General features: G+C 42.1%; 2 protein-coding genes across 4 annotated transcripts; one reads left to right on the top strand and one right to left on the bottom strand.

Annotated features, from left to right (window-relative positions):
- Positions 1-866: 866 nt before the first annotated feature.
- On the bottom strand, positions 867-84,603 carry ALS2 (alsin Rho guanine nucleotide exchange factor ALS2). Of its 3 annotated transcripts, XM_033010897.2 has the most exons (35): positions 84,449-84,603; positions 60,951-61,076; positions 37,316-37,405; positions 34,671-34,825; positions 32,387-33,306; positions 30,557-30,917; positions 29,516-29,684; positions 28,943-29,039; positions 28,458-28,535; positions 27,326-27,499; positions 25,416-25,587; positions 24,849-25,029; positions 22,992-23,057; positions 20,292-20,454; positions 19,392-19,523; positions 19,031-19,159; positions 18,592-18,662; positions 18,162-18,228; positions 17,677-17,879; positions 17,469-17,534; positions 15,720-15,818; positions 14,980-15,144; positions 12,511-12,622; positions 12,145-12,222; positions 11,898-12,031; positions 9,604-9,771; positions 9,216-9,333; positions 8,500-8,657; positions 7,671-7,793; positions 6,454-6,630; positions 6,020-6,065; positions 4,761-4,822; positions 3,944-4,093; positions 3,545-3,641; positions 867-2,158 (listed from the first exon to the last, which is right to left on the bottom strand). In XM_033010897.2, exons 3-35 carry the CDS (start codon positions 37,333-37,335, stop codon positions 2,120-2,122), a joined length of 4,950 nt encoding a protein of 1,649 aa, XP_032866788.2. In that variant the 5' UTR covers positions 37,336-37,405; positions 60,951-61,076; positions 84,449-84,603; the 3' UTR covers positions 867-2,119. The 3 variants fall into 3 exon arrangements, with proteins under 3 accessions (XP_032866788.2, XP_042639948.1, XP_032866787.2); XM_042784014.1 differs by lacking the exons at positions 60,951-61,076; positions 84,449-84,603 and adding an exon at positions 42,097-42,200; XM_033010896.2 differs by lacking the exons at positions 60,951-61,076; positions 84,449-84,603 and adding an exon at positions 41,750-41,876.
- Positions 44,721-81,315, top strand: CDK15 (cyclin dependent kinase 15). Its single transcript, XM_009964892.3, is given in 13 exon segments — positions 44,721-44,831; positions 45,771-45,920; positions 46,071-46,168; positions 46,805-46,884; positions 51,343-51,437; positions 52,233-52,295; positions 54,253-54,376; positions 54,921-55,041; positions 60,967-61,060; positions 65,927-65,990; positions 73,118-73,166; positions 75,717-75,856; positions 81,206-81,315. Coding segments are annotated over 13 exon segments (1,299 nt in total).
- Positions 84,604-122,331: the final 37,728 nt, after the last annotated feature.

Genomic DNA, 122,331 nt, shown 5'->3' with positions numbered 1-122,331 from the left:
ATATTTTATATATATGTGTATATATATGTAAAGGCAGATGTATTCTTCAGTTTTTTAGTTCTCAACTTTGCTTCACTCACAGCGAATGAAGTTAAACATTTGAAGTTGCTAAGTACTTGTAAGTATACCTCCTTCTTGAAAGTCAGATAGATGATGGAAAAAACTTCCCCTCTCCAGTTACATTCTCAGTTTAAGGCACTGAATCAGTGCAGGAGTATGGTCATATGAAGCAAAGTTTTTCACAGGTCAAAACTGAAGATTAAAATCCTTCCTTTCTTCTGAAACATCTGAAGACAAACACTAACAATGAAGAGTTAGAGAGGAAAAAAAAACACTACCAAGCCTGTCTTAATGATTATACTCCTACAAAAGGTGAAATAAATCATGAATTTCAGATCTTTGCAGAAGAAAAATTATTGCCTTTTATTTACTCAGCTGTTCAGCATAGCTCCTTTTCAAAGAGCAGTTCTGCTCCTACAGGTTTCAGTTAAATATTTTTGGTACATGGAGTTCTAGATGATTGCGTGGAAATACTGAATCAGGCACAAAAGAGCAAGCGTTCAAATTCCTGCCGTATACTTCATTATACTCTCCACCCTTTGGTGTGTATCTCTCCCCACCTCCCTTCTCAAATTAACTTATTTTTATAGCTTTCCTTTTATTTGTATTATTGCTTATCTCTCAGCAAATCATTCATTATAATTTAAAAATAGATTAAGCTAACAAAAAAATTGTTTGCAAAGATGAAGTCTTTTAACTCCATATTCTCATTGTAGTCTTTTGCAAGTATAACAAATATAACCATACTTTTAAACATCATCTCACCAGAATTACTCTTTCCCCTTCTCTGATAAAACTAAAAATAATTTCAGAAAGACCAATTATTGTTACTTTATTATTAAAATTGCTACGTTACAGTCACTGTTCAAAACAGTATTATGACATTCTTTCCATTTAGGTGCCATACACAAGCCATGATTATTGTTTCAAAAATATGATTAGCATTGTCTATGGTAGTTTAACATAACTTAAACCATCATAACATTCTTTTAATCTCTTCCTCCCTCCTCCTTTTTTGAATGAGCCATGGTAAAGAACAGCACCTACAATACCCAAGTTATCCACTAGTGTTGTTGGTTATAAATAAAGTTAACCATAAACCACAGAAGCACACACACACACACACAAATCCCCCAAGGAAATTACTTGTTCTCTACATCTTCAAAAATGCAACAAGATTAGCTTTTTTCACTCTGACACATAAGTTACCCGGCAGAAGTCTCACACCTAACCCACTGTCAGCTTGTTCAAGAGCACAATCCCATTCTCCTATCACATCGGCTTCCAGAGAAAGCATTTGTCCTCTGACCTCAGGGTGATGAAACTGAACACTACCAATCTCAAGTATTTAATTCAGTGCCAAAATCTGAAGTGGTCAGTGCCTTTTATTTATTTCAAAACCAAAAAGAATGGTGAATACCTGTATATGTATAATTCTAGTAAACAAGGAAGTCCATAACAGTGTGATATTTCCACAACAGCACATTAATACTGCATTCAGCAATGCTGTTCAACACAGATGCCTCGACACCTTTACAGCCAAACACACCATAGGTTACCCATTATAAATACTAACATATTTCTATTTTTTAAATGAACAAACATTATAGCTTAATTCGGGAAGACTGAATGGTTCTGTGGTGCAATTTATTCTCTTTAAATGTCTCTGTTGTCAAACCAGGAATAATAAAAACAAACCCACTGCTTTAGAAGCCATGCAGTCGAGACTTTTCACATGTACTCTATGTAGATGCCATGCCTTTTTGCAGCATTGTTAATTAAAAAGGAGTAAATAATCTTTCTGTTAGAATAGGAAATTATTTCTTCTTGGCAATACTCAACAAACCAAGTCTCTGGCTTCATCACCACTTCCTAGGTAGTCTCTGGCTGCAGTTTTCCAATCTTAAAACTGAAAGTTCAGAAGAAACAACTGAGTATTTTCATCTGTAACAACAGGACTGTAAGAGTAGTTCCTAAGTGCCATTTCAGGGAAGAAAGTAGGTACCAGTGAAGTTCCACTGAGTAGCTTATCCCACAGAGCCAGGTCGTAAATGATGGTCTAGGTAAGCTTTTCATGTTGAATCTGGTAGTAACATGCCTGAATTAAAACAAAGTTCAGTTTAGCATAGATACCAGTTCTCAGCAAGCTGATAAAGCATCATACACAAAAAGGCTGATTTTTTACTTTTCTATCCAAGAAAACAGAGGACTGGGCTTTCTACAAGCGGTGATGATACAGTGACACTCAACACATTAAAATCTTTTGGTATGTAAACCAACAGAAAGAACAACAGGAGATTTAAGTTGCAAATTATGTCCAACTCCAAATGAAGCAAGATAGCATGCTTTGGGACTCTAAATACTTTCACAGCTCCCAGCTTTGCCAAGATGGACATTTTTTTTGCTCACAAGTCTGTCTTTGCCCTTTGACAGAAGGGCCCAAAAAAGAAAGTATTTTCTTACAGGACAACGATGCAGGGATCAAGTGTTTCAAAAGCACTCAGACCGAAAAGCATAGGTTTCTAGCACATGGATAAATATTCTGACCTGCTCCTGATAGCGATTCACTCCTTAATGCTTGTTTGAATATGTATTGAGTCAGCCATGACCAGCAACTTAACTGAAATATCTCAGGCAACACTTGCATTAATGGAAAATAAGATTCTGCTTCTACTACATAGATTCTCTGATAAATTTTAACCAACTCAGACCTTCCCTTTTTGCAGCACTATAAAAACAACAGGTATGGAAAAACCTCTGCACCCAACTATTTCCAGTTTGCACAGACAGAAAATACAATCACATTCACTTAGCACCTCAGTTTAAAATTTTTATTTAAATTTCAGATTAACAGCTTCCCTCCAAAACAAGCCCACAAAAAAGCTCCACACGACTGAATTGTCAGTAGACCCACTTGTTTGAACAATTCTGAGGTACCAAACTAACCTATTTCCATTATGGAGGTCCTAGTGTACAATAGGATATTAATCAAAACAGATTCTCTTCCTTTTTCATACTTAAAAAGAGAATAATATGAATACAATGTGGAGAGTAACACAGTAATTTTATTTTTTTCCTAAAATTAAGTTCTTGAACCATCTTGATAGAATGTTAGATTTAAACATTATTGGAATGACTAATCTCCAAAGCAGCATTTCGTTTCAATTTTTATAAAGGGAATAAGGTTTGTTAAGTTGAAGGGGAACAAGCTCCAGGTGAGCATTCAGAACAGTCAACAGCAACCAATATCACATTTGAATAAAGTACATTTGCACATTGCACCATTTTATTAGCAGTACCTGCAATTGTTAGATTATCCTCAGCTTTAAATTAAGTTTCCTTGCTCATCCTAACTAAAAAATTAAAAAAAATGTCAAAGAAGTTACAACCTAATGTTCATACAGTTGTCATAAGCTGATCATCATTGCTCAAAGCAGATTAATTTTCAAATAAAGCTTTTAACAACCCTAAATAATTTTCATACCTTCAAGGTAGTGAACATGATGCCTTGCTCCCCGTGCTGCAGATAAGGATCCATTAGGTCTTCAATTAAGTGCACCTCAGACCCCAAATTCCTTATCCTGTCACATAGGGGAGAGGGAAGGAAAATAAGTGAAAGATATCATTATAACATTTTTACTTTTTGTACATAGTGCTGTGCAAAAAACATGCTTTTCCCTAACCTCATTCTGAAGTCACGCCATTTCACAGTTAACTCTTCAAAATCTTTTCAGGCCAAAGCAAACGGCCAAAATGGAAAATACACTAACTTACAAAATGCTAGCAATCAGTCCTATAACAAGAAGCAGGAGTGTTTAATATGGATGAGAATACTCACACTGCCTATGCTCAGCTTATGGCTGATGCCACTCTTGGTGCCTACCTGGCCCGTAGCACCACATAGAGAAAAACAGGAAATAAGTCATCCATGGACCATAGAAAATCTTCCTGAAGAGTCTCAAGTACATTCTGAGAGATCTCTTCAAAAGTCTGCTGGATCACCTTCAACTTGTCAGCTGGGGTAAATGTAGTACTATTTGGAGAACAAAAGCAAAAACAGGATAACAATAAGAAGTTACCTATCTGCATCTAAATTACAAAGATACATATCTAGATTAGGAAGACAATTTTCTAGCTACCATGCCCCTGTGCCCAAGAAGATAAGCCAGATCATTCACACCACAACAGCCACAGCTGCCAAGGCTGTGTAGTACTCCAGGCTATAATTACTGGATCAAGGCACACTACTGCAAGTGAGACTGTCTTCGAAGTTTTAAGATGTTTTAACACAGTGGTAAAAGGGAAAAACAGAAATCCTTTCTAAAACCCTTTTAATTTCTACTCAAATTCTTACAGCAGAATTCCTTATGTGAACTAACAGACACAGAAAAGCTGCCCATGCACAGGTCATTCTGCTGTAACTGTTTAAGAATTCACATGCATATTTCATTAGATATCCTCACACTTTTGAATGTAAATGGTGTCCTACGGACACATCTCAGCCACATTTATGAAGCTATACTTCATTCCCCTTTGGAAGAATTTGCTAAAATTTTATTAAGAACTCTGAAACCTCTTGATGACCTCTCTTACGAAGGTGAACAAAGAAAAGGTGACAAATAAAGGATCACAATCAAGTAAACTAGATACTACTATAGCAGGAACAGTAAAAAACTAGAAGACATGTTTCAGAGAGTTACCTGATTTGCTGTAAACATTCAACTGCAGAGGCAAAGCAGGCATCTTTTGTATTTGATGACACCTGTGTAATCACGACAAGATTAATCATGCAGGTTTAACTGCCCCACTATTCAGCAGCAGCAGAAAAGCAGAGTATCATGCAAACACTGGCATAAAAGACATTTTTTTCAGTTTTCCAGTGCAAAGAAAGGGGAGTATGCCTGGATGCTGAAGTCATCCAGGAAATCTGCCCACATATAATTTGTGAATTTCATTTAAAATTCAGAAAGGCCTGCATTGAATTCCTTGGTACGAGAATCAGGTTTCAGCTATCTTCCGGGACAAGCAAGACTGAGAATTACTAAATCTTAATGGTTAACAATCAAGAGGGAACCATAAGACTGGAATGGATGGAATCTAGAAGAGTCAATAACTGGAGACTCGGGTTTGAAGCAGAAAAGAACAAATAGAAACGTTAGCTCTTAATATGCAACTGAACCTAAGTCTTGCTGAATGGAGCAGGTAGATAATGGATGGATACAAAAAGTGGTTCAGCAGCAGCTTTGGTTATTATTACAAACTTGCAACAATCTCTATCAACGAATATCAACTCATCCATGTGCAGGAACTACTATGATGAAAGCCATGCTTGATTGTTACACACTTTGTACAAGCCACAGTTCTAAATAGGGAAGAGGTGGTCTGAAGGCAGGAGTATCTAAATGACTATAAGAAATTGAAAATTTCAAAATAAAAGTATACTGATTCATGAGCAGACATGATTTAAGGTATACTGTAAACATTGAAATTGTTCAGAGTTATGATTATTAAACCACTTTTACTGGAGCACAGAGATTGAGTACTACACTATCACCATCTAAGACCACTGTTCAGCCACTTTCAGCAAGAATAAAAGCTATACATTTCTTTTCCTAATCAGAAAGTAAACAGTGGTATAACTCTCCTAATCGAGCAGCTTGAAAATTTTCTTGCTAGACTTTTATTATCACACTTTCATAATTGGAGACCAAGTAAATGTCTTTCTGAATTAGAATTCATTACAGAGTAAGACAAAGTGACAAAGCTGGACTGACAGCTATTGTAAGAAGTCACTAATATATCTTTTAAGTAGCAGACAAATTTTAAGGAAACAAGATAGCAGAGCATCTCTTAAGCAAACAGCCTGGCCAAAAATTCTTTGACTGCGTTTTCATGATCTCAGCTTCTTGAAAGAAGCAGTGGCCAAAGCATAATGTTAGTCAAGGGCCAGTGAACATACCTTTCTACTCTCTCCAAGGATGGATACAGTTCCTGGCCAAAATTTCCTGTAAGAAACCCAACACAGTCTATTGAGGCAACATAGTCGTAAAGTATTTTTCACCTTACAAAAGTGAAATCATCATGTTCTTCGGTGAGATACAACAGCTCTTTCTACAGGATCAAGCACACCTAGGACAAAGAGCTGGAAAATCGCCTAATTTGAAATGCCTCACTCTGGTTTTGTAGCAATGCCAATGATTCCACCCGCCGCCCTTTTTGGAAAAGGGAAGTTTGATTCGCTCTCTCAACCATACTAATTAGCTTGAAGATATGTTTAGATGCACTTTCATCAAAGAAAACACCTTAGACAATAGGGGTTTTTTTCCGTTGCTTTCTCTAATTATATGCCATAATCTTTCTCTAAGTTTTGGTTCATTGCTGAGGCATACTCACGCTTGCACTCCAAGAAAACTTAGAAGAGCCATATCAGTTTGTTTGTTTAGACGTAAAACACATTCCCAGTAAATATCTTCCTCACGCTCATTGTCCAAGGCATACAACATAAATAGAGGAGGATAGAGTCGTGGCAGTAACACAGGGAGCAGCAAGCCAAAACTGGTTACCACATAGCTATAAAACAAAGAGGGGCATGGTTTCAAGATGAAGACATTTTAAAAACCTAATTATCTATAAGAATTCAATGAAAAATAATTGGAACAAATATTTCATTTAGCATGAGCCTATTCTATGAGGGATAAGAATAATAAGTACAAATCCATCAAATAGTATCTGTGCTAAGAAATACTTAGGAGTAATTTTTCTTTACATTCCACATACAGATGGGTTTGGGGCAGCAGGGAGGGGTTGTGCTGCACGTTTTTTGTGGTTCAGGTGTTTTAAACAGAACAGTGGCTTTCTTCTTTGTATAATGTATAAGCTGAATACTGCCCTATTCAAGTCTTACCAGTATCTCGTTGCTAATCACTTAGCCCCCATTCTGAGCCACTTTACTGACAGCTGAACTTTCCCTTTGAAGCACAAGCTAGAAAATAGGCTAAAACCCACTCAGTTACCCGACCTAGCTCCACACACTCACACTCCAGGCTTCATAAAGTCAGCAGCTGCTTGGCATCAAGCTGTAATCCTAATTGGGAAAGCTGAACTCAAGGTGTCTACTAATACCATCTGCACAGGTCACTGGAGCCTCTCAGGCAGCTACCTCCACCAATCCCTCTTCCTTATTCTGACCCTGTTCTGTGGTTGCTGTGGACAGGACAATGATGGACTCAAGGGTGTGCTCCAAGGGACTGGCTATCTGTGACGCTGTGTATGTGCACTGGACCTGTGTTATCCCCAGTGCTCAGAGCTCAAACCATTTTCTGAAGCCCAGGCTTAAGCCTGAACTGGGTTACCCACAACAGCCAAAAGCAAGTGTAGGCTTAAGTAAAGCACCATTGCATGGAACAAGGATGAAATGCTTACTACAACCATCACATGGAAGTTCACTTTACAGAATCTGTCATAAGAAAAAGGAAAAAAATTATCTGTTTATACCCCTAAGTCAGACATGGGCTTATCTTTCTTCCCCCACCGAGAAAAAAAAAAAAAAACTGAGAACAGAAATCAAATGAAGTCTTCATTAGTTAATTTTTTTTTATCCCTTTATGTACCCGGGCTCAGGAGATTCTGATCTGGAGTCAGATTTCCCACTGCAAAATGATCGCCTTCCTTTTGGCTCTGTTGCGAGAAAAGGAATTGTGCTGCCCTCTTCCGGAAGATCAGGAAACAAGAACCTAAATGGCAATGCACATAACACGCGATTTCATTGCAAGAAGTTTCCACATTAGAAGGCAAGATTGGAGAGAAAAAAAAAAAAAGTCAGCTGAAATAATACATGGTGGACTAAGGCAGCACAGCTAAGAAACATGCAGTACCATCTACCTTGAAGAAAACTTAGGAAGGCCAACCCTTCCAATGCCAAACATACCTTTCCTACCTTGAAATCTCTTCCCTCCAGACAGGGCTTCTAATAGTTAATAATTTGGAGTATTTATGCTTTCAGATTGTCAGGACCCAATTAAAGCTGTAATTGCTCTCGAGAATCTATGTAAACACTTCATAGGAACATCACTCATCCATGTTGGTAAGAACTTTCATAGAACACACTGCAAGTCCCCATCCTCACTACTCGATACGCTTTAAACCCTGTCTTTTCATAGCATCGGTATCCAGACACACTAAATTGGAAATCCACATTCATGACAAGCTTCTGACAGCATGTTTTGAAGTACAGTGCAGGATGTAATATACCATGGTGAAGATTTTAATTCTTCTATTTTGACAGAATATTCAAGACTCCTTAAAAAGATTAATATAAACGACCCCCAAAACACAGTAAAGATAATGGCACACTTGGAATGCACAAACACTAGACAGCTTCAGTACACAAGATGTCTTTAATTCAGCAGTGGCTTGACTTGAAAATTAGAGCCTCATTACCTAACCAGTTGGAAGATGCGTTTGAGGTAGGACTTGATCTCTCTTACAGCCTCCTGCAGTAATCGTCGATTAGCTCCTACTCCAACATATGTCATTCTGTAGACAGCTACTAGTGTTTCCACCAGCTTGCCCAATGGATGGAGGGGAGTATCACAAGCCTGAGGTGGAAGATATTAATTGGCTAGTCAGATAGGTCCATGCCAGACAAGTTAAGGAAGAAATAATGGAATAGTCAGAGATCCAGCAACAAGATTTGAAAAAAAATACTACAAATAAATCAACAGATGAGCTATATTTAACAAATTGCCATTTGGATTATAAAATTACTGTATTAGCCGAATACAGCACATAGAGGAGACAAGACAGTGCACTAACTTGTGCTGCTACTTGGACTAGTCATCTGTCCAGTACTATTAAAATTAACATGCAATAATTAGCTAGTATTTCAAGATTCTTTCCTGGGATTCAGTGTCTAAGAATTAAAACAGTAACTGAGCAGAAACTGACTTTAAGGCAGTATCTGTTAGGTATACAACGATTCTAGTCTTAGTTGTGGATTTTAAGTCAACAAATTTGGAAGTTATGAGCAAACATGAGTGAATACAACAGGGATTACAAGAGTGCAAATATGGAAGGAATTAAGGAAACCCATTACAAAGTGAGCTTGACGTCATGCCTTACCAACAAGCTGTGTGAACATCTGAGAGTCACAATACCTTTATCAAATATTTTTTTATATTTTCATATTTTTCCAAGGTGAAGGCACCAATGTGTTGTGGAATGAACTCCAAACTTTCCAGTGTCTGAGTATGTGAGCGGCTCAATAATTCTGGGCTACAGTTATAAAAAGGACAAAGACATTGTACAGATTATTTATGAGACATACAGTAGGAAAAAACCTGAAGCTAACAACAGAACTAATTCTAAACATCAGTGTGTTCCTGAAAAGGTTTATAGTGCAGAGCATTGAGAGTTCTGATTTTGTTTAGGATTTGTTTTAACTGAACTTTTACAGTCAGAGTTTCTAGTCTGGAGTAGAGTGTGATTCCAGTTTCTTTCTCAATACTTACTTTGTCTTGCTGACTATGTTCTCTATGAACCAACCTGTCTTTGTGTTGCCGTCTGTTGGTGGTCAGGGCCACTGCAATGTTGTCCCAAGCCTTCCATCTGTCTCCCTGGCCCGGGCTCTCACAACCAAGCTGGTTCCAGCATTCTTCAAACACTGCCTTCCATTTCTCATCAGGAGGCACTGCCAGGATCCCGAGTTTCCGCCTAAGAAAATGACCAGTTAGCTCATTAAAATCAGTCATGAAATAACACATTTAGATGTGAAAACCATCTATGGCTAATGTCAATCTAATACTCATACTATTTTACCAAAAGCTGATATACTTAACAGTCTCTACCTTGAACCGAGTTTATCACTAAGAATAAACCTAGAACCTACTATCTAATTAACGTGTTGACTTGCAACACCTTTTATTAAAAAGAATTCACAAAAAGTTATACTTATCCTTAATTTTTCTTCCTTGCTAACTAACATACATGAGTCCATGTAACATATTACAATGTTACAAGATTAAAATGTTTTTATTACCTACATGCAAGAACAACTATGAACCTTATTAGACAGTTCAGTCTTACTCTTTCTTGCAGTTTTTCAGGAAACCGTTTAAACGCAAAAAAAGACTGATTTGATTGTCAAGAAAACAGGACATACTGCACTTGACTGGGCTTATCGTCACCACTGGTATTCATTCAGAGGCTCAGGACACATTCACGTAGCAAGGACACAGTATAAATATGTCCCAAATATCTCACTAACCTGGAATGGACAAATAGCATAGCTACACAGATAAATACCAAGTATGGATATATGGCTTCTGCCTCTAAAGTAGTACCTACACATGATGTTGCATGACATCTTAGGGATGTGCTGATAGTGAGTAAAACCAGCTCAGGCCTCTTTTCACTGACAGCCAATGATCAGGGATCCTCTACAGCCAAAAGAAAACCAAGAACTGTTGTTCTCCCTATATATATAGATACCTCAAACATATAATGAGGTCTAGGGCTTTAAAAAGCTTTCATAAAGCAAATAAATGCTGTCAGGTTTAAGAGTTCTATCTTGATTTAAATCAAGTGTCAGAAATAGTCAGGCCTGTCATTAATATTTTTTCCACCAACGTTTGAGGTGAACTAGCAACACTGGTATTTCCTCGTGCTTCCAGTTTCAGAAAGCAGAATAAACAGGCTCTAAGCCTCTTCACAGATTATACCAGAGGATTTTCAACTTCAAGAGAGCCTGAATAGGGTAGATGAAACCCTTATTTCACAAGCAATCTTCACAAATACATACATACATTTATTCACAGACTCCCTACTGGGGTAAAAAGCAGACAGCTGCTAAGGTTGTAAGTGTTCAGTTCAGCAGGGAGGCCTGCTTAACTTTGCATCCTGTTGTAGGTGTCAGTGCTGTCAAAAGAAATTACTACTATGGAATGCTTCAGGAAACATACTGAGAAGTAATCTTTGTAAAAACATTAGAGTTGTGTTTCCCATTTTAATCTGAAATTTGAGAGTATGCTTCAAAGATACTGAATCCTGTACAACAATTACTACTACTGTAAACCAGTATATAGCACTACCAAATACTGAGTTTTCACCAACAACGCTTTAAATTTAACTAAATTTCTTTTACTCAGAGATATCTCAGTTATGACTGACTTAAACACGTGGGGTTTTTTTCCCCCCCAGAGATAACCAAGCAAATTGACCTAATGCATCTGCTGCTAATAGGGTTATATAGATACTTTTCAAAGTTATCTTTTCCAAGGTGTTAAAATTTTCTCTTTTGCAATTCAGCAGATTTTTCTACTATTTTCTTACACATGGTTTAGAAGAGGTGTAGTAACTAATTCTGCCAAAATGTATTCACACTGGCATTATTAAGTGACATACTACATTAATTAATTTACCAACAGAATAATTGGCAGAAGGCAGGTCTGTGATAGACTAAGTTACACTGGAGTGATTAAGTCATTCTCAGTACCTCAGAAGTCATCAGCAGCTGTGAACAAGTTTTAACAGTCAGTTCAGGTACAAATAAAAAAAAAATTCAGGGACTGCTACACAACAGTAGCAGCATGTCAGCTATCCTGTAATTTCATGCTGTTAGTTGCATATTCAAGTAATAATTAAAGCAAGAACAGCTATATTAAGGTTTTTATTTTATTTCTTAAGCAGGAGGGAAGAGGAATGAAAAAGGAAAGTGTTTTCAAAATCTCTGGAAATCTTTGGAAAAAAAATATTTTTAACTGGCCTTTGAAAAAAGACAATAGCTATATTCTGAAGTATTACTGAACCACATGAGCAATTATTTCTTATTCAACACTCACAGTGCTTTAGGCTTGTCTTTCTCGTTCTCATACAAGCTGGGTTTGAAGTACGTTCCTGTGATTTTTATCCCAGATCCCCATTCTCCACTGAAGAGACCTTCAATATAATCTCCATTTGGCAAGGTCAGTGTTCCCTTGAGAGAAGATGATAAAAAAAATTTAGCTGAAAGGCATTGTGAACCAAATTACAAGGAAAGACTTTTTTTTTAGATGGTAACAGTTTTCAAGTGACAACTGTAATGCAAACCTTTCCACTCAGAGTCCAGTTATCTGAAAATTCCCCCTCATAGACTGTGTCATCCTCAGAAAGCAGAATTCCAGTCCCCTAGAAGGGAATCAAAAAACAAAGTAGTAATTACAACAGAAGGCCAGACTGCACACCAAAAGATACACTGAAAAAAACAGTTACTAATTCCTAGCAAATAATGATAATCTTTTTAAAAGCAGTTTCTGAAGCAGTCCTAAGTAAAACAGAGCAGGGATTATAAAGACAGGACAATTGAAGGTTAGAAGAACAGAAGGTTTACACAGCCTAACCTACACGCATCTACTCTTACGCTAGAAAGCTACCCTCAAGAAGTCACTACAGCACAGAGTCCGCTGTTCAACTCACCATCATTTTGTTGGTGCTGAAGGCTCCTTCGTAATACAGTCCAAACTGAGTAACCACAACACCATTGCCTTGGCAAAGATCATCTTGCCACATTCCCATATACTTTTCTCCTCTGAAGAAAAATGAAAGTAGGAAGAATATAGTCTGAAGTGGTACATTTATATCTTTTCTTTTGCTTTACCGCGGTATTTGACCATTAGAGAAACAATTAGAAAAGAATCGTACAGCACTTGCTTCAGGTCTACCCATCTAGTCTCACTAGCTTCACGGAAACAAAGACTCTTTCTGATAGAAAGAGACTATAATGAACTTACTTTCACAATTCACATTACAAATTGGCCACAACCAAGCAAACTGTTCCTGATGATCTCAAACAATGCTGAAGCCCTGTTAAGCCCAATTCCTACCCAAAGGAACATGAGCAGAAGCTACAGCACATAAGAAACAGGGAAACTTGTTAGCTGATCTGGATCTGCTTTATCTAAGATACAAGTTGCACATGAATGGGGATCTTTGGCTTCACCAGGCATCTACCTGATGTATTTAACAGTTATTCAGAAAACATGCAAGAAGCTTATTTTAGGCATTTTTTTTTGCCAAAGCTTTTGATTTCTCTACCTAAATTCAGATGACTCAAATTGTGAGGATAATAAATGAAAGAAACCAATCTGTTCTACTTCAGGGATAGGAGGGAGACCTACAAAGTCATACATGACATTTTGAATACATTAGAGTGCAAAAATTGTAAGGAAACAGATCACATTGTAGAAAGTTTCTGGATAATAGCTTAATGAAGGTGATGCCATAAAAAATAATTAGATGATTCAAGATTGCTCACAAGTCAACATCAGCCTCTTTCAGACTACTATTTAAATTTTTTTTTTTTGAGTTCAAGTCCACAGAGGTCAGGCTAGAGTGTCTGAAACTAAGTGCAAATCCAAAATATTTTCAAACAAGCTGTTTTTCCAGTTGTTCTGAAGAACATGACGTTTTCACCACATAAGCAATAAAAAAAACCCCAAACTTGTCAAGTGCTTTTCTGTTTGCTTTTAGAGGTAATCTGGAGACTGATTTAATAGCAATCTGCTTATTACAGAGCAATTTCCTTCTAGTACCCAGGAAAACTCGTGGTCATAGTAAAAAGAGCAAGCCCAGTCATTAATCTAAATTCAGGGGTATCTTCCAGCTGACTGGACCCACAGCCTAGCAAGATGCTGGTCTGATTCATCATGCCAGCTACAGGGGTCTCTGCTGGGTGAAGGCTTCTTCTTGAGGAGATGGATGCATCATACTCAGTTACCAGGATGGAAACATAACAGAGTGGAAGTCCCCCTTGCTCAAATGACTGGTTTGCAATAATGACAGCAAGTTATAAAGACTTTCTGCAGCTATTCCTTATTTGTCTGGGCTGAAGAAAAAGAAGTAGGTAAAAATGAATCCGCAGGCCACAAACATATCCTTCCCTGAGACCAGAATCCTTCCTTAGGCACATATCCTTCCTTGAGACCAGAAAGAAAACTACCATCACGGCAGTTCACTCATATTTGAGTAACTCCTGAATAGAAAGCACATGCTACACTCCATCCCACTGTGAACTGCCACTGCATTTACAAATTCTGGAGGCAGGAAAGCTGCCATCTCTTTAGTTTTTCCTAGGTAAATAAATGACTAAAAGTATGGGGAGACATCTTGACACTAGAGCGTAAGAATAACCACCACCACTGAGCAAGACTAGATGCAAAACTGACAACAGGAAATACCCAGAGATGCTACAATAGTGGTTTCAAAAAATACCCACATACACTCCCACACACCCCTTTCACCTCCAGACTTTTTACTATTCTGCTTTTTAAGTGGGCTTTCAGTTCACTTAAACCATAACCAATTTTCTTGGGTTCTCATCAGAAGTTCTTTTTCCAGGAAAAAACAGCGTTAAATTGGTGACTGAAAAAAACAGACTATATGGATCTGTGTTCAGACAGTATTCATTTAATGTGCATATTTAGCTCATATTCTTTTTCTGAGACCACCACTTCACTAATCTGCCCTGAGAAAGCATCTTCCCTCCACTGCTTTGACAGAATAAGTCAACAGAAAACCTGAGCATAAACTAAAATTTACCCCAGTCCTGTCTATCCAATCACTGAACCACCCAGTCTTACAGGCCTAAGATGAAATACTCCTCACATGTTAGTCATAAATATGCAGCACTGACACAAGATAACATATTCAGTGCTAGTTTTCAGGCAGGAATATGTTAGGAAAGCGAGGCAGAAAAAAAAAAAAGGCAAAACAGAAACCCCACATTTACTCCAGAAGCAGCACCACAAAGCAATCTCTACACCAAATTCTTTAGATCAACCCAGAAAGCCTAGTATAAAGAAAGAAAAAAAAAGAAAAATAGCAGTAGTAGTGCATGTCTCAACAGGTAAATCCTCTCCTACTCTTTTTGTGGAACTGAAGCATTACCTTGTGATATCATCAAAGACTCCATAACCACTCTTCTTATCCATTGTCCACTGTCCAATAAACATACTGGGAGAGGAAGAGGTCAGCTTCCCACTGCGTAGCAGACCATGCCCATGACGCATGTTATCCTGAAAACACCCTTCATACACCTCACCAGTAGCATAGCTATAATGAAAAAGAAAGTAAGATTCCTATAATGTACATTTCTGTTGTGGGTTTTCTTGGGGGCTTTTTTTGGTCAGTTTTGAGGTGTTTTTTGGGATGTGTGAGGGGTGTGTGTTAAGCGTGTTTTGTTTTGCTTTTTCCCCCAGAACAGATCAACCTTCTTTTTTCCCTTCTAGGAATTACATTACAGCCACACTAACCAGAATCTATAGTAAAAGTATGTTTGGGATAAAAGTGGGCCTTTAATACAAGTCTTTTGATGCGTTGTTGTTTTAAAGCTGCTCTCTCTCCAACAAGCAAGGCCATTAGAGGCTGTATTTATCCTTCAGAAGAAAGAATCCTCTCTTACTGAAAGATGGTAGCAACATTAGAGTAGATATTAATAACGGAACACTGCACAAGTACACATTGTGAGCAATCCACCAAAACCAAAGCAGAACATAAGCCAAGCTCACTATAATCGTAAGTCTGAAATGTAGCAAAAACTTACACACCGAGGCTTGGTAAGCCGTGTGCCAGAGCATCAGCCCTGCTCTCCCTTCCACAATGACAGCAACGCGAGTGCTACACGTTACCTGTAGACTCCGTGCCCGCACATTTTGCCTTCCTTCCAGTACCCCACGTAATGGTCATCCTTATTCAGTGCTTTGTTTGGCACTCTGTATTCACCATACCTGTCAATGCACAGAAATGGAACACAAGCAGCTATAATGCTTACACATTTTATTAGAAACAGAAGCAGATACATGTCACAGACCCTTCTGAAATGAGAATGCTCTGTATCGTTTTTAGTGCATCTCCAACTACTGCTGTTCCAGATTTTATTTTTTTTTCAAAAGAGAAAGCAGGAATTCCAGCATCACTAGGTCAATTTAGCCCATACGGCTTTTCTCCTGCTTGATTGTGGCATGCTGTAAGTATTCCCCTCTCTACCACACTGCAGCATTTTTCTCAGCTTTCTAAAGGCCACAAGTCTTCTCACATCCTAAGACTGCTTCTACCTTTGTTGTGTTCTTCAGGTCTTGACAATTCAAGCATAGCCTTACTCCAGGGAAAGATGAGAACATACATTGCTATAGAGGGTATTTTAAAAAAAGATGCTAGCTTCCAATTACACTCAAACAGTGGCATCAATTTGTTCACAATTTCAGTATGCCTGAAAAGAATGAGACACGCAACTTCCATTTATTGATTTTAATCTTCTGAGGAGATTAAAATCCAGTTATGAAGGTTCACCTGAGAGCATGTCTACCCCAATAAGACATGTATTAAGTGTTGAGACTATAGCAGGCATGCTGAAATGCAAATATGTCCATTACCAATCAATTATTTCTGGTGAGGATTTGTCTGCAGTATTTCCTTCTCTAACAACTCTAAAATCACCAGGGTTAGTTACAGTTACTATTAGTTACAAATGACCAATGCTCCAATCTGGTTTTATAGTTTGACATTATACTAATAGCTGAGGTGCATATTAAAAAGCTGTCTGCAGCCAGACCGCATTTCAATTTCCCCTCCAACTCAATACTTTGAAAAAACATCTCAAAGCCAACAGGACTCCTCAAATATTTTTATCCTGCCCAGTATAGACATGTCTGCTCACATGATTAACAAAAATGCCTTTGCAAAGAATTTAACCTCTTAGCCTCAGTACTGCCCTGATCAGATTTTTAGCAATGAAATCCACAAATTCAAAACTGTGTAATAAATTAAGTTACTTTCAAGGGGTCTTACTTGTTTCACCAAATAATTTGATAACGTCTAGAACTTCCATTCATCCTATTTTCAAACTCCTCTGTACTAGTTATTTTAATCATCAGGATCACATACTGTCATTAGTTTTGTTTTCATCACTTAAACCCTGAAGTCTCGATTCCAGATTGTCCTCTCCTTCCTGAATTATTAAACCCTTAATCTACCAGAAACACAGCAAGGAGAACATTAGACAAGATACACCACTATATTGTTATGAAAGGCACTGCATTTTCTAGGCAGCTTCCCCTGCTTTGGAGTTGACACCCATTCTTTCTCCTTGGCTGTTTTACCATTTCCCTCCTCCATGGTACAGCCGATTACCCCAATTAGATGCGTTTTTTATCAAAAGGCAACTTTTTAATCACACAGTTGCAGTCTGTTGTGAAGACAACTAGCATACTGCTGGAAAAATGAGAGATTATTTATATATTAACATATATCTCTATCTTGTTAATATACATAACCCCAAGTCAGTGAGATTCACTGCAAAACTTTTAATTAAAAGGTTTTTGTTATCATCTCCTACAACAAAAGGTATTTCACACCCACAAGTAGTGAGAGGATCTTACCCATCCTCCAGCCCAGTCCTGAAAGTCCCAGAGTACATTCTTCCATCTGCCCACTTTAGGATCCCTCTGGAAAAAATGCAAAGCCATACACGTGTATAAGACAATCAGTTCACTTAGCACTTCCCAAGTAACTTCTGTGAGTGAGCCTACTTATCGATACAGCAACCACCTCTTTCTGTTTTCAACCGTGATGTTCAAATGCTTTTACCTGCCATGAGGCTTCCCCGAAAGCCATCTCCCATCATAAACAGCATCCTTAAATCGAGGGTCCTTATAGAAGGTGTATTTGGCACTGCGAGAAATAGGAGGTTCCTGTCTTGGCAGGTTCCCACCAGCTCCATATAGCATCAAATCAGACGTGCCTTTAAGAGCCTGATCCACTGCTTGGCTTATTGCCCTCAGCCATTTGGTCTGAAACAGAAAAGTATTTAATTACGGAATTTAGTTAACATCTGTCTTTGCACTGGATCTCACCTTTGCAGCAACTACAACCATCTCCTTTGCGCTCCTCAGCACAGGGCTGTAAATTGGAGCAGTGCTACAGGCAAGCACAGTGTACAGTCAACCTGGGTACCAAGTTGTAGGAAGACTTCATTCTTGGTGGATACTTAAGCAATACTTCTCCCTATTTGGTTTCACAGAAGAAACTCATTCATATCACTGAGGCCATGAAAATTTTGTAGATATGCCTACCTTTTCCTGGGGTGTTGAAGAAACAAGAACAAGCTGTTCTTCTGGTGTTGTAATCTTCAATCCATTCCTACATGGGGAGGTGGGGGAAAAGAAGTATTTTAATCTAGTGAAATTTCATCCTGAAAAAGGCAAGGTTTCTTAGAGCATTAATATTTTATCTTCCCTCCCCTACCCCAGCTAACATCCACCTTAATATTGTTAGCAGTGAGAAGAAGCAGCAGGAAAGACTACTCGCTTCCTTCTTACTCTTTCTGATGTTTATACAAACTTTTTTTATGACCTAGAAATACAATGTTTTCTGAAACAAGAGGGGTAAGACATGATTGCATCCAGCTTATTCCTCTCCTAGTTTACAATAATTGGTTACAAAATGCTCATCCTCCCTCCCAAGATATCTGACTGTTTCAGCATCACAAACAAGAATACTCACACATTACCCGTTTCTTCTGAAAGAGCTTCTACCCACAGCGTGGACAAGGGAAAAATATGATGCGTTGAAAACTGCAGGTAAGAAGGGAAACTTCATTGGGTACTGATCCTTTACCCTTGCCTCGTGCTTCTTCTGAACATATTTTTTTTCTTTCTTTGAGGACTAGGGAAAACTGAGCATTACAGGCTCCTTATATGCACACTGATCCAAGAAATAGCCAACAGAAAGCATGCCTGCCACAGGGCAACAGCAATCAAACATTAGAAAAAGTATGTAATTTCAAATTTATTTGTAAATGGGAAAAAAAAAATATAACACTTTTAAGTGTTCAAGCAACATTACAGTGAGTGGTGCAAAAACTTACCTTCACTATATGAAAAATTAGTCACATTGTTTGAAGCAGAGAAGTGGTTTTGTTCCTGGATATAAGCTGGCTTACCTGAGCATGTACTAGAGCATCATTGAAGAGGATGAACCAGTTTACAGAAAATCTTCCAGCATGCTGTAGGGACAATCCCCGATTGCTGCTTTCACAGATTAAACGACGCTCTGGCTTCCGTAAGGAATCCTATCGGTAGAGTTAAAAACAACATTACAGAAGCTTCTCACTGCTTGTGACTTAAGGTCAGTGCTGTTTGTCTCATAGTAAAGGCCCAACCTTTCTAAAGTTAAGGGTACTACAGCAACACAAATTAGAGAAATGAGCAGTGCAACTGGGACAGTAGCATCAGTAATACACAGAGTGTAATGCTAATAGCAAAATATTCAAGCTGCTAATGGACTAACAACTGTCATTATACCGTCATTTTCCCAGGAAAGGTCTTCCAGAAGCCAAGTGTGTATTCTGCTTCTTTCCTTTTTCTGCTAAGATGAACAGCAAGGCTCTCATAACAAGAACTAGAATCCTGTAGCTTCTGGTATTCTGGAGATGCCTATAGGGCACACAAGACAGACCTGAGAGTGTTTCTGAACACCTGTACCAGCAACACTAACCAAACTGCAATGCAACTGTTCATTTTATTAAATCAGCACCAAATGCATGGCAGTTGGTCTGGTTAAAGTAACAGGGGAGGCTACGTTATTTTCTCAGTCACATTTTCTGTTGGCATGCTGGGAGTTTTTAGAATCACAAAGGTTCCACGAACCTTAAGAGGAGAATGATTAATATGCAATTACATGATCTACCTTCTTGTAGAAGGTTGTACAAGCTGTAGCAGAAGGAGTGCTAATAATTGCAAGAGTAATACTTTAAATGACTATATTAGCATAAATGCACAAGCAGTTATTGTTCCTGTTTAGTCATCTTTTATTTCAAAAGAATGCAGTTCTATACCTCTAGATGGGTGGTAAAAGTCTACCTAATACATATGCAGTATTTTTAGTAGAGTATTACAGCCAAGGATAGCTACAGTAATGGTGCCAGATGGAACTGAAAAGCAACAAGCAAACAGAATAATATATTTGCAATTAAGCACTCAAGCACACAAACAAGTTCTGGCAGGGTAACAAGCTTCTACCTGTCATGTTGTCTTTGCAGGCATGGTATAAGACTGCACAAATAAATGTGCATGATACACCCTGCAGCAAATGCAAGTGCGAGGTAGATTCTAATTAGCTGGTATTTGCTTCACACAGTTACTTCCAAGCCATAAGTTTCATGTGTATATTTTATTCAGATATAGATAACAAAGCCAGCTTACCACTTCAAAACATGTGGCAAGCTTTAGCAAAGTTCTAGCATAATTGTGGAGTCGTCCAAATGGCATGAAAAACAGAGCATTCAGAACTTCCACTAGCTGGAGATTTTCCTCATTTTTCTCAGACAATTTCTGTAACAGCTCCTGATGTTTACTCAAGAAATCTCTAAATGATGCGGGACCGTTGGGGAACAGAGGAAGGAGAGAAATAAAAAGACGGCAAGACATCAGTGATGTTTTGTATAAATGAACTCAGAATGCCCCTTTTTGGATTATCATAAACCAATAAAAATTAAAGGCAAATGCATGCTGGTTATTAATCTATTCCCAATTTAGTTTAAGGAAGTACAGCAATATAGACATGTAGTGCTCTAACAACTGCAACACAGGACTTTTTTACTTCTAGTCTCACATGCTCAGTCATCAAACTGGTTGAAGAAAATTGATTAAGCTGCCCCACGTGGAGAGTAACTAATTGCCTCTTTCCCCTTCAAGACTTGATTAGTAAAAGAGCTAACAGGTGGAATGACTTCCCCATTACTGTTAGAATAGTAAGTCTCTAACACTGTTGATTCATACAAGAAGGCCTGAAAGAATCTTAACTTTGTTCCAGTGCACTTCCCTGAAATAAATTCAAATAAACTCTTCCCCACCCCTGCTGTTCAAGGCAACTGACCAGTTTTTCCCCTAACTAGAAAAATTACATCCTACCTCAAAGAAAGGCAGGAAATCTGTTCAATCCTCAGTCTGATTTCCAAGAAGGAGAACTAATCTAGTTCAGAGAAGAAGAGGGAAATGATTCTGAAGACAATGCATTAGCACACAAAACCAGGAGTTCTTCATTAAAAGGAAAACAAACCTACTTTTCCCTCTCCTTCACCATATCTATGTGCACACGTGTGCTGGCACATATGACACATCTGCATTAAAACACATCCAGCTGGGAAGCATTTAAACCACAAGCTGCAAGAATCAGGTGGGGCTGAGAAAGCAAGTCCCAGCGACAGCAAAACAGATCAGAGAATTGCACAGCAGGGTCCCTAGGAATACTGCATGATTAGTAAGATGTCATTTCACACATCAAAATAGCATACGTTGTCTAGGTCTAATGTTATTTAAGAACTCTTGTTCAACAAGCCTTAGGAATAAAGTAATCTTTAGAGAAAAGACCGTATTTCTTAATTTTAAATTTAACCATCTGGATGGCTTGCATTGTTAAAGTGCTTTGAGATCCTCACATGGAGGTGTCGCTAAAAAAAAAGTGTCAAATAATAAAAGATTCATAACACTGAATATAGCTTGGCTACTCTTTCAGAGGACATGCTCGCAAACCTGCCAGCAACAGAGACTTTGATTGAACCTAGCACTTTTTACAAGTCAGGACTACTTCTAATGCATTCATATTGCGGAATATCCATGAAAGACAGGCTGACATTGTTAACTGCTGACTTAAGACAGTATCCCTCAGGGAGGGGGCAGGGGAAATTCATCATTATCAGCAAAGATATTCTTCACTTCCCTTTGCAAGTAACAGGACAAAACTTCTGAGACATCTCCTCCCTGAAGTTACAGAACCTGAAAGAGGGTTTTCACTTAACAGAGACCCAGGTTGCAGTAGGAGCTGTGACACCTGACAGTGACAACTGATGTGATTAATTCAGTACAAGTGATTTCAGCATACAGAACTTTTCAGTACTAACTATAAATAATCTTATGCTTGAACTAAGATTTCCTGTAAATGACCCTAAAAATCTTGACCAATGCAGAAAGATTCTCAGTGCCTCTCTGCAGTGGGATTTTGTATTTAGTCTTTGGCACTGGTCCTTAGGTGCAGAAGACTCTTTCCATTAGGTACCCTGGTGTTTCAAGTAACTTGTGATATCGTCATTTACACTACATTCAGAGTGCTTCATAGACAGCTGTTAACAACTACTCCCAGATTACAGCATTTGGGAAGGAAAGCTGGCAATTCCTCTGACAAGTTCAAATACCCTCATTGCAACAACTTCACAGCACCAGAGTGAAAGATGCAGTGTCACTACTTTATTTCCTAGACAAAAATACTATTGAACTGAGAAAAAAAGCTTTAGTTCATGATCTATAAACTTCAAATATACTGTCTCAGGCCTTAAGGTATAATTCTTTCCTCAAGTTTAAGAGCACCTACGCATGAAATAAAGCAACCTTGAAAGGCAGAAGATGCATGTGCAGAAATGTTATTTTTGTGTCATTTTAAAGCACCTCCATAAACTCAAAGAAATCAAATGAAAGTGAATTCACATTATCCACTCTAATTCTTAAAGAAGAGTTTACTGCTCTGTATTATCTTGACAGCAACATTTGAGAGAATAAAATACTAACACTGAATAGATGAAGATTTAACCTCAAGACTAAGATTTCAAAAGAATCATTACCTGAAATCTGTTTACATTTCTTTCAAGGAATTTACAATAATTTATGGGGTTTTTTCCTCCTTTCTCCACCTTCAGGATAAAGTAACTGAACTCATTCAGCAGCATTTTAACCTAAATTTTTATCACAGTTGAGAGGAACTTCTTCATCTGATGGGAAAGAAATTAGCGTACCCAAATAAGCTGAGATCAAGTTTCTGCATGCTCATTACTACACACATACACAATTCTTTAAAGTACAGTTCTTTGCCAGTTGATCAAAAACTCTGGAAAATGGTAAAGGTTTGCTTACATTGCTGGTTTTGCAAGGAGCATAAATCCTCCCATTACGAGGAAATTTGTTACTGAAGTACAATACCTAAAATAATGAAGAAAAAGCTTCAGTTATAAAATATGAATATCACTGGAAATAGCAGCTGTTGTAATTTCCAATGGTTTACCAATGGGATCTGTAATATGTTGTACTATACAAGTAATCTAATTACTTGAGAACGTATTAAACAGTGGCACACTCAATCTTACTGGAACACTTAGTATTCACTTTCCACATGGAGGCTAGAACATGCATTACTATTCCATCCTTCTGCTGACATGAGCACAATGCAGAAGGCTTACTTTGCAAGCGAAATTTAAATTTTTTTGTTTCTCCCAAATTTGGGCATGTAGAATAGGCCATCTGTTGTTTCAAAAGTTTAATATTGCAACCTTCTAATTACATTCAAGATGGAAATTTCAAGATGAGAATTTCTCTTTTCCCACTATTCAACATTCTACCTTTCCCTTCTCCCCTACCAAAAAGAAAACCATTAAAAAAAAAATCAACACTTTTATCCAAGAGAAGAGGTCTCATCTTAGCCCAATTAACAGATAACACTTATGTTGCGCCTGATGGATCCTTGGAAGATGCTCAAGGCACTATACTGAGGAGCATGCATAGGTTCTGATGCCATACACAGAAAAACGTGTAAAGCATTAGAAAGCAAAGGGGAAGAACAGCAGACAGGTAGTTAACAAATGAGAACAAAAATTAGGTATTTCAGCCTTTGACATGGAGGAAGAAAAAATTAAGAAACTCTTGTAATCTGAGTAATGAGAACTAATTCTGGAAATCCAGGTTACAAGAAAAACTGAAATCAAGGACTAAATAAGAAAGGGAGAAAATACATATTCAGTTATGAACAACCCATCTGATAAACAGAGAAGAAAGCTTCTTTTAGGGTGATATGGCATAGGTTTATCACTGACCCAGTAGAATTGGTAACTGTTGTGCTTGTGTTAGGAAAAAAGTGCACCTAGCTACACATTCAAAATGCTACTGCTTAACAACTGAAGTTGATGATCTAGAAATTTTGTTCCCTTAAGAGATTTTCAGATGTCTGGTAACCAAGACTACATTCAGAGAGGACATTTTTTAGACTCTTGCCTCTGTCAAGCCAGTATTTTTCACAAAAACCTGTAGGTATTAAGTATGATGAGACTTCTGCTACATTTGGATGAAGTTATCCAGCAGCTACAAGAGCTACTGAGGAGAAGGACAGCAAACAGTGTGACTTCACAGACTTCCTCTCCCAGAAGCATTAAGATAATAAAAATAATACCCAGGATAATTCAGACTTAATTCTGAGCACCAAAGCAGCTCTGTCTTTTGGGTGAAAGGTGCAATGCTAGCTATTTAGCTGGTCTCAGAACAAAATAATTGTTCTTCTGGGAGACGATTTTTAGTTAATGGCTATTGAAAAGACATTTTGTAACCACAATAAACCCCCAAAGGTAGCTTTATTTAGTAGCCTACCCATGGTAACTATTACATTATATTACATTACAAGATCCCTACTATTAAGTAACAAACATGTCATGTTTTACAGGTATATATGCAGCAACCAAAGAGGTTTGTATGGAGAGTTTTACATTAGGGAAGCTGAAGCTGTCCAGTGTGCTCCACTGGCAAAGACTTTGAAATATATAACTCACTACAAAATTAATTAGTTTGTGTAAAACTCTCCATACATTTTAAATTTTAAGTATACAATTTGCACAACAGTTACTTATGTAGCTTTCCTTATGATCTACTTTCCCCTAACTCAGGGCTCCTTGTAGTCAGTAGATTAGGCCTGCAGAGACTCAAGATGAGAGGGAATTGGATACTTGCTCAGTGTAACTATCCAAAAAGAGACTGGAATGCTTCAGGATGGCCAAGCTCCTGGCTTCTTTTACTCCATGAAGAAAGCTACTTAAAGAAGCTCCATGTTGACCAATGAGATAGCATAGCTTGCTGAACCTGCTTGCCATTTCCTGCAACAACTGGATTGTATTTGCATTGCCCAAATTATCTGTAACAGACCAGAAAGCAATTTAGCTTACCTTACGAAAAAGCAGCACCTATTAATAAAGAGAATTACCACAAGGTGCTGTTTAGATGTTTTATTGGCAATTTCACCTCATGGCTACATTATCCAGAATTGGGAAATTAACAGTATTAGACTAAGTACAGCTCAAATAATTAAGTTACTTCAGGTGAAACAGTCAGAAAAGTACAAATAGTAATAACAATGCAGATGTCAAAATGCAGCTGTATTTCACCAGTTCATCCAAACGGGAAAAGAGTAAGACCTTAGCTTTACCTTAATAACCTGTAATTACTTTTAAATTTTGCATAAATAAATTTTTTGTGGAACATAGGGAAAATAATGTAAAATTAGTTAAAAGAAGTTCTTACCTAAACCTAAAAGAGGTCTAAGAACTTGAGACTTGATCTCACTCAGTCTGAAATAAAACCTTCTCTCAGTAGAAGCCAACTCATGCAAACTGGCAATATATCCCATTATGTTTTTGTCTACTAAGACCAAACAGTTGTCACCACCAGCTATCACATTGCTTATGTACCCTATCTGAAAGATGAAAAAGAGAAAAGAAAAAGAAAAAACAGCAGCTTTAATATTTTTCTTTTTACACTCCTATTTAAAAGTAGGATGATGCAAAATAAAGCATATCTTAAGGAGCACTAAGTGATAATAAGCATTAATTACCTACAGTGACAAACAATCCATTCAATACTGGCTTAATACATGAATGATAAAAGTACAAGAAACATTTACAGTCAATGCTGTTCATTTTTCTGGTACTGACAGAGCCCAAAAAAGCAATAAATATACCATCTTTTAAGGTGACTTATACAACCATACCATGTTTAAGAGCTAGTGACATTAATTTCAGTCACTTTTAGAATTGCAATATACTTCATGCTTGTATCAACAATGTTGATATTAAATAGTATAACTAAATCCAGTTAATTAGGAAGTGAGAATAACAAGGCTTTAATATTATGACTGTGCTCTGAACTACAGTCCTTTCTGTCCCTGAAAAACGTCAATTTGATAAAACTAGTATTATAGCATCAATAAACTGGACTAATACTAATAACTACATCGACACCCCAAGTGGTATTAGTGTAGGTATTAGTCGGTATTTGCTTTTCACAGTAGTTGGAAGCAAGCTTCTTCTCTTAGGTCAGCACAAGTGCCACTGGTGCATTGTGGCTCCTCACTAATTCTAGTTCACATGCAATACCATATAGTAATTCAGTGCTTGAGCTCTACTTTTATTTCCCTTGTTAAATAGGGACTTCCTGAGAAACACTGAGCCAGAGTTGTTCAACAAGCAATCCACAGGCCAATTCTGATATGCAAGAGCCTACAAATCACCCTACAAGAGAAAGGATGGGAATGGCTAGCACCAATCTTACAGCAGGAATATGGAGTGTATGTGTGTATGCATGTGCACACACACGTGTGCACAGACACACACACACACGCATATGCGTGGACCCAGCATCTAAATCCCTGTCCCTCCTCAAAACCCCTTGCAACTGCTGTTCTGCTCCATCTAGGGAAGTAGCAATGAGACCCAGAAGAGCTGACACAAAGAGCTGGTTTTGACCCTCACTGCCTCGTTTTTGTTACCTTAAATTCAGGTTGGTCTGAAATAAAAAAATTGGAAGAGGACATGCAATCAGAGTACACACTCCCCTACCTCATGCCAACTTTAAGGCAAATATGAGACTCAGCTTGATGAAGACAATTGCATAGGGACACCTCCTTTCTCCCATAAACATGCAAATGCACACTTTGGTGCCTTTGCTCAGTTCCCCCTTTACACCCATGAGAAAGGGAAGAGAAGGGGAGGAGATGGTGCAGAACTCAAGGGGACCTACTCTCCACTCACAAACAAGATGCATAGGAGGCAGAATGGAATAGAGCAGGCAATGCCCCTAACCACTTGAGAAACAACAGGAAAGCGAAGAGCAATAGCAGGAAAGAATAAACACATGAAGACTGTGGTGAAAATACAGCACAATATAAAGGTGCAGTTCTGCAGCACATACACATGGAAGGAAATAGATTAGACACTGGAAACACATCTTTGCCCTTCGAACATAAGGAAAGGCCAAGAAACAGGCAGGGAAGAGCATACTACTAAATTAGACCTCCTCTCTGCCCTCCATAAGCCATGCTCCTGACTAGGAACCAGTTACTTGACACCTTTAAAAGCTAGTTGAACAACCACAGCCGTGTTATTTCAAAAAAGCGTCAGTATGATTTGCAATAACTTAAAGAAAGTACCACTTACCTTACTACAGGTTAGTAATAAAACTGGACTCTTAGTACAGCTATTTTCATACAAATTATTTTCTGTTGTCTCCTGGCCACTGTAATATATTCCAGGTTGGAAGTCTTCCTCATCTGCTAAGAAGAGGGAATAATCTAGTCCTGCTGCTATACTCCAAATGCCATCACCACACACCTGAAAGTAGTGACGAAGGAAAAGACATTAGACATCACCACCCAAAGCTGGAAGGAGAGGAGCTACCTAACTCTTCTAGCTACACATGCATGTAATAGACCTGCCAAGAAAAAGTATTGCAATAACTGGTAATTTTTCAACTTCAGCATCTCACAACAAGTAAGTTTCTCACATGAATATATAAAATCATCTTTCTTTCCAGTCTTCTTTCTAATGGCTGATTTTTTGCCTTTAAACTATAAATCAGGTAGGTTTTTCTAAATGGGCAGCAGGTGAGCTTGATTGGAGTTGAGCCACTATTCTCCCCCCTACATTTAACTGGTTAATCTATAAATGTGGGAGACAGTTAACATGCTGAACATTAATCTGTGTAAGACCTAAGCAGGAGAACTCTGCAGCTAGTTTTCCATTAAGACAAGCACCAGGAAACATACGAAAGCGTCTAGTCCAACCCAATCATCATCATTTGGCTAATCACTCAAGGTAATGAAAGTTCAAAACAAACAGAAACCCCACTGTCAAACAGCTCTGGAAATACAGAAACAAACAAAAAATATGGTCATGGTCTAGAAAAGCTGAAAATACTAGAAGCAATTGTTTACAATAAAAACAGTGTTCCAAAGTATTTAAAAGGAGTTTCAGCACTGCAACATCAATAAAAAAAAAGCAACAACAAATACAAGGTAGAAGTGAAATTTGGTAAGACACAACCAGTCACATTTCTCAGTTTTAAAACACCAATGGTCAAAAAAAGTCAATGGAAGTCTGTGTAAAGGATTTCTTGGGTAGATTTTCACAAGCTCATCCAAGGATCACATTCACAATGTAAGCCAAAGAAATCAAGGGCTCTTTTACTATGTAGCACACAGATCCATAAACAAGGTCAGTTTTTAGAAATTACTTGGTACTCACTTGTATAAGAAGAGACCCTAAAATGAAAATACAGAAAACAATGTACCTTTGCAAGACGAGGGACTGTTGTTGGGGAGTTCAAGTGACCCAGCTGGCCAGAGATATTACTGCCCCATGAATACACCTGAAAGAAACATAGCTAAACATCAGAATGTAAATTTATATACATGAACACATACAGAACTGTAGGAGTATAACACATCAAGTATGCAAACACACACAAGTCAAAGGTATAACATTCATGTACCAAGAAGCACTTCTCTAATTTCCACTGTCTTCCTATATCCTTAAAGGGTCTTCTCATGTTCAGAAATGCAATTCACCAAATCAACTCATGGCAATCTTTAAAGACAATGTTGATGACACATACAGAACTCTGACAGAAATAAAATTAAAATTTCCATACTGCTTTCAAGTTGCCTCCCACAAACAGGAACAAAAGTTTAGAAGCAAAAGAAACAAAAACCTAGAAAACCCCAAACATGACAATTATGTAATACATAAGCAATAAATGATAACAATCACTTGTACCTGGGATTTGGCAGTGAGTGCTAAGGAATGATGGCCACCAGCAGAGAGATGAATCACTTCTTTACCATCCAGGCTTTTCACACATAGTGGCTGAAGCCTGTCAATCCCCAGAACCCCATAAAGGGGGATGGGGGAATGAGGCAGGGAAGAAGAAAAAAGTAGATTATCAGAGGTATTCTTCACACAAAAATAAATACGAACTTTTCTTTTTTTCTGCAAAACAAATATACACAGAGTCTTTTGGCCATAAACCAGCTTAGTCAAAAAGGTCATGAAGGGTAGGAGTTAATGATAAACCTCACCACAATTTAGACAAAGTCAAAGTATGACCAAAACTCCTAGTGATTACAAGGGGAAAAGTCATGGCTGATTGACCTTCAGTAACAATACAGCCTAATACATGTTACTTGGAGGAACTCAGGTCACAACACTTGAAAGAACAAGATGACAATGCAATGCAGTTGACCAAATCTGAGAATTTGGGGAGGCTGAATACTGAAAATTTCCTAGTGAACTACTGAATAATAATAAAAAAAACCAAACACATTTATCCATTTATCAAAAAAATCTCACCTTGGTAGAACGTCGCCATGCCCTAGCTGTCCTTCCTTCCCCTTTCCCCAGCTCCATACCTCCGTTCTTAGCGAGGGTAAAAGAGCATCAGCCTCACCACTGTAGGTTGGAGTCAGAGCTACAGTCCTCATTTTTGCCCGCCCTACCTTCCGTAAGAGCCTAGGAGAAACTGAAAACAGGCAAAGAGACAGAAAAAACGCTCATCATTTGAGGTAAATATATCACTCAGACTGTGTGTTACACAGTAACAGTACCATTTGAGATAACTGATCAAGACTTCTTAAAGAGGTCTTAATTGAGAGCAAAGGCTGACACGCAAGAGGAAGGGTTACTGATACACAGAGATAACATATGTGCTAAAGTAGGTTGATCCGAGCTAATTTTTACCAGCTATTAAATGATAATAGGCATATGAGAACTATGTAGTTATAACTGAGGCAAATGAACCAAAACAAACTATGCATTAAAAAAAGTATGTTTTGAAAGAAAATACATCCTCATAGTGAACAAAAGATTTCAATACTTCCTAGAAGTCCCCCTCAGATCCAAAATCAATATAAAACTAAACCATGTACCCATTTAGAGCAATTAACAACACTATAAATGTATGAAGGAAAAAGGTCATTAACTTTGAAGTTTGGCAGTGGGAACTGGAGGATTTCTAGGTCCCTGGCTCAAAACCACCTCAGTACAGTAGGGATTACAGGCCACACACATTTTTAACTGCTATGAAACTTACATGAAAAGTGGTTTGTTGTTGTTTTGCAGTAAGATGCCCGGACTACTACAATATGCCTGTTTTACCATACTTTGCCAATAAAGAACATTCATAAGCTCACTATGCTTTTGGTTTTCTTAGCAGGCAGTATCTGCTAGTCTTCACTCTCTCCACTGTCTTCTAGTCCTAAGATACAGTTTATAATTCACAAAAACATCTGGTAATTGATTAGATTGGTGTTCAATAAATATGTTTTATTTTCTGTTATAAACCTCCACATTATTATAACTTTTCCGGCTGTTTTTTACAACATGCTTTTTTACCTTGTGACAACAAGCCAGGCAGGGAAAGTCTTCGACTCCCTCCTTCAGATTCTTCCTCTCTAATATCTACTAAACTGGAACTCTTCTTCCCCTGCATGGATTCCAGTCTGACCTGCTCTTCTCGACTGTCTTTCAGAGCTTCAGGCCCTGGGGAACCACCGCCAGACTGAGATCCTGGTTCACTTGAAGGTGTGCCATAGAAGTTCATTACTTTCTTCAGAGACAATGCTCCAGCTTCATATGTAGCAGCTACTCTCACACCAACCGCTGACGCACAAGAAGCCACCAAGCTGTTCAAAGCAGATGTGCCAGTACCTGGAGGGCCAGGGATACAAGCACTGAGTTGTTCTTCTTGAGAAGGCTAAAACCAAAGAAAAATTGAAGACTGTCATACCAGACAGCACGTAACAGTAGGATGATGATATACACATTCATTATTCAAACTATGTGCTATACTGAACAAGACATATGAGGAAGATTTGTATACTTGGATGTATATCTATTCCTCAGAATCATATTTTTTAAGGTAAGACCAAGCACCATCTCTACATGGACTAGGCTTTGTCCATTGTACTTGTCTTGTAGCTCATCCATAAAAGTGTGAAGTGTGTGGATCTTTTTTTTTTTTTTTTTTTAAATACCCTCCTTCCACTCCCAAAAAAAAGGTTATTTGTAAAGAAATATAAAAGGGATTTAATTTTAGGCTTATTACCAACTTCTCTGCCACCAATTAAAGTGCATCAATGAGCATGCTCTACTTACAGAGAGAAGTTCCCTCTTTGATATGTTAAAAGGAAAACAGTGATTCATGGATTCATTTTGCAAGGTCTATCTTAAGACCAGTCAGGGCTATATGTCCCCTTATACTATTGTTGTATCCATACAGAGCTTAATAATCATCAAGTCACACTAGGGACACACTGACTGAAGGCAATTATTAGTACCAGGACATGATTACCTATAATAGCAATCAATATACCCACCAAATAAGAAACAATGCACAAGGTGGTATTTGCCAAATAGTTTGAATGTTAAAACAAGGACAGCAAGATACCATTTCCCCACTTAATACATGGTGAGAAATAATATAAGTATTATAGCTCACTTTATTCTGCCAGAAGGAAATCAATCTTTGGCTTCTCTTTTTTTGTGAAAAGTTAGGCTAAAGGATTGGGATTGGTCCTATTTACTTGTACTTCATTCCTATTTATAAAAGGCTTCCTTAGCAATACAGAAGAGCAAACTCAATTTGTGTAAGAAAGCAACGAGGAACAAAGGATTTTACTAATACTGAAACATTATCTTAGTCCTCATCTCCGAAATTCATGTGTATGCTTAATTGTGTTAAGAGTGAGCAAATCAATTCCAGGCTTGTTTATTCCTGGAACTGCGCAGGGAAACAGTACTCTGGAAGTATTCCAGGAACAAGGAGTTGAGAAAGGGAGCATGAAACTAGGTGTTTCGGTCATTTCCTAACAGGAGGAGTTCTCACATGAGTCTGAGGTGCCCACAATTGGTAGAATGCATTTATATTAGCAAAAAAGAAGAACAACTGTGTTCACACAATATTTATTTCTCTGAAATAAGCTCCCCTCAGAATAGGAAAACATAACTTGCTGAACCACCAAGTTACTGGACAGTTTGTTTTGGTTTTAATACTACTACTTTTTTTTTTTTGAGGTGGTAACAAAAATCAACTATTTACTAGGCACTGTGAAATTTAACTAACAGCTACATCAAACTAACAATTTTTCATTTGTGAAAAGATTAACATTGTCACGTATATAAGAGGAGTTGTAGCAAATTAAGAGCTAGCTACTGGGTACCAACCTGCTCAGGTTCAGTGCAGATGTTCTTCTCCAGGCTCTCATTTAACAACTGATCCGATAAACTGATTAAGTACTCTTTCACTTCTTTCTTGTCTGGGAACAGAATATTTCCAGGACTAGAAATTCCACTGTCTTCCTGTCCATTATTGCTGGAAAGCACACTTGCTCCATCAGATTCTAAAGCAACAACCGTATGTTCTTCCACGTGTGGTTTCTGACAATCTTCACTTTGGCTACCTGTTATACTTTTTCCTTCTAGGGTCTCCAATGAGGGACCGAAGATGTGGTTTTCTGGTTGGTTATCGGACAGTGCTACACCCAGTGGACAACAATGACTATCTGAAATGATTACATGATCTTCCTTGTCTGTCATGGTAATGAGGAGCTGACTGCAATGATTGCACCTCTCTGGGATAGGCTTCATCTCCTGCACAGGGAGACACTGTACCAGAGCCAGGCTGTGGTAAGCTCCACAAGCAATCTGGAGCACAACACGTCCTGCCAGGTGCTCTACCTTCTGTGGCTTTGTCACTGGGAAAGTTGTTGTTATGAGACCAAGCTGGCAGCCGCTCCCCCAAGCCCATATCTCTCTGCTGAGTGATAGTGCCAGCGTGTGTTCCTCTCCACATGCTAGCTGCAAAATCCTTACTGATAACAGAGGACTGGTTTCAGAATCGGAAATACTGATGGGTTGTGGCTCTGGTACACACGGCTGATTAGCAACTGCACACTGGCCAGCAGAATTGTTCCCCCACATGTACACCACACCACTTTCTGTCACAGCTCCATTATGGAAGCTACCAGCTGCTACTGTAATAACATGATGTCCAAGCAAAGTATTTTCTAAGATAGGACTACTAGCACATGATTCCTCCGGTCCTGATCTCCAGGGCAGTTTTCCAAAACTGTAGACCTCTCCACCTGGGAGAAAAAAAAACAACATAGCATGAGTCTAATGAAGTTAAAACAACACAAAAATTCAAAGCTAGATTCAGATAAACAGATACCAAATTTTAGCTTACTCCAGGCTCAGCAAAACTATGGCTATTGATATATGAAGACTACTGGTTGCTCTCTGCTATTGTTGCTGTTAAGTTCTATATCTCATGTTAACATTACCCTGTGCTTGAATGTGCTGTTGAACTAAGTAATGCTTTTCTGGTAAAAATTCTACTATACTCAAGTTAAGTGTATTTATTGGTCCTTTGTATTTTAAGAACACATAACATATAAAGGACATACAACCGTGCCTGAAGAGCATGGCTAAGAACAGAGCTCATCTTTCCATACAGAGATCTAGCATCACCGAACTGTATTGTTTGCCACCCTACAGTAAAATGGGATTGTCCTATCAGGTGGGAAGAGGATTAATATATCTTGCCACTGGTTTGATGCTGTACTGCAGCCTTTCCAAAACTTCATTACATTTACTTGAAAAGATCGCAGCAATGCCAGTTCAAGTTACTTTGCTAATTCTGAAGAAGCAACCTATTTTTTAAATGAACAGTTGTTTTCACAGTGATAGAAAAATGGTAAATCATATCCACAAGCATCCTTCATGAGGCAAGAACACGCATGCAAAAAGCACTTTTAATTATGAAACACATTCTTAAAAAAAAAAAAAATCCACTGGAGCTCAGCTCCATAAGAACTCCAGTAGAGGAGAGGTGCTTACAGCAGGCTCACCAATAACCTGGAACCCTTCCTTCAAAAACACCAGAGAAAAAACAGAGAAGTAACTTCCATTTTAGCCTTTACAACTGTATGCCCACTGATCAGTCAGTACAAGTAAGGACCAAGCTATGCAAACACTTAAAGGGACTGACTTTTAGAAACACTTTGATTCACAATGCCAAAATGCTCATGAATCAAAACTCACTCTAATGCACCTACTAGCTACACATTCTTCCAGAAGCACACAGAAACCAAAGCTCTTACACATCAAGAGAACCACTTGCTGTATTGTCTTTTTTGAATGAAAGACATCACAAGAAATGTCATTTTGAGTTAACAGGGCTCAGATTTCATTACCATCTTTAAACTGGAAATGCAGGGCCATGGTTAAAAAAAAAAATTATGAAAGAAGACATTATGCACATAACTTCTATTCCAGCACAGTTTTAAGTAACTTACAACTAAGGAAATACTGGCAAAGTTAAAAATCTAACTTTTAAAAGTTGTGTAAGACACACAGAATAAAAAAAAAAAAAATCCAGAAGAAGAAAACTTGACAATAACTAAAGTTCGTTACCACCTCCAGTCTTTGCAATTAAGATATTGATTACCTTCTGTTAGAAGTAGCCCATGATGTACTCCAAGGGCTGCCTGTAACACAGTCTTTCCACTGAGGCCTGGAAGCCTTTCTGGAGTTACAGAGCAGGAACCAGCCTTCCAGACATATACCAGGCCTCTCTCTTTGGCTCCTTCTGCCTCTTCTGAGCTACAAAAAGATCAGAGGAAATACAGAGTCAGCTTGAAGTTTTCTGTGGTTCAGTGAGGCATAGTTTGTTTTTCATGTTTGTAGTTCAGAATTAGTTTTATTTTCAGTAAGTCAACATATTTCATTTAACATTTAAAATAAGATTACCAAATTGTATTTAAATGAAAAACAACTATTTTCTGCTTGAAATCATTAGCTTACTTTTTCATTTGTACCTGAAAAGCATCTGATCTTGTCACTGGTAAACTTAAAGATACATTTATTCACAACTGACATAACCTTCATGTTATATATTGTATTTGTTGATCACAGCAAGGAGATGAAATTAATACACAATTCTGCCATTGTATGGTGGGGGAGATCACTGAATCAGTTCAGCCCACACATAAGCAACTGTTCCTATTTAAACAGTGAGATTTATAATGTTAATTCTTCCTGTGTTAGAAAGCAGAAGGAACATTTCTGGTTTATCAGGTTTTATTCATGTTTTCTATTATTCAGCTTTTTGAAATCAAAATGCAGGAACAACAGCCTTATGATCATGTTTTTCAGTTATATAGAACATCAGGTATGCTGGAAACACTCATAAGCATCTCAAATAACATTCACTGCAAAAGTAATTAAGCAAAGGATGTACTATGTGCTGATTTTGTTGTGAATTGATTGCTCCTATTGTCTTCAAAACATTACAACTATAAGAGGTCATCCTTTATATACTTTCATTTCTACCTTTATAGAGAAAAATTAGGTTCCGGTTGTTTGGGGTTTTTTGTGTTTGTTTTACTGTTTTGGTTTTTTGTTGTTTTGGGATTTTTCTCCTTTTAATTCTTAATGAGTTCCTCAGATTCAAGTGAGCCAGTCATTTGAATCAAATGAACCGAGGGGAAAAAAAAAAAAACAAACACACACAACAAAAAACACACAACAAAAAACCAAAGAGATCCCAAAACACAATGGAAGTATCTGCGCTCCTAGGAGTGATTGGAACTATCCAGATCTGGTTTAACACTTCAACACACACTGGTTTGAATGCTCAGTGAGCAACTTCTCCCATTTAGTAGAAAGAAATTCTTCAGAACTTTGACAACAAGCACACAGTTTTAATCAGCTGTGGAATCACTTAATTTAAACAAACACAAAAATTCATTTTAAACATCAATGTAGACTGATAGCTTTACAAGTGAAGAGTTTTCTTTAAATTTATTTAAAACATGATATAGGATAGATTGTTATCCACCCTGCAGGAAAATGTAGGTTTAGCTCCTTATTTGCCAACAGTCAAATCAGTTCTTACAGCTTTGCATGAACTTGTTAAGTTAAATATATAAGGTGGCGAGAAAAGCTTTCACAGAATGGCAATCTTTGTCTAAAAGAAAGGGTGGGCACACACACAAAAAAAATCAAATGTAGTCCAAGACTGAAGCAAACCCAGAAAAGGCTAGTCTGATAGGCCGCATTGTGGACAACTTACACATTCAAAAGCCAAAAGGCTCTATTCATGCATATGACTGATTTTTTTGAACTAAAAATTTTGCTAACTGTGGTGCATAGGATGAACAATACCCTTCTACAATCTGCCTCAAACATTCAGGCTGAGAATAACTAAGAGATGGAATTATCTCTCTTAGCTCCTGTGCCCATCCCCTATTTCTCTTCTTTTTTGACATAACAGAAAAAACAAAAAAAAAATGAGAAAAAGGTGACAGTCAAGAACTCTTCTAAAATTCAGGTACATAATTTAATCCAAACAATTTACATAATATTAAAATGCAGAGTACACCTTGCATTTTAAATACATAGGGCTTGTGTTTACAATAGAATTAAATTAAGAAGGAACCAATTGAGTAATATATAGGCCAGGAAAAAAAAGTTAGAAAAATCCAACATCATAGCTAGGACATTTATCTAAAATCAAAACACAAATTTTATTCAGACAGGAAAAGGACACCAAAGAACACAACACGATAGTATAGATAGTTTTCTTCAACATACTGTGCATTAAATTCAGTACAAAGCCCGGTATTTGGGCTTTTATCCCTTTAATAAATGTTCAGAGAAGACTGTAAAACAAATTTCTACATTCACATACCAGGATTTATTACAAGACACTAATTTTCCAATCCCAAAACATCTGAGCTCTGTCAGGTTTCTTAGTGGAAGAAATAAGCAGCAAAACAACAGTTTTGATCCAGAATCAAAATTCCCAGGTGCAGGTAATAGATATGATTTACTGGTCACCAGAGACTGTTACATTCAAGTTTCCAGCCTATGGCTATTCCTCTACAAGTTACAACAATCAACTTAAAGGCTGTTGTAGTAAATTGAGTGTTCCAGACATAACTGAAACTAAAGCTAAGTTACTCCTTTTCTTCCCTTTAGTGAAAGAAAGTTACATAAAGAGTATGCTGACATCACTTAATTTTACAGGATGATCATGAGCTGGCATATTTCAGGGAGCCTCTGTGGCTTCACCTAGCTGCTCATTCTCACCTTCTTTCCTGTGAGTCCATCTGTCAGTGGCAGCACTCCATCACCACCAAATCATTCCTCTTTCACAAGGAACAATCTAATTTCCAGAAACTGTAAAGTATAAAAAACTGTTTAATTGCAAATAATGTTTAACCTAATAAATACAAAAAAACCCTCAAACAAACAAACAAACAAGAAATACAATAAATAAGCACTTCCACAACACTAAGATAGTTGGAATATTTAGTTCACTCACACTGAGTTGGCAGACGACAGCAAAACAGCCAGACTTGTCCTACCTACTCGTCTCACAATAGGTCTGTTGTAAGGACAGACTGAACAAAACCTAGTTCAAAGGCAGAAATTAGCATCAACCTCTCTCTGTAATTCTCAGTATGACACTCAAGAAACACCAAATTGATTCCTTTTCAGTCTAACATAAGATAGAATTCTATGCTCAACCTAAATTTATAAGGTAAACATATTTGTATGAGCAGAAAATGGTTAAGAGTTGAATCATAACTGTATCCCTGATCCAAAGCAGATATTGCCATTAAAAGGTACAGTTCTATTGAAGCATATGCAGAAATGCATAAAGCCAGTTAGAGTTCAAAACATGTCTTCATGCAAACTGGTAGCAGAGTATCTATGAAGATATAAGACCATGGAAGCCAATGAGAAAAAGTGGTTGCTCTATTTACACTTTCATCCTTTCAGATTTTGAATTTTGCAAGTTCACCCTCACACCTTTCCATCTTCATCCACCTTTGCATTATTTTTTTTTTTGTAATAAATCAAGGCTACAGTTAATCTTTGTTTTTTATCATCTGTTTGGCTTTTTAGTATTGAAAGAATTGTAAATTTCCTTGATCTGCTGCCTTACTAGGTAGAGTATTAAAAATTTTAGTTACATTAATGCATGTGTATAATCATATTTATTCAAATAAAAATAAGCTTCATACATAAATTCTTTAGACCTCTTCTTACAATTGCTCTCTGATATCTGCTGTAACAAAACCAGAAAATGAATTATTTAATATAATGGCCTTTTAAGACAATACCTCTCCAAAAAAAAAGATCCAGAATGAGTAGTCTGAAGCTCTTACATACAGAAAATATAAATAAAATATAGCTAGTCTTGATTACAAGAGACAATATATGCAAACCTGGAACTTGCATACAGAACTTTCAATCCACACTTCAAAACAGTAACCATCAAGTTGATAAATAACTGAAATAACACAAATTCCAACACTTTCACTAGATTCCTCGCAGACCTTTACAGACAGAAACAGCAACACATCCCACCAAACGTTTCATTTTCCAAATACAAGACATTAAAAATAGTCATTTAGGCTTCAGGGTTGGCAAAGAACATATCACAAGAGCCACGAAAATATGAAATCAAATTATTATGATAGAGTAGCATTGTGATAAGTCATATGCACCTTGCTCTAAAAAAAAAAAATAATAAAATCAGAGCATATTTTCTAGGAACAGAAAGTCACACTTGTCATCAAAAAGATACTGCTCTCAATACACTTCTGTCTCTCCTTCCTCAACTAAAAAAGAAAAAAAAAACCACCCCACCTGTAAAAGGTAACATTTAAAATAGTAACAGGGAAAACCTCCATGCAATACTTCAGAAACAGAAGTGTTGATAAAACAAAGAAAAATGGAAGCACATTTTTGGAACTTCTAACTTCATGATGTGTTCTTGCTCAAAGTACACTTGAGGTTTTCTTTAGCCTACTCAAAACCACTTAACCCTACAACTAATCTTCTTGAAAATGCTTGCATGTCTCTGTGAAGAATTCTAGCTTCACATATAAATATCCAAGAGATCAGTGAATCAGATGAAGAGATGAGAGCTTTGATAGAGTCAAAGTACCAATAATTGTATTGTTTACATCGTATATACTTATTCAAGATCAGGGAATTGAAGCTTAATATTCTTGGCTTCTATAATTTAGGGATCTTTAAAATATTTTTTTTTTTAAGGGCTCAAAGAATTTCTTTAATTTTTATGAGTTTCAACTGCATACAAACTCACTGCAGTTCTCATGAAAACTTCTGATTATAACAAAAACTTAAAGCCAGGCATCTGATTAAGCTGTTTTGCACGATCTCCCTTCAAGGCCCAACTGAAAAATTATTTATGTAATTTAGAAAATTGCAATACCGGTGAACTAGAAATGAAGAGAGTGATATTAATGCAGTGATACATTTTGTTTTCTTTATAAAAGCTCACACTTAAGGTTGCATTACTAAGCATTTGTGCGTATTAGGGAAACATAGTCAAACTGTTTTCTTTCCACAAATGAAAAGATATTTTTAAATGTCTTAAAGATGTCTCAAGTTCAGTGCAAGTTTTCATTCACCCCTAGGACAGTACATTATTCCCATTTCACAGCTAATACAAAACACAAGACATTTGGTCACAGCTACAAACTAATTAATGCTAGTTTCTTCCTTCCAATAGGAACATGCACTTTTCTTCACTGATTCTCACATTTATATATTACACTGTAACATTACATATACATTATTTCTTTTCCACTAATACTACCTGAATTATTATTAGGTTTAACGTCAATAGAAGTGAACAGCCAGGCACAATACATCAATCTCATGGTATGGAAGAGCAGTACAATACCAGCACCTGCACTGCTCTGTCCATACATTTACTTTCTACATTTTAGCTTCAGTACTGCAAGAGGAAAAAAGCAAAGAGTGCCAAACAGTGCCAAACTATGAAATGGATCTGTGTTACAGACAGATGGTCACTAGCATGACACTGATCTCATACTTTCCACTTACAGAGTAAAATGCTACCTACCACACCATAACAACTGCTATGGCTGGGAATGACATGGAATAAATATTACTCTCATTACTATGGGACTGCATCTTTCACTGGACAGTGACCATTCTTTAATAAGCATCACAGGTATAAAAGTAATCTTCTATTCAGTGCTGAACAGGAACAACTGCTGCACCCCTGACTTTCAAAAATACCAGAGCTCCCATCAGCCTCATGTACTTATTTACCTGCTACAGATCATAAATACTACAAGTGCTTCTACAACTTTCAGACATGCTTACTTACATATTTACAAACACGTTTTTAATAAATTTGTTGCACTGTACGTAGAGGTAACCTATACTGCCAAGACTGCAAATTTGTTATTCAAAATTATCTGCTCAGGTTCTGAAGGTTACCTCTAAGCTTTCTAATTCAAAACAGAGTTGTCACCATTAGTCTTGTCTACATATATATAATTTATCATTGCTAACTGTAGTTCGTATATCATGCATTCTCAGTTCAAGAGCCCTTGTGTTTTGGTCAGCACTGACTAGGTACAACCACTATTTTTAACACTGTCTGATTAAGATCTACTCCAAGCAAAACAAAACAACTTGCTATGAAAAGACATTAGTGATCCCTTCAGATGAGGGCTCAAAGCTTTCAACGCCAATTCCAGTGAATGAGGGATGGTAGCAAACAAGTTGTAACAGTAAAGGAGTCAGGAAAAATCAAAAACAAAATCACAACAAAGAAAGGACTTGGTATCAGATAAAAGAACACAGCTGAAAACTATCTGCTGTAACACACAATAATTTAAATTTTACCAAACTCATAAGGGACTCAAAAAACTCTGAATATCCCTTCCTCCTCCTCTTCTTTTGAAATTACATCTTCTTAGTTTAGCACATGTTCACGTGCTTCCCCTTCTGAAAACAGTTATCTCTACAAAAGCTGAAAGACAGTAAACATAGCTAGTTTTTGTAAGTTGCTACACTGTAACAGGAGTGATCAACTACCAATCATCTATGACTAGTCTAGTTGCTCCCCAGTGTCTCACCAAAATATTTCTGTGTTGGAAAAGTTCTGTGAGAGTGACAACATGCGACATCATGTGTACAAAATACTGCAGCCACGCTAAGACCATCACTCAATAGACTCTGACAGTTATAACAGCGTTTACTGCTGAGCAACCAAGTCATGCAAAGAGAAAGAACTTCGAAACGAAAGTGGAAGGAGATAAAGGGCACACTATTTAAACTTTAAATGGTCTCTTCTCATTAAAAGGGATGAGTTCTTTAGGAACCTACAGAAAGAGATCTCAACATCTCTGCTCTAGCAGCCCCTCAGCGAGCATCAAGAGCTGGATATCCTGCATCTTCAGAGCTGCTCTTTAGCCTCTCCCCCAGCTTCCCAAGTCCAGCCCCTGACTGAGAAGGGGCCTGTGCCCCGATCACCGGTGCAGAACAGCAGCACACCACCCCCTGTCCTACACCCGAGGCGTGGGAGGCTCAGGGAGCGCGGCGGGACGGCCCACGGCGCTTCGCGCAAGCAGGTTCCGGCCACACCGCTGCGCACCTCGCTTCTCCCCAACCGACGGCAGCCATTTCCCTCGCCGCTCTTCATAACCCCCCCTAAACTTTCCCCACCTGTAGCCCCGCAGCCGGGGCAGCACCTGCCCTGCCAGAGCAGCTCCCGGGGGGAGGCGAGGCCCCACGCAGCGGCCGTCACCCTGAGGGAGCGCGCGGGCGACTAACGGCCGGGCGGAGCCGCTGGGGGACGCCCTCCCCCCGCCCCGCGCGCACACACCTCCGCACCGGTCGGCGCCCCACGTGACTCGGGCTCCACTCCTCCCCACAATGCGGCACGCGCTGCCCCCGCACCTCCCACAACGACCACCACCACCACCTCCACCTCCCCCTCCTCACCACCGCCGCCACCGCCGCCACCGCCACCGCCGCCGCCGCCGCCGCCGCCCGCTCGCTCTCCGCCTCACCCCCTGGCGCCGCGCTGGCTCTGTCCGCCGGCCTCGCCGCCGGCTCCCGGGTCGCAGATCAGCTGATTCACGCGGGGGCGCGAGGCGGGGCCTCTGCGCCGCGCGAGGGGTGGAGCCCGGCGCACAGCCGCATGCGCGCAGGGGCCTTGGGGAAAGGGGCGGCAGCCCGGCGCGGGGCGGGGCTCGGCGCTCGCGCCGACGGGTCCCTCCCCGGGACACACCGGGCCGGGACCCGCCCGAATGGGGCGCAGTGTCACGGCACAGCACGGCACGGCCTCCCCCGGGCCTCCCCCCGCCTCCAGCACTGACCGGGGAACACGCTCCGCTGACTCTGCTGCTCCCAGCGCCCTTAGACCAGTACCGGGCAGAGCGGCGGAGTTGGGTGTCCCAGTGCCACCATCGCGGTGTTTGGCACCAAGAGCACGGGAAAGGCACCCCAGCGTGCCTTATAAAATACTAGAGGCACGAGTAAGGGACAAAGCTGTAACCTACACGGGAAACCTGATCAATAGCTAGCAATAATAACCCGGCCGTGCTTCCCTGCTCCGTAAGCTCTCCGAGTCTAGCTACTGGTGTAAATGGGAGCAGGCTTGCACCGGTTCGCTGACGCGCTGATCTGGAGCCTGGCTGCTGGACAAGCCGCCCGCAAATAGCTGTGTGCGTGTCCATGTAGACGTGCACGTGTGTATGCACAAGTTGTGCACGAACATTTTATGTATGTTTTTATACACGCATAAATTCTACAGAATATGTTTAAAATACATAGATACACCTGTATATGTATATGCATAGTATATATATGTCCTTCTACTTGAACAAGTCGTGTTAAATGTACTTTCTACATTATGTCAGCACTTAGTAGACTATTTCTTACATTGCCTGAAGCTTTGCTTGGAAATCCATGGTTCTGAAAACAGGTGTAGGCTCTCTTTGATAACCTCTTACATTTTCTAAAGATAACTATTAAACTTTTCTATTAGATCATTTCCTCTGCTAACTGGAATTAATATTCTTTTTTTTTTTTTTTTTTTTTTTTTCCAATAGTAAGAACCACCAGCTATTACCATGCTTTCTTTGTTTACTAGCTTTTGCTAGCTGGCAAAAGTGTCATGACTTTTCTGTAACAGAGTAATTCCCCTATATTCCCTGACACAAAGTGTATCTATGATTAAAATGAATAATCTTCATATGAATTAATATGTATGTTTTTATATTGTCTACTTTTTGTGCATTTATCTTACAATTCCTTTAAAAGTTAAGTATTATTTATGGTTAAATGTATTTTTAAAGTCCATTTGTATAAGTATTGTCATAACAATAAAATTTCCCAGAATAAGAAACTTTGTACAGATGTGCAAATGATGTTTGCATAGCCAGTTTATTACTGAGTATGTTGCATTAGACAACCTTTCTCATTCCTGCACAGCACACCCTAATTACTGCTGTACTCTGATGGCTCAAAGAATATGTAGAAAATAAATAGAAGACTGAAGTCCATGGTGATAGATATTTAGTAAATTATGGCTAACTGGAGGGTGCAAAAGAAAATAATGCAAAAAAATGACGCCTTCCAGATATGTTAGCTCCTTCTTGCCGTGCAAAGGCTGGGTGGTTTGGTTGCAATGAGACACAGAAATTGCTCCTGCCTTCCCAGGACATTTCTGCTTAAAAAAATCCTTTTGCTCAAGGAAAGAGTGTTATTCTTAAGACACCAAAACAGTGGAGGGAAGATTTCACATCACGCATTCAAATGAAAACTGAAATGCCTAAGGGGTCAACATAAAAATTCCACAGTATGATGCCTGCTCCCTCACCCCTTGCCAGCATTTTCTCAGTGTGGGTTGGGTGTTAGTCCTAGGAAGCTGCACAGCGAGTCCTACGCATGGGGGAATGAGAGAAGGGGTCTTTTGTCTGTCCACACCCAGCATAATTCCACAGTTCATTGCCTGCTCAGTACATAACTGATGAAATCTGTTTTGGGCTGGGTTAATCAATTTTCTCTGGCTGTTTTGACATGTGGACAAGACGCTTCTATCAGCTACAACTTACCGCGTTCCTTAGATAAGTGATGCAATGGGGACAGACAGCTCCCCATGCTGACAACACCACCACATCATGGCTAAGAACATCAATACCAAAGCATGAACAGCCAATGTACAGGTCCTGCAGAAAGCACAACTCGGCCACACTGCTCAGATAGCTCATCTTAAAGCCTAATGATATATGGAATAGTAACTGCTATAGACATGGAGGGAAGTCAAGGTCTGTTCGTGTATGAAACCTACCACTTAATTACCTAACATATTACACTGGGAGTTGCTTAACTGAAAGAAATTGGTACAAGCAGAAAGTTTGGATTTATTGCTTAATTCTCCATCTTTAGGTATGAAAAAATGTTGATGGTTTTTGGAGGGCCCATACCAAACGAGCTGAAACCCATGGAGCTACTCCCGGGGTGAATTAAGATCACTGTGTGTTGGGCTTTCAAAGAAAAACTGCAGAAATCACAAGACTGCTTGAGATAGAGACCTCATGCAAGTCACATGAACTGTTATTATAGACGGAGGGATGAGGAGGAGCAAAGGAGAAAAAAGAAGAGATTGCAACAGGACAACATAGGAGACATGTGGTGTGTAAGTGCTGTGAGACCAGGATGCTGCAGCTGCTGTTCAGAGAGAAGGGGCTCCCGAAGTATCCAAGGCCTTCAGCACATGGAAGCAGCGTCCACAGCAGAGGTATTTAATATCACAGCATGATACTTCTGCATTGAGATAGGTTAAGCCTGGGTTCTCCCACTTCTTATGGGAGTGCAAAACATTCGCGTTTGCTTCTAACCAGACAGCATCAAACTTTGCAGCTTCAGGCTTCTGAGGCTACTGAAAGAGGACTCCATGCCTTAGATGAAAATAAATGTCTTTGATGTGATGAACGTGGAGAAGATTGCACTCCAGCCAGCTCCTTGCCAATGAAGGATTGTAAAACGGGGAAGGAGCCAATAACCTACAGTTTTGGAGGAGGCAGCATGCCATGGATTACAAATCCTGTTATATTTGAGTCAAATGATAATGCAGGCACCCATCCAATGTATCTGCTCAGGAGGAGCTTGCAGGCTGCCTGTCATTCATTACCACTATTTTAATTGTTTTATAGTTTATGGCACTGTTATGCTGTATGGGCCAAATTACCAGGCTGTGTAAATTACACAGTGGTGAGCACAATGGGGGGGAAGAGTGGAGGGGGAGGTGAGCAGGGAATGGATATAGATGGACGTACAGGGGGTTAAGGAGGAGAAGACATAAATTTAAACTTCCTGAAATTTCACTCCTGCATTTTGTTTTTAGTCCCTGCCCTAACTGATTGCTATCTAAGGATGAATAAAATAAGGCTAAGAGAGAACAATGTGCATTTAGAATGATACTAGTAGAAGGGTCCTCTGCAGTTAAGGCAGTTTTATCTTTTGTGTTCTCAGAGTGAGTGTTACTCACAAACAGGAACATACAGACAGTTGCTCCCCTTACAGATGGAGCTGAGAAACTCTGCTGGAGATCTGTAACTGGTGGGGTGGGAGATGAAAATGATGTGAACTGCTCAAAGCCAATGCAGTCAAGGAGAAAGGAAAGAAATGAAAGAATCACATCAGTGAAATGGTGGTTTGACACCTTTCTCTGTGCCAGCTGTCGGCTGTAACCAGAGCACCTCTTCCTCTACCCTCACTGCAGCCACCACAGCTCCACACCCTCCAGAGTTGGAGGTGCAGGACACAGAGGCCTTGAAGTTATGCTGATCCTTTCCAGAAGCAGGATGTTATGGAGAGATTCACATGGGTGAATGTGCAGCATCCATTGAGCCAGACAGGACATATTTCATCCTAACATTATTCCAGCCATGAGTCAGTATTTAATTACTGAATGACACACTAGTAGCTTCTTGTTCTACCCAGCAGTCTAACAACACATACTAATTTCTTAATGAAGCAGAGACAAGGCATCCTGTTTGGAGCTGCCACATCCTACGTACATCTAGAGAAGTTGTGTGAAGGATCCTGTGCAACTGTGTACAAGGGGATCAGCAGGTGAGCAAGGATCACCGGTGCCATTATTGCCTTCCCAGTGCCTGCTGAAAACAAACGTTACTGGAATCCGTAAGAATGAGCTTGAAACTGGGCAATTCAGAGTACTTACAGGAAGATAAAGGCAAACTAAAAATCCATCTTTGCCTTTAACCAGGATATTTGCAAAGCCCCATCCCGGTTTTTCAGGGAACCTCCACTACAGCCACAGAGGCTCCACAAAGACACTTTGCTTTGCAGCAGTGTGCCAGGACATTGTGTGGCCTCACCAGGGAGGGAGTGAGGGTTTTCCTTGGAAGAAGGGATCCCTGCCTGATGGAAAAACTGTGAGGCCATGCTGCCATCACACAGGGGCAGGAAAGCTGTGAGAGGTCAGAGTGGGAATGCTGCCCAAATCCATGCTCTAGCAATATCTGATCAGCAGAATGGTGCTAATCGAGCCAGGCGGGATGGCTCCTGTTTTGCTGCTAACGAAGACAAGATGGAGGTTGTTTGCAATACCTTTCTGAGTTTGGCCTAGGTGGGGGACTGAGACCTAGAAATTTTGCTTGGGCAAGTGTGGAGCACCCCAGGGGACTGTTAATGTTATCATGCAAAGCACTGAGGTTCTTCATGTGACCTTCCACTCTGACCTGACAGGATCAACGGCCAGTTGGTGGCACTGAAAGTGATCAGGCTGGAAGCAGAGGAGGGAGTGCCATTTACAGCTATTCGGGAAGGTAAGACATAAAGAGCTTCTTCAGTCATTGGTGAAGAGTGGGGGATGTCATTCATAGAATCATAGAATGATAGAATGGTTTGGGTTGGAAGGGACCTTAGAGATCATCTAGTTCCAACCCCCCTGCCACAGGCAGGGACACCTTCCACCAGACCAGGTTGCTCCCAGCCCCGTCCAGCCTGGCCTTGAACCCTTCCAGGGAGGGGGCAGCCACAGCTGCTCTGGGCACCCTGGGCCAGCTCCTCACCACCACCCTCACAGTGAAGAACTTCTTCCTTAGTTCTCATTTAAATTGACCTTCTTTCAATTTTAATCCATTACCCCTCATCCTATCCCTACACTCCCTGATAAACAGTCCTTCCCCATGTTTCCTGTAGCCCCCTTTAAGTACTGACAGGCCGCTATAAGGTCTCCCTGGAGCTTTCTCTTCTCTGGGCTGAACAATCCCAACTCTCTCAGCCTGGCCTCATAAGGGAGGGGCTCCAGCCCCCTCATCATCTTTGTGACCTCCTCTGGAGCTGCTCGAGCAGGTCCATGTCCTTCTTATATTGAGGTCCCCAGAGATGGACATAGAACTCCAGGTGGGGTCTCACAAGGGTAGAGTAGAGAGGGAGAATCCATTCCCTCGACTTGCTGGCCACACTTCTTTTGATGCAGCCCAGGACACAGTTGGTTTTCTGGGCTGCAAGCACACATTGCTGGCTCACAGTCAGTTTTCCATCCACCAACACCCCCAAGTCCTTCTCCGCGGCGCTGCTCTCAATCCACTCATCGCCCAGCCTGTATTTGTGCTTGGGATTGCCCCAACCCACGTGCAGGACCTTGCGCTTGGCCTTGTTGAACTTCATGAGGTTTGCCCAGGCCCAACTCTTAAGCCTGTCCAGGTCCCTGTGGATGGCATGCCTCCCCTCCAGTGTGTCACCGCACCGCACAGCTCAGTGTCATTGACAAACTTGCTGAGGATGCACTCCTGAAGAGCTTTTGTTTTAACCCGGAAAAGCTCCATGTGACATCTTCCTAAGTCCTTTCTTGCCTACTCGATGTGCCAGCTGTCCTCTCAAAACTCTTGGTTTCCTTATCCCCGCTTGCAGGAGGCCTTTGTGCTGTCCTGTGTGAGCACGTGATGGATGGAGAGGGAACCTGCTGGCCAGTGTATTCCCTCATGACAGGTGCATCTGAGCTCATGACAGGGAGGGTGCTGGCTGCAGCCAAAGCATGTCCTTTCTCGCAGTGTAGGGATCCTCTTACACCTCCTGCCTGCTACCTGCTCCATAGTCGCTTTCTCACACCCATTTCTATACACTAGCACTGCACAGCAGTTTTTGGTGCTGTTGCATTGAGAAGTTGTGGACTGGAAGTGCCCTTTGCTCCAGGGTCTCTACTTGCTGCTGTCACAAATGGTGCCACTTTCCTGTGTGATGGCAGCTGATACCTGTACCATCACACATCCCAGCCTGAAGAGAAACACTTTCAAAAAAATTGGTGTTTAATAACCCAGTGAGAAATTCTATCAGTCGACTTTGTAGAGCACTGGGCAAAATGTCTGCAGTTTTTTCAGTTTCTTTGAGAAATAAATGCTTTTGTTTAAGTGCTTGATTTTGGCTGAATGTATTTACATGTCCCTACAGACCACGTTCACAAACTGCCTGGTTGATTAAGGCTTCTGTTTTCATCTGCTTTACAATCCCAAGAGGATCATAATCTGGTTTCTTCCTTCCACAGAAATACACAACCCTTATGCCAGTTTGGTGTCTGGTATCAGTGAGAGCTATCTATGTAAGAGATCACAAATATTTTGTTTTCTGCTTCTTACTGCAGTTCAAAACTAGGGTTGATCTTGTCACCACAGGGATGGAGTGTCAGGGAGCAGATGTGCCAGCTTTCACAGAGCAGCCCTAGCACAGAAGGACTCTCATAGCAGTCAACTCAGAATAACAAGAGAGGTCAGTGGACCCACTCCAGGTTTATAACAGTGTAATTAAGATAAGAACGTTTACAAAGTCTGTAGTCCAATTCTGGGTGAAAGCAGAGAGATACCTAAATACGCCTATTTACTGAATGGCTTGTGTTACAATTTCCTATGTACTCATTTGTTGTGGTGCTTTTGCTCTGCATTTACACTTATAGCCCACCAGTAAAATAAGCCTTAATAGCTTTATCTACATAGAACTAATGACACTCTAAAGATCAGCACCCCTTTAACATGCTCTACTGGACAGGCTGAGAGCCTTAACTTCATTCATTATGGGAGGAGACAAGGGTGATTCTGTGAAGGGTCTACTTTAAATAGATCTTTTGTGTATTGCTGAGCTTTGCAGCATCTGACACCTCAAATTTACAATGTAAGTCAGTAGTGCAAACAAAGCACAAGATTTATTAACGCGGTGCATTCTCTGCTATCCTGGAGGAATGGCACTCCTCTGACAAAGAGCTGCTTCACCCCAGGAAGCCCCACAGAGACAAAATGTGTTTAAAGCTCAGTTCTGACTGCAGCACCTGACACCCCAGCAGGGGGGTTGTAGAAGCAACCCAGTGAGAAGCAGTTCCCAGAGGCCTGATTCAGGTGCAGGGGCTGAATTCTCCATACTGCTGTGAACCCTCTGTACTGCTCCTCTAGAGCAACAGCTCTGGTCATATGGGATTTTTGAGGTATCACAGAGCCGGGTTAGCAGCCCCTTTCTTTAGCAGATGGGATCTAGCCACAATATCTTTACTGGGTTCGTAGGCAATTAGGTGCAATGTGGAGCATGTTTAAGGTTCATACTGCCATGTACTGGAAGTATACTGGTGGTAGGTACATGGGCTAGCATCAGTACTAGAGGCAGTTTAGCTGCAGTAGCACCAAGCTTTGTGCAAGAACTACTTACGGTCTCTGCTCTTTCTAGTAATTATGCTGAATCAGGCATCCCTTTCTGCTCTGCAGTCTCAGTATTGACATATGCTTAGGCCACAGCTGTGTAATACAGTGTATCTGGCTGTAGGGCTTTTAGAACCAGGTGAAATCGTTACAGTCACAAAAGGCAAAGTGCTAATCCAGTATAAATTTGCTTTGCCAGCATGAAACTCTTCAAATATCTTTTGTAGATTGTTTGAAAAACAAAAAGCAGCTTTTGTCCAGGACCAAAACTCTTTCGGCCTCCCACGGCTGGCCCAAGCTCTGTATTGTGTGCTCCAGCTAATTCAGCAGAAATGAATTTGTATGCCCATGCCTTATTTGGATGGAATTTTTAGCACTGCATGGTCTGACAGTAAACTAATTTGGTTTTAATTAACAGGGAAGGGTGAGTCTGGAGAACCTCTGAGGCCAAAGCTGAACTTTTTATAGAGCTTTGGGACTTATGTCTGCAGAGTTCTGGTATAACAGCTGGCTTGGATTCTTCAGCACTGCCAGGGATCTACAGGCAGAGTGATCCCAGCTCCACCACTTCCCCACATCCCTCCTCTGTACAGAGATACTATCAACTGTTGTCTCAAACCTATGGTAGCAAATGATGAAGCTGTGAATGCTCTTCCCCCATAAAGACTATCTTTGAGACTTTCTACTGAGAAGATGCTTTCCTGATTGTGTTGGCTGGAGCCTCCTCTATCATGGGAAACCTAATGCAAAGCTGAAAGGCTCAGAAAGCTGTAGCTTTTGTCTTAGCATCCGTCAGTGCTCTGTGGTCCATATGGAGGCAAAGACTCTTGCATGTACTGCCCAGTCCGTCACCACAATCTAGACATGTTGAGACTTGGCGAAGGCATGTCAGCAGCACCTAAGGACCAGGGCCACACAGTTGCAATGATGGAAATTAAAAAACATGCCAAAGATGGATAAATACAAACAAGTTGCTGTTCACTCAGTAACTTAATCTCTGCTCTTTGAGTTTGAAACCATAGAAAGTAACCAATGTGCTTTCTCTAAGCTAAAAGCACAAAGATAAATTCAAATTTCAGCTTAACATCTACAGTGATTTCTTTTGGCAGATTTTTACACCCTCATATTGTGAAGCTGGAAGCTGATAGAAACTCAGCTTTCCCCAGAAGTCTCCTAAGGTCCCTGCTGAGGGAACGTGCCAGGAGGCAGGTAGGAGAAGGATGAGAAGCTCAGTGACAGGCCAGGGGCTGCCGCATGCTTGCTCTGGGAGCTCCTAGCCCCTGCCTCTTGGCGTTTGCCTTGAAGAAATTATTTGTCCTCAGCTGAGAAGCTGACAGCTGGGAACTGTGAGCTGCTATTTCTGACAGAGGCAAGATCCCACCTCTGAGAGATGGAGCAGTTCCTGCCAAGCCTGGAGCACTGATGCTTTCTTCTCTATGGAACTGGTCTCCTCCAGACTCAGTAGCTGCTGCTTCTTACAGAACTGCCAAGTTTGGACTATTTCTCCCCAGTTTTTTTATTTTCAGTGTCTTGCTGTGTACACTATCTCCTTCCACTTCCAGCAGCAGTGGTTAAATTGATCTTCCTTTTGTATTTTCCCAGCTTCTCTTCTCAAGCGTTTGAAACATGACAACATTGTACTGCTTCATGACATTATCCAGACCAAGGAGACACTAACATTTGTCTTTGAGTACATGGTGAGTTGATGTTTTTCTAGCTTCCTGTGGAGCTAGTACTGGGAAGTACTGGGAATTAGCTGCATAATGAATTTACTGCATTATGAGACATCTACAAAGAAACAAGCTGTAGTCCTTTAATGCAATGATTGATTTTCCTTCTTGATCTCCTGCTTTCCAGCCACACAGCCTTACTCTTTTCTTTCTGTATATGAGGCAGCTGTATGCAAAAATGATTCCACATCTTGTCTCCACTAGGGTGGCAGACACTATTTACCTCCACTTCTGCCCTGACACACAATAAAAGTACTGTTCTTGAGCCACAGCAAGGATAGGAAATAATTATATGAGCTTACAACCCAGTTGGGGTCAGATTTGGCACTGACCCCAGTAGCTTACCATAACCAAGCTGTGGGTTGCTCTCATGAGGAGGGCAGGATGCCAATAAAAAAGCTCTCCGCATGAGTCTTGCTACTTCTGTTGCTTTTGCTGATAGCTATCAACCAAATTATAAGGAAAGCACAGGGGCTACGTCTTCTTACTGCAGCTTCATGATTAATCCTGGCACAAGTATGAGTTCTGTTAACTATCAGCTTCAGGTCATAAACTGCTAGGGTGAGATAACGGGTCAGCCAGGTCCCTGATTTGACCCAACACTTAAGCACATCCCTGTGTGCTGCATCAGATCAGATGTTCACCAAGGTGAAAGAGACACCTTTGTAGCGGTTGCATATTTCTTCCATTTACAGAAGAGGCATTGTTGGTAAAAGCATTTTACAACAGCAGCTTTACCTCAAGTTCTCCTCTTTTCTTTAGCACACAGATCTAGCACAGTACATGGACCAGCATCCTGGAGGACTTAATTCCTGCAATGTTATGGTGAGTTCCTTAGCAGACTAGTATCCTTTACAGCATGAGGAAGTGTTACATTCCACTGTGTATGGTCACTGTAAATTGTTTACTTATATTTATTTGTTCCATATATGACAAAAACTTTGGAGAAAAGCTGCCTTTGGTAAAGATGTAACAACGTCCCTCTGAGTCTCCAAAGCCTTTTTTTGGTTAGCCCCTCTTCCTGTTTTCTGAGTCTGCAAGAAGACATTCGGCTTTTGTGAACAGTGATCTCTTGTGGAAATGATCTCTGTCTCTACACGGATTTGTATTCTCTTATCATTATAATACATTATTCATCTGTAATTACAAACTCTCAGATCTCACTCTCTCCTGGAAATATCTTCATATTTACAGTAATTTAAATCCCTTTTGTTTCTATCACAGCTTTTTGGGATTGGTTGACTGGACCTGAGCACAGCTGAAGATGTGCACTTACTTTATAAACTGATGTTATAATAATCTCCTACTCTCCTTGGTATGCATCTTCACATTTAATTCACTTTCAGGAGTGTTGATGCACACTGACTTAAGGTTTCAGTGCAGATGTCCTCAGTAAATGCCTGGGTCCTTTTCCTGAGCAGCTTCAGTTAATTTATCTTACAGCTGTCAACAATAACTTTGTATTTTATCAAACTGCCTATTCGTCTGACTTTGTCAGATCTCTCTGAGCTTCCTCACTGTCACTTCTTATCACAGCTAATCTAAATACTTCTGTCATCTTCAAATGTTGCCACCTTGTTCACATCTTTTTTTCAGATAGTTGTTAAGCAACACCAACTCTAATGAAGTTTCTCAGGGCCTCAGATTTTAAACATCTTTAAAGCTCAGATACATCCAAGATGCAGTGTTGTACTTTTGGCACAGATCTCAAGGGCTCTGCTACCAGGCGGATGTGTAAAGCACATGGCTGTAACACGTACTCACTGGCATTGCTGTGAGTAAACATTAGCCAGCTGCTCTGCTTTCCTGTCCAAAATCCTCATTGTCAGCAAGAACTGGACAGCAAAATTATTTACTGCTCCTTTAGGAGGGTCATGTAGCTTGCTTCATTTTTGCTGGAAAATGTTTGTTTTTTCTCTGAGTTATTCCTATCAAATATGATGCAAGTATGCAGAATATTACAAGGACACTTTTCTGGTACAAAATGGCCTATGGGTGTCACTGTTTTTCCTCCTCTTCAGATTAAACTGCTGATGAAATACATTTTTTCTCTAGTGAAGTCTAATTACTTTTGCTCTGTTTTTTTTTTTCTATCTACTGTCCAACTTCATACTTTGTTTCAGCCCAACTTATTTTACTGCAGGCTTATTTACACTGCCACAGTGGTAGGAGTTAGATATTTCTTGCTTGGTTTTCTGCTTTCTTGCCTGCTTGCTTCATTCATCATATCTTATTTGCTGTATCTGTTCAAATCAGGTCCTTGTGTTTTCTCCCAGCTTGAAGATAACCGTTTACATTGTCAACTAAGTCAGTTCACTGGTCCAGTTTATACTGGGAAGAGATGATGTGTACAGTGGCCACAGCACTCCCTCTGCTGGTGTCAGCTGGCTCAAATGAGCAAAACTTCGAGCTCCTTAAACTCATTTTGCTTGGCTGTATGTCTTTGTCTTGAACACTGAAATCAGAATATCTGATGTTCTGAAAGCCAGATCTGTGTTTTGGAAAGCTGCGCTTTCTCCTGTAATCAGTAGTCCATTTCTAAAGAAAAGTTAAATTTCTAAAATATGCATTTAGGGAGTGCACTATCACTGTCCGCATGGCCAAATATTCCACCCCAAAAAAATTTTTTTCCCTCAGCCAACTCTACTAATTTTTGTGATTTTTAATGCTTTCTTACTTGCTTTGTCTCTGCTTTGTTCCAGGAGTTCTCCTGAAGTTCAGAATTAATGTATTAATGCAAAGTCACACAACATAATTTCAGTTTTTTGATGGCCTTTTCTAGCTCTTCATGTTCCAGCTTTTGCGTGGCCTGGCTTATATCCACCAACAACACATTCTTCACCGTGATCTGAAACCCCAGAACTTGCTCATCAGTTGCCTTGGTGAGCTCAAATTAGCCGACTTTGGTGAGTCACAGTTTGGATACTGCTACTATATCTGCTCAGAACAAAGCTTTAGCATGCATATAGATCTGTATCCACAGCCAATTAAGGCATAAAAGCAAAACCTCTTACTGAACTTCAGAAAACTATTTCTGTGGTCAGTCCAGCCTTTCTTGCCTTTTTACTGATAGGTGCAGGGAGTAACCTCATTTAAGTCAGAGCGATTACTGCCACATAAAACTGGTTAAAGAAAATTGAGAACGAACCACTCTCTCTTCAGAAAATAATGTAACATGTGGAGTCCACTGCAATGTGCTGAACCAAAAGGCTTTCTTGGCATTGGTTTGGGATGTCTGCTTCAATCACAAATGGTAGAGCCCTGCAAAACACAGCATATTGCTTGATCTGATCTGCCCCAGAGGTGTATTCCAGATGTACTTTGTCAATTGCTTGTGTTTAAGGATCCAAGAGAAAACAATGTCCTGTTTCCAATTATTATTGTCTATGCATTGTACAGGTAGAAGGACTGTCCTAACAGAGCAGTATTTTATTTTTCATTTTTTTACAGGTCTTGCTCGTGCCAAGACCATCCCCAGACAGACATACTCCTCTGAAGTGGTGACACTGTGGTACCGTCCTCCTGATGTGTTGCTTGGAGCTACAGATTATTCTTCTGATCTAGATATCTGGTACTAACCAATTTCAAAGCATCTGGGGTCCCTTGGGAAAAATCATCTTTATCTGAATTAAATTCAGTCAACCAAGTTACAGCAGACATAGTCGTAAGTAGAGGAATTAACACCTGTGAGCAGAATATGTGTGAGCAGTGGGGAGTTTTGTACTGCTGGGTTCATAGAAGTTTTTGGGAATGATGTCACTACATCTCAGCTATGGATTTATAGAAATCTTGTCTGATAATGTTTATGAGATGTGTATCTCATTTGGTAACATATATGAAGCATTTTTGGGTCTTGCAACAGAACACGTTTGCTTAATGCACTCACTGTTTTGTATCTATGTGGTCAGCTGAGTCAGTGGTAGCTCTCTACAGTAATGCCTTTGTGAAGAAACAATGGATCCAGTCACAACTGTACCAACAATGACATTAGCCTTGGTAACAAAAGGTGGCATAAAAGGGTTTCTGAATGGGTCTGGAGATAGAAAGATGTCTGAGATTTTCATTATTTCTGTGATACTTTGTCCTTCTTTTCAAATAACATGTCTCATGCACTCTGCATTGCATACAGGAGAAGGGCTGTGTACTATCAAAGCCTTCTTTCCTTATGAGCCCTATCCCAAAATTTTAACATGGCTGGGAATCATAGGAAACAAGCCACATGTTAGTGGAGCTGAAGAGAGAGGTGTCTTTGAGACCAGGCAGAAAGCATGAGAGGTTGAGGGCTTCACAGGTGTCCCACTGCTCCTTTTGGACTGGCCTGGATGTGTAGCTGGGCCTTCGGGTTCATCTGCCTTCTGGCTCATTTCTGCATCAGCCTGAGCCTGCTTCTGGCAACACAGTCCTGACTTACTCACAGACAACATGCACCTTGTGAAGTTGCAAGAGACCACCCTTATTCTGGGCAGTTTTACATATGGACACAGTATTGCTGCTTCACCCTTTCTTCAGACCACTTAATTTTCTGCCTATGCCTGTCACACTGGGACTTTTTTTATCTGCTCTGCAGAGTCAAAGGCTGGGAAAGGGTAGGAGCACAGCAGGCTGAAGAATGTGCAAGGAGAGGGCTGGGTGAGTTTACAAAGAGCAAAGCTCCAGGTCTTCTCAGGCTCTATCCCTCTTCAGAGATCTGCGGCTTACTGGAGACTCCAATGGCCTAAGTCTGGAGGGCAGTTTTAGTTTGTTCACTTCCCTAGGCCTGCTGCTAATTTAATTGCTTGAAGAATTCTCCAAGGAGGAAAACCTTGCTAAATTCTAATGACTTCCAGCTGCTAAGCCAGTCTAAATAGTCCTGTGTTCTCTCCCCCAATACCTGTCACCTCTCCCCTCCAGACAGTCTCTCAGGAACGTCTGCTGAGTTTGAAGAAGATGCCTGCCTAGCAGATTGGAAGGTTTGTATTAGGCAGATGCTGCTATAAGCCTGGGGTGTTTTTTTACTGAAAGTTGACCCAGAGCTATGTACAGAAAGCCTGGCATTTCTGCCTGTGTAAAACCAACATCTCCACTATGTAACTCTGCTCTAGTGTAATGAATAGCAACATAGGATTGGTATACAAAGATCTCATCCAGCACTCTGACCAGCTCTAACAGCACAGTACTCTCAGTCCCACTGAACTACATTCACACTATAGGCACCTTTGTTATAAATGCCTCCTTATAATAACAACATTCAAAGTGTTTGCCCTAAAGAAAGATGTCATGCTGAGAGAATAGAGAGTACTTCACTGAGTTCTATTCAGTAACTTCCTCTAACAAGAGTCATTTATTATCTTGATGTACACTGCATTTAAGTTCAATTTTTGTCTATTAGGAAATAATGTGAATTCACACAGATGTTACTTGTCTATTGGAAAGAAAGGAAGGAAAAAACCCTATGTCTTTTGGATGCTGCAATTTACATGAAGGCAGGTCAGAAAGCCCTTGGTAATGGCATGAGACAGTGGGTGTTAAATCCTTGGTTTAAAGAAACCAATTATAACAAAATAAAACATTATGGCAATTCATGCATAGTGTGCTTGAGCAGCAATACTGTCAGTGGGAGGCACATGGGAAGTGAATGAGGCCTTGAATAGATGAAGAAACAGATATAGAAGGAGACTCACTCACTCCTGGACTAACTAGAAAAGCTGCTTTAATCTCTCTGTATCTTTTTTCTCTCTCTTTCTCCCTTACTATCTCTTCAGGACTTTAGAAGATTCAATTAAGGGATTTCAGGGAGACTAACATTTCAGGGAAATTATCCCGCATATCAAAAAGACTTTTTTCTTCTTCTTCTTCTTTTAAAATACCTTATGCACGTGCCATACTAGTAGCTGCTAACATCATGAGTGCCTTAAATCATGTCTTCTTTTCAGCTAGTCTTTCCTTGTATAATCTTCCATTTTAAATAAATAAATAATAATTAAAAAAAAAAATAATCAGAATCTTCCCAGGTAGATTCATGTAGAATAGGAGTTCCCGTGCAGTCATTTAACATGGACCTGCCAGGCCCACTACAGCCTTCTCCCCAGCCTGGTTCACGTTGCCCTGCTATGCCAAACAAGGAGATACAGGCTAAGGGCTCCTCTGTACAGACCACACTCAGTGGAACAGAGAAAGGATGTGTTTCTGCTGAAATATAAAATTGCAGTCTCCCAATGCCAGAAAAACTGTGGAGAGGGAACTCTGGTATGCCACAGAGATAACTTGGATCTTAATCCTGATGAAGTTGTTTCTCCACTTTGAGATGCAGCACTGCAGGCTGAGGAGTAAGTGCAGTGTTCAAACCTGCCCCAGAGAGTGCAGGCAGATGCAACCGTGCTGTCTGAACCAGCTCTGTGCTCAATAAATATCCCTATAACCAGTTATACTTCTTCTATTAATCTAGCAGTCACTGTCTTGGTTCGCATGCATATCTGGCACATGCTGAAACATCATGTTTAGGTCTGTTCCTGAAGACCCCTCCCTCTGCCCTAGCTCTTCCAAGGCAGCTGTATGGGACTGAGATCCTTTGAGAAACTTGTAGACTGGAAAGGATAAGAGGGCCTTGTAAATTAATGTCAATGGGATAAGAAGGAAAAGGGGAAAACCAAAACATCACTAGGTCTAAATTGTTGGAAATATTTAAAAGTAAATGTTTTTGAATCATCCTTATGAACAGAAGGATCCTCATAATGCTGCCAGAGCAGTAACCGTAAATCCCATATCTCAGAAGAAAAGTTGAGGCCTCTGCTGAAAGAATAATATGATGACTAGCACTAGCTTCCAAAGTCCTGCTTTAATAGATAGACAAAAATATCTGGGAAAATAGTGGGGTGCCCATACATCAGTTGTCCTAGCTACTTCTGACCTTTTTTTGTAAAGAAAAGCGTATTTCATCTGGAAACAGAGATAGAAACAGTCATAATTGCCACTGATGAATCAATACAGTATCAAACGGGCATTAAAGGCAGCTGGTCAGCTGAGTCTCACTACAGGAAATAAAAAGCCCTTCCTTTCCAGCAGTTGTGGTTGCTCTGATAGTTTTGTCTTTATTAGAGACACTAAGTTTTAAAGGCCTCCAGAGGTAGTAGAAATAAACCAGAAATAAGAGAGCTCTACTAGAAGGTGCATTTGTAACAACCCACAAGTTGTTCCTCTCTTCAAACTGTCAGCTTGCCTATTAGTGAAAAGACTGTTTCATTAGTTTCGAATTTTTTAACTCTTTGCTCATGAGTAATTCTTAGCAAATGTTAGCTGAATCTAGGAAAAATAGTTCCTGCTGTTGCCTGTCTAATGGCCATTTCTGGCTAAGATGTCAGAACACAAACATGGGTAAATGTCAGGATCATTTGCTCCAAAAACACATAGAGCTAATTCTCTTCTTCCTACAACTCCAGAGTACCTAAATTGCTTTGACCATATAAACTTGTGCAATGGAATTAGATGATTACAGCAAGCCCCTGTGGTTGCAAAATAGCGTGAGCCATTTGGGCATGTACATCAGCTGTGAAAACAGAGGGCTGGTATGACACTGGTCTCAATCTGTGGTCTCCAAAATAATATCTAGTGATGTGGTAGTGTTACGAAACATGGACAAAAATCAACGTCACAAAAGCTGTGGGTTAAGTTTCATGATGCTTGGATCCTGTAAGCGCATATTAGACAAGCAAAGAACTAAGCTCGCAAGACCCAAGGTTAGGGTACAGGAAGTTACGGGAAAGTGCAGCAGAGATGTTTGTGGAAACAGCATTAGATATGGATCTGCAAACAGGCTTGGCACCACCTGGTGTGCAAGGATAACCAAAATTAATACCACAGATGAGTTGCATGTCAGGCTTTCAACTGACCACAGCCAGGTGGAAAAAGCATCTACAGTATTGCAAAATTAAGGTAGAAGGAGTAACACAGGAGTACAGATGACCAGAAGAGATTACCAGTTGTTGCTCAGCAAGTGAAAATAATGCTTTCAGAGCCTGTTAGACAAAGCTGGGTTTTCAACATTTGAGCTTAAAGGACTCAAATTTTCTATAACCAAAGAAGATTGAGACTGAAACCTAAAAAGTTGGGATGGGGCTTAGTGAAAAGATAGGAAACCTAGGAATAGTTCTGAGGGAAAATATTAGAAAGTAAATGACAAGAGTTTTACACCATACAATAAGAGATGGGAATATTTGCAAATCAGTAAATCTACCTTGACCACAACTACCTCATCATTATTACCAGCAGGACTAATCCATTCCACCTTAGTAAAATTAAGCATTTTTTGCAAGGTTTGGCATGTGTTGTTTTTTTGTTTTTTGTTTTTTTTTTTTTAAGCTGGCTCACTTGCTCTGGCAAAAGTGCAAAGCAGGAGATGGCATGAAAAAAGAATATCTCAACATGCTGTTGTCACTGAGTTCTTTATGCTATGAAATGTTGCCTTCAGTTTTCCAGTGAAGAGCTAATTGCTTCTGAAGGAAAAAATCACTATAATTGTTAGTGTCTCTGGGTTCTTTCTGCATCTAATGTATGAGTGAGTAGTAGTTCCCTGTTCATCTTTCCTACTGTTGTCCTCCAATTTTGCACCTTTTTCTCATGGAAAACAATGTAGTATTCCAGAGGCTTCTGCCACGACCATCTTTTAATATAGGTTTGTTGCAGGATAAATTGAAAGAGACTTGAAACAAATTGTTTGGTGCTGGAAAAAAAGATGATGCTGGCAGGCTTCTTTTCTGAGGGTATCAAATGTCTTGTCTTGCTGGTGAAGGGTTGAGGGGAGGGGATTTAATGGATAGTGCTGATGAGAAAAAGGAGATGGGAACAGACTTGTATGGAACTTTGCTTTATTTTTTTCTAAAATCCTGGAAGGATGTGTATGTGATGTATCTCTGCTCTGCTCCCATTCTATTTGACTTGTCAGCTTTTTAATTCAAGTGTTTCAATCTGTAGAACTTGGATGAGGTTAATGATACTACATACAACTTGCAATATAGGACAGTTGCAAGTGCTTAGAACAGTGCTGCAAGACCAGGGATGTATAAAATGGCCCTTCCCAAAGAAATCCTTCCTGACTTCCCACAATTGGTAGGATTTTTTGTAATGCTACATCCTGCCTACCACCATACTGTAGAGGTATGTCAGCCTTCACTGAAGCCTGTATTCATTTACATATATACAGACACTCCACAACCAGCCTTGCTACAGACACACACACACACACACACCCCCCCCACACACACCCCCCACACACACACACTCTCTCTCACTAGATGACATGCAATGGGTATACAATACCTACATATCAGACTGGTACTTTTCAGACTTGAGCTGCAATATATATAGGGTTTACAGCGTATATTAGGATTTCTGCATTTACAAATGAGGATTTCTAAATTTCCATTCCAACAATTATCTCTCTTCCTCTCTCCCCTGCTGATCCCAACAATCATATTATACATATCATGAACGTGAATGAGTTAATACCTTGGGTTTCTTGCAGGAGTGCAGGCTGCATATTTGTTGAAATGATCCAGGGCCAGCCAATATTTGCAGGAACTTCTGGTACTCATGAACAGCTGGTGAAGATCTGGGCGGTGAGTAAAATATACCCTGAAATGGGAGAGAAAAAGAATCTGTTGCTCCAGCCCCCTACTTAATTTTAAAGTCCTGAGCATAGGTCCTGTGAATAGCAGAAATAATTTGGTCCAATCTGCCAAGTTCATAGCAGACTTTGTAACCCATTTTATAGTTGGCAACTTTCTTACAGGCACAGGAGTAAATCAAATGACTTTCCTTTGATGTTTGTCATCTCATCAAAAATTTAAAGCCAATTAAAGTGACATCAAATTGAAGAAGGCATAAAAGGTGTGCAGGTACTGCAAATTCTATTCCTTCTTGTTAAATCCTCTCCTTACTGTAGCATACAGGACACCATATTCTCACAAAGGAGCTCTAATACTGCTCTTAAACTACCTTAAAAATGGCGAGACCCTGAGGTTTTTCAGAGATCCTTCTTCATTTTAAGTTGGAACATTTTGTATCATCCAGTTTATGGTGCAGCCCTAGAGACTGTTCTGGCATAATGGAAAGTGTGAAATTACTTTATAAAGGCAGCAGTGAGTGAGAGCAGACATATTCAGGAACCTCTTAAGCTGTTTTTTCTGCTGGGGAAACTGAAACACAGACCCACATCCTTAGTGCGGCTTGGTAGAATTGAGGCAGTTACCAGCACTAACAGATTCTGTATGTTCCTGACTGCTTGTTGCTGACTCTGTTACTGACTTGACAGGAAGGTCAACCTAGAGGTTGCTATTAGGTTTTGCTGTAGGTGTCTGCCCTTCCACATTTTCTCCCAGGGATTTACTCTTCTGCATATAGTGTTTCCCAAACATGGGTTTTCAGAGAAAGTACAGAAAACTGAAATTTGGAAAGTGGCAAGGATGGACTTTATAGCTTCAGGTTTTAGTAAGTCAGATTTTTCCTTCCTAATCCCTTCATCAAGAAACACTCCTGCATGGTAGGGTTTTCCTCTCTGCTTTTAGCTAGAATGTGATAAAAAGTCAGACAAGTAGGTCCAGTTTTTAGTCTTGAGTTCAGTCCATTTAAATAAATGCTGAATTTCTCTTTCACTGGGGGGGGGGAAATAATTATTAAGACAAAAAAAATTACTTATTTGGCCAATTAACAGGGTTCAAAGCCAGGGCAGGGCCCAGTTTCCAGGAGTGTGAATGAAGGGTATCCTTCCACTTACAACTCTGAAATCTCTGGATACATTTCCTGTGGTTTTGCAGTTGGAGGGTTATAGCCCTATCGTCATTTCTCTGGTATTATAACTAATACCGTGATTAATAGGATTTGTGCTATAGAAAGCAAAAAAAACTTATTTAAAAATCATGAGGAAGCTTTAGGAGCCATGAAATAATTAGTGCCTTTCACAGAAGGTTTTATGTTATTATACAGTCTGGAATGAGGCTCTGTGTTAGGCCAAGATTTCAAAGCTCCTTAGAGGCTTTCGATGCCTAACTTGAGGTATTTTGCCAAATGTGAGGTTCAGAATGGGGATTCCTACTGTTTTCTAATAGTCAGTTTCTTTCATGTACTAATAATAGAGGCACCCTGCACTGGTTTAGAGACTGTCTGCATTTGTATGCATGAGTATGTATCACCCAGCATGCTTATCTCCATGTAGGACTGTTGGTTCAAACACTGTATAGATATATGGCTGGAAAATCCCCAAGATGTGTTTGTCCTGTTGAATCATCAGGGATGACTGACTGACATTTCACCAACATTTCTTCTAGAGGCAAGTGCCACCTTAAGCCATCTCTATCCCCCATCTCTATCCCTGTCTGCTCCTTCCTGCTCCTATGTCACTGTCCACATGCGGGGCTACATGAACTGGGGAACCTATAACTTGGTTTTCTCCCTGAGTTACTCTAAATGAGAACAGTTTGTTTACCCAGTTCATCATTTGGCTGCACAAACAGTAGCACTAATGAGCAGTAGTATTCATGAAGGGATGACACAAGAGCAGGACCAGGACCAAATGGGAAGGGGACAAAGGGAAGGAGCTACTTAGCCCAGCAGTGCTAGTTATGGAAGTATGGCCTGAGTGAATGGGAACCGCACTGTCTCCACTTCTCTCATGGCATGGAGAGTAAGCAAGCCTGGCAAACTTAAGATACATCATTCAGATTTTAAGAGACCAGGCATTGGTTTTATACCCAAAAACTCCATCTTATTGATTAACATAGTGCTGCAAAGAACTTCATGTGGGCTGGATTAGGCTGCAGCATGCCACCAGTGTGCTTCTGTGGCTAAGCCAAACATGTGACAAGTGCCAAATGAATGACTACAAGGCTTCTCTACATAAAACATAAAATATAATTTCAACTAAAGTAAGCAAAATCGGCAAGGATGATTCCCTCAGTTGGTTCATCACAGGAAAAGCAAGCAGGTAGAGGACAGAGAGAGAACACAGTGATTTAGCCCAACTTAAAGTGCTTGCTGAAATACAGGCATTGTAAACAAGTTTCTGGCTGAAACTATGCCTCTTCCAAAGTGGACTGAACTAAGCTGCACCAAGACCTCTCACTACAGTAAGAAATGCTTGCTTGGAGAAGCATGGCAGAGTAGCAAGCATAGGGAAGCTGTTTTGCTTTGGCTGATTGCATGGACCAGAGAGTTAACAGCTAGATTTAAGGTGGATACATATCAGATAAAACAATCCTCAGAATGTAATTAATTTAGTATAGCTCTTTGTCTGATTTATCAAGGAGTCTCACTAAAGATCCAGGGGAAAAAGGGAGGGGAGCAGAAATCACCTGCCTCATTACCTTGCAAATTCAAAACCAGATGCAAATATATGGGTTGAAATCACATCTTTTGTAAAGACAAGACTCAGGAAATATAAATATAAATCCATATTCATATGTCATTCAGTGATTGGTGCTTTCACACCTCAACTCAGCAAAGTTTAAGCATTTGCTGAAAACCTTATGTAGCAAAGTACAAGCATGCACAAATAACTATTTTCTTAAATTCTTCACCAAGGAGAGGCAGAGTGCTGAGCTGACCCTGGAGAGTATGATTTTACTATGTACTGAACTTCCCCAGCTCCCTCTGATGCCTTTAGGACTGATGCCTGATGGCTCACAAGAAACCTTGAAGAATGCAGGCCCAGATGAAAGCAGGGATGACAGTTCAGAACACACACCTGGATTTTCAATGCAGAATATTTTAGAAGTATTGCTGCAGCTTTCTGGAAAGATGAGAGGGTAGCAAAAGAAAGCAAATTCTGGATTCAGGTTCAGATTCCAACTCTCTCTTTCCTGTGCATGCAGAGTTTGCTTTGGGCAGACCTGCCCTTCTTACATGATACACCAGTCAAGAACACATCCTCATCCAGAGCCACCAAATTATCCTCAGTGTGAGCCACCTTCTAACAACGTCACGCGGCTGAACACTGCAAGACACCTTCTCTCTGAGGAGCTCTCAAGCTTCCAAGACTGATTTTACAGGTTAACAGAGACAAGGGTCCAATGCCTTGGTCTTTGCTGTGGCAGGCTGAGCCCATGAGCTGTTTGGAAACACAGACCACAGCAAGCCACCCTAATTTGCTTCCCTCCACAGACCACCATGCTAATATGTCCCTGCTGTGAGATGCTGTCCCTGCTTGTGGCTGTCTTCTCCAGGTAGCTGTAATTGTCCTCACAGCTGTCTACCAACTGTGAGAAAAGCAATCACCTATCAGATGCATAACCACTGCAACTACAAGGCTTTGTATTTCTTCCTTTTTTAATGTATTTTTTTACTGATGCCTATTTTCTTGCAATCATCACAAGTTTCTGTGAAACCAAGTTCCCCATATCATATATCTCTGCTTTCATTTTAAGGAAAAGGAATTGTCTATCGTATGTGAAGTATAACTAACGTGAGGCAAATCTTATGTTGGGGAAGAGAAAGTGAATAAAAAAACCTGACATTTTTCATGTTAAAATTCCACCATTTTTTAAGGAACTCTGATAATTTGGGAGTTGTCCGTATTATAAGATTTGAATGCTTGGAGTTAGCAGTACTGATTTGTAATACTGTATCACATGCTGTGAACTCTTCTGAAATACGTGGCTTTACCTCTTTAGCAGAACTCATCCACATCAACAGGCACAAGGCACTTTGCATGCAATAAGTAATAAGTAATAAGTAATTAGTAAATAATAATAATAATAATAACAACAACAACAACAACCCTAGACTTCCACAACTGCAACTGGCACAGAAATCCAGATATGACTGATCTCACACATTTCAGCAACTAAAATGAGGTTGGAGGAAGCTTTACTGGCCCAGACTTTGCTCAGTGAGGACCTACTTCTGAGGCCCACAATTCACAATAAAGGCCAAAGACATTGCTGAAGCTCTGGACCCTTCAGAATGAGACACTGGACTGCTTCTAGCACCTGCCAGTAGATCTGTCTGACAGCTTTTCTTTTTTACCTCAGAACAGCAGGGGTTTCTGTCACAGCTCACAGCCTGTGCTGCCGCTGAGCGTATCAGCTGCTGCCAGCACAAGTGGGCAGAATAAGTCCCCAGTGCAGCTCTGGCACAGGAGGACACCTTCAGTGGTGAGAGGGGCTCAACAGTGTGACCCTTGGGCTGGCAAACACATGCAGGAGTGGCACCTGGCAGTGAAGCTGTACACACCTTCACTGATGTTCCCAGCAGCAACAACATTCAATCTCAGCAGGACTCTTTCTGCTACAAAATCAAGTGCTAAAATGTCAGTGTCCTTTATGCACAGTGGTGGATCCAGCACCAGCCAGAGCAGTGTAAATCTGTGCTGGTTTACAGTAAAGGCCTGTCTCTCTCCATCAAGACCAATTCTTCCAGCTCCACACAGAGGCAGAGTACTGGCAGAGAGAGGTTACTGCTCTTCTCACTCTCTTTCTTCTTTTGCACAGGTATTGGGGGTCCCAACTGAGAACACCTGGCCAGGACTTTCCAAGCTCCCCAACTATAACCCAGGTAAGATTTAACTCACAAGAATGCCAACTTTTTCTCTTGAGCCACTAGCCACTCAATTTTGAGGTCAGTAATTCTCATTACAAAAAATCCTGTGCTTCAGTGTTACTAAATCCCTTGAGCTACTTAATTATAGTGTTGTTGTAGGACCTACAAGAGCACTGGGATTGGCCTAGGGTACAAACAAAGGTACATGTATGGCAAAGTCGCCTCGCTGAGCACTGGGCACATGCTAGGCTGATGGAAGATTTCATTGCTGCAAGTGCTGACAATGTAGTCTCCGCTCGGGGCAAAGGATTGATGTCTCCTGGTTTAGACTGGAAAAGCTGACAGGTATGTGGAGACACAGTTTATCTGAACTCTCCTTATTTTTATGGAGATTGGTTTGGGGGCCTTTAAACCTCAGTTTTAAAGGTCACTGTCCCTGATTTTGATGTGGGCAAGGTGAGAAATCTGTGTGATTTATAAAGCTGGCTTCTTTTATTTCCACATGGGTTGGTAGGGAAGCCTGTGTCTTGGACTTCAAAGGGCCAGTTGTCTCTTATTTTGATGTGGGCAGGTTGAGAAGTATGCTTTGAAAAGCTAGCTCAGTCACTCTCCCTTTCCCTCCCTCTCTTTCCTTTTCTCTCGTTCTCTTTTTGTTTAATGTTTTCTCTTGGGAAAATATATTCAAGTGTCAGTGAGGGGAAAATGATGAGCACTGATTCTCAGCCTCTCAGCAGGATCATTCTGTAAGAGAAATATAAAAGTGAAATATTAAAAACCCTAGAATGTGAAATCCACCCATCTACAATCTAGCCATTCTCTCTCACTTGTACCCTAAGAGAGTGATGGGGGGAGCCTGTCTATCTGGAAGGGGGAAAAAAGAGCAGGGGGAAGAGGAGGAGTGAGAAGACGTGCTTTGAGCAAGAGGTTTACAGGTTTAGTAGAGCATAGTAACATCTTTTCAAAGAAATGGGTGTTGCTCTGTGACCGGGTCCAAGATGCTCCTCCTTTGATTCTGGTGCATGAACACTAAACAGCCCCCATTTTCACATGGCAGCCACGATTGGCTGAACAATAACCTGGTCTCACAGTCGAAAGGACTGGAATCCTTCACACAATTAGCTGAGACACATTAATCAAACCAGCGTGAAATGGGAATGTGTCGCTGTCCACAGCAAGTTTAATGTGGATGGGGAGCAAGCACAGAGCAGACAGCTGGAGGAAGCACTTTCTTCTCTTAAGTTGTTGAAGGCTTGGCTGGGTAGTCTACAAGTTGGGGAGGGTAGTCTGAGAGGAAAGAAATGCTCATGTGTGGGTCAAACTGATTACAAATAAGTTTTTTTTATGCCAGTCATCTGCTCAAACAAGTCCAAAAATTCTCAGCAATGATGATTAGGTATCCCAATGCTATACAGAGGGACAATCTAAAAGTGCAAACATTAGGGCTACGCTAGAAAAGAAACTAGTACAGACAACAGAGAATGTGTGAGTGCCCGTAACCACCCTAAGCAGTGACTCTTGCTTAGCTCTAATTTGTCTGAGTAGCAGTGTTGTCCTCTGCTGCTGTGGAGGATGCCGGTGGCAGGGCTAAAAGGGAGAGGACAGGCACCTAGGCAGCATGGCAATAGCTCCAGTAAAGACAAGTCTAGTAATCATAAGCAGTTTTCAAGCCTGAGTTGCTTTCAGGCTTCATGGAAAGTTTCCCTAATGGACTTCAGCAGGGCAGAACTGACCTATGCTGTGCTGTGATCCTGTGATGCCGGTGCCTTTTGTGGCTGGAGCAGACAGAAATGCAGGAGTTAGAAGGCACCTCCCTGTGGGAGCATCCCACCATGCTAAGAAAACCCATGGGAGAGGGGTGCTGAGTGAGTGTTTGGGGCAATAGCTGTGCCAGCTGGAGAGGCAGCATCCCTTTCACCTCCTCAGGTGCTGCTTAAGGGGCTCCAAGCTGCTCCAGCCATGTACTGGAACCAAGCACTTGGCTCACATCTGGGTTATACAAACCAGTCTGGATAGAAGGTTAGTCATATAAGGTTGGACTATTTTCCCTAGTCATGAACTAAATCAAGTAAGTTTTTGATGGGGCTGCTGGTAAGAAGGCAAATTAGTATCTTTATTTAAAGCTATTTGTCATTCACAAGCTCCTGTGCATTTCTACTCTCCTCTCTGAAGCACAAGTGCTGTTTCCCCCTGAAAGGACACATTCAGCCCAAGTGGAAGCTGCGGAGTCTGCCTGAGAAAACCTCTCCTGAGCTTTATTCCAGCCCAGTTGTGTGAATCTGAGTGCCTGGGATGGTTCAGATAAGCAAACAAACTTTGGAGGCTTCCCCAAATCTGATGGCTTGAAGGCTTTTAGCTAGTCCTATTGATGTTCTTACTGAGCGCAGGCAGCAAACAAACAAACAGGTTCCTGCCCGAGGCAAGGAACAAACACCAGCAAAACAAAGCACTGAGGTGTGATCCTATTCTCATTGAAGTTGATGGCAAAACTCCCACTGGATTCAGCGGTGTAGGCTCAGCCCCAGACTGAGGTTGTTACTGGAAGGGTTCCTGGGCCAGGTGGGTTAGTAGGAATCTTTGAAATGAAAGCTGGAAACCTTTAGATGTTTTCCTGTCACTGCTGTGGGCTTGAGCACATCCTGCTGCAGAGTCTGAAGAGGAGATACAGCATGGGCTGTGGGGTCTGTGAGCCAGGCACACGCAGGGCAGCTGGAGGAAGAGAAGCTCCCCTGCCCCCTCTATGGGCAACTGGCAAGGGATGAAGTGTCCAAAGGAGTGTTTGACCACCCTATGCCCCTGTGCCTTCTTGCACAAAGAAGTTCAGAAATAGGCCTTATGCCCACTGCCTACAGTTTGCCAAAATCTCAACCTCAGCCTGACCCCAGGTGAACAGTGAGGACGGGTGAGCAACTCTTCTGTGGCCAGCCCTACAGCTTGTGATCTCGCTCCCTCTCTGCAGGAGAGACACTTGGGGTAGGGAATTACAAGCAGCCATGGGGCCTGAGAGCACGGTTTTACCCCAGCTCTGGCTTAAGAACCAGTTCCTGCAGAACATGAAGGGTAGGGAGAGCTCCTGCCCCACGTCTCAGCACAGTCGCTGGCCCTCTCCCTGGCTCCCTGGGCTTGGGAGCCCTGCCCACAGCGACTAGGCTTTGCCCCGTGTTTGTTCATTTGTTCTGTTCTCCTCATTTTGCTTCCCCTGAAAGAGGCAGTTGTAGCTCTGTTAACACTATTTTTGAAAGCTCTCATGCTGTGTGAGCTCAAATCCTTGCATTAATCTACTGCTGTGTTCATTTCACTGCACTGAAAAGCAGGGAGTTTAAATCCCCTCTAAACACCGTTGGTGACACCAGAAGGCCAGTGTTTTGATCCAGCCCCATTAATGGTTACAAGTTTGAATCTAGACAGCAGGGGTCAAGGGCAGGAAAGGATTAGGAATCACAGCCCATGACATTAAACTAGTGCTTTTGCCAAACTGGGAATATGGAGCGCCCAATGTACCGAGTTGGTTTTTGTTTCCTTTTTCTGACACTTGGACTCCAAAGAGTGGGGAACAGTGCTTATTTGTTTATAACATGATGAACTCGCTATGAGTGAGCTTTACGCCTTGATTTATCGCACAGGCTGACTAATAAAGTTTCCTATGCCAGGTAGTATCATCCCACTTAGCAGACACAGGTTTTTCACTGGGCTCTTTCAGACACAGCAATAACTTTTAAATTAAGCCTAGTTTTCCACACGTCTGCAGGCTTTGCTAAACTGAATAAGATTTAGAAGCTTTCCAGAGTCCACTTCTGCCCCCGAGTAGATTTTCAGTCTCTTTAGTAGATTTGCGTTTCCAAAATGTCACCAGCAGATGGAGGCAACAAGCAGCAGGCTCTGAAATACAAACTTCAAATGACATTTTTGAGAATGCAGATGAAGTCTGCGCCCCGAGTGCTTTTTTTTTTTTTTTTTTCCTTAGAAAAATAAAAAAATCTCACTTTTTATGCTGATGCTTCATTTTAAAAATGGGATGGTTGGAAACTGAATTCTAAAACTATGAAATTTTTATTGTCATAATAAACTGCATGTGACTTTGATCCCAAAGGGAAGAGCAGCACTGTAACTAATGTGCAATATATGCTGGCCAGGCTGTAGGGAAACTTCCTATCTGTCTGGCACTGGGCACAGACTTCAGTTTCCAGCCTGCCACACAGACAGAGCTCTGCCTCTGTCCTGCAGCCGCAGAGATTTCACTAATGAGAAAAATTTTCTCTGTGAGCCTGCAACCCTAGCACCTTCAACTCCAGCAACACTAGGCATCCTCTTTCTCTCTCTTCATCAATTAGGAAAGTTTAACTTTTTTCCTCTGGCTTGCTTGCCTCATTATCAGTTCATTAGCCACTTCCACCTGGGTTTTCATATAGGAAGGCATTTCCTCATTAGCACACCCTGCCTTGCATACTGATAGACAATAACAAACCCAAGCACTACCTACGTGTATTGTTAAAAAAGCCAATCAGCCCTACACAATCCCATCATTTTATGTCTATATCGTCATTGTAAGATGATTAAATCAGTAGTACATCCACTTTTTGGAATGATATCCAAATATTCTTTATCTCTTTCATTTAAGGAGTAGCTGTTTACACTGTTTTACAATTTTAGATTGGTCTTAATCTTACAGTTCGGGAAAATATTTACTGCTCTGTTCTTACCTTGTTCAACACCATGGGGCCTGGGCATTCTCTAAGGGTTTGACTATATGGGGTCAGTCAAGAGATTAATCTGAACTGATTTAAAGTGGATTAGTTAACTGCATTAATCCTTGAGCAGAGACACACTGTTTTCTTACCCATATCTTCCATTTATAATCAAAGCTCTGTATACTCAAAGTGGCAAGTTTGGCGGTCCTCACTCAAGCAGAATTCTCCACTGAGAGATGTGTTTGGACAGGGAGAACACTAGTTGGCTCACTGGGTCTTACACTACCCCTTGTAGATAATTATTAATCTCCATGTTATATAAATTATACATTTAAGTCAAGAGGCTTGCTTGAGATAACGAAGACCGTAATTCAGGTATTCCTCCTGGTTCCCAGTAAGCAAACTGATATTTCTATCTGTTATGTAAAGAAAATCCTATTTCCTCTTTGGAATGTTAATCCTGAAAATACACTCCACAAAAACAAAGTGACATTTCACTTTGATATCTTTGAAACATTTTGCCCTGCTGTTATCAACTTAATGTGTATTTTTTAACTTTTATGTTAAACTCATTAAAACATATTAATGTTAAAAGATTTCAGTAGAGTTAAAGTACAATACTTAAGTCATCTTGACATTTTTATTAAATATTAAAGGAAATTGATGCATTGTCATGGAAAGTTTCCATCTCACAAATAAAAATTTTCTGGCAGAAAGTTACAACATCTGAAAGTTTTTGGCCACCTCTGTGAAGAGGTAAAAATTTCTACCTCATACAAAAAGATCTTGTGCCTTTCCAAACCATTTTTACAATTGTTTTTCTTCTATTCTGCTTGGAAACTTTACATCTCTACTCAATATGGACAATTTATTTCTACACTTTTATTATAGTCAAGGGGGCAAAATGAAGGAAGGAGGATCTAGAGAAAATGTTATTAATGATCCAGAAGGAATGTTCTGCCAGAGTTAATCTCAGTGACTGATTTGGGAAGGGGCTAGTCAAGATATTAATATATAACTTCTATATATTGGTGATAGTTCCAGTGCTCTGGCACCTAAACAGTCATGACTACCATCCCAGGTTATATTGCCATTTACTGCTTTAGCAATTACCTTAGTATTTGGGTGTAGAACACTTAAATTGTGAACTGTTACTTGCCCTGTGATAGACAGGTTTAACAACCTCCCTGCCTGGCTTAATGGTGAAAGATTGCTGCTGGAAAGGTTAAGTGCTGCAAGTTCAGTCATTTGCACTTTTTCAAATTGTCTGTGCATCAAGTCAGACTGAGTGACTGAGCCCCTGGGCCTGGCGCTCTGGAAATGGCCACGCAGGTGAAGGCAGAGGGGACTCTGGCTTTGCCTGCAGCCAGCAGCTTCTGTCCCTGAACGATGTGGCTGGTGCTTCCAGGCAGGAAGGGAGGGCAGATGGTCTCGGAAAGTGCAGCGTAAGTCCCAGCCAAGCCCTGAGTCTACTGGCAACAGACCAGTGGCACTTGCCTCCTGGTGGTCTCGCTGCCGTGGGGAATGCTTGTCTGGGCTGGGATGGAAGAGAGGTCTACGCCACCCTTCCCGCTCTCCTTTCCATAGCTAGAGCACTGTTCATCTCTGCTGTCAGGAAAGTGCTCAGGAAAATGTAGCTGGGTACAAATTACAGCCTTTCTGATGCAAGAAAACGTCTCTGTTGACTAGCTCTAAGGGGAAATCTTCTAGGCTTAAGCCATTCATTCATATTTAAGCCTGAGAAAATTCATGCTTTGTAAGAAAATATTTGAGGAATGTATTCCTCTACATTTTCCACAATGTTTAGAAATGTGTCCTGGAAAAACAGCAACAACAACACAGCCTTCCCAAAACTGCAAACTCTGCAAAGTTCCAGTCTGGTAGAGATGTTTGAATCAGTAAGTACAAAGCCTGCATGAAAATGGTTAACTTGATAAACAACAAACTTAGTCAGGGATTGAGAGCAAGAGCAGTGGGCAAGAGGAGAATGGAACCCAAGTGCCTTTGCTCCATCCCCTGTCTTTTTGCCAGATCCATGCAGAAAAGCCCCATGTGCCCACAGGGCAATACACAAAGCTCAGCAGCCCCTTGGTAAGCCAAGACAATTGCTGGGGATTCAGGCCTGCAAACCTCCTTCTGCTTCCTTCATATGGAGGCTTTAGGGACTGATACTGCTTTTATTGAAGTCAAAGCTAAGACTCATGCTGCAACAGAAGCAGGCCCAAGGCCTGTATTCACAGATGTATAAAAGGAAAGGGTTACAGAACTGGAACAGCCTTATTAACATCAATGCTGGTATTCAAGTCTTATAGGAATAATGTATATTTATAAATACTAAGATGACAGATTCTATAGGGCCCTTTGAAATTCTGAGCACACGTTTTTTGTAAGGGCTGAAAGAATGTTTTTTTGGCTTGATTTTCATTTAATCCTGTGATTGCATATTATACTTTCTAGAACTGGTTGCTTCCAGGACACCTCAGAGACTCCGAGTCATCTGTGACAGGTAAGCTACCTATAACGACAATGTCAAAATCACCTCTGGGTTTATTTGTTTCTTTATGCAATCATTTAACTTGAAATGAGCTCTTTTGGCAAGCACAGGAAGAGCAGGGTGGCTCTGTAGTAACAAGCAGATCTAACGTCAGTTAAGCAACTGATTTCGAGAGATTGCAGTAGAGGTAGGCACATAGTGGGTTTATTATTCTCAGAGGACTAGTGATTATTCTCAGATAAGCAGTGATTCAATGACATTATGAGCAGCTTTTTGCAGGGCACAGTTCGATTCAGAAGGTCATACTTTCCCAGGCCCTCTTGCCTAGACTGAAGACAGACTTTGCACTGTCCCAATTTTCATTTCTGGAAACAGATTGTAGGAATGTTGCTCAACAGTGGTAAGGAAGATGTGCTAGGACAGCATTTTCATGAGACAATGAAATAATCTTGTGATTAGTTAGGAGGGGAAAAATCACATTCTTCAGTGGCCAAAAGCTATGAGACTAGCGCCATGGTCACATACTTCAGCTTGACCAGGCACACCAACACCTCCCAATCAATCCCTAGTGTGCTAAGAGAAGGGAGTATTTTTCAGGCATATATATCTGTGTACACACGCACACACACACACACACACACACAATGTATATATGTGTCACTGAAAGAAATTTATAATCAGGCAAAGTGCCCTAACCTAGTTCAGAGAGCCATTAAAATCAATTCCTCCCTCAATACTGATTTTGAGACACACCGCAGGCTTTACAGATATATAGGAAAAGACTAGACAGGATTTGTCCTCAGGACTGTGTTCAGGAACAGGTCAAGGATCAAATATTCTCTGAGGACATAACCACATTTTTCATCACTGCTGTTCTCTACCTGTTCAGCTCATTGCTTGGGGTCCAGCCCTGCTTGGAGTGAAGTGTGCTGCCCTTCAGAGCTGGGTTTCCCAGATGCTGTTCTGAATAGCTGAACAAACATGCTGAAGTTTTCAGCAAAGCACAGGTTGCTGAAATGCCAGTCATTGTCACACACATCTTTAGAAACACAAAGCTCAGCATGTCCCAAACCCTGATAACACAGTTCCTAGAACAGAACAAATCCTCTCTCAGACTGAATGAAAAAATAGCTATATTCCTTGCAACTCTGCTGTATTGCTGCATGTGGGCCAGCTTCAACTCTGCATTACAGAGTCCTTATGCTGGTATGGCTGAACGGCTGCCTTGGTGTGCTTAGCTCTTGAGAAGGAAAGAGCTGCTTCATACAGACTGCTCAGCCATGACTCTCTATGGCCAATTAAGAAATCAAAGGGGAGCTCTGTGAAGAGCTCAGCCACCACCAGGAAGCCTGAGCCATGGTGGGAAGCACTGAACCATGTTGCTGCCCAGTGTGGGAGCCTGCAGCAGCAAGGTTCCAAGGGGGCAGAAGGTCTCCAGTAAGACCCTAGCATAGCAGGGGCAGTCTGTGGTGAAGCTCTAGCAAGCAGCCTCAGGCTGGATGCTGTGGGTCCCTGTCCCGTCCCTGCTCCCCAAGGCAGCAGTTGCTCAAATCATTTTGCTGGAGGTGAGAATTCAGCAGTGACCTACCACAGTGAGGCCAGATACCTTTTATAAATCTGTCTCTCAAGATACATCTCTTTCTGTCTGCGTTTTTTCCCTTTTCTTTTTTTGACATTTTATCTCCTCAAAGCAAAAATGTCAGCGTATCAAATGCCCTGTGTAGGGAGGGGGAGGGCAGGGGCAGGGAGATCCCGGCGCCTGATGTCACTTGGAGGGGAAGCACCGGCGGGGGCCAAGGGAGGAAGCACAACAGGCCATGCTCTGATGGGCCTCCTGATGCTGAAACATGATCAGAACAAACAAACAAAGCAAAAGCTGTAAAACTAAATTACTATTTTTATTTGTTTCCCTGTTGGTTTGTTTTCTTTCTTCCACTTCCTTGTCCCCAGCTGTGTGCTCCTATAGAAAGCAGCCACTTGGCATTGGTATTTGCCGGGCATGGAGCATGTGTGTATTACATCTATTTTAAGCATTCATCCTGAGAAACAGATTCATCTCCGTGAATCCCCAACACATTTTACGACCAGCTGCACTACTGGTAACTAGAGTAGGAAAAGGGGAAATGCTATTTTCTTTAGTTTTTTAGTTTTGACCTCTGGTCTGCTCAGTGGGCCAGCTGGGTTATTTTGTGCACTTGCATTGTCACTGTAAACTGGTAACACCAACCTCAGATACTCCAGTTATGACATATAAAACATAGTCTCCCCAGCAGCATTTTCCCTTTTACCTACAACCTTCTTTTTAAAAAATAACAATTTATTTTCAAAATTCCTCAAAAATATGAGTTTGAGCTGAAATCTTGGATGCATATAATCCAGCATAATCAAACTCACATGGAAAAGCAAATATCCTAGCTATATAGCCGGAGTGAGTTTACCCAGCTCCCCTGTGTCACTCCACTATCTCTGCTTCAAGCTCTGAGAAGGGCTGGGTCAAGTTCTGATTCCAGCTTTCTGGCTGGTGCTCATCTCCTATGCTATTTTTTTCTCCTGTTTTCCTAGGCTGAGCAGGGTGCCAGCAGCAGAGGATTTGGCCTCCAGGATGCTTAGAGCCTTCCCTCGAGGCCGGATCTCTGCGCAAGATGCGCTTCTTCATGGCTTCTTCAGCCTCCTGCCTCCTCAGCTCTATCAGGTTCCTGCTGGTAAGTTAACTCTCAATTTCTTCTCACCAAAAAATTGCTATTTCACATGCTATTTATTATAAGTTTCTTCTGTACTTTGAAAGTCTCTGCTGCTCACCCAGACATATCTCTCTTTTCTGCCTGCCCTCCCTCCCCACTCCCGTATGCTGCAAAGTGTACATCCCATCGCAAATCTGACAGCTTGTTTTTCTGTTTTCTTCCACTTGACCACTGTGTTAATACTACGAGGGGACCTGGATGGGATGCTGCCATGGTACATTTACAAAGCAGAGGTATATATGCTTTGACAGGTCGTTTCTCCCCTATTCTGTAACCCTGGGGGCCCAGGGCTTTCCCTCAGGCTGGCTCACACTGTGTATTCAGTGTAACTCATATGCTGGTCCCTCCTGATGTCCTGAATTCCCAGCTGCTCAGCATGATGTGCTAGCTCCAATTCCCTTGGATGGCTCCTCCTGCTCCCTTTTGATGTTCAGAGACAACAGCTGTTCCTTGTACCCTGTCTCACCAGTTCTCCCTCAGTTTTACCTGCCTTCTGTTCTTCTTCCCTTGCTCCCTTCTCTTAAGAACACAGCTGCAAACACACAGATCTGCCTCTCTTGCCCTGAGCTGATAATAAATACAGGGTCTCTCAAGCTACAGGTTCTGTTCCTCACTAGGAAAAGCTCCCTCCTATTGGGCAACAGGCCAGAGAGCCCTCACATTCCCCATTGCCTCCTGGGCACCCACTGCACTAGTTAGTTTGGTGGGGTTTTTTAAGACAGGGGCAATTAAGTAGAAGCCTTCTTGGACTGTGTTGCCAAGCTACTTGAAAACGTATTTCTGGCTCCTGCGACACATCCCAAGTGAAGGAGCAGCCAGCTAACGTCTCTCCCAAACCGCTGCCCTTCAGAAGGTGCTCTGTGTATGTATGTGCATGAGTGAGACACATCTGCATTCCTTTTCTGTTCACCCAGCCACAGAGCACAAATCTACTTTGACACTTTTAGAAAAATGAAAAGATGGAATCTCGCAGGAGCCTGCCTGTGCCGGGGGGGTAGGAGGGGAGCACACACAGCAGGAGGGAAGTTGACTTTTCTTTATACATATAGGGTTTTTTCCATGCAGAGTTTAAATTATGCCTGATAAAAGGAGTTTCGTGGATGTTTCAGTTCTTTCAAACCCTCCTGGCTTCCTCCCAATTAAATGAGGTTTGTCAAAGCCACAGGGCTCTGCTGCTGCTGGAGAGGCGGACAAGCACTTCCCGCAGTGACATCTCCAATCCCCAAGGGAGAAGATGAAAGTGTCAGTGCCAAGAGAGAGAGAGAGTGTGGAAAAAAACAGGTACAGAGACAGACACTGAGAGAAAGGGAGAGAGTGAAGGGAAATAGAAGGAAGGAGAAAACAGATTGGCATAATGTGTCAATCTCTCCGACATGCTGCCAGAGAGGGGATAGACTCGTTCCATCTGGGTTTATGCACCATCCCATATTTATTATCCCCCATATTGCGGCAAGAAGTACCTTGTGGACAGGAAACTGCATGGCGTTATCATAGCAACCGATGTGTTGGGAACAGAATCAAAGTGCACAGGGCTGAAATAAGTACAGTATGATCATGTAAGACCATATTAATGAGTGACTCATTAAGCCTGCAAAAATTAGGCAATTCTGAATAATTCCCCAAGTAGCCACCCCTATTGCCATAGTCATGCAAGACATTTGTTCTCTTGTGTCACTTTGGCATCACACTATTTTGGAATTTAACTGTATCATTTTAAAATTCTCGTTGCCATGATAACACAGTGCAGATTTTAAATATATTCTGTTGCCACTTTGTTCTGGAGGATGCTGGCTATTAGTCCCCGTCCTCTGAAGGAGAAAGTTAAAGCAGAAGGGCAAAGAATGAACTGGAGATGAAAGGTCAAAGGAGGAGGGGAATGATCCCAAGGTGTGTGAGAGAGTAAGAGGGAAACAACATCTGAAAAAATAAAAGGTTGCCATACGAAATTATTTTCTATTTTTATGAAATAATTGTATCCATAACTGTCCTTTCTATAAGTTGCTACGACAAACTGGAAGCTAGAGGATGTTTTTCAAAGGTCAACTCCTGGGAAAAAAATAATTGGAGAAATCAAAGATAAGTACCCCTCCAAACAGCATGTTTCTGATTGCTGATGGGAATGCTAATGACTAGAGGCTGGCCGCTGCCCACTGGAAGGGGTAGAGGGAGCACCAGGCTCTTGGCTTCCTGGTGGTCAGCTCCTGCAGAGGGGAACAGCTTGCTGTTGCTTATGCTCATTGGATGCAAAGTGCTCGAAAAAAAGAGTAAGAGTAGCCCATGCTGTAAGAGGGGAAGACTCTCTGTCCCCTGAGTGGGGCTGGTCCACAAATGGGCCTCTCCTACAGCTGCTCACTCCCGTGCCTCTAGAAGGGACTGCTAAGGCCCAGGTTCAAACCCCGCTCATCATCTTGGTGGCCTTAATTCTAGACATGCCATCAGCACCTCTGGACATAGCAACAGAGGAGAGGAGCAGGGCATTCTCTAGCTTCCGTCCACTGTGGCTAGTAGCCTAAGGGATGGCAGTGATGACCTTTTGTAAAACTGGAGCATTTGGTGTCCTTTTTCTGGCCTAAGCCAATCCTGAGACAATTATCTTTGTGCAGTGCAGCCCTGCACTACAGCAGCTCTGATAAAACTTCAGTCTAACCCTTTGCCACCTGCTAAAGGAGAATGTTTTCTGTCCAATTAATCACTCCTGGAAGAAAGATGAGATCCTTGAATCAAGAAAGCACAAGCTATGCTCTCAACTCAGTGTCAGTCCTGAAGTGCAAAGGGCCTTCTGAGAAGGTATCTCACTCTGCTGTCAGACAGGTCAGACACAGTAACAACTGCAGCTTATTATTCTTAGTTATAGATTTGGTTTATTTTCCCTCTCTTTTGCCCTCAAATGCTTTAGAAAAGGTTTGCAAGCAGGGAAGGTGAGCAGTGGGATTTGGGGTTAGCACCAATGTGCTCCCAAGACAACCTCTGGCCAAACAACCCAGGCACATGGGCCAGGCAGACCTGAGCTGGCACCTCAGATCCTGTCACCACCGCACCAATGTCCAGGCTCAGCATAGACCTTTCTCACAGTTCAGGAGACATTTGACCCTGGGCATACCATCTGCATAGCAGTTAGTCATCAAGTCCAATTTGTGCCCCATGAGGAGGATTGTGTGTTGCATGGATGTGATCCTGGCTTTGACTAGGAGGGACTTGCTCCTTTTGGGTATGGTTGGTCTCTGATCGTTACATCCGCCCAGAAGTTCAAAACCAGTGTGCCAGGCGGTGATAACACTGTACCGTTTCTCCTAAAACAGCCCGCTATTCAGCTTATCAGAGACAAGAAGGAGGAGGGAGGCTTGATGCTGACAGGGCACTGTCATTTTAATGCCTGTTGCATCTAAACTAATGCAAAGCAAGCATAGGCAATGAGGACGTTAAGGCTGCAAGCCATTGCCTACCAAAAAATCCCATTACTGTTAGGATTAGCCAGCGCTGGTAGATGTTATCACAGGGCATGTATAAAGAAGAGCTGGCTTTCATGGACATCTTGTTTGCGTTGGCTGTTTTCCCTAGGTTCTCCTACATAGCTAAAAGGTTTATATAGTCACTTACACTTTTTTACGTCTGCGCTTTGCCACCTCTGTATACAGCAAATGGATATTCTTCACTGCAAATCAGATACAGGCACCTAGAAAGTGAAGTTTCTGCCAGGTGTATGAATCTGATTTATAATGTGTCTTAGTAAGGGAATAAACCAAAGTTGGTGTTGAGCAGCAGATCAGCTGTCATTCCTAAACCAGAAGCAGTCTTTTCTGTGAGGTGATAAAGCAAATCTTCACTTAACTCTGGAAAAACACCCCTCACTTCATGTGGCCTGATCTCCACAGTGGTGGAAGGTCTGCTTGCATAAATACTGACAGGCCACTGAGGTTTTGTAGTCTGTCATTAAGCCACCAACCTAGGAAAGAGCCATTGCAACATCACAGCAGATGCATGCCAAGGGCACAGGCCTCTGCAGACGTTGCCAGGCTCAAGCTCTTCCCCAGGCGCTCGCCTGGAGCAGACATCCTGCTGGCGGGTGCTGGGCCCTGTCTAGGAGCACAGGGCAAAGGGGAAGATGGGAAAAGAAGGAAAGTTTCCTTTGCTCACTCCCCAGCTCATGCTCTTGCAAAAGCACAACTGGCGCAAAGTTTGGCCCACATGACTTGTGGAAACAAAGTCCTACAGACATGGATCAAATGCTCTGACTCCCATTGATCTCAGGCCAGAGAATTTCTATAAAGGTCTCATTGTTCAGGGAGACAAACTGCTTTTGGGGGGGAGTGCTGTTAATACCCTTCACGGAGGCAGATGCTATTGCATCAGAGGTTAGCAGACATTTTTCTGTATTTTGTCTAATTGCAAGTTATATCTGAGGTTTATTTAACTTCCATTTTCTCTTCAACACTCTTAAATGCAAATCTGAGAAGATTTAGTTGTCTTGCTTCCTGTGAACAACATCCGGACTGGAAATCCCATGTAGTCGTTTCCCATCCTCAGGTGTACTTCTGTTTCACCCAGTTATCAGTAGAAAAGAGCAAGCGGGGATGTAGTGATCAGATTTCTAAGGCACAAAAGTTAAAGCTAAGTTTGAGATTGTGACAGCAAGCAACCATGAGCCTACGAACTCAATTAGCCTGAAAGACAACTATCTCATTATCTTTCCTAAAATGATATAAATACATAAGAATATAAAAATTTAAAATAAACTCTCTCTCTATTGACTGTCTAGATGACTGAATTTCATTGCTCAATTTCTTTAAACACCCACTTTAGTATTTATTTATTCTAAGCGTGAAGCAGCTACGATAATTAGACTGTCAGATTTGGTAAGTTAATGAGGAGTCACTGGAGTGGAAGGTTTTGCGTTTGTGAGATTGCTGAAGGAGAGAAGCTCCGTGCCTTCGCTCTATCTCTTTTTTCTTTTTCTTTTTTTCCCCCTCTGCTGGGTGGGAAGGAGAGAGCTTGGCAGTGCGTAGATCCATTTGAATCCTTTTGATTAGCAGGTTGCATTCCTACCACTGTTCTACCAAATAGTATTTTGCTGGTTGCTCCAAGAAAAAGAAAAAGAAAAAAGAAAAGAATCCATAGATGAAATTTCTAGAGAAGGGTGCCTACATTAAAGAAATAGTTTTCCAAAAAAAATCAGAAGGAACAGAGCTGTGAGAAATAGGATCCTGAATTAGTTTATATTGTGGCTAATGTCACAGAAGAGCATTAGGAAAGTAGCACAGTGAAGGAAAAGGACCATTTTGCAGCTCTCTCTGTAACCTGATTTTTCCACAGGACAATCAGTGCTCACAGTTCCAGGAGTGAGACTGCAACCTGAAATCTGTGACCTGTTTGCCTCTTACCGAAAAGGCCAATTCTCAGGAGGTTCAAGCAAGTTTTGGTAGAAAGCAGGGATGACTGACTAATTCTTGGGTAAGTGCATTGCTGCCACTGTCAAAGCTTCTGCCATCATCCTTAGCATATTAATTCCTTTGTGCATTGAAGGTGGGAAACAGAACTCATACCCAGGTCTGGATGACGACGTCCCAGGCTGAGGACAAAGTGGGAAATCTCACATTCAGAGAGAAGAGATCAGCAAGCCAATGGCCCACAGTGCAAAATGCTCAATGGTGTCATGGGAGGTTTGGGTTGGTTTTGTCATATTCCCAAGTCTGAGACCAATGCCCTTTCCTCTGATGCCTCCCCAGTCAAAATATTGCTTCATTTCCCCATTGCTTAAACTGACCAAATTGCTTTGTTTTCCTTTGTCCTTGTCTATTAAGTTCACATTTTAGGGTTACTTGTTCTGATTTCACACACAATGGAGTCTGAGCAGAGCTAGGCAAAATCTCCTCAGATAATAACATCCTTGTTTTTAATTAATCATTATTTTAATATGACACAGCTCAAAATGATGCTTCTGCATCAACATTTTTCATCTCCTTTTGTTACAGAAGACCAAAAGATCACTTAAAATCACTGTTATTGAAAGAAATTGCCAGAAAATACCCTTTTATTATATCCTTTCTCTTTGTTTACCTTGTGCATTTGTTAACAGCGTGTGTCCAGTCAGTGTCACTGGCTGGCTCTGTGCTTGCAGGGCAGACCTGGAAACTGATCTTGAGGCCAAATTAGTTTGACTGTCATATTGTCTGCCAAGCTAGGAGTCAACCTAGCTGTGATAGCAGGGCAAACCTCAGCTACCCATCTGTGCTTTCAAATGCACGTAGATGGCATGTACCTGCTATAGGGTCAGGTCCCAACACTCAGTGCCTGGTCTCACAGCCTCTCTCTGCCCCATCTGCCCTCATGGTGCAGACAACAGCAGGCAGACAGGACAGCCTCGAGCGCTTTCAAGAAGGACCTGACACTGCCAGCCCTGTGACCAGACTGGGTTTTGGAGGCAGCCTGAATGCATTCCCTGCTCACCTGCTCAGCTGAGTGCAGACAGGGCGGCTGTTCCCTCTCTGTGATCACAGAGGAACTAATCCTGCCAAAAAAGCTGATTGTCAGTTCCACTAAGGCTTCTAGGACAAGTCACTTGAGGAGGGCACTCATGCTTCAGTGTTCAATGAACTTGGATTTATCCAGTTTTAACTGATTTTGATAGTATTTTACAAATATGTAATTTAAAATAGTGAAACCACGAAAATAGTAGGAGATATCCTTAATTTTTAAAAAATACATATTAACCTGGCCTCAAAGTGTTTGTGTCCCGTTTTTAAGCTGCTCCAAAACATACTAAACAACCTTAAATGTCAACTCAAGTTTTCTTCTGCATTTCATTACAGGAAAACATTCTACAAGTGAAGGTGTTCATATTATTAATTCTCTTTTTAAAAAAGGCATCTGGATTCAGACATGCAAGCAAGGTTATAAATGAAACAGTAATTTTTTTAGTTATTTTAATAGGCTACCAATGGAAAGTAGGGGGTTCTGTATGCTTTTTAAAATCTAATCAGAGGTAGATAGGCATCTAAAACACAACAGCATCACGCTGGCACGTGACAGAATGGAATTTCCTGGGAACATAATGAAACTGGCCAGCCTTCCTTCATTGGCCAACCTGAGTTAAGTTACAAAAATAGACAAAACCGAAAAACTAAACATACCAGGCTCAGTCATGAATCCATGGGCCCTGAGCAACACAGCAAGGGACAAAACATCATCACAGTCTCCTCCTTGTTCTCCCGGTTTCCGGAAGGGAAGAGATAGTGCCAGGCATCTAACCCGGGGTGATATACGCTCCATGCCAACACTCCATCCGTTTTCTACCCTGTTCCACCCCTTTCTCTCTACTTGCTGAGGAGGAACGTATGGATCATTGGAATCTGCTTCCATTCTCATGCTGCCTCTCAAAATGCAGATAAATAATGCAGTGCCTCTTACATGTATGCGCTACTGTACTAGCTAAGTGTAGCTGAATCTACAGGAAGATTAGAGCTTGTTTTAAACCAACTGTTAACAAGCAAAGTAACTGAAGTCAGTAGCTCTGCAGAATATTTGTAATTAGGATTTATTTCTCCTTTTTATTCAGGATCTAAGCCATGGATTTTTATCCTAACAGAATTCCTTTGCAAGAGGGGCAGATTCTACCCTCCATTACACCAAGGACCTTTGAAATAACTCTTGATATTGACAAAACGAAACAAAATATTTGAGATTATAAAACAAAGGCAGAGTTTGGTCAGGGGGGTATTTCTAAGAGTCACCTTTCAGCAGAGAGAGCGAAATTGTGCAGATGTCCTGCCTTTTGTTTTTCAGAAAGCAATGTCAGAAAGATTGACTTGGCAACGAAGATGTAACAGCACAGTCTGGACACTGGACTTGCAGAATAAACTCAGCCATGTGTCACTTAATAGAGAGATCCCTGGACCAGAAGATGGATGTACAAACAGGACAGATGGGGACTGACAATTGAAAGAATGTAGAGGCTGATCCAAGGCTTACAGAGACCTGTCATTCCTGGGGTTTGCCTACAATCTCTTTCAACAAAAGAGCTCCTGAGGGGAGGAGGGGATTAGTCAAAAGTTGAGTGAAGTCTCCAGGGAAGATGGTTTCTTGGATAAAGTTGTCAACAAAAGGAATTGTTTAAGACTATTTGTTATAATTTCCTAGAGGGAGCTTCTGCCATTACTAACAGGATTACCAGCATACTGGTTCCACACCAGCAGAGCATTAGACATGTGCATTGCAGACTGGTTGCTTAGAGCTGAATTCAGGGGTCCTCTTATACCGGGTCCCAAATGTGTGCAGGTGTTGATGAACAGAGAGGAGATGGTAAAGAATTAAGATGCAGCCAAACATGGGACATTTTTGGTCCAGCTGTGGCAGAGGGTCCTGGCTCATTAATGAGTTACCAGGGTGTTTTAATCTCCTTGATCTCAGGGCTGCTGACAGACTATGAGAGGAAAGCTAATCTGAGGTGAGTGCTGATCAGGATACATGGAGAAATCAGAGAGGTCTTTCCCAACTACAGTTACTGTGAAATTTCTCATAGATTTCTTCCTTGAAGAATCGGGAATGCAAGTAACTTACTGTGTTCTTGTATTAGTCTGCTTGGTTTTGGTTATCTGGGATACTTTTTCTCAGCTCTGGGACATCAGAAACCAGAAGCCTTGGTGTAACCTCACAGCAGATCTGGGAAGAAAAGGAAGACAAAGATAAATCATTAAGATACGGGCATGCAAACTTTCTTGAATACTTCTTACTCATCTGAGTGGTGTCACTGGCATGACTGGGAGAACTTCTCTGAGCAAGAACTATGCAGAGCATTGAGGCATTGGAACAGAACCAGTCATGGAGCTATGGGGAAACACCAGAGAAATGGGTCGCAGCCATTGAAAGAGCTGGAAGGTGACGTTTTAGTGTAAGGGAGCTACATCTCCAGCACCACCCCAGTCCATTGTTTGCTAACCAAACACTGCAGATCTGGGCAGGAAGCAGCACAACAGTTTATGTTCCCCTTTGCCCTTGCTATAGACATAATTGCAGGAACATATAGATTAGCTACATAAAAGAGTGCACAGCCTATTTGCAGGCACTGCTCAGATAAGAGGACAAGAGGTATTCCTTATGTTACGTGACAGTCCTTAAAGTTCTCTGCCTTGATGAAAAGGCAAGCTATGTCCCAAAAGTCTTTCCACCTCTAGATTGTGTGGACCTAGACCCAGATCTTCCAAACACCAGCCACTCTCAAAGTGAGTGTGAATGCCTGCCCTCCCTTTGCAATGCTGAACAGAAATTTGTCTCAATATTAGGACCTTATGCCTTGTATTTACTCTGCAATGAATCTGGAATAACGTTAGAGTGACCTCACAGCAGTATAAGCAAGATGAGACTAGAGTATCCTATGGAGTTCTACTTAGGCATGTATCTCTGTGTCAGATTCCCATGTGCAGGTTTATTTGTGGAGAGAAGGGCATTTGGAACCTTTTTAGAAGAAAAGCGATACTTCTTAAGCACACTGGCACTAGTTGCCGCATTGCAAAAGTTTCTAAGAACTGGTACAAATACGAAGCTTTTCTAAAGTGGATAGCTGGCTGCACAGGTAAAAGATAGCTCTCCACTTCTGAGTTATGCTGCACTGTCATATGCATGTTCAGAGCGGCTGTAAATGATGCCCAAGTTAGGACAGGGGTGTTCTGCGTTCCTTTTGCACTCTTGGAGATGGCTGGGCTAAGAGCAGTGAAGAAGCAGGATCTTTGATGCCAGCCATGGAATGGTTATGGATGGATGTTCCTAATTGTGAGCCACTAAGTGCTCAAGATATGTTAAATGAAAGGATTTTTTATGCATGGGCAGTGAGGGATCTAATGATGGGAACTGAATCACTTTCCTCATATCCAGAACATCAGTTGTAAAATTCTTCTGCCCTGGAGCAGCAGAGAGAATGGCTTTGCTCTTTTACATAGCTGCTACCCCATAATGGCCAAAGTTCTTATGCTAAATTGCCAAAGGGTGGAATGATATCTCCTACTTCTGTGTCTGCAGGGGTGGAAATCCAGGAAGACCCTAGAAAAAGGATGTGCTGCAACCCAGCACTTTTCTGTTCATTAACTCAACATTGGAGGCCCAATGCCTTAAATATGCCAGATCAGAGAGAAATTGCCCTAGAACCATTCCTCTCCTAAACTAAAGGGTGTACTATTTACATCAGGGCTACTGATCTCAGATTTTCCATCCCCTGCCCTGCTCAATCTCAGGGGCAACAACTCTCAGTGATAATGGACCTAGCACTGTAATGAGTCAGGAAGAGTAGGTAACAAGAAACACATCTGAATTCAGGCACCAAATTAGTGCCACCCAAAAAAGCAGTCCTGCTTCCCCCATTTACCTCCCTGCTTCAAGCTTCACGGTTTCTTTTTCTCTCTGGAACTTTTCTAAACCTTTGACAAGCAGATTTAACTCACTAAACAGGTGGAAAACTATTAACTCTTTTGCTGAGTTAGTTTTTTGTTGCTTTAGTGAGCTGAATCAGATTATGAAGGGGTCAGAGAACTACCAGACTTCATGCATGGCTGAGTGTGGAGTGGGAGAGGAAGAGGAGGAAAAAGCCATGAAGTTCAGACTTGCTTATCTCCAACCTGCTCACATCTAGTTGACGTGGGTGGTCATCCCCTGTCACATCTGGATGTTTGATGTTCTCTTTTGAGGTAATAACCAAATGGGTGCTGGTGAGTAAGCTCTCAGTACTGCTATCATGTATGTGGGCCCATCTCAAATCTAGATGTTTGCTGTTGAAGACCTCACAAAAAATCCCAGACATTGGCAGAGAGGTGCAGGACTGACCTTTCCTTTTTTCCAGAAAAGACTTTCTCTTGGCAGGGGTAGGAAGCCTTGGTAAAGCAGGTGAGAGTTTATGAAGTGCATGTAAATGGAGATCATTGTGCTCAAGGGTCATCATACTGTTTCTCCTCACCAGCTAATAAGAAAATAAAAAGAAATCTGAGATTTTGAAGAAATCCTTTAACATCCTCTTTTATGTAAAGAGAGTTTAACAGCAGACTTAAATATTTGCTTTAAAAACATCTTGAAGTAAATGAAATAACTTCTTTCCCAGGCCAAGATTCTGTTTTACTTCAGCCCAGAGCAAGTTTGCTGGCCAAATTATATATCCCCAAGAAAAAATCCAAGAGCTTTAATACTTGCAAACCCCTGTCTGTAATGGTGTAAGCGGGCAATGCTCTTTAAAGGGGGGGAAAAAAGCACCAGGAAAATCCTCCTCACAAGCCAGAGCTGCATTTGGGGAGCCCAGATGAAAGCCCTGATGTGGGTCATGTGACAGGTGTCACTTCAGTAATGATATTGGGGCAGAGATAAAAGCCCTTGCCGGCTGGTCATGTGACACCGCTTCATTACCGGCACAGCAGGTGGTCGGAGAGTCTCAATGCCTTTATTTTTTGATTATTTTTAAATTTTTTTTATTCTGTGATAATGAGAAAATGTTTAAACTTCCATCCCTGTGTTTAAACACTTCTTCATGCTGACAGCAGCAGGAGATCCCTTGATCAGCTGTCAGATGGGAAAGTGCAATTTTTCTGGAAAGTAAACAGCGTGTTTGCCAGTTGGAAATAATTTTCTGTTTGTTGGGACTGCTAGTTGTGGCATGATGGAGCCATGTCACAGCATCTGACAACTCAGGAGTGGGGAATAGAAAACAGGCTGAGAAATGGGTTTTAGACTCTGCCTCTCGTAACTGGAGCTTGAGATTTTTGACACTTCGCTATTGTTATTGTGGGGGAAAAAAACACCACTTACGGATTGCTTATGAAACTTTTAAAGCAGTGGCTCAATGTCAGTGTGACTATGTGGGACCTTCTAAAAGAAGCTCCTGCATTTTAATAGAAAATTTTGTAGGAGCTAAAAAAAAGGGACACAAAAAGGAACTGAGTGGGTGTGGTGACACGTGGGGGTGAAGGTGGCCAGATCTCATTCCTGGATAGCAAGGAAAAAAAAAAAAAATCTCCTTATAATTATATTAGAAAACTTTTAAAGGCTCTGACGTCACACAGACTTGGGAAACGCACTGAGAGTTTTCAGGTGAGACAAGAAAGGCAAATGTGGTCACAGGGTCATGTGAGAGAGCTCAACCCCATCCCGGGGCGGCTGGGGCCTGGCTGGAATCAGAGCTGTTATGCTTTCCTTCGGAAGTACCCTGGAACCCAACTAAGTTCACTTTAATTGCTAACCACATTTTTTTCTTTTCTTATTAGGAGAATATCTTCTCAAAGTCAGTTCCCATAGAGAACAAGAGATACAGATATAATGCACATAATTTTAATTAAGGTTTCAATGTGCATATGCAGAGGTATACACGGCATTTTTCCTATGCATAGACAGCACCTTCTATGCAGAATCAGCAAATTAACATGATTTCAACACTGGGAAAGTTAATCACACAGAGCACAGCTTGGATGTTTATTATATATTTGCAGCAACTACGTTTGTTTCATGGAGTCCTTGGTATTCTCCCAACAAATGCTTTTCTCTGCTGGCTGCACTGCAGCCTTCTCCCTCTTCCTAAAGATCCCCATTAAAAGCTTCCTGCCTATTACACTTCATGAAGTCTTGGCTCATTAAAGCAGAAGTTTCGATGCCCAGTTGGTATCTCTCTGGCACCAGGAAAGCCCCAGAGCTGCTGCTTTGGTTTCAGCTCTGCGCTCTCGAGGGAGGCTGGGCTCTGGGGTGGCGGGTGGAACTGGGGAGGCTGCTGCCTCCCTCCCGCCCCCATGGCTGCAATTAGGAGCAGGGCTGGTCCATCAGCAAAAATGATCCCAAGCAAAAAGATCAGATCAGAATCTGGCCCTTTGTTAGCAGTCATTAAAAAACATTGCACTTTTAATAGGAGCTTATTCAATTAGCAGACTAACAGGCTCCATCAGATAAGCTGGGGATTTCCCTGGGAACCTGAGTCACATACTGCAGAAGTGGCCCAGCACCCTATGGTTAACCCTCTCCCCGCAGAACCAGAATGAAGAGGTCAAATACCAGAAAAAGGTTTATTTTTGGATTCTTAAGGGAGAAGGAAACCCCCCCACTGTGCCTCAAAGTCCCCAGAGGTGACGGTGCCGAGTGCAAGTCACACAGGCGGGAAGGATCCAGGAGCACTGTGGCACCAAACTGTAGCTGCTGCAGACGGGAGACTCGCCTGATCTCCGATAAACACGCTGACATTTGGCAGCCTGACAGCTTCACAGTCCCGTAAGAGGCTTCCTAATTAGAGCCTGGGTGAGAAATAATCCACAACTTTAAGTTTGCCTCTAGCTTCCTTGCTGCACTTTTCTCCCCCTCCCTTTTTGTGCCTTTTCTCCCTTTTCGGTGTTTTCTCTCACACGTTCTCAATACATTCCCTCCCCGCTGGCGGAAGCTGTTTGAAACACCAAGCAGGAGAAAGGGTCATTTTTACCTGTCCTCTCAGCTCAGAACAGCTCCGAGCAAAAGCACCCCTCTTGCATTCCTGCTTTGCCCTTGAAGGAGACAGGGAGATAAGGCAGGGGAAAGGACAGTACATGGTGAAGTTTATAATGAGGCAAAGTACAAACAGTCTGGAAGAAAACCAAACCAGTCCCATTCATTCCTAGTCAAACAAGTAGGGCAAAACGAGTGCTCCCAGCAGCAGGAGAATGGGGAGTCTGGGTCTGGGTCCAGCCCTGAATTTTGCTTTCCTCTACAGCAAACTGGCCCTGAACAGCACATCACGACATCCTGAGTCTTTTAGCTGGAGCCAGGGTCATCTTCAAGACGTACGGTACCGTGATGCTGCTGTATCACAGCAAGACATTCATCCAGCTGGTCATAAGATTAAATATATTTTTTGGAAACATGTACTGTTACAGAGCCAGCTCTTTTCAAGCTAAATCATATTCCACCCATTTACCCCATCACCTGCGTATTCTCTGAATAGTTCCAGAAGAGCTCTTCAAATGCAATAACCTCTGAATTTGAGATTATATCAACAAGCAATATCTGTTAAAACAAGTTTAACTCTTTTACTGTATTTATTTCCTAGAGGGTTATTTGCCGATAGTGGGACTGATTGTTCTCTATTTAATATCCCAAAGCCCAGAAACGTGTAGCAAAGCTCTTCAAAGACAATAGCCATTGTATACTCTGCAACAGCCTGGATGCATATACAAACATCAGAATCCACGTTATGTTAGAAGGTTGTTCCTTTTCACTGTCCTCTTTGGTGAATACCATATTCCCTGGATAGCCACCAGAAACAGGCAGAAAGTTGGGATTCTCCAGTCTTGGCCATACATTACATTGGACAGCAGTTCAGATGTACTGAACCTATAGGTACTTGACCATTAGCACTCTCCAAAGCGAAAGTATTTTATTCAAAATATGCAGTTGAAGCTATTTCCAGGACAAACATATTTATTGCTGAGATATACTGGAAGATCTCCATCTAACATCTCTAGAGTCCAATGTGAATCTTATCCAGAGGACTGGGGGTCCTTGGGGAGTGTACTTTTTTGAGGTTTCATATTGGAGGCTTCATTATGATTGCTGACGCCCAAGTGTTTCACGTGCTGCAGATGTCTATGTATTGCGCAACTATGAGAAAAAACTGTGGACCTACACCTCTGTACCAGGGAGAATGACCCTGCATTAGGACTGGAAGGGCCGGTAACATCATCCTCACCTGTAATGCCTGTACTGCTAAGATAATGAAGCTGAGAAAATTGTTTTTGAACTGGTGTTTCCTATGAACAGATGTCTATGAAGTCAGCAGAGCTATTCCCTGAGGTTCTAATATTAACAAATTCCCTGAATAGATTGTAGCTGTGTGTTTTCTACCATCTCTCTTTATAAACTGGAATATGAATTAGTACACACTATTTATAGAGCCCAGCCCACCCACTTGCATGGAGTACCCCTGAAGCAGAGGGAGATGTAACTGCATTCGTAGCCAGACACCACCTCTAGGGTCCGTGTAGCATCATATCAAAATTCTGCCTTTCAGCATAGTAGAAACCTTGGAAAAGAGGTTGTTCTGGACCTAAAATATCTGGCTCCATCCCTGCCCTGGTTTTTTTGCATGATAAATTAGTATAGACATGAAGAAGGAGGAGAGCATAGACACGGGGAAAGCTCTCCTGGAGGTCTGACTTGGAAGGAGATGAGGCAGAGCTGGCTCTGGGTGACTTGCTCCTCAGATACCTGAGTTCCTTGTTACTGCAAAGTGCGCACAAATGTCTGAAGAGCAGCATTTTACACACACATGCATTTTAAAATTCAGGTGAATTAGATGCCATGAACAGGTGCAATACTACAGGAGAAAAGAAAAACATTGATTCTTTTCAATTAAACTCCATTTTTTCAGGGTTTAGAATTTCAGTCATTTTAATCCATTTTAGACTAAGTCTTAGAAATAGTAGTTAGAAGCCTGGAGGAATTAATTTTTTTACTATTTTATTTTAAGGGATTAACTCAAGTTGATAGATTTAGAGCATTTTTAAAGTTTGTTGGTTTCAGATGTTTAAAAAGAAATTTAAAATAAACAAACAAAATCCAGTTGAAAATTTGGCAAAGGCTGAATCCTTTGGGCAAAATTTTCCCAGGAGAAGCATAGATCTCAGATAAGCAATGGAGGAGATGCCGTATTTCACAGCTGCAATGCAGATCTGTGGCCTCTCCAGAGACTCCTACACACTAAACAGGGATTTCTTCAGTTTAAATGCCAGATCCACTTTGGTCCCAGTGAAACTCCAGAAAGGGCGTTATCTAGGAAAATGGAGCACATTTAATCCACTTTATCATTAATGCAAAGAATAGTCTCAACATCTGTGAAAAGCAGAACTATGCATTACAAAGGTCCTTCATATCTTGAGTAGACTGAACTCTACTCGCCAGCCTCCCCTAGGCAGCTGGGCCATAGTTTGTAATGTCTCTGTTTATGAATGTACAGGTTTTGTGGGTCTGTGATAAAGCAAACATGAACTAGACCACTGGCCTGACTGGGCACTTCCCTGAGGATGCACTGGAAAGTTTAGTTTGGTGACTAACCTGGAAGTGCCACAGATGCCAAAAGAAAATAACAGCTCTGAGCAACACAGTCTGACTTTGGCTCCGGCCTTCTCATCAGGAATGGGTGTTGCATTTTCTTTGTAGAACCTTCCTTGCTAGTGAAGTCTCAGGCCATCTGACATTTTCACTAGATTTAAAATAAAAATGATGCAAAGATTTTACACCACTGAACAGGGCTCTTGAGTTTATCACTGTGTGACAGTACTGCCAAGGCCAACTATCCTCATGATGAAGTCTGGGAACAATTCTTGTGAGCTAAACACAATGGCATTGCACAGATCTCCTCCTAGGCATGTAAGTAGTCACTGTGCCAATGCTGGTGAGCTCTGGGCTAAGCTGCACGAACCTGCACCCTGCAGTTCGTGAAAAGCTACAGGACAAACCACACCATGCTTCCCTGGTAGGTACTGAAGGCTTCTCACGTGCTAAAATGTCTGTTTTATACAAAACCCTCTCAGAAGCCATTCACTGGACACAGAGCTGAAATATTTAATTCAGTTGAAAGAGGACTGTCTTCAAGAGACGTGGGAGCCGGGATGCTGACGATCTCACTGTGGATCCTGTGCAGAAAGAGCTGGGAGACAAGCTTGAAGATAGCTGTGAGGCCCCAAGCTTGGGACCATGCCTGAGGCTCTTGTGAGCAGAATGAGGAGGCTGCCTTAGGGGCTGAGTGAGGAGGTAACCTGAGAACCATAAACTCTTTGAAAGGTGATAGAGAGAAGCCCAGGAAAGCAGCTGCCCAGCTGGCAGAGAAAGGACCATTATCATCTGGGTGTGAGGAATGAAGGCAGGCAGGTCACTCGCTGTCCCTGTGTTTTCCCAGGGAGCTGCCTGTATGTGCCAGGCTGCACCACTGCCCCTGCTGGGGCAGATTCTGCTTGGCTTAGTACAGGTGAGGAAAAAATGGCCAGGCCTGGAGGGAAGCATGCTGTGAGCAGTGAGGGCTGGATGCTCCACACCAGGCAGCACCTGAGGCAACTGCAGAGGTGCCCCTGAAGGGGCTGCTCTGTGGCCCTGGCCTGGGAGGAAACAGCTCCTGAATATGACCCCACCTTGTTCTGCCACTTCACAGCAGGCACTGCTGTGTGGAGTTCCCTCTGCTCTGCGGGAGGGAGAACATAGCCTCCCCTCACAGGTTTCCACCCACCTCCCCTGTGGCTCTGGATAAAGTTTTGGACGGAAGTGGAGCAGAGGAGCTTATCTGCAGTCGTGGGTGTCTCTGGGCAATGTCCATTTCAGCAGGGAGTGCAGTGCTTCCAGGAGCTGCACACCCTTCAGGAGGAATATCATCCCCTTCAGTTGTACCTGAGGTCTCTGCTTCCATCAGGCAGATCCTCCAGCTGACACTGAGCGGAAAAGCAAGCCTTGGGCAGATGTTTGAATCCCCCAGCATGATCACCACATTTACCAAGCGTTCAAAGCAATTTCAAGGGTGTGAAGATATCTTCCATTGCTAGGATGATTACAGCTCTAATGAGATTTGAAGCAAGCCATTTCTTCTAAACAATGGTACTATCTCATTTTAACCCATTTAGATGATAATCTGCTCTTCCAGATATTAATATTTTCATAATAATGTAGATCCTTTTATCCCTGTAGCTTAGCACTGGGTTCTGATTTATTAATAGCTGGTTCCCTCTGGACTAGGGGAGCAGGATGCTGCGCTGTGATGAGCTTAATAACTCACTGCTCCCCATTAGTAAATCACAGACTAGCACTTCAGATTTGTAGAGAGAATTGGGTTGACTTTCCCTCATTCCTCGAAGCATCTTAGTCCTGTTGTGCAGAACTACCTGCTAACAATCTTTCTTAAATGAACCAAGTACTCTAATACAGGTTCAGCCCACTCTACTGAACATTAACAGCATTTCAGGGAGCAAGGACAAGAGCAGAGTTAACAGACTTCACTGGATTTTCCCATCAAATGGTGCCAGGGCACTTTTCTGGAGGCACCAGCAATATAACATCCAGTAGAATTAATGTATTTATTATTTTAGAAGAGCTCATGTTTTTTTAATATCTCCCGATTTGAAGGAAGGGTTGAAAGTAAGGGCAGCCTATTTGCATTGTGAATAAAGTTATCTGCCTCCTCTACCCCTCTTCCCCACCCTCCCACCTCCCACCCCACCCCCCCGGAATATGCAGAAATAAATGCCTTTTAATGGACCCTGGGGGGCTGAAGCTTTGATATGGATCTTGCCGGGGGTAAAGTGGTCCGGGAGAAGTTCTGCCAGACTGAAACCCAGCATGTCGTGGGGGGGTAGGCTGTCTTCCTCAGAGTGTGAGAGAAGGGAAATTGGATTATCTTGCTAGCAGTTGGTGTTTTTCTGTCTGTAAGAATTTACAGATGAGAGGCCCCAGTTGGGAAGTTAAATTCAGCCCTCTGCAAACAGTAATTCTTTTTCCTCATCTAAATAAAAGATGATCCCATCTGAGTTCTGGAAACATTCTTCTCTTGCTCTGGCTGGATGCAGGGCAGGTGGGTAGAGAAGCAAAACTGCAGGATTTTTATTTTAGTTTGGTGGCTGCTAAAAAGCATTGAGTATGTGTGGCCATGTGTTTGTAAACACAGATTACTATTTGAATGTGACATCTGGCTTTCAAGGAGCTCCCACAGCAGGCAGAATCACAGCAGTATACACTTCAGTTCCCTCAGACAAATCTATTGTAGGACACTGTTTTGCAGTTTGCAGCACACCGAATAAGCTCAAAAAACAACAAATGCAGCTGAAGACCCTTAATAGAGAAAATCTGGTTAAATGGGTTGCTTTCTGGGAACAAATTGTTGAATAAAAAGAACACCCTGGCAATGGGAAAGTTTTCTGCGTTGCCAAGAGGTTCCATAAAAGACCATTTTATAGCATTAACCTGTTCCCTATAGAAGCCAGAGCATACCGCAGAGGATCACATGCTGCCTGGGAAGCAGCAGCACAGAGAGATGAAATACAGCAACCATTGACAGAAAGGGCATCCAGCATCCAGGGCGGCTGCGCTCGCTCCCTGGGCGGCGGCTGGCGCAGGACAGGGCCACAGGGATTCCACCGATGACGCCAGACCAAGCAGCTCTTCCCTTGGGGTGCAGACACAACGCCTTCCTAACAGAGGGCAATAGCAGTGAGCAAGCTCCCTGACACACGGGGTGTGCTAAGGAAGGAGCAAAGGGAATTGTCAGATTTTTTTTACTCTCCCAGAGAAGGACAGAGAAGAAACAATTCTGCAAGAGAGTTAGGATAGACAGGAAGGAACCAAGACATAAAGGCCGCTCTTGTTTTTCAGTATCAGGATGTCACACCAGTAAGTTTCACAAGGTTCCAGCATCCTTATGCATGAACTGCAGAGTCCCAGTAGCAGCATTTTGGGATGATTTGCCCTGGTTACTCAAGAATTTCTGCAGCTTTTCTAAGAGAGACATTTGTACCCCTCCCCCCTTCTGTGCAAACTGAGGCCAGCCCTGACGCCAAGGAGAGCACTCCAGGCAGGCTCTGGTATCAGGTTGTGGTTGTATTTTTGACAACAGGGCTGCTTACATCATTTTAAGCGATGCTGCTCCCCTTCCACTCCCCATTGCTTCCTTGCCCATACTCTGCACCATCAGCCATGCCAGCATGCTGTCTGTGTAGCACATGGCGAATGTGACCAGAGAACTGATCCAGATAAAAAACAACCCGAGGAAAAAAAAAATGTTTATTTTTCAGCTGTGTTGGTTCCTGCTCTGGGTCACTGCACAGCAGGGCGACTTGGGGATGAGAGCGAGTGCTGAGGATGGGGTCTGTAAACAGTCAGTAAAGGTCCTCACCACCACCACCACCCTTTTCTACCCTTCTATGTGGTGGTTTGGACTTCATTTTCTGGAGGGCCTTTACTTTCACCCCAAATTTGGATTCCTCCACAAAGATGTTATCCAACTTACAACACGAGCTTGAGACCCTTCTTACTTCATAGGATACCCTTGGAGTGTCAGGCTACATCTCACAGTGCAGCTTGCTGCAAAGATCCTCAGGATCCAAAAAAAATGTTTAGATTTTTTTGGGGGGGTTGGGCTACATGGCCTTTAAAGGTCCCTTCCAACCCGAACAATTCTATGATTCTATCTCCTGCAAATAGCCTTGTCTATGTATGTGACACCATCCAGCACCACTGAGTGAGAGTAAATCCGGTTGCAGGAACAACGGAGCTGTTATTAGCGTGTTGGACACTCCATACTTGGCATTTTCCTTGCCAGCATGTTTCCTGGTCATACGGATGCTACTCTGCTCCCAGCTCTGAGATTAGTGACTTCTGGGTAGGCAGAATGGGGCTCTGTCCCATGCTCCATCACAGGCTGAAAACACACCCGGCAAACCTCACGAGGCAGCCTCTCACCGGGCTGTGCGAAGCTTGCCTGCCTTGTATTGCAAGTGGGCTAGTTTTAGCACCAACTGCTTCAGTACCAAAAGGTGTCATGGAATTTTAATGACCACAGATGGCTTCAACTTCTGGTTTATGTCTAACCTGAGCCTCCCACCCCCAAAGAACCAGCACAACAGCACCGTGCTCCCCTCACAGCAGGCTGGGGAGAGGGTGGACTCAGGTAAATGAGTGTTGCTGGTTCCACACCTTTGCTACCTGCTGCTCAGCCTGCATTTTCCTTACCTAATACAGAATGTGTTAACTATATGGAAATATGATGGAATCAAACAACAGAAGACTGTAGGTGAATGTCGAGTAAAATACTTTTGATCCACCTCCTCTAAAACATTCCAAATCCATATCCTTAGGGTCTTTGAGACACATATTAGCTGAACACCTTGTTTTTGTACTGGATGATTATATTCTCACATTTTTCCACAGGTGAAGGAAGCACGACCAGATACAGTTCATAGCAACTGTGCAAATTCATTGTAAGTAGTGGCCAGATGTTGGCAAGAAGAAACTGAATAAAAGCGCATGCTATTTTCTCATTTAAGTATATAGGAAAATGGATCCTCCTATCCAGCTGTGAGCCTTTCCAGAGCACATCCTGGAGTACAGCTGATGGATGTGCCTCCCACAGCCCATAGGGTTTGATGCTGTTCCAGGCATGCTTCATGGGGAGTATACCATTCAAAATAATTATCAACTTGAATAGACTAAGTACCAATCTATGCAAAACCCACTTTAGCTGCTGCCTGGGAATAGATTACAAAGCACATTTGGCTATTGTGTGCATGCTTGTAAATTTTAAAGTGCTGGGTGAGATCTCTGAGTCTGGAGAGCATCAGAGGATCTTGAGAGAACTAATGAAATGTGGAACCCAAATCTTTCTACTTCTTCCTCCCAGAGGAACCCAGGCTGTATTTGGTGAAAGTCACCACAGCTTCAGTAGCTCCTAATAAACCTTACACTAGCTTTAGATATGGGGAAGCCACACAGGAAAAACCTGCTCCCAAACTCTCATCTTCCATCTTGGTTACATTAATTTCTCCTTGTGGTCTTTCCCTGACATCCATAACGCTCCACCTCCACTCCAGACAGATCAGTAGTGCAGATCTGACTCACACAGCATTGCCACCACACTGCTCTCTCTCAGTCCCTCCACTGTGGCACCCCTTCCATCAACACCATGTAGCAGGGCCTTCAAGCTCCTCTCTAACCCTGCTCTTTTTTATTCACCCACCAGATCTTTGTTACACTGCCAGTAGGATGCAGTTACCCACTTCACTCCTCCAGTGCTAGCTGCTTATTTTCCTCACTAGCCTGCATTTCCAGCAACTGCCTTCTCGTTTCCATCTGCACTGCCTTCCCTCAGCACTGGCCTGCCTCTGAAGGTCTGCACAGTACCACCTCATTTAGACCGCTCCTGCATACCAGTATCCTTTGCAGTGGCCATAGTAATCAGCTTAAATTAGTCCCAGGCTTCTATACTCTACTTCTCCATGGGTTTTCCTTAAGGGAACCAGGACATTGGCTTTTGAGGTGTAGCTCAGTTTTAAAGACCTGAAGGCAGATGAGATGACCTTATGTGTGTTTTAAGCCCACAACAGACTCACTGAAGACACAGTAGGTTAGGAAAGTTCCCATGTGTCCTGAACATGTAGCCAGCTGAGGTACAAGTATAGAGTCCCCATATGTGATTGAGGTCTGCAGTCTGGGCCACAAAGTTTCGAGACTTAGGCTGCGGTTTGATCATAAAATAAATCTGACTTTGTGGTTCCCAGTATTAGATCAAAAATGCCACAGCCATATGACATGATGCACGGATCCAGCACAAATTCACTCCACCAAGTTAAATGTGTTTAGAAAATTTAGACAAGTCAGTTTTACATGGCAAGGCATTGCAGTAGGCTGGGTACAGTCTGCCTATGACACCCTATTTTCCTGTCAAATTAGGCATAAACTGTCCACCACAACCAGACCAAAGATGACATAACAGCATGAAGTTGCATAAACCCTGTGTTGTGTGCTCAGGCTAGTTTGACAGAAATGCAGTTGTGTGTACAGGAATGATCCAGGCTAAATAGGGACTACTGGGTGATCCCTCACTGCCCAGATCCACAGTGCTGGTGAAACTTGGGCCTGCAGAGTATTGTGGGATTGTTTCTTCCAGGACAAGGCAAGATTTTCTATGTTTGTAGCTATGTGGTTAACCCTGCTGCAAAAACTAAAGCAAAGGAGTTTGTGTGGGCTGCAGGCAAGTCTGAGACACCGATAAGAATATTAGAGATGGCAGCTGCTAACACAGCCAAACCTCTTTCTGAGGTGCAAATTCCATAGGCAAAGACTTACTGCTCTAAAGCACACCACATATTAAGAGTGAAACTGTACTGCCTGTAATAGAAGCATATTGGTAACCAGTCACAAACACAGCCGAGGGTGAGACTAAAAAAGCCCCGCCCCAGGACACAAGCAAAGGCAGCAAGAAGGAATGCATTCTGCATATGGGAAGGTGGGTGGGATGGGGTTCCAGAGGCAAGGGGCATTGGGGTGGGATGGGACAGCCAGAGAAAATGGGGCAGTTGGAAGAAACTGGAGGAAGCAGAGCAGCCAGGGGGAATGGGCACTCAGGTGGGATGGGGTGTGCTGGGGGTTTGGAGCTCCAGGGTGGGATCGAACACCCAGGAGGAATGGGGTGCCCAGGAGGGATGGGGTGCCCCTTCTTCATCCCCTGCAGCCTGGGAGAGGGGCTGCAGAACTGCAGAGAGGCAGTGTTTGTGGCTGCAGAGATGAAAAGGGGTTAACTGGATTCCAGGTAACCCCACCCCCCCCCTCTGTTGAACTCATTGATTCATTTTCTCTGTTCCTATTTCTTTCTCTCACTTTCTTCTTCTCTCTCTTGCAGACTGATTAAAAACTCTTTGAGTTTGAAGGTTTTTGTGTCAAAACAGCTCAGCTGCCAGCTGGGTGCCAAGCAGTGAATATTCATGGTATTTAAATGTGACAGTGCAGTGAGGGCTAAAGGACGGGCTAGTTAGCTCTTTTTAGATGGAGATTAGCTGCCTCTTTGCTCCTAATCACCACTGTTGTTGAAATATTACAGCTTCTGTTACAACTATTAATGTCCTAAATGAAGAGCAGGCTCCTCTGAATGACATCAAACACGAAATGGTCACTTCCAATTTCAGCCTGTTTCTCTCCTCTTTGCTAATGTGTGTTTCATTTTTAACTGCAGGCCCGCCTTGGTTCCTACCACACGGTTCAGCTTCAAGCCCTGCAGGAGGAGAAGAGCTAGCCTGGCTTCAGGGAGCTGCTGAGAGCAGAAAGAGCATTTGCCTCTGGGTCACTGGTTCAAGAGAGGTCAGTAGTTGGCCAGAGGTTGTTATTCACCTCATGAGGATGGTGGCTGGTTGGAGTCAGGAGTGGGTACCCAGATGCAAGTCAGTACTTCATGGATGAGATTTCAGTATCTGCTACTCTAAGTGAAGTCCCTGTTACCAGCACAGGATGGAGGCAAGTAAGTAATTTTCTTGCACCTAGCAAGGTTCCAGGTAAACGTGAGCTGAGGCCCACCACTGGAGTGATGTGCAGGAAGGCACAGTGCTCCATTGCTCTCTGGGCTGGTATTCACCAGGGACAAAATGAAAACCACAGCCCTCGGTTCCACCAGAAACATTATAAATGGTGAGGTAAGCTGACTGACTCCTACTCAAGCTTTACTCAGATAAAACTCCCACTGAAGTCAGAGGCTGGATAAAATCTGTGACAGGGTTGTGTGAGTTGCTCCTTTCACAGCAATATCTGGAGGGAAGCCTGACGGAAAATACTTTGCAGCAAAAACTGCCCAGATGTCCAATGCGTGTTTGGCCATTTGGAACCTCCCCGCATTCATCCACAAGAACTGCCCGCCGTTACCCGAGAGCATGCCTGGCAGTGTGACGAAGAGGAGGGAAAACCCATGTGTGGTCCTTAGGCTCTGGCAAGAAATAGCAGAGCAGAACACCAGGCTATTGATTTAATGTTTGCTTTAAAAACAACCTAAGTGCATTCCTGGAGCAAGGCTGGTCTAGAAGCCTAAATAAAATAATATTCTTCAGCCTTGAAAACTGACACTAGACTTCAATGACTGCTTTAAAGTCCTGTCCCCCAGACTAAGCCTTGCACATTTCCTAAGCTCTTGTCTACACACAAAAATGGTGCTACTTTAACTAGGCCAGTGTAGGTAAAGCAACACATCTCTCCCCTCTTTCATCCCTTTCTCCTTCCTTGCATGAAAACTGTTAAAAAGTACCCTTATTGTGGCAAAACCTTCCTTATTGGAGGAAAATATATTTTTACTAATATAAGGCAAATTAGTATCAGCACAACTAAGTAGGACTAGTGATTACTGTTTTGCTAGCAAAAAATCACATCCATAAACAGCATACTTAGACTGTCTCAAAAGGGATGCACAGAGCAAACCTACTGAAAAAGGCAAGCAAAAGCGGTCTGATGCATCTTCCTGCTGGCATCACTTATGTGCTGCACTCCACAGAACACAGATGATCCCATCTGAGATATTCAGGGACTTCTCTGACTCTCACAGGGCCACACAGTATCTGGTTAAAATGTGTGCACATTATTTATAATGTACAGGCAACATCACAGAATTCAGACCTTCCACAGCATAAGCAGATCAACAGAAACTGCATGTTAGCTAAGTTCACTAGAAAACAAAAAAAAAAAAAAAACCCTAACAACCAAATAGAAGGCACAATGCATTCACAGACACAAATAATAGATTTGAGCACTGATCTGTTAGAAATGCTAGTTTCCATGGATGGTATCAGAAATATGTGAGCCTGGCCCTTTAAAATTCTTGCCTCTCAAGAAGAATTACATTGGCTACCACTGGGTTCCTAGAAGAAAAAGAAACAAAAAATATAGGATATACATGTATTCCCTTCTGGCAGAGCATCAGAACTATAGATTTCAACAGATTGCATTTGATATTCAAGATGCTTGTGGGCAATGCAGTTGTATAGGAAAACCAACATAATTTCTCATTGGTACCTTTGTAAAGGCAGCCTAGTTTTAAAAACAGCAACAATAATAATTATAAAATCAAACTCCTAACTTCTGTCTCAATACTCTCAGGATTTTCCTGCATCAACCTTATTCCCACTCAGGCTGAACAGCTTCCCAAGGTTCTAAATGCTGTATTTAAAGCTTCACCAGTTCTAATATTCTCAGTAATAATATCAAAACCTTTAGGTGTCTTATCCATTGAAGTTAGGATGACCTGAATTGCATTAGATTTTCTCTTGAACAGTGGTTGTTTCATTCTTTCTAAGTAAATCAGATGGTTCTTAGTACATACTTCTGGAGGAAGAAAAACCAAGACAGATGGATGTGGCTCTGAGCAGGCAGCAGTTTGAAAACATGGCACCAAATACATCAGTAGTCCCAGTCTGTTCTTTGACATACTGGAGTGCCTCTTGCCTTTCTCAGATAACTTTCTTCACAAGTGTTCAGCCCCCACAGATTCTGAGCTCCAAAGTTGTCTGAAATGGGAATATCCCCAACACAGCCATAACTGAAACTGCAAAGTGGCATAGCTGTAAATCCAAAAATGCAAGAATCCCCCATATGCACTAATTTTTGTGAAAAATGATGTGCAGACTGTTAGCCAGCAAAAACTAAGATAGCAGCAACCTGTCAGAGTTCTTCTGGAACCACCCCTCCTTCTTCTGGAGTTGGGAACCCCATGCTAAGGGCTTGGGCCACATCAAAGAGCTTCAGGTGTCCAGAGCTCTCTGTCCAGGTATCTGAAGACATTCTCTTTCCTTCATAACTCCATTGTTCTCTTAATTGAGGGTTGCTTATACTGTTAAAGAATAGTGATTTCTCAGCTACTGATTGTGAGCAGAATGAACTGAACAGGCATTTCCCCTCTTCCTTTCACTACTGCCATGTAATCTCATCTCTTCCCACTTTCTAGTTCACTCAAACCTCACTAGTAAAGTTGCCTTCCTCTGCTTCATTGCAAGTGTCACATCTTCCCTCTCTCCCTTCCATCTGTACTTCCTCTTCAGGACTTCAACTGCTGACCCCATGTCCCATTCAGCACCCTTCCCTTCCTGCTCCCTAGCTCCCTTTGTGTCCTTTCAGGTCTTCTGTCTTTATCATGCTGATCTCCCCTCCTCAGCACAGTCACCCACTTGCAAGCCACAAAGCCTTCCCCAGCTCCTCCAGGGTCACCACTTTTTAAAGCAATCTCTTCTCATGACCAATATCTCTCCATTATCACATGCCTCTTGTGTGTTTGTTTCACCTGCCTGAATTGATAGGTGCAGATCAGTGTCTAAATTTGAATTATGAAATTATTGATAATGAGGATTTTTGTGCATGGATGTACACTACAACAGGCCTTCACAATTATGAAGTTGTCCTCACTGACTCCTGGTGGTCCAGGTAACCCAGCTAACAAAGCCTTTCATGTCCTGTTTGGCTAGGAGGTAGATGTCTTCTTTCTGCTCTGAAGTCTGCTTCAGACCAGGTACCTGCCCTGCACGCTTTAGGCCCACCAGGCTGTTGGCTGAAGCAAAACCCAGCTCAGCTGGGAGAATTCATGCTGAGGTCCTTGAGCTCATGAGGAGCATGGTGTTCCTGCAACAGGCCAAGCTGCAAATGGGCTCTGAGAAATACCTCAAGATTCATCTCATTAAGTCCTATTTGATTTAGATCTTTCTGTCTCTAAGACTATCTCCTTTCTTTTCCAGCTTTCAGAAGTAAAAAACACTTGGGTGACTTTGTTCACAGCTGCTGGGCTACTTTCACATCTGACTGATACAAGCTAAAGCAAGGACTGAGAGCACCTGTTACAGGAAAGTTTTCCATGAGAAAAGCTGGAGGTAACCAATCTCCCCCTAAAAATGAGAGCAGACTGAGAATGGGTGGTAGAAATACGAGCACCTCTTCCTTTTCCCCACAGTTCAAACCATGCAATTGCCCACATCCTTGCTGCATCCCTGCCATTCCTGGCATTATGCCTTCCCCATGTGCATTTCCAACATCATTGCTTCCAAATATGTTATTCCGAAGTGACCTACTTTCCATGCACTCATTTTAAGAAGTATTTACATGAGAAATAAGTAGATAGAGGCTACACAATCTAATGTTTTCAATCATTCACCTCCACTATGTTTTAATTTTCTTGCCTTAATCACCTTGTGCGTGTATTCTCTTGGCTGTCTGGCACATACTCTTGCATATCACAGCCTGGAGAAGGCCGAGGTGAATGCTTCCTCAGTTACAGCTTATCTGAGAAACCTGAAAGGACCTTTTTAAATCAGGGGACATAAAAACTGCACTTCTGTCTTCTCCATTCAGTGGGACAAACAAGGGTATACCTCTCCCCCAAAAGCACACCTGGGTAGCCTGTGGCAGGAGGCACAACAGCGACATAAGTGACAGACCTCCCTGACACCTATTTTGCTGACTCTGCTAGTGTCTGCTCTTCCCTGTGCATGAACCCTCAAGCCTGGCCCTTCCCACCAAGCCAGTATCTAGCTGGACAATGATTCTCCATTTTCCTCTTGCTCCTTCCCTCTGGTGATCAGATCTCTGGTTACTCTCTAAACTTACTATTTCCGTTTTATAGCAGAGATCATTATATCTTGTTATGGTTTTGTTCATTAAAATGATCTGCATTTGCAGGGAGGGGGGTTAACTTCTCAAGACACTGCCTCACTACTGATCTGTCAAGCAGCATCAAGCACAAGGAAGAAACTGAATACAGGGTCTGGTTTCTTCACAAAACCAAAAGCCAGCTTTGCTGCAGGATAGCAATGTCTCCGTGTGTCTCTGCCAGCCAGACTCACAGTTGGGCTCTGCAAGGAGCTCTGAGTGAAGCAGCCCTGCTAGCAGAGGAAGCACTTTGTAATGGCACAGTCCCTTAAAGCAGACCCGGCTACAGGATCTAAACCCTGGACAGGATTAATTACCCAGCAAGCAGCTTGTTAGAAGCTTTGTTGGCACGCAGATAAGGGGAACTGTAATGGAATCAGCCAATTAACCAGCCGATGGTGCTGAACTAAATGTGACCCCATCGTTAATTGTGGTTGTTTCTCAGCAGTTTTCTCATCACTTTGGGTGCTCAGGAGAGGGGAGAGAGAGAGGGCTTATCCAGGTGCTTAATTTATTTCTGTTCACAAACAGGAATTGTAGGATATAAACTTCATGACAATTACATGGCAGAGCTTTAAATCTTATTACACCTCGTCTTCCCAAAAGAGGAGAGATGAAAGTCCTGGAAAAGCAGAAAAGAAGGCCTCCTCACACTCTTCAGCAAAGTAAACAGCTGTCCAATATAATGAAGCCTTCTTAACGTAGTTTACCTGAAGGTAAATTTTCTGTGTGAGTGCTGTGTGAGAGGAATTCCTCTCGATCTATCTGCCACACGGCCTGTGGTCCAGCTGCACCGTGCGGAACGGAGCCGGCGCTCTCAAAGCAAGCTGACATGAAAAGCTTAGGATGGCCTCGAGCTACAGCTGTGGATCTGGCTCCAGACTTCCCTTCAGTTCAGCGGTGTTTGAATCTCAGCCCCTTGCGGAGCTTTTGAGCCAGATGGAAAATCCAGGAATGAGTTTCCTTAAAGTTCAAGAGGGTTCAAGAGGTTTTGCTTTAAATCCATCTCTGGGGATGACCTAAAGCAGTCAGTGATGCAGAACAAATGTCTATCTTCTTGTGGCTGCTTCCCTAAAGGAAATGGTCGGACAATTCTTTGTTAGGAATTAATCTCACATGCTCCTGAACAGCTAACCCTTCCCTGGAGTAAGACTGTGATGAAAGAGCATCAGTCACAAGAACGAGTACATTAATTGCTAAGTGTGGCCTTGCTTCCTGGAGGATGTGGAGTCTGCACTGAGCTAGTCACAGCTAGACCTGTCACACAGCCTCTGCCATACCTGCCTTGGACTCAAAGTCCATCTTCTCTTATGTCCTATCTGGCAGTAGCCAATGTGGTGGCTCAGAGCAAAACACAGGAGAGGAACAGGATGGAGATTCTCTCTATTTCCTGCAATCTGGACCATAGAAAGTCCCTGAGCTGGAGGTTGCATCTGCATCCCTGAGTTTAGCATCCCTTTTTAGACTTTACTTTCATGAGTTTTCCAGACCCTTTGAACTCATCTATGATCGTGTCACTGACTTGCATCCTGTGTCAATGTGTTCCAGATTTGGCCGTGCATTGATGAAAAGGCAATTATTTTCACTTTCCTTTAAAACTTTTGTCTGATAACTTTCTTTCCCACCTCCTAGCTCCCATGCTGTGATAAATAGTGAATAATCATTTCTTACTCACATCTCTGTGCACATCGCAACTTGATGGGTCTCTGATGTAACCCCCTCAGCTGTCACCTTTCCAAGCTGAAGAGCCTGGAGTCAATTTATACCTATTGCCACTATGCTTGTCACTCCTGACCTATGGCTCTTCAAAATTTCACCCTGTGGCTGCTCACAGCTCTGTCCCTGCCTCTCATTCCCAGCCAGAGCCCCCTGTCACACTGCAGGACTCCTGCCAGCACTGCCACCCTTTTTCTCATTTCACTACATCCTCTCTGGGGGACCAAGACTGCATGCAGCATTCAAGACACATATGCACCATGGATTTATACAGCAGTATAATGATGTTTTCTGTTTTGCTGCCAGTTCCTTTCCCAACCATTCCCTCCCCCTCTCTCCAGTTTGACTGATGCTGCAGAGTTTTCCTCCCCAGGATGGCTCCAGATCTCCCTTCTGGGTGGTAATAGCTAATGTACGTACACAACCACTTATCACTGTTTTTCCCCACATTACTTCTACATTTATCAACATGGAATTTCATCTGCCATTCTATCACCCACCTACTCTGTATCCTGCAGCTCTTTGTTCATTACAGCTTATTACAGCAATCTCATGGAAAAGCAAGCTCATTACAGTCAAGAAACTCACGCCTTATTCTACTGACTGAGGGGCTGCCTGTGTTGGAGGTGGTGCTGACTGCTTGAATTTCTTCCCAGCTATTAACAGAGGGCCCAGTGTGCACTCCCATCCCCTACCCAGAGGGGCAGGACTGATTGAGGCTCCTTCATCAGCCAAAAGGGCAAAGGATCACATGCACAACACACCATTATTTTCCTACTGCTGGCAACTTTCTCCCAACAGACTGCTAATGGAAGTTACCTACCCACATTCCCCTCCAATGCTGCCCTTTCCCAGCACCACCGCTTCTCAACAGAGGGAGAGAGACCAGCTGAAGCAAGACCCTTCCCAGCACAGCCCAAACTTGTACACTAAGGATCCAAGTGGGGCAAGGAGAAGGGAGGTGCTCTGGGCAAGGCTATCAATATCTAACATCACAGAGAGATAAAAAACAGAGAAGGGACACCCAAAACCTTCCTGCAGCAGTTACTTGGACCCCTTACCACGGAAGGAGTGAGGGCCCAAGATGTTTTCTCCAGCTGGGTGTGCCATGCAAAAGCACTTCCCTCCCTCTTTCCTCAGAGGAGACTTGTCTGTGTGGTACCTTGGGGACAAATGACCCAATATTAGTGTCAATCCTGTTTTATAATTTTATATCAATATTCTTGGTTATAGCATGTTAAAGCTACTCAAATTATTCCCCTCCCTAGTGGAACTCACACCCGGCAAGCACATGGACACATGTAATCTAATTTTCTCAGGCTCCTTGCTATCTATGTTGCATTTATTTATTTATTTTTCTTTCCTCACCTCTCCAGTCCTACAGTACATTTTGGTGCCTCTCCCTGAATCCTCCTGGATTTATCTATACCTTTCTGCTGTGATACAGTCCAGAACTGAATGCAGTATATTTTGCTTGGGATCTAATCAGAGGCATTGAGAGGAACCAGTGCCTCCTGCAGCTGTGATTTGATGCCTTTCCATACATAGATAAGAATCTCATTAGCTACTTTTTTTTGCTACCATAACACACTGTAGTCACACATGATATTCAATTTGCTGCATTCTAGCACACTCCTATCTCTTTTAGCATAACAGTTTTTCAAGACCCTCTTCCACTAAATCACTATGCATCAGCTGATCTAAATGGAGTATGCTGATTTGCACCAGTTAAAGATCTGGCCTTTTGTTTTGATCTAAGTCTTTAGGTTAACCAGTCTTCTTCAGCCCAGGTCAAATCTCACATCACTTCTTACTCATATTGCTAAACTTCAAAGTTTCTGGGGGATTTTTCTCCAAGAGAACTGTCATAACTCTTTCTTCTCTGGTATCAGTTGTTCATTTCCACCCACACAGCCCATGAGATGACCAAGTACTGTGCTTCTTTAGATACTTTCCCCCCTAAAATATTGAATCTAATTTCCAACTGTATATATATGGTCTATATATATGGGATACTTCCAGACAGCAGTCCAGGTATGAGAATTCCTTTCCAGAATGACTGGAAAGGTGTAGTTCAAACAAAGCTGTGCCTGATTTTCCACTTCTCTACTTCTGGTTTCAGTGGCGGCCACGCTAGCGTGCAGGCAGAGCCCAGGAGTGCCACAGCAAGGTCTGTGAGAGCTGCTCGGCAGCCGGAGCTGCCTGCGTCACAGGCTTTCCGGGTTTCAAATTTCATCCAGTCCCATACAGCACGGCTAGCTCCTACAAAGCCCTTCCAGAACTAGCTCCTACAGTGCACATGCCTTTTTGTCAGCTGCCCAAAATGTTGCACAAGAGTTGCCAGGATTTAGACCAAGATAACAGGACTGATTTTGGCCTGCATGTCCTTACCAGGAACGGGAGGCTTCAGGGAAGTGGGAGACTTGTCTCATTGTGCTGTTGACTGCCTCTTTGTTGATGTTCATCCCACAGAGGATCAGATGTTGTGAGGGTCTTTTGCATGCTCTTTGGAGAACTGGCATTCACAGCTGCAGGGAAAAGTTTGGTAGAGCCTCCTAGCCACACAGTGTAATAACCAGATGGAAAGCTGCCTGCAGTATCAGAATAAAGGGGAAAGCCAGAGCAGGCAAGTACCTAACCAGCTTCTTACCATGCTGGTCTTGAGAAGCAAAAAGAGAGTCCTTCCCAGCCTGTACCAGTAGCCAAAGATGTGCTTCCCTCTCTATATCAAAGAAACACCCCATCCTGTTTCCCCAAGCTCCAAAACTTCAGGTCCATGTTGCAAAACAGCCTGTACGGATTTATCAAAGCACATGGGTTCTGGAAGTGCTGGACCAGCAGAGGAGTCAAAAGAATCAGCAAGCTGCAGGGATGGCAGGGCCCAGCTGAGAGCTCTGGCAGGGTGCCTGCAGACTCTTCCCTCTGAAAATGAAGGTTGAATGTACCACAGTCACAGCTTGCACAGTTCCTGGGGAGAATGTCAGCTGGCTTTGCAATAAAATACCTAAGGCAGGCAAAATTTATTCCTCCAGGTCTGTTCTGTATTTTCAGAGTGGCTATGTTTAAAAGCAAGTAAAGAAGTCCATACAGATGGGTTTGCAATGCTAAGTCTGGCTCTTCATGAACAATTTAAGCCAGAATAAGGCAGCACAAGTGGGGATAATATGCCTTTACACAGCCATACACTCCCTGTTCAGTTCTTAAGCTGTCAGGAGCTTTCTTGGTCTTTGCTAAGAGTTAGGGCCAGCAGGAATTGATTTCATTCATTTTCAGCCTGCCAAAGTCTCCATGAGCTCTTGTAAACTAAGCAGCACCTCAGCTATACTTGCTATATTGGCAATTTCCAGAGCAAGTCAGCTGTATGTGGTTACCAGGGAATTCCAGAGATTCCTGTTTATAGCAACATTAAAATCTCCTTAACAACAATTAGCACAGATAAGGCAGATAGTGTGGGATAATAGATTTCATCCATAGATTTCCTTTATCCTCTGCAAAAGGTCTGGTAGACATTCACACCTCAGCCTACCTCTTTGGTCTGTTCTCAGTATCCATACAAAGGCAGCAGTCTGTGCCATGAAGCTGATTCAGGACCCAGACACAGCATGCTCAACCCACTCGGACTGTGGCTCTAGAGGAAGGCAGGCTGAGCTGGGGGGAGCCCAGTGCTAGTTCAGTATGGAGCACTATATATCTCAAACACCTGAAATGTCACTTGCCAGCTCAAATTTACTCAAAAAATGATAAAGAGGGAATTCTGTTCTTGCAGAGATGATGCTGGATCTGGTATTACATTATTTTCCAAACCTCCTTCTCCCCTGCAGCTGACAGAGGCCAGCACCACACGTTATGCAATTCAACTACCTAGGCAGAAAATCATTTGGGCTCTTTCCTGATGCATACGAAAATCACACAGCCTCAAGAGGCTGCAGGGGAGCGGAGATCTGGCATTAAAGAAGGTAGAGCCATGCTCTTAGACTAATCATCTACATGCTGTGCAGCTGCACTGGGCAGCTTCCTCTGCACTCCCTAATGTCCCCTATGTGTGTGATTTCTTGGTAGCAATGAGGGGCTTCATCCCCTCCATGATCTGGCTCCTGCCCCCCAGGGTTTTAGGGGAACATATTTTAAAAACCCTCCTGGGAGCTCACTCAAGCTCTCTGTTTACACAGCAGATTGGTGGCTTCTCGTTTGAAGCCAGGATTTAAGCTGTTCTTTCTAATTACAGCGAGACTCAGAAACCTGAGAGATTTCTACTGTTGAAGCCTAAGCACAGAAGGAAAAAACCCAGTTGCATAGGGAGAACAGTACTACATCCAAACCCTAGAGTTTGCTTTAAACAGAAGACCCCTGCAGCAAAATAGGACGTATGCTGATATTCATCCACTATAGTCTCTTTTCATCACACTATTTTCTGCTCGTCATCTCTGTTCCTTGCAAGTTATCACCAGCACTCAAGGACGTTTGTTCCACTTTGTCTGCTACAGAGGATGGAGGATAGTAGAAAATATCTGAATCCCGGTGAACTTCCCTAGACAGACAAATGAAAGCCTGGGTATTTCCATCCTCTCCAAACTGACAGCTGCCATGGGATATAACTACATTAACAGATTATACACTGAAGTTCATTTGAAACATTTGTTTCCATTAGAAGAATAAAAGGGAATATAATACCACCCCATTTCAGAAAGGCAGTTAGAGTTTTTAAATTATTTTTAGTAGCTCTTGTGTTTCTAAGAGCCAGAAAGTGCTGCACCAGTGCCCCAGTGCCTGCACAGGTGTCAAATCATTTTACATATTCGTCCCTACAAGGAGGACAGGATGGAAGAGGAGATCTGGGGCAAGGAGGGACAGCACTGTTTGCTCCCTCCCAGAGTGCCTTGTCTCTGAACAACGTAAGGTTTCCCATGAGCAGAGCTGGTTCTTACAGCCCTTCACATGACGGGGGTTCTGAGCCTGCCTGGAGCTTCCAGACACTGCTCTCAGCTGTGTAAGATGGGACACTACCTCAACCCCTTTGCTGTCACTAGCAAGTGTGATGTTTTGGCAGGTGCCAGAGGAGGCAGAGGCAAGGTGAGAAAATACTTTGGGAACTTTCCCAGCACATCAGGAAGTCCTCCAGCAGCACAAACCCACAGTTGACTGGTTCCCAGCTCACCTTGGGTCCATGAGCTAAGCGGGGAATACATTAACTAAAAGGTGGAAAGTAGCACGTTTGAAACAAGGGGAAGCACATGCGTCTAATCATAACCTGGAAACAAGTCCAGTCTCTTCCTCACCTGAGTCTCCTTTGCAAAAGAGAACTGCTCTCTGTTGGCTCAGGGCAGTGCCTGTCCCCTTGGCTCACTCTGGACTGAAAGGATAGCACTTCAGTAATCAGATTAAGAGCTTCAAACAACAGCTGTGTTTGTTCTCTAAGTTAAAGGCAAAATAATTATAAATTATTGTTTTCCTGCAAATTAAAAGACTGTCTCCTCTCCTCCTGATTTCCAATTTGTTCCCTGAATAAATATATCACAGCATTAACAGCAATGAACTATTGCTGCTCAGATCACATTGATCCGTACAGACTTCATAACATTTATAATCTCTTGTCTGAAAATGACTTAAGGGGGCCATAAATCCCATTGAAAGTGAATTCCTTCCAGTATTATCCACTATTCAAATGGATATAGGCTGAATAATTTGACCTGATTAATTAAAAGCTTCAGGGCACCAGTGGGAGAGACTAATATAGGTCTTCACTAAACACCCACCCCCCTGCCAAGTTTTCTGCATTATTTTAAAAGACACAACCCCCCACTGTCCCAGCTTCATTTGCTCCAGACCAAGTGACACCAGAGTGGGATACCTGTGACCTGTGTCGTGGCTGCCGTGTTCCTTTTGCCCTGCAGGACAACACAGCTATCCTCACATCCTCACACCACCATGCTAGCGCAGCATCCTATCATGGGCTCCTCCACACAACCTAAGGGACTCATTCCACATATAGCAATGTGCTACAGTTTAAATGCTTCTCCTCTTCAGAGTTTCTAACCAAAAATCATTACATTAGCAAGAAAAAATTATTACAGGACCGTATGTTCAATGTCCTGTGACACAGAGGAATGTAATCCCTGGTAATTTGAAGGTAACTAAATTGTGGCTGACCTAGGGATCCAATCCAGATCCCATGGTGGACACAGCCGCAATACCATCTTCCTGCCCACTGGTACAGCTTGGGACGTGCGTCTGCTGCAGAGAAAACACCACATAAGTGTAATGGTATTTATGTGGCTGAACCAAGGTGTGATGTTGAGATTTTGATGCAAATTTTCTGCCCTGTGTTCCCAGTTTCAATGCCATTTGGGTAACAAAAACCTCAGTAAAACAAGCCAGTGCCAGAGACAGCCTCTACAGGCAAGATAAGTATGATTTGATGGAAAGCAAATGAAAATTACCCCATTTCTCACACTCAGGATGTTATATAGTTCCAGAATTGCTCTCCCCTCTTTCCCTTTCACCCACTGGACTAAATCTCAGCCAAACCTCCTATGGGTGTGTGATGACTTGGCAACAATGTCAGGAGCTGAGCCTTTCAGGATTTGATATTAGGAGCAGAAATTACCACTGTGAAATCTGAGACAGCTTTCACGCATGTGGTGGGAGAAGAGCACAGGCAAGTGAGAAGCTTTACCAAATCCACAGTGTAAGTCATTCTTCTCCTGTTTCTAAGTTAAAATCACTGGCTTTCCATCTTGAATATTAAGCATGGAGAAGCAGAGCAACAGTGAGACAGCTGCGGTGATGAATTTTTATTCCTTTGTTAATGAGGGGGATACAGACTCTGAAGAGAAAATAGTGAATAAGGGAGGCAGAGGTGAGAGAGGGGATAAAAAGCTAGTGTATGTTTCTGGCACTGGGATAACTCCTCATACTGAAGTTAACCATGTGGATTTTATTTCAGAGGAGAAAAAGCAAAATTATACCCACTTGTAACACATACACACTTCACCACAGCCACACTCTCCCTCACACTGAGTCTGCCCGCATGGAGGGAGACACAGGGACAGTGCCTGAGGTGGGGGACCCTGCTGCGGAGAGCAAATAGCACTGACAGTGCTGATGCTGGGCAGCTTCTCCATGGGCTCCTGCATCACACACCATAGTGCGTAACTTTTGCTGGCGTAAAAGAGGCTTGTTCCCTTGCTAGGGGCTTCTCTGCTCCCCCTTGTATATACATATATATAAGACTATATATGTATACAGTCTTTGTTCTTCAATCTCCAGAGAGTCTTTCTCTAAAATGCCAGGCAGAAGCAACAGCTGGTTATTCTGCTGCATTTGAGCAGACAACAGCACTCAAAATGACCCTCAGCTCTTTGGATTTCCCTGAGGTTTTTCTTTTTAACTATCTGTCACAGAAAAGGATCCGCTTTAATAAAGTTAAAGCAAGGCCAGTGTCAATACTTCTGTTAGAGTAGCACCTGTGTCCCATCCCTGGCTAGCTTGGCTTTAGCTCAGAGAGCTCTTGAGGGTAAGAACTATGTTTTTTCCACCTGCATGTGTTTCTGGTGTTTTACAGAATAAATTTTCTGCAGTGACTTTATGGTGAAACCCCAAAGCTAATGATCTTCATGTTCCTGGGGGTTATTGATTGAAAACTGCAGTTTAGTAATGCCCTCTGCAACTCTTGCTTGTTTCAAATATCCTAAAAACCAGTTTCTGCCTCTCTCTGCTGTCCCACAGAGTGATAAGACACATCTGAAGAGGCCACCAAATTAGAAAATTTAGGAGGTACTCACATAATACACTTGACAATTACATGGATAAAGAAGTTCCTGCCCTCTACTTCTTGCTGTTTCTTTCCCGGCCATGTTGTAGATCTCTGCCTCCTCAGTTTTGCCAGAATAAAAGAGTTTATAGGCCATGATCCAAAACAGGCATAGAATAATCTGGGCAAAAATTAACATTTTTTTTTTTCCCAGTTATTTTCCAACAATGAATTGTGTACTAGAAGATGGAAGTTACTTTTTCCTTTGGGTTAATACAGTTTCCCTACACTACTGTTAGCTTGCCACAATCCCAACCTAAAAAAAAAAAAAAAAAAATCCACTGACTTCTTTTAAACTATTCCTGTGTCTAGACAAAGGAGGGACAGGTAGGCCAGCTACACCGACAGTGAGAGTCTTCTTCAGATAAGGACTTCAAGCTGGATTCCCAGTCTTGGATGACTGATCCCAACATCTAGTTTCACCGAAACCTGCTACAGTTGAATAGTAGCCCCTTAAAATGATAAAACAAATGCAAAGCTTCAAGATTAAGCTCCTTGGGACCCTAATGGTGATGGCTGTCATTGTACAAACTGAAAACCAGAGAAATAGTGGTCTGACTCCAGCACCAGGCAGTGTCCTGAAGTTTTAAAGTACCAGGCGAGTGCTTATAACCAGGTGTGGTCTTACATAGATGGGCTCCACACTAACAGCCCCTGTGCCATGACCAGGGCCAGCTTCCCCCTCCCAGGCACTTCAGGAGGGAGCCGTGGGCTGGATGGCAAGTGCAAGGCAGACAGAGCTGCTTTTCCCCAGACAGTCTCAGACCAAGTGTGAGGAATAGCATGGACTTGAGATGCAGCAAAGAAAAACTGATTCCCCAGAGTATGAATGGGTTGGGGTGGGGTTTATATACTTTATATAAACTCTAAAACAAGATCACCCACAGTTTAGGGAAAGGTAAAGCCACATCAGAGCTGAAGGACAGAGAACTGTTGGTCAGATGAGGATCAAACAGAAGCAGAGGAAGAGTACTCTGCTCCCTCTTGAGAAAGCCTAAGGCAAGAGAATATGTTGAGGACAGGGCTGGTTTGCAAAAGTGTGAAGAATAGCATTAGAACAAGCACTCCTTGCCTTTCTAACAGTTTTCAGGACAAAGAAAGTTGATATAGTAAAATATAGTCATTGTATCTGCACTGTTAATGTTCATGGACTTCACAGACTGGGCAATATGGAGATTGTTTGACCATCCCTTAAATCCTACAATGTGTCCTAGGAAAGAAAGTTCTTGAGCAGAAAAGTCTGAGGCCACTGACAAGAAAATGATGAGGTGTACCATTTTCTGAATGTGAGAATAAAAAGTCGAGAGTTTTACAGGCACTGAATTTTGTCCCAGAAAAAAAAAAAAAAAAAAAACCAAAAACAAAACAAGAAGCCTTGTAAAATGAAAATAAGTCACATAGCTGTGTGGCACTTGCTGAAATAAGGACTCCAGTTATTTGTGTGGGGGAAGGGAAGGCACAGTTACTCTTCTCTCCTGCTGTGTTTGCTTAAAAATTCCATGGCATGTGATGAGTTGATCCTTTCCTATTTAATGACTCTGAATTTCCCTTTCTTTTGACAATGTAACCAGTCCCCTTGCAGGGGCAGTTCGTTTGCAGCTCAGGTATTTGTCAATTTGTTCTTCCAAGTCTTGCAGTGAAGGGCCCCTGATCTGTTGGAAGAACATAAAGTTGCACAGACATTTTTGCAACCACTACAGGGACAACAGGGCCCTGCCACCCAGCTTTCTGGATTGTCAGTTTTGACTAGGTCTGTCACTCTCTACTGACCAAAGACAGAGCTGTGGGAGAGGAGAGCATGGAGACTATACTGAGCCTTTTCTTGCGGAGTAAGAGAGCACATGGAGCACTGACAGAAGGAAGCAGAGTGGGATGAGTAACCCCAATATGGAGGGAAATAGAGAGAGATGGAAAAACAGTGTACAAAGAGCTGGAAAGTATTAAAAGGAGAAGTTCTGAAGCAGATATTGCCCCATTTTACTCCAGAGGGACCCAAAGTCAAGCCAGGTTGACACCAGGATACAGACACCTGTGTGTGGACCTAGAAAGGGCAGGTGAGCCATTTCTGGCAGGTGTGTGATGCAGGCAATACAGATGATGTGCTGCCATAAAGATGGATAGGTGCTACGGGCTCCAGGGCACATGGTGCTTCCATGCCCAAGTATACCTCTTCAGTTTTGTTGTGGATTTATACAAACACCTCAAATGTAGACAGGAAAGCTGCTTCCATTTAGGTAGGTCTCTGATTCTCCTCTGAGGAATACACACAGCTAAGGTCTCAGTAGCCTGGCTTTGTACAGGGAACATTAGGTCCACCTTCTTCACAAAGCCAGAGGGGCTTTTCAGCATAGTGCAAGAAATTTATGCTCTTAAATTTCCAAATGGAAAAATGTTAGGAGCTTTGCAATGAGTTCCCATACAACAGCAGAAAAACAGCCTGATCATATTCTTGTGAATCATCTGCAGTCATCTGTAATCCCTGTGCCCCTGCGCTGGTACAACCAACCCATGCAAGAAGCAAGCAGTGCCCAAGTGTGAAGCTGTGCCAGGACAAAGCCCCTGACCCCAGAACTGACCCCCCCAGGGCCCGCTGTGCCAAGGGCCAGCCAGAGAAGTGCTGGGGTACAGAGACAGCACCACGGCTGGGCAAGGCTGGAGCGCAGCAGAGAACAGGAAGGCTTTCAGAGCACAGACGGGAGAGAGGTTGAGTGAGGCAAGGCAGACCATGAATGCATCTTGAATGTGCTCTCCAGAAGCAGTTATCAACAATAAAGCTACTGAGGATAAGGGGGATTTGAGTGTAATTTGCAACACTGAGGTAAGGCTAACCTAGCATCCCAGGTCGGCGCACCTGGGGCATGTGGAGACTGATGGGATCAGCTCACACAGAAACAATTGCCTCTTTTTAGGAGTGAGTTTCCCTGCTACTCTGAAACTGTAGATAAATTGTCACCAGCAACAGCAATATCAGAAATTATTACTGCAACATACCCGAGTCCCTGGATCTCACTGTGCTAAACATGACTCTGCCTCTTCAGCACATTGGTTGCTCAGCAGATGTGGCATAAACAATTGGCACTGGTGGGGTGTCACAGTAGGGCATCTTGTTACTGCTCATCAAATATCAGCAGCTTCCACTACGCGCCACAGAAATGGGGAGAGAAGTGTCTCATCTCATTCACTTCTCATGTGTGATTGTATCAGCATTTTTCTGAGATGCAGTTAGTTGGGTTCTAGTACGAAACTGTCACTCCACCTTTGAACAGATGATAGTAACATTTCACCTATCCCCAACAAAAGAGACAATTGCTAGAGATTAAATCATAAACCCTGTCACCCTCCACCAGTTTTAAAGTGCATGAAGTAATAAACCCTGCATCTCTCTTGCAGTAAACAGCATGGCAATTAGCACAGAAAATTCTCCCTGAAGTACTTCTTGTAAATTAAATGCCTGGGATGTCCTCTCAGACTAAAAGACATAACAGCAACAGACAAGAAGGACCACAGAACTTTCCAATGACACTTCCCCACCCTTTCTACACAGCCCTTTCCCTACAGACATGTGAGCTGGAAGACGAGCACTGGGGCCCTGCCATAGAAACCCTTCACAGCACTCTGTGCCCCAAGCAGAGGAGAACAAGCCTTCTGTAAGCTACCAAGGGACTGAGACCCCTTTGATTTTGCTGAAGCAAATGTACTACCTTGCCAGCTCCTGACAGCCTAGCACAGGCACAGCTCACTTTGTTTCCCCTCACAGTGCATACAGGGTGCTGGATGGTATCAAGTTCCTATTTCCTCTGGTTTCATTCTTTTCAGTAAATGATTTTCTGTTTTCTTTTTTTCTTTTCTCTTTGTTCCAATTACCCTGAACCCATGCTAGACTTTATGCTTAACTCTGAATGACCATTGGATGTTTCTCTATGTTACCTTGACACGAGCTACATCATCTCGGTGGATTATTTCTTCTACCCTTATTATTTCAAGATCTCAGTATAATTGTCAGCTGCTGAACATACTCCACAAGCTTAATGGCTTCACAGTGAGACAGGAGAGAAGCTTTTAAATATGGGTTTAGAAGCTACCTGAAAAACTGAGTAGCTAATTTACAAACCAGTCTGAGTTTCTCTATGCTCACAGACTTCTGCCTTCACACTAAAAATATGCAAAGAAATAAAAAGAATCAGCAGTAGTGACTGGGCTTATGAAGTAAATTCCAGAAGCTGGAAGCAGACTTGCTGTGCTGAAATAGAATATTCACCCTTTGAAGGCACTATATCTGACTTATAACACTTACCTTTGACACTGAAACAAATTTCAGGTCCTAAAAATTGTGGTTAGTATCTGAGAAATCTGAGTCTGGCAGCAAACATCTGGGCAGAAAGAGCAGAAATGTCTTCCTACAGTGTGCATCGTGCAAATTAACTGAGAGCTCCCCAAACTAGATAATACATCAGCAACCTGTATGAAGGATCAGGGTCCCACCAATGCCACTGTCACATGGCAACTAAAACCCTTTGCCTTCAGATACAGAATCTGTGATTCAGGCCTGGGGTGTTGAGGGAGCTGAGAAAATAATCAGCAAGGCAAGGCTGGCTCCCAAACATCCCTCTGAGCAACTTCCAAGAAGATGAGAATCCATTAGACGGATGACAGGTGCTGTAGGGATCTGCTGCAGACAAGAGAGAAGGCTACACTACACACAGACATAGTCTCAGTAGCAAAGCACTTATCATTGAGAATGGTTTCCCCTCTTCTCATCTGCTCACTCCCTACTTTTATTCCTGCTCCTGTTTCCCCGCTCATCCTTTTACAGATAGCCATAGCTAGCCCTCAGGCTACCTACCAGCAGGCCATTCTCATTCACAAGGAGCTGAAGAGAAGGCACAAAGCCAGACAGTCAGAGGCATATTAACCAGGCCTCACAGTGAGTCCCTTTCTGTCCTCCCTGAGCCCATTCAGGCCAGGGATTCCTGCTATGCAGAGAAAGACCTTGGATATTCCAAAGCAGAAAAGGCATCTGTGCTTGCCTTTGTCTGAAGATTTAAGCACCAGTTATGTGTTTGTCCCAGAAGATTTAGTCAACAAGAGCTTTAGTGAACAAAGAAACACAAGCCAACCTGGACTGGAATGGGGCTGGAAGGAAAGTAGATCAGGTTTCCAAGGCAGCTATGTAGGAAGCCATCATTAGATGCTGCAAAGCGCTCTCAGAGTTTCGTGCTGGAGCTGAACTCAATATAATCAATGCCAGCTGTTCCATCAGTTTCAATAAGATGCTTGTCAGGCACTTTGAGAGCAGACCATAAATTTGCACCAGTTCTCCCTTCCTGAAAGCAGCTGATGCTCTTTTTCCTTCTAACAGCACAGGTTCTCACTTTCTGATGGATGTTGGACCAATTGCAGTATTCTGATGGCAACTGGTCTGTCGGAAAATCTAAGGACACAAAATAGGAAAAACTTGCTTTCCACACTAATTACTCACAAGTGTGTTGCTGAGACTCAGGATTTCCAACAACTCACCTGGTACTCAGCTTTCAAGAAGCTACAGTGGGTGCAATTCCTTCTGCCATGCAACCGCACTTCAAGTAGCATTGAGGGTACTGAATAAAAGAAGGGTGGTATCAGGAAGCTATCCAACCAAAACTGGTTGATTTTGAACATCCTTTCCAGAATGCTTCGGCTATAGTATCTTTGTTATACACACCTGGTCCTTGCTAAGGAGGGCGGGCTGCCTGGATGGTGCAGAGCTTCCATGCCCCACACTCTGTTTGATTTCCCTGCTGTGAGAAATGCCTAGTACCAGAATCTGGGTTCAAACTACTGTGTATGCAATTCAGCTATTTGGGGCTAAGAGGCTGGAGGGGAATAGTATGGATGCACCGAGTCACCCAGGACACAGAGAGGTAAAAGCAACGTTCTTTGCTCGAACTGCAGAAGCACAGGGACAGATGCTGAGCCACACACCAGCTCCCCTGTGGCACAGACAGTTGGAAATGCAGCCAGGTCTCCACTCTTGGGGGAGAAATCTTTAAAATGGTGCACTGCAGCAGTGATACTGGCAAGAGGCCTCTGGCAAGAGGTGCTGTGGGGCTGAGGAGAAAGAAGGGTACATGGTGTAGAAGGAACCAAGCTAAATCACCTCTGTAGAACCCAACCATTCCTGGCTTCGCAGAACAGCTTTTTGGACCTGGCTGTGGTAAGGAGTGGTTTATAGAGTCATTGTGAGACTGTCGAATGACACTAGGATTCAGAAAAATGCTGCAAACAGAAGCCCTGCCTGTGAAATCTCTCAGCTTCTAATTAGGATGACAATGAGTTCCTTCCCCAGGGCATTCCCATTTCAATCCTCATAACAGCTTCTGTGACTGCCTCTCCACACAGACTCAGAGATTTAGGCACCAACTCTATTACAGGTGTCTTCATTCCTGTCACTTTTGAAAAACTCAACCACCATGCACATTTGCAATGTTCATACAGCATGGAAAAGCACAAACTGTACAACATAGTTACATATACAATATTTGATGTTTCAGCCAGGACAGCTGGGCAGTCTGGCTTAGAGAGGCATCTGGAGAAGACCCTCACACCTATTCACATCCCTTCTACACAGTTACAGAGGCCTTTGAATTTCATGAGGGAGATAATTACCTCTCACAAGGTTCTGAGTTTCACAGTTCACAATGGCTGCTCATCCGGTGCTCACTGATTTGGACAGAAGGGTGCATGAAATGGATCAGCCTTCAAGCCAAGGCATTCCATAAAAACAGAGTGGTTAATAGGCCTTTAATCGTATAATTTAAGGCTAGTTTACTTTTCAAAGCAGTTTTGCCACTATGTAGTTTAGAAACCACTAACTCCTATTTGTTAATCTCTTAATATGAGCAGGCCTTACAATCCTTAGCATACAAAGCTTTGTGCTGGTCCTAGTCTCATTGCTTTCTCAGGGTGCGTGTCTGCTACTGAGCCTTGTGCCAGGGAAGGAGAACTAAGAGGAGACTTAGCAGTGTGCCAAGTGCCACAGCCAGAGAAGAAGCTGGTTGCCAATAGGCACGAAGCAACTCATACGCGAGCTGGCAGGGCCCAGCTGCTGTGCCAGCTGCTGAACAAACCCTCTTCACTTCCCTCCCCTCTGCCGGGCTGCCTCACACACGCTGCACTGACAAGGGCTGCATTGCCACATCCAACACTTCATTCCGTGCTTTGAAAGTCCAGTCTAATTGAGTGACAAAGCCTTGCATCTCAGCAGAGGATTTTACTCTAAAGACCCTTTCATCTTCTGACCTTCTCCTTTCTGCCCTTCCTGAAGCTTAGCTAGCCCGAGGCCCAAAAGGGCACATGAAGGGGCAGCTGAACCTTTCCAAAGGCACACCGTGTGCTCTCCCGGCCCGAGCCCTGCCAGTGCAGTTGGTACTTAGGGTCAGAAATCAAGAGAGGGAACCACCAGCATAGCCAGGCTCCCTGGGAAGAGGCTAGCCCCTCCACAAACACAGTGCCATGCAAGAGCCATCACTATCCTGCTCACGGCACTCTCCATCAAAGGGCAAACTCTTCTCATGTTCCACAAGCAGGCTCTGGGTTACAACAGCTTTGACCGATGCTGTTCCCCAAAGGCTAAAAAATTAGGATCAGGGCCATCTTGCACAAACACTGCAAAAACATGATTCAGCAAGGTCCCTGCCCTTGCCTGCTTCCAGGCTGAACACAATATAAGACAAGGGTAGAACAAAAAGTGGAGATGGGAAGGATAAGGCTTCCAGGAATCAGATAATGTTACTCAGGTTGGACATACTGATGAGTGTTACATGAATCATTTGTCCAAGTGCTTAGTTCTGATGAGGCAATTTCTTAAAAGCAAAATGAGTAGTAGAAGTTAAAAAAGAATTAAAAAATATAGAACCATCATGAAAAATTTAAACAAGGGGAATCTAGTATGGCCCTTAGGTATATCACTTCCTGAATTTAGTATTAATGCTAATCCTGTGAAAAGAACAGTAGATCAATCCCTCTTACACTGCTTTGCTTTCACAAACTTTGTCTTTAAGTTTTATCATTCCTATCACCTCCGCAGAACTCTCCCTGCAGTCCTGCCGTCCCTTTTGCCATATGCTCAAATGGAAGAGAGACAAAAAGCAGGAGAATTGTATAGCCATCATGATACCCAGTGATGGATGCCCAAGTGTTATCTCCTTAGAAGGCATGTATTTTCCTTCCTATTCTGCCCAAATATCCTCTCCTTCTTCTTACAATCCCCTATTCTAATCAGTTTAGGACAGTACAGTTCCATGGTTGCCCACACCAAACCACAAACAAGCAATTTCTGAGACACTTCCCAGTTGGGCTGCCACTGATTCAGTAGTGGTGCTTTCCTTCCACAATACACAGATAGTCTCAGGGAGTTGGGGTTTTTTAATGAACTATCAAAATGCCCTGTTAAAGTTCTCATGCCAGTGCGTGTGATTCATCTCCGCCTCCCTGAAATCCCTCTGCTATCTTAAACCGATGCTTTCTTTCTCCACCTCTATCCTGAACAGCACAATCCACCCCGTAGATCATCCATCCTCCAAGATGGTCCCATCAGTTCTGCTACCTTTCCAGAGAAGGAACGGGGAGCCACTGCTGGGGCAGTGTATGATACACATTACAGGAGTAAAGGACCACTGTACCTGTGCCTGTGAACAGCTCAGCACTTAGAGCTTCTCCATAAGGGAGGAAGAAGAGGCTGGTGCTATGTTTCTTCCTATGCTCAACACAGATGTCAAGAACTATAATACTCTTACAACCTGCTCAATGGTCCCAAAAGGGA

The sequence above is a fragment of the Tyto alba genome, unplaced genomic scaffold (assembly GCF_018691265.1).
Source record: "Tyto alba isolate M040663 unplaced genomic scaffold, T.alba_DEE_v4.0 Super-Scaffold_7, whole genome shotgun sequence".
Classification (NCBI taxonomy): Eukaryota; Metazoa; Chordata; class Aves; order Strigiformes; family Tytonidae; genus Tyto; species Tyto alba.
The sequence above is the reverse complement of the archived record's forward strand: the minus strand, read 5'-3'. Positions and strand labels throughout refer to the sequence as shown.

What these genes read in the sequence shown, in the direction of transcription:
- ALS2 (XM_033010897.2), bottom strand. Translation starts at nt 37,335, where the DNA reads ATGGACTCACAGGAAAGAAG. An exon ending in CAGTCCCTCGTCTTGCAAAG is followed by an intron (nt 27,500 to 28,457) that starts GTACATTGTTTT and finishes CACTACTTTCAG; the next exon opens with GTGTGTGGTGATGGCATTTG. An exon ending in CTCCTTGCAAAACCAGCAAT is followed by an intron (nt 20,455 to 22,991) that starts GTAAGCAAACCT and finishes CGCATCATTTAG; the next exon opens with AGATTTCTTGAGTAAACATC.